This window comes from Astyanax mexicanus, chromosome 7 (genome assembly GCF_023375975.1).
Source record: "Astyanax mexicanus isolate ESR-SI-001 chromosome 7, AstMex3_surface, whole genome shotgun sequence".
Lineage (NCBI taxonomy): Eukaryota > Metazoa > Chordata > Actinopteri > Characiformes > Acestrorhamphidae > Astyanax > Astyanax mexicanus.
In genome coordinates this window covers 44,059,719-44,181,614 of record NC_064414.1, presented here as the reverse complement: position 1 = coordinate 44,181,614, position 121,896 = coordinate 44,059,719, and the positions used below count along the sequence as shown (strand labels likewise).

At 37.2% G+C, this 121,896-nt stretch overlaps 7 protein-coding genes and 1 long non-coding RNA gene across 14 annotated transcripts in view; 6 read left to right on the top strand and 2 right to left on the bottom strand.

Moving 5' to 3' along the window:
* The first annotated feature begins 2,647 nt into the window (after positions 1-2,647).
* vwa11 (von Willebrand factor A domain containing 11) lies at positions 2,648-24,864 on the top strand. Its single transcript, XM_022684783.2, has 17 exons — positions 2,648-2,736; positions 5,607-5,792; positions 7,541-7,819; positions 8,565-8,658; positions 9,725-9,853; positions 11,231-11,417; positions 13,022-13,191; positions 14,445-14,557; positions 14,763-14,879; positions 15,761-15,940; positions 16,835-16,967; positions 17,488-17,640; positions 18,703-18,795; positions 20,162-20,430; positions 21,469-21,602; positions 22,477-22,633; positions 23,916-24,864. Exons 2-17 carry the CDS (start codon positions 5,613-5,615, stop codon positions 24,306-24,308), a joined length of 2,781 nt encoding a protein of 926 aa, XP_022540504.1. The 5' UTR covers positions 2,648-2,736; positions 5,607-5,612; the 3' UTR covers positions 24,309-24,864.
* A 2,527-nt stretch (positions 24,865-27,391) lies between these two features.
* On the top strand, positions 27,392-48,640 carry LOC103035882 (von Willebrand factor A domain-containing protein 7). The gene is made up of 17 exons (XM_007256065.3): positions 27,392-27,548; positions 28,642-28,827; positions 30,814-31,092; positions 33,724-33,817; positions 34,004-34,132; positions 35,202-35,388; positions 36,817-36,986; positions 38,448-38,560; positions 38,720-38,836; positions 39,182-39,352; positions 41,501-41,633; positions 42,095-42,247; positions 43,093-43,185; positions 44,019-44,287; positions 46,324-46,457; positions 46,965-47,124; positions 48,110-48,640. Exons 2-17 carry the CDS (start codon positions 28,648-28,650, stop codon positions 48,494-48,496), a joined length of 2,769 nt encoding a protein of 922 aa, XP_007256127.3. The 5' UTR covers positions 27,392-27,548; positions 28,642-28,647; the 3' UTR covers positions 48,497-48,640.
* Positions 48,641-48,789: 149 nt separating this feature from the next.
* LOC103036197 (uncharacterized) lies at positions 48,790-56,864 on the bottom strand. The gene is made up of 4 exons (XM_007256066.4): positions 56,352-56,864; positions 54,812-54,969; positions 54,400-54,511; positions 48,790-54,242 (listed from the first exon to the last, which is right to left on the bottom strand). The coding sequence occupies exons 1-4, from the start codon at positions 56,611-56,613 to the stop codon at positions 50,821-50,823; spliced, it is 3,954 nt and encodes a 1,317-aa protein (XP_007256128.3). The 5' UTR covers positions 56,614-56,864; the 3' UTR covers positions 48,790-50,820.
* Positions 56,865-60,293: 3,429 nt separating this feature from the next.
* si:ch73-109d9.2 (C2H2-type zinc finger protein) lies at positions 60,294-65,127 on the top strand. The gene is made up of 4 exons (XM_015607564.3): positions 60,294-61,203; positions 62,026-62,165; positions 62,412-62,511; positions 62,821-65,127. The coding sequence occupies exons 1-4, from the start codon at positions 60,924-60,926 to the stop codon at positions 63,948-63,950; spliced, it is 1,650 nt and encodes a 549-aa protein (XP_015463050.2). The 5' UTR covers positions 60,294-60,923; the 3' UTR covers positions 63,951-65,127.
* A 1,855-nt stretch (positions 65,128-66,982) lies between these two features.
* Positions 66,983-71,539, top strand: si:ch73-109d9.3 (zinc finger protein 232). Of its 2 annotated transcripts, none has more exons than XM_022684683.2 (4): positions 66,983-67,444; positions 67,548-67,831; positions 69,456-69,577; positions 70,143-71,539. In XM_022684683.2, exons 2-4 carry the CDS (start codon positions 67,549-67,551, stop codon positions 71,277-71,279), a joined length of 1,542 nt encoding a protein of 513 aa, XP_022540404.2. In that variant the 5' UTR covers positions 66,983-67,444; position 67,548; the 3' UTR covers positions 71,280-71,539. The 2 variants fall into 2 exon arrangements, with proteins under 2 accessions (XP_022540404.2, XP_022540403.2); XM_022684682.2 differs by having other exon boundaries at positions 67,545-67,831.
* A 1,385-nt stretch (positions 71,540-72,924) lies between these two features.
* Positions 72,925-85,037, top strand: si:ch73-109d9.1 (zinc finger protein 500). 3 transcript variants are annotated; one of them, XM_007256067.4, is made up of 7 exons: positions 72,926-73,076; positions 74,811-75,158; positions 75,695-76,335; positions 81,596-81,673; positions 83,311-83,400; positions 83,495-83,599; positions 84,833-85,037. In XM_007256067.4, the coding sequence occupies exons 2-7, from the start codon at positions 74,882-74,884 to the stop codon at positions 84,923-84,925; spliced, it is 1,284 nt and encodes a 427-aa protein (XP_007256129.3). In that variant the 5' UTR covers positions 72,926-73,076; positions 74,811-74,881; the 3' UTR covers positions 84,926-85,037. The 3 variants fall into 3 exon arrangements, with proteins under 3 accessions (XP_049337611.1, XP_015463049.3, XP_007256129.3); XM_049481654.1 differs by lacking the exon at positions 83,311-83,400 and having other exon boundaries at positions 72,925-73,076; XM_015607563.3 differs by lacking the exons at positions 81,596-81,673; positions 83,311-83,400; positions 83,495-83,599; positions 84,833-85,037 and having other exon boundaries at positions 72,925-73,076; positions 75,695-78,619.
* A 31,768-nt stretch (positions 85,038-116,805) lies between these two features.
* LOC111195961 (uncharacterized) lies at positions 116,806-121,163 on the bottom strand. 2 transcript variants are annotated; one of them, XR_002651895.2, is made up of 4 exons: positions 120,868-121,163; positions 117,879-118,002; positions 117,648-117,774; positions 116,806-117,067 (listed from the first exon to the last, which is right to left on the bottom strand). It is a non-coding gene; the product is annotated as an uncharacterized LOC111195961 (long non-coding RNA). The 2 variants fall into 2 exon arrangements; XR_002651896.2 differs by having other exon boundaries at positions 117,897-118,002; positions 120,868-121,161.
* The window catches only part of galnt2 (UDP-N-acetyl-alpha-D-galactosamine:polypeptide N-acetylgalactosaminyltransferase 2), a 139,714-nt gene continuing 137,727 nt past the window's right edge, over positions 119,910-121,896 (top strand). For 2 of the 3 annotated variants that reach the window (XR_007439919.1, XM_022684543.2), the window contains exon 1: positions 119,910-120,392. Coding sequence is in view for 1 of the 3 variants with exons in the window: in XM_022684543.2 (XP_022540264.1) it covers positions 120,297-120,392 (96 nt within the window). In the remaining 2 variants the exon portion in view is untranslated. The remainder of the gene's footprint in view (positions 120,393-121,896) is intronic. The other variant, XR_007439920.1, reaches the window with a different exon arrangement.

The following is a 121,896-nucleotide window of genomic DNA, read 5'->3' as shown; positions in this document are numbered from 1 at the left end:
CACATCCAATAATAACTGAAAGTGTTCCTGAGCCCATGCAGTGATTTCCACTAGAGAAACAGTACAGCTTGTTTTTAGTGCACTGTCGCCTGAGGGACCAAAGATCACCAGCATACGATATCGACAGTCTGCCTTGCTCTTTATGCACAGGGATTTCTCCAGATTCTGTTAATCTTTTGATGATATTTTAATAATAATAATAATAATAATAATAATAATAATAATAATCTTTATTGATATAGCACATTACATAAAAAAGCAGCTCATGTAATATAAAACAAATAATTAAAAACTAATTTAAAAAGTAACAATTTAATAAAATAGTAGTAAATAAAACATTTATATTAAAATAAAATCTAGAATAAAATAGATTTAAAAAATGTTTTGTACTGTAAACGGTGGGATATGCAGGTAAAAATGTATTAAACACATAAGATAAACCAAAGCAAAACAGAAAGCAAACACAGGTAGGAAAAGGCAAAAGCAAATGAACAAGACAAAGTAAGCTAAACTATAAAAACCAAGAAAACCACACGAAGAAAGCTAGATGAAGAAAACAAAACTAAGAAGATTAAACTTTACTATTAAACTTTACGAAGAAAACAAGAAACATATAACAAATACAGCACAAAACTCCACAGACCTTACAGAAACACTCAAATCATACAAAAATATACACAGCATACAAAAAGATACAGAGCATACATGGCATAGTAGCACACAAAAGACTCCACACAAAACACTGAAACAAAGGAGCTTTTATACACAAGGAGGGTGAGGAACACCTGGGACCAGTAACGAGGGGGCGTGGTTACAAACACGACACAAGGTGACAACACTAATGGCTAATGTGTGACATTAGATATTTGATTTTCAATTGAAATGTATTTATTATAGCTCTTTTTTTGCATTTGCTTTGTAACAGCAAATATAAAAATGGGTACAAGTCTTTTATGAATAAGCATCACAGTGAAAGTGGCAACAGTGGCAAAGAAAAACTCCCTAAAAATTTCCTAGGAGGAACCAAAATTCAGTAAGAGGAACCCATCCTCCTCTGGTCGACCCGGACAGCAAAAACCAATAACAGAACAAAATCAACTTAATCAGGATTTGTTTCCCTGATGTATAAACATGTTATGAATTATGAGTGTGAGTAGGTGCTGGACACATGCTTAGTGTTAATATTAAAGTCCAGGCATTTTAAGTATCTGTATGTACAGCTATGGAGTGTGGCAGGAATGGATCAGTGATATGTATTATGTAGTTATATGTATGCCTTATTGTGAATAAAATATACATTTATTATAAGTTTTGCTGATCATTGTATTCTGTTTTTTTATATTAATCTACATTTTGAATAGTGTGATTTTGGAACTGAGGTTGAAAAAAGACTCTACCCACCCCCAGCATGGACTGTTCACACTTCTGCCTTCAGGCCGGAGGTACAGAAGTGTGACATGCAAAACCACCAGGCTAAAGAACTCCTTCTTCCCCACTGCTACCAGACTCTTGATCTTACCCCAAAAATAAGGCATGTGTTCATTTTACTGCACAAATGTTTTAATTGCACTACTAAACTTTTTGCACTTCTTTCATATTCCACTGCTGTAGATAAACATGTATTACTTGTAAATAATATCCATAACACATTACTGTTATCATGTACATATTTCCATCCTGGATGTAAATTTAACACCAATTTAAAATGTATATTGAATTTTATAATCGTAATAATATTTATTTATTTATAAGTTTTGTAATATTTATTTCTTGCTTTATTGTATATTTTCTACTTTTATCTTTATGCAACATACATGGCAAGGAGCAAAGAAATAATTATTTTATTGTACGAGAAAACTTGTTCTCTTACTGTGCACATGATAATAAACTCTTTGAATTGAATTGAATGGAATTGATTTGAAAAATGTTAATCTGATTAGAAAACAGTCCAGAATTATGAAAATCATCAGGTCATTTAACCCTTCAGTATATTAACCCTCGTGTGGTGTTCATATTTTTGTTATTCGTTTACTTTGTTACTTGTATTTAATTCAGCAAAATTAAGCAATTTTACATTAAAATGCTTTACACATGCTTGCTTCACCTAAACTGCAAGCGATATAAACAGCTTACATGGTTAATATTTGCCTTTTACCTTTCTTATGTTACATTTCTTTCAAAAAGTGCTACTCTTTTTTTTATTAGTTTTTTAATAAAATGTAAAAGAAAATGAATTTAACTCAGGATATGTGAGAGCTGAAGGTATTAGTGGCAATAAAAAAGAAAAAAAAAATAGAAAACTTGACTCGAACATCCTTCCTGTGTTGACAAATTTAGCACTCACTTCAGCAGTTCAGTACATTGCGTGTGAATATATTTGCCAACCTGCAAACTGTGAGGGCAAAGTTAAGAACGAATGAAGAACTGCTGGATTAGTTACACAACAGCAGAACAGAAAAAAAACTCCTGTGTTACTGGTTATGATGACATTCTGTACAATTAGTATCTGACTCCAGCGATTGCAACATTACAGAGCCACCCCTGTGTAATCATACCACTGAGGATAAAGGATTAATAATTGGCCATAGTTGAATTGCCACACCCACCGACCCCACGCCCTGCCTCCCTCTAAATCTGTATGAATACTGAAAAAATGCACTTCAGCACATATCTCAGCCAGGTGCATCCAGAGGAGACAGGCAGAGAGAGAGAGAGAGTCAGATCTTCAATTAGAAGGTATGAAGCTGATTATACTTCTAATTGTTGCATGATGCACATTTTATATTGGATCTTAATAAAACAACATCACGGTTAATCTTTATATGAGCTGCTTTTCCTGAAGCATCTTACCACAAATATGATTCTAAAAGGGCTAAGCATGCAGCTTAGATGATCCTCACACTAAGATCCTTTAGATAACTGGCTCCTCAGTGATGATTTCAAAATACGGCTATAGAGCATAGCCAATTTTAATATAACAATAAATTAGTTATTAGTGAAAATGGCACTTAAATGTTTTTAAATAAAAATCTAAGGTATATTTAATATGAGGAGTTATAAACACGTATTAATATGTTGTGAGTGTTTAACTTTTTAACACATTCTTGTCAAGCTTATTAATCAACACCTATTATTAATAATTGTGTCTATAATTATAACTATGTATATAATTACTTTATACAGTACCAGTCACAAGTTTGGACACACCTTCTTGTTCAATGCTTTTCTTAATTTCTTTATTTTATTTATTTTCTTAATATTAAAGACATGAACACAATTAAGGAACACACATGAAATTACGTAGTAAACAGTAAAAACGGACTGTTTGTCCTCCACAATCCCCTGATCTAAACCTGATTAACTGAGATGGTGATTTGAGGTGATTTGGAATGAGCTGGAGCTTCACAGCGTGAAGAAAAAGCAGCAACTATTGTTCAGCACCTCCAGAAACTCTGTCATGATGCTGAGAAAACTATTCCAGGTGACTCTCCCTCATGAAGACCCTGAGATTAAAATGCCTAGAGTGTGCAGATCTGTCCTCAAAGATAAAAGTTAAAAATATAATCTGGATTGTTTAACACTTTCTGTTTGCAAAATAATTCTGCATGTTTTCCTGTTTAGCTTTATTGTCTTTTAATATTACATATACTACGTAAAAATCATAAAAAGAAAGAAAACACATTAAATGAGAAGGGGTAAACTATTTATACTGGTAAAAATCTGACATACATTATTAAACTTTTTACATAATACAAATATACAGTTTTGGGATCAGTACTACAAAACCACTAAGCCTTTCCCTTTTTTCTGCCTTTATTTTAATTTCCTCTGCTCATCTTTACTCCCTAAAGGATAACCTCTCTTAATTTGTTTATGCACACTACCTGCAACAAGAGTGTCAGACCTCTCATACTGTCATTGCACATCTTTACTTGGTATATTGCCACTGCTGTAGTCATGGGACACTTTCTATTTTAAATATGCGGCGAGACAGTATATATGCATGTCTGTCTGTGCATTTTATGCGTGATTGTGTACGTACGCGTGTGTTTACTGTGTGTAGTGCATTGGTAATTCACCTTTGACTGCTTTTCTCTCTCACTTCTTTTTCTCTCTCTTATGTAGTGATATCAATTTTTAACATAATAGTCATGGATGCTGGTTGGAGGGGCCTCCTGTAAATTGTAGCCTGGGCCCCAACAGTGTCTAAAATTGTGTCCACTACTTATACCTTCTAAAAATGGTAATGGTAAAAAGTGAGGTGAAAAAATACCACACATTTTTAAATAGTTGCCAACATACACAGTATTTATGAAGTAGTTACCAGTTCCTTCACTGGCCTTGGGTCTCTCAAAAAATGTTATGCCCTTTCTAGTGGCCAGCAACTTGCATGGGCATGAGAAAGCATCCTTCTGATTGCTGATGTAGTGTAGCTTTTTAGAGAAAGCCAGTGGTGCCAAAAAAGTCCTCAGAACAAGAGGATGACACTTTAAGAGTGCTCTTTATAGTTTATAATATTTTACAGCTAATAAAATGACCAGACCAGTGTTATTGTATTTACCCTAATAATACTGTGTATTATCTGCACCACTGCTTGTACCGAACCATGATCCCTGTAGTGTGTTGCTTGGGTATAAATAGTGTTTATTGTCATTTCCCTAAATATATAATAAAATATATAAAAGTAAAAAAAAAAACTTTTGCTTTCTTTTTACTTGAATGACTCTGGACTATTGCATTAAAATAACTGTTTATTACTGATTTATTTAAACTTTATTTATTGATAACCCTTCAAAAAAAGAAAAAGAATTTCAGAAGTTCAGAATCAGTTTATTCCTAGACAAAAAATATATATAATTTATTCGAATATCATGATGATTGCTATAGAGGTTTGATCTTGGTGAGACCGCGAGGATAGTGCTTTTTCCTTACGCTGATATTCTCTAAACCAAAGTTACTGTTTCCACTGTCCAATGTCCATGTAATTGAAATAAATCCACTCCACAAGGTGTTGAAATGATAATCGAAGTTTATTGTTCTTCTTAAAGCTTACAAAACGTAAATGAACTAACTGAAGTATCCTATAATGAAAATAAAAAGGTTTACAGTTTCTGGGAGTTGAAGAGCAACAGCAGGTAAGAAGACTGTTCGCTTCCACGGTTCCTTGCGATCTGAAAATGAAACTAAAAAGCGCAAGCCTAAGGAGGCCGGCTCGTCAGTTCTTAAAGAGACAGTACACATTTTTAATCCAAATCCAAGTAACCTTAAAAACATGAATTATTATTCTTTTAACTATCCTATATAAAATTAATCATTTTAATCAATAAATATATCTATCTATGAAATTAGACATTTAAAGTAAATTATTATTTATCTTTTAAAGCGATTTTAAGCATTTTTTATTTATTTAAACTTAAAGTCCACTTTGGCCGCTACAATTGCTGTGCTTTCTATATTACCTATATTGGGTATATATGGGTTTTATCAGAAGGTGCATAATTAATTTATAGTCATTAATGAGAATCCCTGTGTACTTCTCACTCCTCTAGACTGTAAAATGTTATCAGCAGATAATAAAAAGGCAGGTGTGTTTATGTGTCACTCAGCTGGAGATGAGGTCAGCAGTGTGTGTGATCGCTCTGGGCGTGCTGCTGTCCAGAGTGTATGGGTTCGTGCCGGTCGGGGGTGGAGGTAACACACATGTGACCATCACCGGAGATGCTGTGATGAAAAAAATCCACGAAGTGTGTAAAGCAGTGGCTGAGTCAGAGGGGAGAGAGTTCAAGCCCACGGTGAGTGTGCACACGTGTGAACATGTGTAATAGTGTACATCTATATTACTAATATAACAGATGTGTGTACTACAAATGTATGTGTATGTACACTGACATGGCAAAAGTCATGGGATAGCAGTGTGTAAAATATTCGTGAAGTGTTACTTTACAGCAAGAGTGTCCAATTTTTTTTGTTGGGGGCCAGAAGGAGAAATATATTTGAAGTCACGGGCCACAGACTCTGTAATAAAACAAATAATGAAATATACCACTTTAAATAATACATTTTCCTGATTATTTTCATTTACACACCATTTTACTTGACTTACTATCTTTATCTTTCTTTGACAGTGTTGTGTAAACTAAGATTTTTCAAATTGATGTTTCATTTCATGATGTCTCTTAATATTAAACTCCTTAATTATGGCAACTTTTAGACTCTTTTGCCCTTTTTCTGCGTTACAACTGAACACTCTCGCCCTTTTTAGACTCTTTGGCCTGTTCTTTTGCGCCACAACTGAGCACTCTTTCCGCTTTTAGACTCTTTGGCCCGTTTTTCTGCACTACAACTGAACTTTTAGACTCTTTGGCCATTTTTTCTGGGCTACAACTGCGCATTCTCTCCGCTTTTAGACTCTTTGGCCAGTTTTTCTGGGCTACAACTGCGCACCCTCTCCGCTTTTAGACTCTTTGGCCTGTTTTTCTGCGCTACAACTGCGCACTCTCTCCGCTTTTAGACTCTTTGGCCTGTTTTTCTGGGCTACAACTTCACTCACGCCACTTTTAGACTCTTTGGCCTGTTTTTCTGGGCTACAACTGCGCACTCTCTCCGCTTTTAGACTCTTTGGCCTGTTTTTCTGGGCTACAACTTCACTCACGCCACTTTTAGACTCTTTGGCCTGTTTTTCTGGGCTACAACTGCGCACTCTCTCCGCTTTTAGACTCTTTGGCCTGTTTTTCTGGGCTACAACTTCACTCACGCCACTTTTAGACTCTTTGGCCTGTTTTTCTGGGCTACAACTGCGCACCCTCTCCGCTTTTAGACTCTTTGGCCTGTTTTTGCGCTAGAACTGCGCACTCTCTCCGCTTTTAGACTCTTTGGCCTGTTTTTTCTGGGCTACAGCTTCACTCTCGCCACTTTTAGACTCTTTGGCCTGTTTCTGACACCTAGAGTTCAAACATTGAATCTCACATTACAGCGGGCCAACTTTCATTCTATTTCTAAAATACCTCGTGTTCCGCTCCAAAAAAGGAAACGGGCCGCAAATGGCCCGCGGGCCGTAGTTTGGACACCCCTGCTTTAGTGGAATGCTTCGGAAAACTCACACCTATTTAAGTTGTGATGTGTCATCTTGCAAGTGTGGTTAAACACTAGCCTGCATGCTCATGCCAAGGCAACATGAATTTTAGCTTGAGCTTGATTTAATTTTTAGTTTAAGCAAGGTGTGTGTGTGTGTGTTAGAAATGCATCTCAGTGGACAGTGCAATAGATTATAATGATGGTGGCTGGCAGAATCTAGCTTGAATTGTCAAAGAAACAGACAGGCTTCTGTCATGGGACACTTACTATTCTATCTCAGTATACATGCATGCTTAGATGTGCACATGTTACGTGATTGTGTGCACATGTTTGTGCGTTTACTGTATCTCGTACAATTCCTCATTCACCTTTGACTATAATTTCTATATAATGGAATTTATGTAATTGGACTTTTTACTCTCCTTCTCTTTCTCTCTGTCTCTCTGTATGGGTGTGTGTGTTACAGGGTTCTTCAGCAGAGGAGCTGCTGCGGGCATGTCTCGGTACAGCCACTGGTGAGGTATCCGCAGCCAAGTTCCGTGAAGCCCTGAATCAGATCTACATGCAGAACAGCATGGTGGACCGAGACTTCATGGCCAGCGACCGGCATCACTTCAACAGTGAGACTTTCAATGAAGGACGAGCTCTAATTACACAGGGCATGACCGCCATTAAAGCTAACATCCGCAGTGGCAACTTCCAGGCTGCAAGAGAAACACTGGGCCGAGCCCTACACACTCTTCAGGTGAGATTTATTTAAATATTATTCTGTAATGCAGGGTTCGGCAATTAAGTTTGGTAGGCCACAAAAAAAAAACTGTTTTGGAAAATGAAGTGTAATGAGATGGAGTGCTACAGACTAGTAGCTCTCTAGCCCAGAGGGTTATTGAACCCAATTGCAGAACAGTTGATCTCAAAGCAGGTAAATCCAAGAAGAAAGAAAAAAAAATAATAATAAACACACCACTCCTCACACAGGATCAAACCTGTGTCGTAAGGGTCATGGTCCAAAAATGCCCTAATAAGGAGATACGGAGCCCAAGAATGGGCGGAAAAACAAGAACGGGTGGAAATTAAAGTTACGCCAACAGAGAGAAAGAGGAAGAATGTAAACAAACGCTCTCCAGAGAAGCATTTTATTACATTTGTTTTTTATTGTAGTTCATTATAGTTCAAACAACCTCACGAGCCTGATGTTTCATGCTTGCTGACCCCTGCTGTAATATATCCACAGCAATAGGCTGCACAATTGATACGATTGATACGATTAAGAAACGGCAGTTAAGGGGAAGTGTGGAAGTCAAGTGCACAACCCAGAACACTGATATAACTGGTTATATGCTGGCTAGGCAAGAAAAAATGAGCTATTATGAATTATCAGGTATTACAAAGGTACAGGCAGTAAATTACAGTAATTTATTTTGTCCAGGATGAGTGAAGCCATAAAGACTTACAAAAATGCATGAGTAACCATTTGACTGTTCTTACAGGACTTTTACAGCCACAGTAACTGGGTTGAGTTGGGAAACAAAAAGCCGTATCCCAACCTTATCAGACCTGACCTCACCATCAGCAACATCGCAGGTAATCAGGGAGTGAAAGAAGGAAGAGAGTCATAAAGACAGTATGTGTTTGTGTGTGGGAGAGACATTTACATAACAACGATTTTTATTTATGAATAATAACTTGAATAAAATGAAATAATAGTCAAATAAGTAACAATATAATTTACACAGAAAACAAGACATACTCTTATTCAAATTTTTATTTTTATTTATATTCCCAACTTAGTAAATGAATACTGAAATCATTCAGACTAAGAAGGAACACGTGAGGAATCATGTAGTAACTTAAAAGTATTAAACAATCCATAATGTAAAGCATTTAGGTGGCTCTGGTCTGAGTCTGGTAACTCTGATTAACTTATCCTTCCTGTGCAGCAGTGGTAACTCTTGGTCTTGCTTTCCTGGGGCGGACCTGATGAGAGCCAGTTTCATCACATTTGATGGTCTTTCTGGCTGCACTTGAGAATACTTTCTTGAATTTTCTTATAACTGTTTTTAAGTATTATTTTTTCTTTAATTATTTGCGTAGTTCTTGCCATAATATGAATTAGAACATTACTCAAATATAGCTATTCACTGTATAGTAACTTTACCTCTTTACAACTTTACAACTGATGCTCTCAAACACATTAAGAGGCAAGAAATTTAAGTAGGTAATTAACTAATTAACAAGTTCTGCACAGCTGTTAACTGAAAGCCTGAATTCCAGGTGACTCTACCTCATAAAGCTGACTGAGAAAATCATAGCCAAGATGAAGCTGTTTCTATCTAAGCAAGAGGTGCTACTTTGAGGAATATAAAACATAAGAAAAACATATTCTAATTGTTTAAAACGTTTTATTTGTTTTATTCATAGTTTAGATGATTTCAGTATTAATCTGCAATACAGAAAAAAATTAATAATGAAAAAACACAGAATTTAAGGTGTGTCCAGACTTAAGGTGTGTCCAAACATTTATATAAAAGTAGATCATGTTCAAATCACTAGCTATTGTTTTTTTATATGTGTGTGTGTGTGTGTGTGTGTGTGTGTGTGTGTGTGTGTGTGTGTGTGTGTGTGTGTGTGTGTGTGTGTGCGTGTGTAGATGTGAACACGCCAACCTGCAGTGACTGTGCCAGCGGTACATGCTCGAACCCGCTCCTGCCTGCCATTCTGAATGAGAAGAAACTCACATCTGGATACATGGGCCTGTTTTCTAACAACAAACCTCAAGGTCTATTTAATATCTGTATAGACACACATACTTAGTTTACTTAACTACACTGACATGGTAAAGCATCCCTTACTTTCTTGTCCTTGCACTTGTATAAGTTGTAAGGTAATATATTGTGAGGGACTGAGAGTTCGAGTGAGGCCTAATATAGGCGTCAGATGGATGGGACATTCTGACCGTTTTCAAAGTTGTGTGGGCATTTAACATTCCTCAATTCATAGGCATTACTACCCAGAGTGGACAGTGCAGTGGGTGGTAATGATTGTGACCAGTGATGTCTGGCTAGAATTGTCCTTAAATACAAACAAGGGGTTGATGTGGCAGAAATAACACCAACGTTCAATGCAGCCATATCATTGTACAACATACAGTAGAAGAATCAATAAAGAACCATGTAGTAGTGCTTAGATCGGGCCCAAAAAAATCCTGCCCTGTTGTTTAAGAAAAAATTAAACAAAATGTTAAGAACAGATCTCCGAAAGATTAAAACACGAACAATGCAAACACTGATCCACAGGCCTAAACAACGGTAAATTAGGCTACAAGAATGATGTCTGAATGACTTTCCTCTAATCTAATATAATTTAACATGGCTTAAGAGCATTAAATACTTTCTATACAAAAAAAAACTTTTTTATATTGAGCTTATAGTCTACAGCCAAAAACACACAAAAAAACAGCATTAAGGCTACGCACTGCACAATCATTAAACCCAAATAGACCAAGAACAATAACATAATTTGCAATGTCTTTCCTCTAATCTAATACAATTAACAAGGTCTAAGAATATTAAAAAAATAGCCTACGTCCAAAAACACACAAAAAAACAGCAATAAGGCTATGAACTTCAAGTCAAGTACGTAATTTGGACAAGTGGAGGAGCACTACGCAGGCCAGAGCTGCGTGATTATAATATTCTAACTTGTGCAACTTAAAAAAAACACACACAGTTTGATTTGTTACTTTGCTATATTGTGATTACCATGCCATAGATTTATATCAAATAAAAATAACATTTGAAAACAGATGCCTTCGTCACAGACTATTTTCTTGAGCCCGAGTTCGGGTCAGGCTGGGCTCAGGCAGAGAATCTAAACTCTACCATATAGCTAAAGATGTGTAGGGTGATGTGTGTAGTCAATAATACTCTCTAAAATACTAAAGAAACTTTACATCAAGTGATCAGTTGGTATCTCAGTTACCAACAAGGTTCTGCTATGGCTTCACACACAGTTTAACTTGCAGTCTACAGTTTTTTATTTCCCCTTTGTAAGTATGTTACATGTTAAATGACAATGAACTTAATTGTTATTACATATAAAAGTTTCTAAATGGCAGTGTGGCTGTGAATATTAAACTGTGTGTTTATGTGTTCAGGTAAATGCAGTCACGGCGGGGATGCTGACCTCAGCAGTACCCAGAATCCTCGAGGTGGAATCAATAAAGATGAACGGAAGCCCCATAACGCAGACTTCCACAACACAGCTGTCGCAATAGCGACCGAGGCCACACTCCAGCTGCTGGAGGACATTCGTGGAGCAGCAGGAAATAAAGACTATCTGAGGTAAATGAGTTTAACCATGTGTACGAACTTCTAGTGTGAAAACAGAAAACACAGTGATATTAAACACACACATTTAGTAGTGTAATATGCAAATTTAGAGTATGTGAAAGAATAGTTAGAGAAAAGTTTGTGGGACACCATGTACCTTATATCCACCCCTTTCCAAAGAAGATGGCCTGTGTCTCGAGTTAAGAAGCTACTAAACTTAAAACTTTCACCCAAACACCCATACATAAGGAACCCTAAGGTGTAATCAATTTTTAAAAAGTTATGCGTGTCTTGAAGGCATGGAAACAACATCCTAATGCGTGGGAATGAGATCATTAAGACGTGTGAATGAGATCATTAAGATGTGGCCACAACTCATTAAGGCGTGGGAACTAGATAATTAAGTCATAGCCAAAGAATAATAAAGCTTGCTTTTCTGTAAATTGATTCCCACGAAGAAACTGAGTATTACATCAAAGCTCCTTTAATCCCAAAGATAATCTTTAGTGAGAAAATTGAGAGTAAATTGGTTTATTTTTATTTTCATCTTGGAATAAATTATGGTGATATTTTGGAGTCTCTTGCAGTATAATCCTAAGTAAAAGACACTTAACACTAATACTAAAAACTCACAGGCTCCATAGGCAGTCATAGTGTGCACAACCCCTGAGATCTGCTCGCTTTGTTAGCTGTGAAATAAAAAGACCTTCTGGTGACGCTTTAATAGCTACAATTTAATGAACTAATTCCTATTCCTTAATGAGTCATGGCCATGCCTCAATTATCTAGTTCCTGCACATTAGGATCTCATTCCCACGTCTTAATTATCTCGTTACCTACCCTACAAACACAAACACACTCAATGGCTCAGAGCATCATTACCTAGACATCAGAATGTTTGGATAGACATTTTTAAACCTACTGCCAGAGGATGTGAGCTATATGGTGTCCCAAAACATGCTAATCTTTTTATGTTTATGTTTGGAAGCTAGTTAGATATAATTAGCTTGGAAATAAAGTTAAATAACTTGTTGGAATGGTGGACTTTTGGGTTGCCATAGTTGTCTATTTTAAGATCAGGGTCCACAGCTGGAGCTACTTCAGACTGTATTCACTTTGAATATGATACAACCATAAACATCTTGATATATAATGACTGTAAATTCTAAAACAAACGTGGAAGAATCTAATTCTTAAAACTGGGCGTGGTGGTCTCTGTGGGTGTGGTAATAATTGCAGTATTTTTTAATTTTAGGAAAAAATAGGGAGGATAGAAATGCTAATGGAACAAGGTATGAGGTGAAAGCTGGTCCCTTTAACATTAAGCAAATAAGGGTAGTAGTAAATAAGCAATATATACACTTTATTGCATTGCATTACTTTATCTGTGATTTAATCACCCTTTTTGTGAAAGTTGTTTCCGAAGACTGTTACATTAGAACTCTTATTTTGTAAGCAAGTGAAATTTAGCTTCCTGTGAGTGCTAATAAGCTAAAAGACAAAAGTACCTAGACAAATCATGAATAACAAGCCTAGAATTTAAAGACAAGTCTCTCTGTCTCTCTCTCTTTCTCTTTCTCTCTCTCTCTCTCTCTCTCTCTCTCTCTCCCCTCCAGGTTAATGGGCATCGCTCGCTCTGCTGTTCTGTGCTTTGTGATTGACACAACAGGAAGCATGGCTGACGACATCGCTGAGGCTAAACGAGTTGCACACAACATCATTGACAGCAAGAAAGGCACTCAAGATGAGCCGTCAGAGTACATCCTGGTCCCGTTCAACGATCCAAGTACGAAAACTCACAGTTCCTGGCACATTTCACAAAAATGACATTATTCATAAACCACAAAAGTAGGTGGAGTGCACAATGCCTTTGTCTAACCAAGGGCCAGCTAATCAGGGCTAGGTTTCCTGAACTATCTCAGCTCAAAGACAATGCTTAAATGGTAGCATGACACTCACACTGAAAACTCCCCTGCAACCTGCTGACTACAGAAGTATGTTTACTCTATGTTAGCGTTGGTGTAGCGGTCACAAACTGCAGTGTTACTTTACTTTGACAGTTTTTGTCAGAGGTGTCCAAACTTTTCTTGTTGGGGGCAAGAAGGAGAAATATATGTGCGGTTACGGGTCTGTAATAAAACAAATCATAAAATATACTACTTATAATAATACATTTTCTTGATTACTATCATTTACACATCATTAAACATACACACGTCCCTTTGAATTCTGTAAATATATATATATATATATATATTTTCCCAACCTCCACGAAATCCTCTGCATTTGCTGGCTATTTTTTGTTTCTTTGAAGTTGCCATGTTCTCCCAAAAGCTCAGGTACATTAATGTAGGCATGATGAAGTAAGGAAAGGAGATGAGGAGCGTTTTAGATTGAGTTTATGTCATAGCGACAGCTAGCCTTCAAACTTTGAAGCTCAAATTATACAAATCTGCGTAATAGAGGGACAACTTTCAAAAGTTATATAGCAGGCCATTCCAAAAAAGGAACTAGCGGGCCGTAGTTTGGACCATTCCGGTCTGCGTGCTTCTTTGACATTCAAAGCCGTTTCTGTATCTGTTTGCTTGTTAACAAATGCCTGTGCAGAGCATGTCCATGAGGGGGATCTCAAAGTGCAGTTTGTCTTCACTGCAGAGGAGTGTTATCTTAAGTTATGGGCTCTTAGTGGCTGAGCAGATAAAGGTGCTGACACTATGGCCTGAGGATTGAGAGTTAAAATCCCACGTCATGCATCCTCTCTTGTCCTAGTCAGTGGGTGGGTTAATTTGCACAGAGGAATTGGGTTGAAATTAATTAAATATTAAAATTTTAGCCGTATTATAAAATTATTATATGGTGTTCTTCTTGTACTCAGCTGATTTCAGTGCTATATGATCCTAACTTTTATACTGCTTTACTGCTAGTATAAAGAGAATTATAGTAAAAGTTTATCACTGGCATATTTGTATTCTATAACCCATAATCAAAACTGCTGTGAATTGAAGTGGAATATGAATCTGTGTTCGTTTTCTTTTGTAGAGTTTGGACCACTTATACGGACCACCAACCCAGATGTGATGAAGGCAGAGATTGCGAAGCTTGATGCGAGTGGGGGTGGAGATATTCCAGAGATGTGTCTGTCTGGACTGCAGGTACAGAGGATGAATACTGATAATGTCTCATAAAGGAAATGACAAAAATGACATAGCTGGTCTTATCTTACTCTAAGTGAATATTACTGTAATATGTCTTTTAGAAGCTCTTATGAATAATTAAATGATTAATTTAAAAAATCTCTCTCTTTTTCTTTCTCTCTCTCTCTCTCTCTCTCTCTCTCTCTCTCTTTTCTTCTCTCAGCTGGCTCTGACGGGAGCTCCTGCCTCCTCTCAGATCTATGTTTTTACTGATGCTCCAGCTAAAGACACACATTTAGAAAAAACCATCATCGCCCTCATTCGCAGCACTAAGTCTACAGTAAGCATCAAGATGATTAAAGCCCTGTTTACACTTATCTGGATATTGATATATATGAATATTTTCCTCCATGTTTTTGGAAATGTGTTGCATGAGCATGCTAGACCTCTGTAGGGTAAAAAGACCAAAATCCAAAATCACACTCTTATCCCTATGTAGTGTAATATGCAAGCCATTAAATACAGATTTTATCTCTAAACAGAGCATTATATTTTTGTAATAGAACAGTAATATGGAGTCACAGCTCAGGTCAGCATAAAAAAGAATGTGTGTATAGAAGGTAGTTAGGTATCCTGCTCTAATTAACTGCTAATTAAGTCTAAATTTGTCCGAATCTTGGTCTTAGAAATTAGAAATCTATATTTATTGTAAGCAAATTCAGCAGTTTACTCCATTCTTAGTGATTATTCCATCCTTATTACCATTCTGATTGTCCAATCAATATTTTATTCTTGATTAAGTGACTTTTTCTCCATTTGATCATTTGTTATCCATTATATTACTTGCTTGTGTATTTTACATTATATTATAATATAATTATAATATAATATATTATAATATAATATATAATTATATTATATAATTTTTTAATTTTTGGTAATATCATGCACGACCAGGCAGTTAAAGACAAGATATTTACTGCATGTGTAAGTGTCCCATTGAGAGGGGGTGACAGCACGCTCATTCTTTTTCATTCATTTTCTTGCTTATACTTTTTTCTTTTGATACTTTGTACAAATAAAGTACTTTTTTTTACATCCCGGACTTGGTCGTTTGTCAATTTCCACAACACTATAACTCTAAAACTTGACTGTGCCTTTTCATGATTCTTCTCCAATGTTGCCATTTCTTTCATTGTGTTCTCACTCTCTCACACTCAGGTGTCCTTCTTCATGACGCCAACCAAGAGATCAACCAGATCAGTGAGCTCTGAGCCGCGCTCTGTTTTTCAGCTCTATTATGACTTGGCTTTGGCCTCTGGAGGTCAGGCCATACAGGTGTCCAAGGCTGAACTGCCCAGCGCCACTGATATTATTGTTGACACTTCTACATCCGCTCTGGTAAGAAATCATATTATACCTTGTCCTGGATGCATATTTTACCCTTTTATTAGTTGCTGGGTCTCATATGCAGTTGAAAAATGTATTATTTTATAAACATTTTAGACTTTTACATAATTAAAAAAAAATCAGATGTAAAAAACACATTTAATTATTCAATACGTGCTTACAGTTCACAGTTGAGAAAACTCATCAGTTTTATCCTGGAGTTATTAGGGTTAAAGCAGGCTAAAGGACAATTCTGGGAGTTTCAGTCTTGATAAATGGAATTATGTAACTTTTTACTTCATACAGTTTATTATTATTATTTTGCATTTGTGGTGAATGTTATGATTTTACAACATGTTATTTAAAACATTTAATAAATGTGTATATTTAAAAATGTATTCTTAAAAAAAACACTAATTGATTTTATTATTGCCCCAAAACACACCTAAAAAAGGTATTAAAAATAAATTCATAAGTTGTGGTATCACTAAAATAAAAGTGTAAATGACTTTTGAACAGTCTCAGAAACTTATACCCAGACAACGTGCCTATTTGGAGCCTGTATGTATAGCTCAACTGGCACCAAAGTTTTGTCAACCTCTTCTATATTATAATAATGGGGCCTATTTGAGAAGCCCACCTGGGACCCAATTAAACCACTGGTACAAACCCAACTGAGGAGACCCATACACACCTGGAACCCACCTAGCCCATGTTTTACTATTGTGTGTGCCCAATATAAGAATGTAGGGTCAGTATTAAGGACACTGCCCCATACAGTGATCTACAACATGAATATTACAATTTGAGTCTTAGACTTGAGCTGCAATGTAAACTATGTTTTGCAGATTGTGGTAAAATAAACTGTGTAAATTTGTCTGATCTCTGTTTCTCTCTCCAACTTAGGTGACGATTCTGCAGCGGGCCAGGAACCCGGGCAGAGTGGAGATTTTCCCCTTCCTCCTGGATGCATCTGTGTCTAATATCACTGCTTACATCACAGGAGATTCACTCAGATTCACTCTAAAAAGCCCATCAGGTGAGCGTCAAACCCAACACTCAACACTTAACTCCAAAGACCAGTTTTACCATTATTAAAACAGTAATAGGATAGCAGTGTGTAAATATGACAGAAACCAAGGTCCACATCTATGTAAGTTGTGAGGTGTTATCTTGTGAATGAAGCTGAACACTGGCCAGTTTGAGTGAGGCCTGGAGTGTCAGATAGATGGGACATTCCATTTCCGAAGTGGTGTGGATGTTTAATATTACCACCCACCATGGACAGTGCCGTGACAGAAAATGATTATGACCAGCAGCATCTGGCTCGAACTGTCCATGCGAACAGACAAGCAAATCTGGCAGAAAAAGGCCAAATAATGTGCTAACTATTGCAACAATGTTATAATGATTAAATGATGGCTTTAGTAGAATGGAATTAATATTTTTAAATGAGAGAAATTATCAGTTTTGAATGATGATATTGAATGGTTAGTGCAATTACAGCTTAAAATGAACCAGAAGACACTCTCATCTGATTTTAACTGCTTGTGTTTCAGGTGTGTCTCAGTCTCACACAGTCAGTAATGGACCACTGGCTGTGATTCAGACTGTGGGGAACCTACGTCGCGTTCATTTCACTTCTCCTATAGAGACTGGCCTGTGGAACATCAGCGTAGAGTCCACGGCGTCCTACACCATCAAAGTCATGGGTGAGCTTCATCTCATCATTGCAAATTTCAGACACCTGGGAAAATTTTATTTATATTTGAGCTCTTAAAGTGAATAACCGTATATCAGGGGTTGGCAATTAAGTTTGGCCGTGGGCCAGATATTTTCCAAGCCATTACATGGTGGCCCACAAAAAATAAATTCTGTTTTGGAAAATGAAGTATAATGGGATGGAGTGTTACAGACTAGTAGCTCTCCAGCCCAGAGGGTTGTTGAACCCAATTGCAGAACAGTTGTATTCAAAGCAGTTAAACCCAAGATAAATAAATTAAACTCACGCGGGATCGAACACCAATACACTATCCCTGCCCTGGCTGGTGAATTGGGACACAGCTTCGAAAAAGCGCCCTTATAAGGAGATAGGGAGCCCTAGAACAGACAGAAAAACGCGAGAACTGGCAGAAACTAAAGTCACGCCAAGCTTGACAGAGAGACAGGGGAGGGATATAAACAAAAGCTCGCCATAGAAGCATTTTATTTTTTTCTTTATCATTCATTATAGTTCAAACAACCTCACAGGCCAGATGTTTCATGCTTGTGGGCCAAATATGCCATATATCATAAATTTTCCCTTTTAGAAGAAATCTGATTTTTTTAATATTATTGTATTTTATTTTAAAGGTACGATATGTACTATTTTTCTACAGGAATGTTTACTTTAAGTCACTGATGTTCTGCAGTCTCTATTGCGTTTTAGGAAAGAAAGGCTTTTAGCTTTTAGACATTTACTGTGGTACAGCAGCAAAGTGATAGCAAAGCACACACACAAGTAGAGAAACGTATTAAAATTATAAGCTATAAAAAATAATAAAAAATGTAAATAATCAAAAATCTAGAGAATATTTACAACAATATTTACACCAATTACTTGTGAGATTCATGTAAAGAGTTTTCATGGCTGCGCATTTGCACCAGTACTGTACATGTATCTAATTATAATTGAGATAATATTTCTATATTATGCAGATAGTGTGCATGTTTGGCCTTTCTGTGGGAAAAGTGTTGAAAATTTGCCTATATATATATATGTGTGTGTGTTTCAGGTCAAAGTCCGAATACATTCATTTACAACTTTGTGGAGGAATTTAAAGGACCTCACCCAGGGTTTGCTGTGATCGAGGGTCGCCCTCAGACAGGTGAGAAGAGTTATGATACAGTATCTACTGCTGCCTGTAAATGAACTACATCTCATATCTCTGACACTCCTACAACACACTGAGCACAACACTGACCTCTATCTGACTAACTGACACATCACTTTTCTGTTCTGTGGTCTCTATTTTAATTTTTTATCAACATTCTTCCTGTTTTTCTAGTCTACAATATATACACAATGAAGGATGAGCAGACACACTATAAAAAAGTTCCCAACTGGGAAGACTAAATTGTGTAAAACCTCTTTATATCCCACATTCTCTTCTTAATAACAAATCTTAATGTACGTGCAAATAGGGGGTTAGGAGGTGAAATAGCAAAATATGACTGCATCCTAAAAATTGCAAACAACAAAGAAAAACAATGTAAATCATCACTATCCTCCTAAAACCTTGCATCTCCAAATGTGCTAAACTTTACAGCAAAAGAACAAAAACATTTTCTTAGGTATTTAATGGAAGTCAATGTTCAGTGTTATTCTGGAGCATTTATTTAGATTTAGATTATTTAGATATATTTAGATTTTTTTACACGGCCAATCACCCAACTCACTCATTAGGACTCCCCCTATCACTAGTGATGCCCCAACACACCAGGAGGCTGAAGACTAACACATGCCTCCTCCGATACATGTGAAGTCAGATTCTGCCCCTTTTTGACCTGCTGCTGATGTAGCATTACCGAGTAGCATTACAGATACATTAGCTCACAGATGCAGCCTTGTGCTGATTAACATCACCCTTTGGAGTGATGTGGAGAGAAAGCGCCATCTACTGTACCCACCCAGAGAGAGCAAGGCCAATTGTGCTCTCTCAGTTATCGGTAGCCAATGGCAAGCTACATGAACAGGATTCTTACCAGCGATTTCCTGATTATAGTGTATTTTTATATTTTTATTAATACATTCTAAAAAATATAAAATATGAATATATCAAGTGGGCTCTTTTAAGGTAGTTGACATTATTTTATATTATCAGGAATATAAAAAACTGAAATGAGGTTATTCGGCCATATAGGCTACATTAAGGTAATTTACTGGTCTGGGTATATTTTAATGTTTAACCCTTTCCCACCCTCACATACACATTTTGCTATGGTCTCACCTGCTTGAAGCCTGACAACCTATGCACATTGGATATTTTGGAATCAACATAGTGTCACCCTAAATTAAAAAGTGGGCATACTGTAGTTATTAATTACTTATTATAGTTAAGATTTCCTGAGTATAAGACATTCCACACACAGACCTGCAGCTCTAGCTCTATGGTAAAAATGTAACACAAAATCTTCAGAAGAATGGATATGTGTCTCATGACATCCTTCCATCCTGTTCTTTTCTCACCTCAGGTTTACCTGCTAAGCTGCTGCTGACAGTAACAGGGCAGAAGGGTGCGGACTCTCTGAAGGTGCAGGAGGTCGCTCTGGTGGAGGTGTCAGGGAGCAGAGTGTCAGATGGAAAGATTCAGGAGATGGGAGGCGGGGACTTCCTGGTCACTGTGAGTGAAGTACCAGCAGGAGAATTCGTGGTCATGATGAAAGGAGAGGAGAAGGCGTCCTCCAGCAGATTCCAAAGACAGAGCACCACTCAGATGTCTCTGGCTAAAGTCACTATCAAGGTACACACAGCCTGAGAACACTCCTAACGGTAATGAAGCAAAGCAGCATATAGTCATACATTCATGGCATTGTTATCTCAGAAAGAACACCTATTATTATTATTATTATTATTATAAATAGATTTAAAGAAATTTCAATTTAATTTAATTGAATTCAATTTTATTTCTAAAGCGCTTTTTACAAGAAAAGTTACAAGAAAAGCAGCTTCACAAAGAAAAACAGGTCCACGCCTCTTATGATCAGCACCACAAGTTAACCTGTTATTATTATTATTATTATTATTATTATTATTATTATTATTATTATTATATAGCAATAGTACTGAAGTTAAAATTCTTCTAGTTCCTTGTATTTTTGAGAGAAAGGAAAAACATAAATGTGTAGAGTTGTATGTACAGCCAACTGGTTAAAGTATACTTTTTAGATAGATACACAGACAGACAGATAGACAGACAGACAGTCACAACAGAAACAAACAATCATAGGGGTGATACAGTAAGATAGCACAGTAAGAAATATAAGACTATAGATGACTATAGATCTAAACTGAGATTTTATATAGCAATTTGATTTAATACAAGTATTATAATATTATAGCAATATTACCGGAGTTAGAATTCTCCTAATTCATTTTTGAGTGGAAGGAAAAACATAAATGTATGTATGAACAGCAAACTGGTTTGAGTATACCTTTTTAGATAGCCTGCAGCTTGAAACTGGTAGGAAATGAAAGTTGGCAAACTTATATTTTACAGGGAAAGAGAAAAAGAGAAGCAGAATAATGGAAAGAGGAGGGAGCTGTAAGAGAGTGAATGTTAGTTAAAAGATTTTATTCATATTTTATAAAAAATATAAAATCTCCTAAACTCAACAGTAGCATTGCTGTGTTTATATGGCTAAATAAAGCCAGGCTCTGTACTTACAAACATTTACAAAATTTACAAGCTGACAGCACTATATAAGACTGCCAGCTTAGTCACAATAAAGCTTGAAAATTTTACACTGGAACGGTGCCATCTGTGTGATTTTCTCTGCAGGCTACAGTAGACAGCACCCTGCTGCCTGGAATAGCCTTCAAACTGCCTTTCACTCTAACAACCAGCGGAACCAGCGGCACCTACACTATCACTGCCAGAAACGACAGAGACTATCCTCTAAACTATCCCTCAAAGTAAGCAAGACTGACTTCATTACATATATGTAGTGTACTATACAAGTCCTTTAAATACAGGTACTAAATTTAAACAGAGCATTGTTTATTAGTAGAACAACATTTATTCATATGTGGAAATTCTGTATTGTTAATATTGCAATATACATCATATATTGAAACATTACATCTATATATATATTTACAATAAAATATTGCAGTATCAGCTTTTTCCAACATTGTTCAGCCCTATCTAGTACTACATACATGCAGACATTGTAGCATTTTTCTCATTCACATGAAAACTCCTCAAAACTTTTGAAAATCTCAATTTTCAGGCACCAAAAATATCTCTTTTGTGTGGACAGGCAACCAAACCGCAAACAAGGACATTCATTTCAAAAATATCCAGGAATGTGTAAAGATAGCAAAATAGACAATGGAAATTACATCTCTGTAGTTGTTCTATAGTACTAGTATTATACAGCTCTGGGAGAACATGCCAAGATGCATGAAAACTGCAATTAAAAACCAGGGTTATTCCAACAAATATTAACTTTATGAATATTAAATTGTTTTCTTTGCATTATTTAAGGCCTTTTTTGTTATTTCAGACATTTCTTATTTTCTACAAATAAATGCTCTAAATAACAATATTTGTATTTAAATTTGGGAGAAATGTTTTCCTTGTAGTTTAAAGAATAAAACAACAATAGTCATTTTGTTCCAGAGTTGTATTATTATAGTATAGAACTGGAATTTCAAGTAAAAAATTAACTATATTTGAATACATAGAAGCAGAAAAACAAAACAGAAAAAAATATTCTATGAACAGAAAAATTGCCATCAAATCACTAAAAAAAACTAATTGCACCACCTCTCTTTGTGATTTCAGTGTGAATGTGGTATCTGGAGTCAGTGCTGAAAGCTCAGTGACTCTGACACCGCCTGCAAACACTGCCTCAGGAACTGATATCACTCTGACCATCGCCGCTGAGGGGCCAGGAGGCGACTCCAACTATGCTGTCGTCCGTCTTTCTGTGGTGGCAAAGGTAACCGTACACTTGATTTCCAAGGGTTAATAATGTCCACTAACAAAGAGGAGTGAAATTGTTAAAGATGGCTCTTGTGCAAATAATATAACATATGAAGTTAAGTCTGAGACCAAATGGATACTTTAAATTAATAAATTATAAATTAAATGATATTTAGGCAAGTTCTTAACCGTGCACCGTGCAGCATGCTGTCATAACGACAGGAAAAGTACGCCTTGTGCGGCTTAAAACATGTGATAGGCATGTACTAATTCTCTTAATAAATCATGGGTGCGTTTTGGACGTAAAGTTCAACAACAAACCAATCAGTGTGTCACTTGCCATTACCTTTAAGAGCCAGCTGCGCTCTGACTTTGGTGGATTGGTATTTTAATGGTGCAGCACTTATGCTCTTCTTAGCAGCAAACAATGAGCTGCTCATTCACAGTGTGAAGCTGAGCAAACAGGTCATTTACAGGAACAGCAATGTTATTTTATTTTTGTGTTCTGTTTATTGTTGATGTAAAACTGTGCACTAATGTGTTCGTATGTATGTAACAAGCGGGGGATGCATGCGTGTTGAGTGAGCGTGGCATGCTTGTGTTGCCAAGATAGCAATGGACGTCTGACTGTTGTCAGGGTTTAAATAAGTCAGTGGTGCACCTGTTTTTTTCCATTGCCAAGATAGCAACTTGGCTGAAATAAACACTTCCAGACCACCACACCAGCTGACATAAATACAGGGGTTAGACAATGAAACTGAAACACCTGTCATTTTAGTGTGGGAGGTTACATAGCTCAAAAGAGGACAAAAGGCACATCTGTGACCAAGACAGCAAGTCTTTGTGATGTACCAAGAGCCACGGTACTCAGGGTAATGTCAGCATAACACCAAGAAGAATGAACCACATCCAACAGGATTAACTGTGGACACAAGAGGAAGCTGTCTGAAAGGGATGTTCGGGTGCTAACCCGGATTGTATCCAAAAAACATAAAACCACGGCTGCCCAAATCACGGCAGAATTCAATGTGCACCTCAACTCTCCTGTTTCCACCAGAACTGTCTGTCAGGACAATAAATTATTGTGGTCTAAAACCAGGTGTTTCAGTTTCATTGTCCAACCCCTGTATAACAAGTACTGTTGCTATTTAAACAACACAAGCAGACGGTGTGAAAATAGACTGTTGGCAGGGTATAAGATAGCAATTACCATTGTGACGCGCCTTTGCGTAGGATATAAGATAGGGCCCATGGTGTGCACACTTACCTATTAATCTGATTTCTTTTATTTCCAACAGGTGACGGATTTCACTCCTCCAGTGTGTGAGATTGTGGGAGTGAGTGGGATCTGCCCGTCTGACTGCACCCAGTCTAACTGGGACATGGCCGTCAACATCACTGACGGCAATGGCACGGGTATACAAAGCATTTCCATCCAGGAGGGCAGAGGAAACTTCACTCAAAAATCTTTGGTGGAAGGTGGTATAACTGTAGTGATGGGGAACTACAGCGCCTCCTGCTGTTCTCCTGATGTAACGATATCCATTGTGGATAAGGAAGGAAATGTGGGTAAATGCTCTTACTCCGTTGAGAAGAGTGGAGGGGTCTCACTCAGCCTGTCTCTGTCCCTGTGGGCCTGTCTGCTGCTCTCTACCTTAAATACACTGTGGGATGTTTTACCCCTGTCATGAGGAAGTCCTGAATCGTGTAACCAAAGCTAATTTTAAAAAGAATGTTTTAGAGTAGAAGAAAAGTCTGAGTACCAGAGTGTTGAAGCACCAGCATGAACAAATAAATAAGTCTTTACAAGCCCAGGCTAACATATATTGATAATATATTGATGCCACAGGATAACATATTAAGACAACAAGATCATATATTGAAGCCATAATATCATATGATGATGCACAAGACACTATACTAAGGCCACAAGATTATGTAATAATACCACAACATTATACTTACTTTGTATATTTTGTATGGAGGCCACTTTTATAAGTGGTATAAATGGTATACATTCTGTAAAACTGGACAGGGATTTGTTTGACCCACAAAGATTATTATTTTTTTTTTTATAATTTCTTTAATCTTTCTATTTAATTAGCATTAACAGTGCACTTTTTTTGTTGGGTCATGCATTTGCATTTTCATTTGTACTGTAGCAAACTGTATAGTTTAACATGTCACTTTTTCTCTGACAACTGGTTTAAATTTAATGTGAAATAAAACTGTGTTAAAGCCAAACAATGTTTTGTATGTATTTGTATTTGCTTATCTGACACCAAAGACATCTTTTTACAGAATCTGAATCAGATTCAAGTCTCCTGTTTTGGCCGGGAAACTACCGTATTTTACTGTTCATTCCCGTATTAGTATTTTCCCGTAAATTTCCTGTTTTCTATTAACATAAAAAAATATTTTAGGCGACAGACGCTGTGTGAATGGGAAATCTCTTAACCAATCATGGAGCCGGATCAAGGAGAAAGTTCTGCCTTCAGGAGAAACAGCCAATCAGCTTGTTGGTTTTGCGGAGCGAGGAGGAGGGTCAGCGTGGGAATAGTCAGTTGTTAGAATTTGTTGAAATCTCAGCGACACAGGGTCACAAATTACACGATATCTGGGTGTGGGAAATGGCAGACTCACCTGGCTGCTCTCCAGAAACGTTTCATCACGAGAACACATCTGAAGTGTTGGTAGTAATGCTGGTGCTTTACAGTATAAAAAATTATTTTCTGTAGATAAACTGAAATATACAGGCATGTTTTTTTTGCTAGTTTAAGTTAAATATATTATTCTACTTGCAAAAATAAAAAAAATACTCAGAACAAGAAGTTCATTATTATTTATAGCTTTTAGCCAGTGTTGTGCGTGAACGAGTTCAAAAGAACGCGTTCATTGAACACGCTCATTTTTTCGCGAAAGTTGAACTGAACGCAACATATTTTTTAATAAAGAACTTGAACGTGAATTAGTTTACATTATGTGTCATGAACGGCAGACATCCCTTATTATTTATTTATTTATATATTATAATTGTATTTTTATTTTATATTTTATATTTTTTTGCATTGTTTTAAAATGTAGAATCTGTTCTGTTCTGTTCTGTTCTACACTCTAGAAATTGTTAATCTCTGAATCAGTTTACTATTCTTCCACTTACTGTACTGTTAAAAACTGTGTAACTCAGGCTTTGGCAACACAAATGTAGCACTATTTGTCATGCCAATAAAGCACCTTGAATTGAATTGAATTGAGAGAGAGAGAGAGAGACCAATGACGAGAGTGAGAGAAAGTGCTGCAATAAAAGAAAAATGGCTAGTGGAAGTGATGGCACGGAGACAGACACCGATTCTCCTTATGAATATTTTCATCACCTGGTAAGAAACCCACAATTGCAGTGTCATGAGCAAATGTGTCACATATGAGCCTGTGTCTGTCCTGTGTTTTTCCCTCTTTTGGTTTTCTGTGCTCCTGCCCTGTTTTCCTGTCTTGTGTTTCCAGCCATGTGCTTTTTTGAGCACATGGCATTGTTTTGTTATTGTTCTGTCTCCGCCCTAGCCCCGCCCTAGCCCTGCCCAAGCCATTAGTGTTGTCACCTTGTGTCTCATTTGTAACTCCGCCCCCTCATTACTTCCACAGGTGTCCCTAGTGTGTGCCTGTGTATAAATGCCTCATGTGATCCATTGTTCTCGGTCGCGCTTTTTGTTTGACCGTGTCCTGTTAATCTTTCCAGATCGTGTTTTAATGTTTTGTTTAGCCTCAGACCTGTTGTGTTTTTGTCTTCAGTTTTCCAGGTTTGCTTTATGTAGTTAGTTTCTTTGTTATTTTGGCCTGTTTGTTTCAGTCTTTTAGTTTATCTTCTGGTGTATAGTGTTTGTTTCAGTAACCTTTTTCTTTATAGTTCTTCTTAGTGTTTTGTTAGTTTATTTTGTAAATATGGAGAATAAACCTGACTTGCGCTTACATCCTGCCTCCTCCTCCTTGTTACAAAATGTCTACAATGAGCAGTTTCAAAGAACGTATAGTGATTTCTAGCTTGTAGTGTGAAAAAAAGTATTTATTTGAATATCTCACGAAAAAAGTCAAATGAACTGAACTTTGAACTAGTTCAGAATTAAAATTGTGAACTTTGAACGTGAACTGTTCACTTTGAGCATGTATGAACTGAACTTGAACAAGTTCAGAAAAGCTGTGAACTGGCACAACACTGCTTTTAGCTCCACTTACCGCCATTCATAGAGGATTCACTCATGAGCTCCCTCTACAGTTTAACAGTTATTTACTGATATAACAGGCGGACAGGAAGTGTTCAGACTCTCCATAAACGGCTCTGTTGTGTTTTTGACCCGTGGTTCTCTTTCTTTGATCCCATTGGCCCATATGTAGCTGCTGCTCCTGACTTCTAGTCGCTGACTGAGTCAGATATTAAACATGTTAAATACTTGCCGGGCGTCTGCAACTCGTCGGTGATCAGTTGGCAAGAGTCTTTTTAGTAGTTCACAGTACGTGACAGCACGAGAGCTCCTCGATTTGCCTCTGAGCAGAGTTTTTGTCAGCAATTAACGAAAAACTGTTGGCGTTTGAAAAACTGAGCCAAAACTGTGTACTGTGAACCAGGCATAACAAAAGTCTACAGATCTCTCCAACAGAGAAATAAAGAGAAAAGAAGAACACCTTGTGTTTCCTGTTATTGTGACAATTCATCCCTGCAAAGTCTGATAACTGTGATTACAACATTACATATCTCTGCAGAATCATCACTGTAAGGCTAAACGGTTCATAATGGCCCAAGTGTGATTATCACCACCACCACCTCACATCCTGCCTGCCTGTATGTATATATATCTAAGCATAGATTCAGTTAAATATACTCTGGTGCATCCAACAGAAGACCAGGTGTATCCAGAGGAGACTGAGAGTTCGAGCTGAAGGTACAAAAAATTGCATTACATTTCAAATTTATACAGCAAATGTATTAGTTTCACGTTTATTATTATTATGATTATTATTATTATTATTATTATTATTATTATTATAAACTGCTTTGAAGAGATATATTATATGCTGTCAGTTATGCAATTAGTCTGTATTTGCAGTAGTTATTTTTTCATTTCTTAATTTCTGTATGGCACTTTTTTGCATTTAATTTTTGAAAATATAAGTTTTTGCTTGATTGATTCTTGCAGTTTTTATTTGTAATTTATTATATGGTTGATTGTTAATCAACAGGGCAAAAGGCTTTCTGTAAGATAATATTTGTTAAATGCACTCTTTAAATATAAGATATCTTTAAAAAAGTGCCCTTTATGTGCCCTTCAGCAAAGACCCCTATATAGTTACTCAGTAGCCCACATTTACCCACAATTCCAACCGCTTCTAACCGCAGTTGTGACCAATCTGAGCCTGTGGGTTCTTTGCAAGCTGTGTAAGCAGAGCAGAGGAGAACATATTCAAGTGAGAGTTAAAAGAAAAAAAAATTAAACAATTATTTAGTCCCAAAATATCTTTTAAAATTAAATTAACAATAAGAATTTTTATTAATTGTTTCACTCCAACAAACATCTGTTAGTCTGTACTTAATGCTTTTAAATGTGGTGCTTTCAAGGACTTGCCCATTAACAGTGACAAGACAAAACAACCGTATACATCATACTTGTGCAAGCAGTAAACATATACACACTAGTAAGTGAGTAAATCAGTGTCAAGGACCTTACTCAAGTGCCCAACAGTGGAGGCCCACCAAACCCTGGTATGGAGATGGCATCATGGTGGTCTATGTGTTAGATGTCTTATAGTTGATGCATCAAAACTGGCAGTTAGTGTTCTCCTCCAAGTGTGTTCAGCTGTTCATTTGCAGCAGTTTACAGTGGTGCAGTTGGCTCATAGTTATTTAATCTCCTGAATGATCTATGCAGGCATATTGTACAAGAGTCTGTGTGATTTGTGATTTCATTTGTCACATATTTACTAAACATGTTCAACAACTTCTATTGTAACAGCTTGTGTTTTTTTCCTCTCGTTTAGCTGGAGATGTGGTCAGCAGTGTGTGTTATCACTCTGGGAGTGCTGCTCTCCAGAGCTCAGGCATTTTTGCCAGTTGGAACTAAAGGTAACACACATGTGACTATCACCAAAAATGCAGTGATGAAGAAGATCAATGAAGTGTGTAAAGCTGAGGCTGTGTCAGCAGGCAGAACGTTCAACCCAACGGTAAGGGTCTTTGTACTGGTTGTATAATGTGCACAGGTGCATATTAACCTTTGCTTAAAGTGGACATGAAACACTTCAAGTATTTAGTATAATTCACAAGATGTATTTTCACTCTAACAAATTTTATAAGTTTAACAGTTGTCAGTGAAGCGGAATTAAAATAATAAGCAATCTAAATGTCATTTTTTTAAGTAAGGGCAGCGCCATCTTGTCCCAGCGCTGAAGGTGACGTCACGAGGTTGGTTCTCGAACGCCTCACTACTATAATCTATGAGAATACCGTAATTTAGATCCTCAATAGATCATAAAATCCAAACCAAAAATCAATGCAGAGCGGGGGGGCACTTTTGTATTGTCCCTGTGTGTAGTAATACTGGGGGTGGTGAAATTTAATAGGGTGAGGAATGAGAAATATTCACTTTCACTTTCATACCTTCAGCGGGGGCTCGCAGCGCTGAAGCGTGAGAATCCTCCGGTTAGCTGTAATGCTAGGGGTTAGTGACGAGCACTTTCTAGACCAGGACTATGTGAAGGAGAGGGGTTTGAGTCAGGAGCATTAGCGCCGGATAAATAAGCTGCAGTCCGAGGCTTTTTTCCTCCGTTTTATTTTTCCTCAGCTGATCAGCTGGGATGTACAGACCGTCCGAATGGGTAACGTTACTATGAGAGCGGCAGCTGTACGAGCCAAACGGAACGAGCCAAACAACGCGCTCACCCAGCAGAGCAGCGAGAGGTACCGTTACCGAAAGTCTAGATAAAATGACAATTTAAAGAGAACATAGCTAGCGTTAGCTACTTAGCTAGCTATCTTATTATAGCTAGCCAACGCTAGCTAACTAGCTAACACTAACTAGATAAAGCTACCCAGTAAGCTTTCTAACTTCTAAACTGAACGATTTATCAACCAAACAGCGCCGTGGTGTTTCAATATCCACTTAAATCATGTTCGTTTCATTCAGTCTTAATAGACTCTGGACTTTGCATGTTAAATAGCTAAATGTATATAAACTAGCTGGTTAACTGGATGGTAGTACCTGCTGTGGACGCGCTGCAGGGTTTCTGCATGGCTCCACGTAGAGAGAGAATAAACACTCCCAAAACCCCTCGCTCTCAGAAAAGCATCTGAAAAGTTCTGCTCAGGTTTATACAGGAAGGATCTCTGAGTAAATGCTCCATGTTAGCCTAGTTCAGCTTCATCTTCATCCATAATCTCCACAAACAATAAGCGCTTCTCCTCTAGCTATATGCCTGGGATCTTAAACCAACCAACCTCGTGACGTCACCAGTGCTGCACGGGCAACATGGCGGCGCCCTAGCTCAAACATAACAAACATAAATATATTATAATTTAGTGTGTAAACATTTTATATAAAAAATCCCCCCCAAAATAAATTCCATTATATTTAATCCCTTAGAAAACTTGTACAAACTGAAATGTTTCATGTCCCCTTTAAACTCGGAGTACCATGAGGGTGGCCCTTATTTACAATGCAGCTGAGCAATTACATTGGGAAGGGATTGACAAAAACAACAACAACAAAAAAGTAGATAGAATAAAATGAGTAATAAAAAACATAAAAAACAGCATTTTAATAAGGTATAAGAATTATTTTAAAAAAAAGGAAAACCTTTTTAAAATGTATTAAGATATAAACAAATAAGGTAGAAATAATAATTTAAGAGTAGGAATCATAAAATCATAGGTAAAAAAAAGGTAATAGAACTAATAAAAATTCAATTACAGATGAATGAATAAAACCACATTTAAAAAAATATAAATAAGCAATACCTATAAATAATAAAAGAAAATAAAGAAAATAAAGAAAAAAAGAAATGTAAAAAAAAACAGCTAAAACAAACCAACATTAAAAATTAAAGTTAATAATATATCTATACCCTTTTATTCACTATTCTTCTCTCTCTCTCTCTCTCTCTCTCTCTCTCTCTCTCTCTCTCTCTCTCTCTCTGATTGTGTGTGTATTACAGGGTTCCTCAGTGGAGGAGATACTGCGGGCATGTCTCGGTACATCCACCGGTACAGTCTCTGCAGCTAAGTTTCATGAAGCCCTGAATCAGATCTACCTACAGAACAGCCTGGTGGACCGAGACTTCATGAGCAGTGATCCTCATCACTTCAACAGTGAGACTTTCATTCAGGGACGCACTCTGATCACGCAGGGCATGGCCACCGTAAAAAACAACATTCGCAAAGAAAACTTCCAGGCTGCCAGAGAAGCACTGGGCAGAGTCCTGCACACTCTTCAGGTGAGAAGCTAAAGACTCTTCCAGTTATAAAAGATTATTTACCAATTGAAATACTGTAGCATCACCGGGGGTTGGGTAACAATCCATTTGAGCTCGGATGTTTGAATTTTTAAGTAATTATAACCCCATTTTACACGGCCAATTACCCAACCCACTCATTAGAACTCCCCCTATCACTAGTGATGCCCCAACACCAGAATGGTGAAGACTAGCACATGTCAGCTATCTTCTCTTTTCAAACTGCTGCTGATGCAGCATTGCCGAGTAGCATCACAGCACACTCGGAAGAAAAGCGCAGCGACTCGGTTCTGATACATCAGCTCACAGACGCCTTGTGCTGATAGACATCACCTTAGGAGTGATGTGGGGAGAAAGAGCACCATCTACCCACTCAGAGCTAATTGTGCTTTCTTAGGGCTCTGGCAGTAGATGGCAAGCTACCTGAACGGGATTGGAACCAGCAATCTACCTATCATAGTGGTAGTGCTTTAGACTGCTGAACCCCCCCCCCCCCCCACCCCCGAAAGCAGTAGTATTATACAGTTTATCAGCACTTCTATCTATTTGTGTCTTAATTAAATCAGCCATGCACACTGTACTGCACAACCTCTGTCTGTGGACACGTTTCCATGGTGTTTAATTCACAAAATACTGAATAATGCATTTTTATCAACTCGTATCATTAGCAATCCTAACCTGGTACAATCCACGTTAACAATGACAGCTGATATCTGAAACATAGTCCAGATAAGAAATGTTATTTAGGACAAGAAGATAACATGAAATGACAAGATAAAGCAAAACAAGCTGTGGTTCTGTCCTAAAATCCAAAAAAGTCTACCACCCTTCACCCCAACAGCAGGAGTGTGAATAAAATCCAGGGCTTAGCATAAATATCCAGGACCATGCTCACCTCTTTATTTTCCCATTTGCTGCAGCTATATAAGGTATTTTTCAAGTCATATGAGGCAATAAAAGTCATACCTTCTAAAATATTAAATAGACAGACACTGCATCATATACTGTTAGATATTATTATTTATAAAGATTAAAATTTTACAGTTTATTACTTCAAAGTTGATTTTTTAAAAAAATGTTCTGCATATTTAGGCAAAAATGTTTGTTTGTAATATAATGACAAATACTCTTTAAGATAAAATAATAAAATAAAAAAGGTCTCATTTAGCCAATAAAAGCAAAAAAAAAAACTACATAAATAATAGTGTCTCATTGAGAAAATGCTTTCAATTTAACTGTTCAGATGTTAAGAATATTTGTACATTTTTGTTAAGTTTTTGTTAACTATTTCTAAGCACTGTGAGTGTTATCTGTAGTGACAGACACCCCTCAGTATTTCACAGGTGCTTTTGTAGACGTGGTGTAAATTGCTTCAGAGTGACAGCAGTGAATCGACATGAGTTAGCATTACTGTTTGATATAGTTGTAAATGAGAAAGGACTCTCAACGTGATGATTATCTTTAAAAAAAAATGCTGTTTCACAACAAGTTGGCTAATATCAGTTTCCTTTCCACTTACACAGCACCTCCTCTGATACAAAGAATGAAAGAGATGAAATAAGTTGTCTGTCTTTTTTACGATGTACAGTTTTTAATATTTGAGATTATGCATGTGCACATGGAACATCTAGAAATTATCTAGAAATTTCCATTAAAAAAACCCTAAATATTAAGTTCTTCTAAAGGGGATTGCCAAAACAGCGTTTTCTTTTTAAAAAATTGCTTCTGGAAAACCATTTAATAATGACAAGAATAAACTGTTCAGTGAAATATGTCATGATTTTATGTAAAAAAAAATGTGTGTGTGTAAATGTAGTAGATTAATTATATAAATTATAACATGTTTTATTAGCTTTTAACAAGTAATTTTAACAAAACTAATCATGCAATGTTAAGTGTACTTAGTTAAAAATAGCATTAATTTCTGTTTCTAATTCAGTGCAAAAAAGCACTGTTGTTATGTGCAAATACAGATAAGTACTGTTATATTTTATGATTTTGTGATTTAAGTAAATCATAACATATGCATGGCTGCCACATGGCTTTCTCATTTTGTTGGTAATTTAACTGCTAATAGCAGCAGCAGGATTAAATCTAAAACATCCTAAAAGTTTAAATCATGAAAAATCCTTGTAACTCATGTTATAATGATTTAGACTTCATTAAAAGTGAGCACTTGCTATTATGGTCTATTTAAATATGTATTAAATTATATATAAAAAGTGGTGCAATTCCTTCTTGATAACACTGAAATGAATAAAAACACAAATATTGTTTTTAAACACTTGAATACAGTTTAGAACTGCAAGAAAGTATGCAAGTAAATAAGTAATTAAATTTTTTTGTCTGTAAAAATACAGGGAAGTCCTGTTATGTTTTGTGATTTTAAAGTATTTGGGAAAAGAGTGCTCCGGCAATGGTTTAGGGTTTGTTTGGAATTTGTATTTTGTTAGAAGGAATCATTTTTAGTTTTAGTTTTGTTGAGCATTGTTATTTTGAGATTAAATGTGTTGGAGTTTAGTGTGCCCATGTTTCGATAAAGTATATATTTGATGCCATGTACTGATGCAATTGAAACAATAAGAAATATTACAATATGAAAAATTCTTTCAGGATTTTTACAGCCACAGTAACTGGGTTGAGCTGGGAAACAAAAAAACATACCCCAACCTTCTCAGACGTGACCTCACCATCGACAATGTCGCAGGTAATTAAAGAAGAGGAACAAAATAACACACCCCACATAATAAACATGTATAAGCATTAAAATGCAGTTTACATCATTACACACACACAAACAACGGCCATGCTATTATTACTAGCTCCTGTGTTTTACATGTAAATGGAAGAACTTTTTGTGTGTGTGTGTGTGTGTGTGTGTTTGTGTGTTCAGCTCCGAACATGGCAACCTGCCGTGATTGTGCCAGTGGAACTTGTCCAAACCAGCTGACGTCCACTATTTTACGCAGGAAGAAACTCACATCTGGATACATCAACCTGACCTCTTCAAACAAACCCAAAGGTCAGTTTATCACACACAGACACACACACACACACACACACACAGACACACACTTAACTAAAAACAAACTAACAGCCCTTCATACACTACCAGTCTGCTGAATCAGAATGCCTTTACTGCTGTTCAATAATCAAACACCAATGCTGCTGTAGATAATGTGCATTCATAACATGATTTTACAAGGTATTACAATTTGATTCATGTTATGTTATTGATTGAAACTGTATAACATTAAGAAATTATTGATGTGTTCAGAATGTGCTTGCTGCTTATATATAGCTGGGTACTAGTCTTCCTTTAACTACTGTACTTTACCATGCTGAAGTCTTCCACGTCTACTTTTAGGCACATTTGCCCAGTTATATCACAGGACTACATTTTCATTACAAATTACAAATTATTTTAGGAACAGCTGCACATTAATAACATTGTGTTTACTACATGTATTGTCTGAGTGTCTACACTGGAAAAAAAATGTTCTGCATTTGCTTTTTTTAAGTAAATTTAATTTCAGATAAATTTAAGTAACTTTAACTCGGATTTAAATGTTACATAGAGTAAATAAGGGCACTAAACTTCGGTCAATCCTTTCTTTTATTAAACTTTACTTCATTTTTGCATACAATATTACCTAATTACAATTACTTAATTTGTTCCCACTCATAGTGGCAGCGCTTTAGACCGCTGGACCACTCGGCGCCGCCAAATCTAACTTTTTAATCCACTTTGCATTCAGGTAAATGCAGTTGATCTCTGTGTGTTTATGTGTTCAGGTAAATGCAGTTGATCTCTGTGTGTTTATGTGTTCAGGTAAATGCAGTTGATCTCTGTGTGTTTATGTGTTCAGGTAAATGCAGTTGATCTCTGTGTATTTATGTGTTCAGGTAAATGCAGTTGATATCTGTGTATTTATGTGTTCAGGTAAATGCAGTTGATCTCTGTGTGTTTATGTGTTCAGGTAAATGCAGTTGATCTCTGTGTATTTATGTGTTCAGGTAAATGCAGTTGATCTCTGTGTGTTTATGTGTTCAGGTAAATGCAGTTGATCTCTGTGTGTTTATGTGTTCAGGTAAATGCAGTCACGGTGGGGCTACTGACCTGAGCAGTAAGCAGATGCCTCGGGGTGGGATCAGTAAAGATGAACTGCTGAGCCATAATGCAGAACTGCACAAGGCAGCTGTTGCTCTGGCCACTCAGGCCTCCGTTGAGCTGCTGGACAACATTGTAGCGGCGGTGGGAAATCAGGAATATCTGAGGTAGGGGACAGGAACAGCACTGGTGTGTGTGACGGCATATAGAACTTTTTATTTGTAAATACTGAAACTCCAGCAGGGCACCACTTTCATTTCTTGTTTTTGCTGTATCCGGATTGACCAGAGGAGGATGGGTTCCTCTTACTGAGTCTTGATTCCTCTCAAGGTTTCTTCCTCTAATGTGAGGTAGTTTTTCCATTATACTGTGGGCATTATCAGCATAGTGTTTACTCATAAGAGACTTGTCCCCGTATCTCTGTTAAGCTTCTTTGTTACAACATAAAAAAGCGCCAAACAAATATATTTTAATTAAATTGAATGTCTAACTTTGACAACCGAATATGTTTCATATACAGCTCTGGAAATAATTATTTGCAGAAAATGAGAAATAGCTTAAATAACAAAAAATATGCAGAGCTTTCAGACCTCAAATAATGCAAAAAACCTAGTTCATATTCATAAAGTTTTAAAAGTGCAGAAATCAATATTTGGTGAAATAACCCTGGATGGATTTTAACAGTGTTCATGCATCTTGGCATGTTCTCCTCCACCAGTCTTTCACACTGCTTTTAGATAACGTTATGCCTTTACTCCTGGTGCAAAATTCAAAGCAGTTCAGCTTGGTTTGATAGCTTGTGATCATCCATCTTCCACTTGATAATATTTCAGTTTGGTAAAATAAAAAAAAAATCATCATTTTGAAGGAGTCTCTGTTTTTTGTCCCAGAGCTGTAGGTGCCATAGTATTACTGGATCAATTGTAACAATTATTGAATCCTTTATAGGAATTATAAGATTATTTATAGATATTACTAGAAAATGTATAGTAGTTACTAGACCATATATAGAGGTTACTGGAGAATTTATAGACATTACTGGAGAATTTAGGGAATTTACTGGATCATTATTGTCATTGGATAAGCTAATGTAGTTATTGAATGAGTTATAGATGTTATTGGATAAACTATAGTAGTTATGTGATAATTTTTAGAGGTTACCGAAAACTTATAGTAGTTACTAAACCATATATAGATTGTACTGGATAATCAATATCAGTTTCTGTATTATTTGTATTTATTTTATGTTATATTTATTTAGAGTAGTAGATTATTTTAGTAATTTAGTTATTTAGTAATTACTACAAATATATTTTATAGTTATTTCTGAATAATTTAAAGAGATTACTAAATGATATGACTTGGTTGAACAATGATGTTATCAAATGTTGGTACAGTTTGAATTTCCTGTTTCATGAAAGTTTCAAAAGCAATACTTCACAATGTCACATTAAGCAACATAAATGACATGTACTTCCTGTGAGCTTTAAGTAACTGATGCTGTTGAAAAGTATCATGTAAAGATCACATTAACAGTAATAACTCAATAACAATAACTCAATAACTCTCTCTCTCTTTCTCTCTCTCTCTCCCAGGTTTATGGGTATCACTCGTTTTGTTATTCTGTGCTTTGTGATTGACACAACAGGCAGCATGGCTGACGACATCGCTGAGGCTAAACGAGTTGCACACAACATCATTGACAGTAAGAAAGGGACCCCTGATGAACCTTCAGAATACATCCTGGTCCCGTTCAATGATCCAGGTATTGAACTCACACTTCCAGAGACATTTTAGAGACATAGTGCTGCCTAAACAACAGCCATCTTTCTCCCTTCCTGAACTGTCTGGAATACTGTTTCAGACACATCTGAGGTAGTCTGACATATCTTCACTTTCATAAAGTCACTTAATCTGTGCACTGTTCCTTTCAAAAGTCCACGTATGCTCTAATGATAAAAAAGTAGATTAACGTATACTTGGAACAACTTTTTTGTACTTATTATACTTTAATTGTATAAAATAGTATAAATTTCTTACTTAAATTGTGCTAAGTGTACTTAACTGTACTAAAATGGAACTATTTTAAATATACTTAAGTAACATTTAAACATACTACTTCCTGCATGTAACCCCATATTTTAAATATGCTTACAGCAAAAGTATAATATATTACAACTGTATCACTATTATACACAAGGTATATTAGAAATGTACTAAAAAGTGATGTTAAATATATATTTACATTAGAAGACAAACATGATTCTTGTTCCTGTCTTTTGTAAGTAGCACACGTCTAGTATACTTTGTTGGTTATAAAAATAAATTTTAATATGCTGTACTACAATTTGTAGCGTGTTACAAATTCACATAAATTTTTTAAAATTAGTTGTAGTATTTTAATTTACTTTTTTTTAAAGTTACATGATACATTGTACTTTAAGTGAACTTCTGTAACTTTTATTATTTTTAACATATAAAAAATGTACAAATGTATATTTGGAAATAATTTTAGAAGTATATTGAATTACATTCATGTATAAGTGTACTTTATAGTATTATATATTTTTTAATTCTATTACTTTTTAAAAGTATGATCAAAGTTTATGTTCAAACATTTGATAAAAGTTAATGTACTTTTAATATATTTTAAGTAAGTACATAAATCTGTTTAGTATATTTACAGCATATTTTAAGTACAATTAAGTATATATTTTTTCACCAGGGTAGATAAGTATAGTCCAAATGCCTTCTACCTGCCTTCAAATGTGTTCTCCTCAGCAACCTAGCTGTTAGGTGCAGGATCTTGTTATTGTCGTGTAGTTAAAGGTGAGTGAGTGGGAGAGTAGAGTATAGGGGATTAGAAAGAGCCCAATGTATAACACCAGGTAGTTAGGCATGGGGTTTATCATCTTCCTGTTTTATTTTATTTAATTGAAATGGACTGAATACATGCATTTGACTTGAGGTAATTGTATAGAGTAATTGTTCAGTAAAATTATTCATACATTTAAATCATAATGTGCTTTCCTTATGAAATTATTAAAAATACATTCTCATGCTTAATTTTAATAGATTTATTGCAATTTAGTTGCAAAATACAAACATTTTCATCAGTTTTAGTGGCATCTCATTTTCAGTGTATTTGAGAGAATTGCTAGTGAACCTCACATTTTATGGGCAACAACCAATGAGTAAATTTGTTGTTAAATCTGTTCTTTTGTAGATTTTGGACCAGTTATAAGGACCACTGACCCAAATAAGATGAAGGCAGAGATCTCAAAGCTTGGTGCGAACGGGGGCGGGGATGCACCAGAGATGTGCATGTCTGGACTGCAGGTGTGGAGGAGGGACTCCTATGGACTTCTTAATTATAAATATGACATAGCTGGCCTGTTCTTGATAATATTCTCTCTCTCTCTCTCTTTCTCTCTCTCTCTCTCTCTCTCTCTCTCTCTCTCTCTCTCTCTCTCTCTCTCTCTTCTGTCTGTCTCTCAGCTGGCTCTGACTGCAGCTCCCACTTCTTCTGAGATCTATGTTTTTACCGACGCTCCAGCTAAAGATACACACTTAGAAAAAACTGTCTTTGCCCTCATTGCCAGCACCAAGTCTACAGTAAGCACCTCTTCTCTTCCTAAATGACAATTTAGCCCAAATAAATGATATGATTCAGAATGTAGCAGTTAAGTAAATAGAATTAGTTACAACCAACAACTGCTGAACAATTACTATTTGCATCTACTGGCCACACCCTAATGAACTGATTGACAATGTTACCATTTGCTATCTAAATAGATAGATTTTTATCACATTTAAAACTGTGAGTACAGAAGCAAACTACTGGTATTGGTATTGTGTATTACCACTGTACATTTCACATAAATATAAGAAGACTCATTTTTCTATCATTGTGATTAGTTTGCTATTTATCTCATCTTCTACCTGTTTATTTACACTTAGGTGAACTTTTTTAAGACGTCCGGAACGAGATCACGGAGATCAACTGGCAGTTCAGATTTCGAGCTGTATTCTAACTTGGCTTTGGCCTCTGGAGGTCAAGCTATTAGGGTGTCCAAGGCTGAACTGCCAAAGGCCACTGATATCATCATTGATACCTCCACATCAGCTCTGGTAGGACATCTTATTGGTGCTAGACACTGAATGCATTTTCAAAAGAGAGAGATACGTTTCAAAATCATCAGCGGGGGGGAGATACGTTTTAAAATCATCAACGGGGGGCGGTGGTAGTAGTCCTGTCATTACTAGCCCACTGCGCTCCGCAAAACCAGGAAGCTGATTGGCTGTTTTTCCTGAGAATTTTTTGGGGGGCTTTCATTAGGCACCCCCTCTAGTGCAGTGCCCCTATTCCCCTGCATAGGCTGCATACCCCCTTTTTGCGCCACTGTTTCCAGGAATGCCATAGCTACAGTTGTGGTCAAAAGTTTACATACAAAGTAAAAAAACATAATGTTATGGCTGTCTTGAGTTTTCAATAAGTTCTACAACTCTTATTTTTCTGTGATAGAGTGATCGGAACACATACATGTTTGTCACAAAAAACAGTCATAAAATTTGGTTCTTTCATAAATTTATTATGGGTCTGCTGAAAATGTCACCAAATCTGCTGGGTCAAAAATATACATACAGCAACAAAATGTGTCAATTTTGGTGATGTAGCGAGTTGTGTCAATCAAATTAGCTTCATGTCATGGCCTCTTCACTTCTTGTAAGTGATTCTGATTGACTACAGCTGTTGACTTCTCATGAGCCCATTTAAATAGGGCTCATTTGACCCAGTGATTAGACTCAGCTACAAAAGCTACAATGGGAAAGTCAAAGGAACTCAGTGTGGATCTGAAAAAGCGAATTATTGACTTGAACAAGTCAGGGAAGTCACTTGGAGCCATTTCAAAGCAGCTACAGGTCCCAAGAGCAACTGTGCAGACAATTATACGCAAGTATAAAGTGCATGGAACAGTTGTGTCACTGCCACGATCAGGAAGAAAACGCAAGCTATCACATGCTGCCGAGAGGAGATTGGTCAGGATGGTCAAGAGTCAACCAAGAATCACCAAGAAGCAGGTCTGCAAGGATTTGGAAGCTGATGGAACACAGGTGTCAGTCTCCACAGTCAAGCGTGTTTTACATCGCCATGGACTGAGAGGCTGCCGTGCAAGAAAGAAGCCCTTGCTCCAGAAAAGGCACCTTAAGACTCGGCTGAAGTTTGCTGCTGATCACATGGACAAAGATAAAACCTTCTGGAGGAAAGTTCTCTGGTCAGACGAAACAAAAATTGAGCTGTTTGGCCACAACACCCAGCAATATGTTTGGAGGAGAAAAGGTGAGGCCTTTAATCCCAGGAACACCATGCCTACTGTCAAGCATGGTGGTGGTAGTATTATGCTCTGGGGATGTTTTGCTGCCAGTGGAACTGGTTCTTTGCAGAAAGTAAATGGGATAATGAAGAAGGAGGATTACCTCCAAATTCTGCAGGAAAACTTAAAACCATCAGCCCGAAGGTTGGGTCTTGGGCGCAGTTGGGTGTTCCAACAAGACAATGACCCAAAACACACATCAAAAGTGGTAAAGGAATGGCTAAACCAGGCTAGAATTAAGGTTTTAGAATGGCCTTCCCAAAGTCCTGACTTAAACCCCATTGAGAACATGTGGACAGTGCTAAAGAAACGGGTTCATGCAAGAAAACCATCACATTTAGCTGAACTGCACCAATTCTGTCAAGAAGAGTGGTCAAACATTCGACCTGAAGCTTGCCAGGAGCTTGTGGATGGCTACCAAAAGCGCCTAGTTGCCGTGAAAATGGCCAAGGGACATGTAACCAAATACTAATGTTGCTGTATGTATATTTTTGACCCAGCAGATTTGGTGACATTTTCAGCAGACCCATAATAAATTTAAGAAAGAACCAAATTTTATGACTGTTTTTTGTGACAAACATGTATGTGTTCCGATCACTCTATCACAGAAAAATAAGAGTTGTAGAACTTATTGAAAACTCAAGACAGCCATAACATTATGTTTTTTTACAAGTGTATGTAAACTTTTGACCACAACTGTATGTGTGATCAGGAGTCACAATCAGTGGCTAGGATGGCCTTACTCTATATACCCTACAGCACAGTGCTATCCAGTGTGGACATTTGTCCAGTGAAGCTGTTTCTTGTGTTATTTTACTGTCAGCACTGGTAATAAAAGATCTGAAGAATAATCTATATAGTCTGTACATGCACTGTATATGCATAAGTCCTCTCTATATCTCAGGTGACGATTCTGCAGCGGGCCAGGAAAACAGGCAGTGTGGAGAGTTTCTCCTTCCTGCTGGATTCATCACTTTCCAAAGTCACCGCCTACATCACCGGAGATTCACTCAAATTCACCCTGAAAAGCCCCTCAGGTGAGAGAGAAACAAAAAAACAGCCTTTTGTGAGCAATGGTATTACCCTTGGAGCCACCCATAAAGGACACTCTTTACACATGCATTTCTGGACAAGCTGAGAGATACAGAATCATCAATGAAAGGGAAAGAAGCAAATACAAATATTACCCGGCTGACACTTTTCTTGTGACCATTGTCTTGCTTGTTTTACCAATGTTATATAGTGCAGTTAGCATCATGCTGAGCCTAGAATGGCAATCATAGCGAAACTATTCTTCCATTTACAAGTTGGTTGAGCTTAATAATTGTTGCATTTTAAAGGTAATAATGCTACACAATGTTGCTTTAATGTATTAGCAGAGCAACGCTGGGATACAAGACAACAAGGAAGGGCATTCATCTGAAATTTTCATAATTGTCATAAAATTACAATACTGAAAAACAGCTGTAACCTGGTGTTATTCTGGTGTGTTTTTCAGGTGTGTCTCAGTCTAATAGTGTTGCTTCTGGATCTCTTGCCAAGATTCAGACTGTAGGAAACCTGTGGCGCCTTCAGTTCAACTCTGCCACAGAGACTGGCCTGTGGACCATCAACATGGATTCCAAAGCGGCCTACACTATCAAAGTCACTGGTGAGCTCCAGCCCAGATCTACAGTACCATGTATTTAAATGAAACATTGAATGTAAATCTTTTTTTATTGTGCGTGTGTGTAAGTGTGTGAGCTTCTCCTTGAGAAGTTCCTACTCACTACCTAGTTTTTCTGCTCAGTTCTTTATTAAAGTAAGTTCATAGATAAGTCAGAAACCAAACGTGTTCCGAGCAGCATATTGATAAATATATTATTAATAAAGCCAGCAGTTTACCAGCTTATTAACCAGCTGACTGGCAGTACTGTACATGACTTGATAACAAACTTTGATTTCCAATATAGCCATCTTTAGAGAAGATTTTTTTTTTATTTCAGTGGAAATGGAAATCAATGTAAATGATTTTATTCTAACACAATATAAAAAAAAACGTTTCAGATTAAAACTGATGCACAGTTTGTGTTAGTCATCCTCTAATCCTTCATCAGTGGTCACAGTGTGCTGATAATTTTGGTTGATGTCTATTCTCAGTCCAGCAGTGACACTGGGGTGTTTAAAAACTCCAGCAGCACTGCTGTGTCTGATACATTCATACCAGCATAACACACACTAACACCTTAAACACCACGCCCCAAATAATAGCTGCTCTGTGTTTTTTAATCCTGTGGGGTCCTGACCATTAAATAATAGGGTGAATAAAGAAGGATAATAAAATATGCAGAGAAATAGATACAGGACAACAGACTGTTATTATAGTATATACTCAGTGGAGCTGAAAAATGACAAATAAGAGTGAGTGGTGAAAAAACAAGATAGTGTCATAATGGTATGATATGTGTGTGTGTGTGTGTGTGTGTGTGTGTGTGTGTGTGTGTGTGTGTGTTTCAGGTCAAAGTTCGATTACATTCATTTACAACTTTGTGGAGGAATTTAAAGGACCTCACCCAGGGTTTGCTGTGATCGAGGGTCGCCCTCAGACAGGTGAGAAGAGATATGATACAGTATCTACTGCTGCCTGTAAATGAACTACATCTCATATCTCTGACACTCCTACAACACTGAGCACAACACTGACCTCTATCTGACTAACTGACACATCACTTTCCTGTTCTCTGGTCTTTCAGACCTCAAAAACAAGTTCATATTCATAATGTTTTAAGAGTTCAGAAATCAGTAATTTGTGCAATAACCCTGGTTTTTAGTCACAGTTTTTGGCATGTTCTCCTCCACCAGTCTTACACACTGCTTTTGGGTAACAAAAATTCAAGCAGTTGAGTTTGGTTTGATGGCTTGTGATCATCCATCTTCCTCTTGATTATATTCCAGAGGTTTTCAATTTGGTAAAATCAAAGAAACTCATAATTTTTTGCAGAATATATGTACATATTGTGATATTGAAAAATGCAGGAATTTTCACTAGATTTCAGAATGAGTCATTGGTCCAACAAGTCATACAATGAATAATGTACTCTGTGTATCCAAGAGTGGAGTAAAATAAGCCATATTGGGAAGATACATCTTTCTCTGGTCGATATGTTGTAAAAAATAAGAATAGTGTGAATTTATTTTAGTATTAAACAGCTAAAAAGTAAAATATATGTATAAATATATTTGAAATTGCATGTTTTGCGTTGTTACTACTGTGTATGTGAAAGTTTGGGATAAAGATGTCAAAATGATAAAATGTGAATCCATATTTTGAACCTACTGTCTATGTTAGACCAGACTAGAATGTAACTATAATTTAACATTACAGCAGAACGATGTATAATATAATAAAACCAACATGTGCTTCTTCTTTTTTTGTACCATAGGCCTTCCCACTAAGCTGCTGCTAACAGCAACATCACAGAAAGGTGCAGAGTCTCTGACGGTGAAGGAAATCGCTCTAGTGGAGGTTTCAGGTTCTCAGGTGGTGGATGGAAAGATACAGGAGATGGGAGGTGGGGACTTCTTGGTTTCTGTGGATAAGATTCCAGCAGGAGAATTCGTGGTCATGATGAAAGGAGAGGAGAAGGCTTCCTCCAGCAAATTCCAAAGACAGAGCACCACTCAGATGTCTCTGTCTAAAATCACTGTCAAGGTACACACAGCCTCATGTTTTACATCTTTTTGGGACACAGTTGTGTGGGCATACAGGAAAATAACTTATCCACATTCAGTACTGGAGGCCCCAAAAAACATATGCCGCAGGTCAGTGCAGCGTTCTTTAGCTTCCATTGGACATGAAAAATGTGAATACTCATGTCTGTCCCATTACATGTGGTAATGAGGTAACAGAAAAATGTTCTGCCCCAAATTAATGGGATAAATCATTTGAAATAATTATTTTTCCAAAAATAGATAGTGTGCATACAGTAGCATAAGCCAAATGCAAAAATCGAATAAAATTCATAACAGACTATAATAAAAAAAAAATCACATTGCAACTCTAAAAATGAGCTTATATTAATGAGCTTATTATTAGTATGTGAAGTACCAGTCAATCTCGATTGACTTCTGCACATTTGTTTTAATAGGAAAGAAACTATTAGTTTTCTCTTAAGAAATCACACACTCTAAAAAACAGAGGTACGATATGAGTACTTTTTTGTACTCGAAGGTACATTCTTTATAATTGTACCCTCAAAGGTACAATATTGGTCTTTACAGGGTCAGATTTGTTCCCTCTGAAGTACAAAGTCATTTCTAACAGCAATAAGTACAGATTTGTACCATTTAACCAGCCAAAAGGTACATTCAGTATTCTGCATCACTGTACTAATGAACAGTATATATTTAAATTGCACATTTTTTATTTGAAAGCCAGACAATTTTGTATCATCAAGTTTTTGAGCCATTTTTAGTTGATGGCAATGTTTATAATCTTTATAATCTATACTGGCACAAAAACCATGGGTACAAAAAAGTACTTTCACTGAAAGGTACTTTTTTGAACCTTAATATAAGGTACAGCCCCAGCGACAAGCTTTGTACTCTTTTAAGTACAAATCTGTACTTATATTTCTTAGAGTGCAGTGGAACTTGAAAATAAAAGCTACAATTTAATCTCAAAATAATCACAAACAATTATCTACTATAGATCACAATCATCATAATCCATTGAGTGTTATTGCGGATTTTTTACTCTGTAAAAAAGGGCCTGTAAACTATGTCAGTAATAAACTGGCAGCATTGTGCAGTATTTTTACTTTAAAATATTAGCTTAAAAATTATTGTGACGCTCCACTGACCTGTAATAGGTAGAATAGCGTATACAGCTCTGGAAAAAAATAAGAGACCACTTAAAAATTATGTTTTTCTTTGATTTTACCAAATTGAAAACCTCTGGAATATAATCAAGAGGAAGATGGATGATCACAAGCCATCAAACCAAACTGAACTGCTTGCATTTCTGCTCCAGGAGTGGCATAACGTTATCTAAAAGCAGTGTGTTAGACTGGTGGAGAAGAGAACATGCCAAGATGAAAAAAAAACAGGGTTATTCCACCAAATATTGATTTCTGAACTCTTATGAATATGAATTTGTTTTCTTTGTATTATTTAAGGTCTGAAAACTCTGCATCTTTTTTTTGTTATTTCAGCCATTTCTCATTTTCTGCAAATAAACGCTTTAAATGACAATATTTTTATTTGAAATTTGGGAGAAATGTTGTCTGTAGTTTATAGAATAATATTTCTATTTGTATAATGTATAATTATTCTATATGTATAATTATTCAAACATAAACCTATAAATAGCAAAATCAGATAAACTGATTCAGAAGCTGAAGTGGTCTCTTAATTTTTTCCAGAGCTGTATATTGTTGCTCATCCGGACTCAGCACGCTACTAACTGCACTGTGTAACTTTGATGAAGCGTGCATTACAGCACTTCTAAGAACTGCATAGCGCTGTATAACCTGTAGTTCTGTAATACTGCTCTACCTCAGCCTTTAGTCCACATGCTTTTTTTCACCATATTCGGTTCAGTTCTGTATTGCTCAGGTCTTCTAGAATGTAGGCTCAAAACATACATTTTTCAGTTTATGCAAAATATGACATTATTATATTATATAACACTGAGATTTTGCTGCGTGTCATCTATCTCTCTCTTTCTCTCTCTCTGTCTCTCTGCAGGCTACAGTAGACAGCACTCTGGTACCAGGAGAATCCTTCAAACTGCCTTTTACTGTAAAAACCAGTGGAAAAAGCGGGACCTACACTATCAGTGCCAGAAATGACAAAGGCTTTCCTCTTGTCTATAGCACATCGTAAGCCAGACTGAGTTTATCTAATAAATCCTAATAAATCATTGATTTAATTGACAAAATCATTCTTCTTCATCTTGTGAAGTTAAAACTGATAGCTCTAGCATTTACTAAATGCTAAATACACTTTAAAATACACAATATGTACAACTGTTTGTTGACTTCCCTTTTAATGAATGCTGAATTCAGCTATTTTAAGTTGCACCCTTTGCTGATGCAGCTTGTCTAATCCCTGTAGAGAATAATATTTTATTGCCAATAAAAAATTTCTAAAGCAGAAATTGCAATCGAATCCTCAATAGCAGGGGCCTTCCCTGTACAGTAGATACAGTTACTCCAAAAAAAGAAGAATAAACTGTTCTTTTTAATACCAATACCATAATTTAAATAAAAACAATGAATACACAGGTGTACCAATACTTTTGTCCTCATAGTGTATATTTAATGTTCTAATCTAAAGAAACTAACAGCAGACTAACAGTAAAATAACAGCACTATTTGTGATTTCAGGGTGAGCCTGGTGACTGGGGTCAGTGCTGCAGGTACAGTGGTTGTGAAACCACCTGCAAACACTGAGTCAGGAACTGATATCACTCTGACCATCGCCGCTGAAGCTCCAGGGGGATTCGATTCAAACTACGCCATACTCCGCCTAACTGTCCTCGCCAAGGTAATTTCTCTAAATAACAGTGATGGACGAAGTAAGGGGTGGGACAATATATCGAAATTGTGATATATTGATATATGATGTGATATATATATATAATATCAGTATTTTATTAAAACAGAGTAGCTCTACACTTCCCAACTATGTCAACACTTTGAGTTACTAAAGTTACTGCTTCATCACTCCACATGGTGGTGCTAATCAAATAAATAGGGTAAACCTGTGGTGGTGAATATTGGTTATTAAATTCTGTGAGACTGACACCAATAAATCCATAATTCCTGGTGTTTGATTGTTTAGGATTATTTTATCCTATACAGTAACACAAATGCCGTAAAGTATCATAGAGATTTCTTGTCTTGTGATATATTGAGTATCGCAGAATCACAGTATCGTGATTATCATTATTACGGGCAACGTACTGTATACCGTATCCTGACATGACCTATGATTCCAACCCATATGACGAAGTACACCAAGCATATACTCCAGTTAACATAGAGATAACTGAAAAAAACAAAATATATATATATATATACAGTATATACTACACACAACAATTCTCTCAGAATCCACATAAAATATTGTCATTTAGAGCATTTATTTGCTGAAAATGAGAAACCCTGGTTTTTAATCACAGTTTTCATGCATCTTGGCATGTTCTCCTCCACCAGTCTTACACACTGCTTTTGGATAACTTTATACCACTCCTGGTGCAAAAGTAAAAGCAGTTCAGCTTGGTGGTTTGATGGCTTGTGATCATCTGTCTTCCTCTTGTTTATGTACCAGAGGTTTTCAGTTTGGTAAAATCAATCAATCAGAAGCTCATCATTTATAAATGGTTTCTTATTTTTTTTCCAGAGCTGTAGATATGTTAAGCTTCGGTGGCGAAGCAGTGGTGTGTCTTTTGCTTTAAGATGAAGTGATTTTAAAATCTGGTGTGAATTTCTGATGAATTATTATATTCTTTTTTTTCCGTTTCAAACAGGTGACAGATTTCACTCCTCCGGTGTGTGAGATTACGGGTGTAAATTCCGCCTGTCCTTCTGACTGCACCAAGTCTAACTGGGACGTGGCTTTCAACATCACTGATGGAAACGGCACGGGGATTGAGAACATCTTCATCCAGGAAGGCAAAGGAAGCCTCACCCAGAAAACAGTGGTGGAAGGGGGGATAACTGTAGTGAAGGGCAACTTCACCTCCTCCTGCTGCTCACCTAATGTAACTATATCCATCGTGGATAAGGAAGGAAATGTGGGTAAATGCACTCACTCTATTGAGGAGGAGGAGGAGGAGGAGGAGGGGGAGGAGAATAAAGAGGGAGGTCTTGCTTTCAGATTGTTTCTGTCACTGCAGGCCTGGATTAAGCCCTGAATAAACAGCAGGATATCTTTCTACTACTGTCCTGAGAAAGACCAGATTTAACCAATGCAAATAAAAAATGAATAAAAAAAGTTAAAAGCTCAGTTAAACTCTTTCTGACTGCTCATCTCATGTCCCTCTTGCAGTATGTTTAAACATGTTAAAAAAAAAAACACAATAAACCTACACATTCATTTAATATTATGTGTCAGATCTCACTCATGTGCATTTTACAGCATACTCCCTGCTTGCTTTGAATAAAATAACGCTCATGAGTCAATCTGAAAATGAAAGGGTCGGCAACATGCAGGAAATAGAAAGCAGGCTTTATTTGGCTTCATCAGTGCATAGCAGCTTCTTCGGACAGACGTTAAGAAAGAAAACAAAGCTCAGTCTCTGTTTAATGACAACAATTATGGCTTAATACTTCACACACAAACTAACAGGCTCAAGAGAACAACTATAATATGTACAGCAACGTAATAAATAAAATGTCACTGGTGTTTTTCAGCAAGTATCTTAGAATCTCCTTAAAAACAAACTGCATAGACAAAGCTGAACAATCTTCTTATGGGTACTGAAGTTCTGTAGTAAGGTATTGTTGTGAAGTAAAGTATTCCAGATAAATCAAGCACTGAGATCACAAACTATTTAGTTTAGTACTGTTTAGGCTATCAATAAATTAAAATCTGAAATGTACAGGATCTTTTTTAGTCATTTAGACAATATACATAAAAAAATGCTACCTCATGATCTGATTTGATCTGGTCATGATCTTGCCTTCAGTGTTCATCACAGCAAAATGCATGATGACTCAGGAAAAGAAAAGGGCAGAAAACACCCGAATGGTGAAATCTGCAATTTAAAAAAAAACACATTTTCTTTGCATTACTTGCATTTTAAATTCAGAGTATCTGTGATTGTAAATTAATATACTTTTAAAACAGATGATTCTTTTAAAAAGCATCTTTAAACTTTGAGTTAAGCAGAATGATATTTTACTTAACTCAAATTTTTAATGCTGTCACTGATTTTTCAAGTTAAAATATCAAAAGTTTAAATCCCCCACATTTTTCACAGTTTTTATCTGACTAAGTATTTTTACCTAGTGGTGTCCGATCTTTAGAACTTACACCCTGCTCAATATTTTTTTGCTATCTTACACCCCACCAACAGTTTATTTTCCCACCTTCCACCTGCATTGTTTAAATAGCAACAGTGCTTCTGAATAATTCTACGACGATGGGCGTGGTGGTCTGGAAATGAGGTGTGGTCAGGTAAATTTCTAGCATATTGCTAGAATGGCAATGGAAAACAAAGGTGATTCGCTGATTTTTTTTTTGCATGCTACGCCCTAATTAGGAGAATTAGTACATGCCTTTTGTACATTTTGTGTCGTGAAAGGCATACTTTTTCCGTTTTTATGATACCAAAGACACACTGACACTCCATAATCAAGCTGCAAAGTTTGCAGTTGATAGCTCGGTTGAATATCGTTCAAACGGGGCCCCAAGTATGGCTGCAGTTTTCATTCCAACCCAGCCAAAGCACACCCGATTCCACTGGATTAATCAGTTGATCCCAGTCTTTAAACGTTAATCAGGTGGAATATAACTCTGAAATCTCACTGGCTTGTTGTGTATAAGACTGGACAAGTTCAACTCAAGTATTTAACTTCATACAAAAAAACACAAAACCAGTGTAAGACCATTGATTTCTTAGAATTAAATTGGTTATTGCGTTAAAAAAGCTCATCATGTGGTTACTCTTACCTTCAAATCCCTAAAGTAAAATGTAAACATGTGACATGAAAGGTTTAAGGCATCTTTCTGGCATTAGCACTCTGTTACAGTGGACACTTTCACAGCATAGAACAAATCAGAATTCAATAAAAAAGGAAACAGCAATAATTGGCTTAACATTTGAAGAAATTCTTGAAAAAAATGTCTGAATTAATCAGTAAACTTTGCACAAATACACTCGTCAAACAAGTAGTTGCAAAAATAGCTGCACCCAGAAGGAAGTTTCAGATTGAAATGCTATGCAGATTAAGGTTGACTCTTGATCATATATATTGAGGTACACTTACAGAAGTAGTGTGTAATGAATGTGTAATGCCAGAGTTCTCTGCATGAAGTTGTAGAGGTTCCTAATTTTGCTTTGCAATAATGCATTCCATGCACGTTGAATGTTCCTGCAGATCCTGGGCAGATATTGGCCATTGATGGCTTACTGGTAAGAGATGATTCTTTCTAGGTGCAACAATTTTCTTTTAATGATTTTATACTTCTAAAGCAATTTGGTGTTAATTCTATTTCATAGCTTACACTGACTAGTTAAGGTGGATTTATTTTTGAGACTGCATGTTGTGTGTTGGCATGTTTCTTAAGGTGAGCAGACTGAGTAAAACGCTTACCACAGGCTTTGCATTCGAAAGGTTTCTCCCCTGTGTGGATACGCTTATGTCTCTTAAAATTACCCAAGTCTACAAAGCCTTTATCACAGTGCGGACACACATAACGCTTCTCACCTTTATGTCCCTGCAAATGCATGTTTAGTGCGACTCTATGCTTGAATGACTTCCCACACTGAGTACAGTAGAACGGCTTCTCGCCTGTATGCATGCGCATGTGAGTGGTCCTGTCTGCCTTGGCCAAGAACTTCTTGCCACATATTTTACAGGGGTAGGGCCTGTCTCCCGAGTGGATGAGCTTGTGTTTCGTTAGTGTGAACTGGTAAACGAAGCACCTGCCACACTCCTCACACTTGTAACCTTTCTCCGCTGCATGGACCTTCATGTGTCGGTTGAGGCCTCGGACACTGGGAAAGGCCTTTCCGCACTGAGAGCAGTTGTACGGCCTCTCGCCTCTATGGAGCCTCATGTGGTTCTGAAGTGAAGATGCATTGCTGAGAATCCTGCCACATTCAGAACACTCAGTGTTTCTCTCCAGTACTCTGCGTGAAGCTTTCTGCAGAGTGTGAGCCCTGCTTGGTGCTGAGGCACTAAGAGCTGAATGTGGTAATGTACTAGATGAGTCAGTCGATTCCCAAACTACACCAGCTGTATTGCATCCAGTCGGGTTCTTGTCAGAAACCTCACTGTCTATTTGTGGACCCTCTATCCCTCTGAAATTTGGCTCAGGTTTGGAAAAAAACTTATAATGTTCTTCAGGCATAAATGATACATGGCTGTCCTGGTCATTTTCTGAAAAGTCTTCAGTGAAAATCTCATTAGTGATGGATTCATTGCCCTCACAATTGATAGTTGGACCTGAGCCAGGGAGAAAATTTGGCATATGCTCACCAAGGTTATTGACTCCAGACATCATTATATCCCCAGGTACAGTAGGTCCTCCTTTAGACATACTACCTTGATTGGAGCCTGTTGCTGCTTGCTGTTCCTTTTGGGTTAAAAGTGGTGCAAGCTGCAAGGATTGCCCGGAAGACTGTTGAGGAATCCTGGATGATGAATTTGGCTCTGGCTTGGAAAGAACCATATAATGTTCTCTCACCCCAGACGTGAGTGCTGTACTGCTATCCTGTTCATTTTTTGAGTTATTTGAGTTATCATTGTGCATCTCATTGGTAATGAAATCTTTGCCCTCACAATTGATTGTTTGGCCAGAGCAAGGAAGAAACCTCTGTATAGGTTCTTCAAAATTACTAACACCAGAGCCTATTATGTCCACAGGCATTGAAGGTACTCTCTTAGGCACATTGCCTTGGTTGGAAGCTGCTAATTGCTGTTCCTTTAAAGTAAGAAGTGGTGCTAGCTGCAAAGGTTGCTCAGATGTTTGTGACTGGACCATGGATGGCTGCTCTAATGCAGCTTCCTGCTGGGTTAAGACAATTGGTGACTGGAAAGGCATGGGAGGCAAGTCTAGTGTACTGTCAGGTGGAGGGAAAAACTGGTCTGATGAAGAACAAAGAGAGTCAGACAGCATTTGATAGTGGGATGTAGTAACTGGTGTTTTGTCTAGTGGCGATGGAGCATTAGTCTGGGAAATTGTGGCTGGGGCAGCAGAAGACTGAGGTGGAATGTAGGACTGGGTAAATGGGATCTGAGTCTGTGGATAAAATGGCTGGGTTGATGGTGTTATATGATGATGAGGAACAGAAGGAAAATGAGATTGAATATTAAAGCTCTGTGAGTGTGGTGGAAGGTTCTCATTTGACCGAGCGTACACTTGAGCATGGGCTGGGGGCACCGGAAGATGGATAGGTGGAACTAAGCCTTGAATAGATGATGCTGAGCTATGAATAGATGAAATTTGGTTTTGAACAGACGAAACTGGGCTTTGGATGGATGAAACTGGACTTTGACCATGTGGATGTTGGCCTGAGTTAGGTGAAGGTAAGCCTTGGACAGGTGGAAGGTGGGGTTGTATAGGTAGAACTGGGCCAGGAACTGATGAAACTGGGTTTTGGACATGTGATTGTTGGCTTAGGTTAGGTGGAACCAAGCCTTGGGCAGTAGGAACTGAGTTTTGAACAGGTGGAATTTGGCCTGGGTGAGGTGGAACTGAGCCTTGGCCAGATCGAATTGAGCCTTGGACAGTTGGAACTGAGCCATGAACAGGTAGACGTTGGCCTGTGTAAGGTGGAACTGAGCCTTGGGAAGGTGGAAGTAAGCCTTGGACAGATGGAAGAGGGGTTTGTACCTGTGGAACTGGGCCATGGATGGGTGGAGCTCTGCTTTGCATAGATGGAAGTGTGGTTTGTACAAGTAGACGTTGGCCTGGGTGAGGTGGAACAGAGCCTTGGGCAAGTGGAAGTAAGCCTTGGACAGGTGGGAGAGGGGTTTGTACCGGTGGAGCTGGGCCTTTGGTGGGTAGAACTCTACCTTGGACAGGAGGAAGAGAACCTCGCACCCGTGGAAAATGTGCCCCTGGGCCTTTGAAAGGAGAAACTGGGCCAGGGAATGATGGGATTTGGCCTTGGACAGGTGGATTTGTGACGTGGTTTGGTGGAGGCTGAGAGAGTGGCTTAGGAGCCTGGCCTGACAGAAGTGTGCGCTGGCCTGGAGAAAATGGAGTCTGGACTCTAGGACCGGGAAAATGACTAAGTTTGGTCATCCTCTTGTGGCGTGGAATAACCGATTCAACTGGAGGGAGTGAATGTCGTATGGGCTGAGTGCAGGGCTGAGCTCGTGGTGTTACGGTTTGTCTAACTAGGGCTGGAGGAACTCTTTTGTCTGCAGTTGCAACTGATGCTTGATATGACCGAATAGAAGAGCGAGAGTTTGTACCTAGATTCTGTCGTTGAGAAAAAGGGAGTCGCACTGGCTGAGGACTAAGGTGTGACCCTGCAACTGGACGCTGGATATTCTTAACAATTTGCTGAGATTGGGGGGTACTGAGATTGGCTTGTGGCTCAGGGAGCCGATTTGATTGAAGAGAAACTGTGGGAGCTGTTGGATGAGTCCTGGTTGAAGACAGGGAGACTGTTGTTGTACATGTCGATGCAGGAATTGATGACTGAGGTGAATTCGCTGTTTGCTCTGGTACAGTTGGCGATGTCTTAGGGGATGTAGAGCTTGTTTGTCCATCTTTATCACTTGGAGGAGTCAAACCTCTTAATGTAGTTGTACTCTGGGTAGTCGGTGTGATTTTGTTAGTTGATGAGTCCACTCTTTGGCCACAGGACACTGAATTAGAGGTTGAGGTTACATTAGTGGTTGACACAGTAGTAGCAACTGATATCTCTTTGTTTTTTTCACAGCATCTGGTGACTGTTTGGATTTTTGATGGAAGTGTAACTGTGGACATGCAGAAAGGGAAAGCTGGGTTAGTTGAAAGCAAGCCAATAGATGTAGGAAGTGAACTGTAAATTCAACACTAAGCTATTATTGCTATTGTCAAAAATATAAACCCTGCTGTAAGTAAATGTATGTCTAATTATGGTAACTCCCACACCTCTTTCCAGCGTGTTCTTAAAAGGCTCTTTACGAACAAGTATTGGTTCTGCGCCCTCTTGTTTCAGGAGAAAGTATCCAGGTGCATAGTCATCACAGTCAGCCTCCTGAGGCTAAAAGGCAAAAATACACAATAAATTAATACATACATGAATACAGTCATATGCAAATATCTGGACACCCTTATTTAAATTACACATTTGTATAAAGGTGTTCACACCATGTTCTATGCTGGTAAGCTACTGCACAGATGGGTAAAAGGCATCCATAATTGTGCTCAGCAGGTACAGTATATATTGTTGTCTTGTTTTGATGCTGGTTGTGCTTCAATTACACAGCAGAAATGACAAAAAAAATAACCGTTTCACTAATTAATTTAACTAAATATGAATCTTACTGAAACTATGTCTGACCTCTTTCTTAATGAGCAGCAAAGCCAGCTGTCGATTTCCATCCTCTGAAGCATTGGAACACAAATCTGCGAGACTATCACTGGTGATATGCTGTAGCTGAAGAGGGTGTTCACCAAACTGTGCTGGGCTACAGCATCTCTCAACCATGAGTGGCTTTTCTGTAACATAAATAAACATGTTAATTTGATGCTGTTAGACAAACAATTAAGGTGTTACACAATAAACAGTGCAGTGTGGGGGATGGAAATATCAACTCAGAATGCAATTCTCTTTATTGCAGTAGTCGTATTAACTAAAGATACTTCGGTTTGGTACTGTTCAAACCTTTAAACTTTTGTCATTAATGACTTTTACTATTGTATACAGTAAATCTTATATTTGTTTTATTTAAATTTTGTAAACTTTGTAAATCACTGCCAAATAATAGAGTTCTTTATAGATATCTGACAGAAGCACAATCCTTTCTACTGAGATTCAATCTGGCAGCTTCTATATGTAAAGATGTGCAGTCTTCATTATCCCATTTTGAACATCGCATTAAAACAGTAATGCAATTAATCAAATTAATCAATTACCATCCCAGCCCTATCTCTTACTATATAATTTTAATTCATCCAAAATGTTTCCTCATAAAAGGTCATATCTGTTGATTACATTGTACAGTTTATTTTTTAAAAACATTTCTTCATTCTGTACAAGACTGTTTAAGGACAGGCTACTCCAAGATCCGCCCTAATGATGTTCTAATCATTTGCAGCTCATTTTAATTTATCTATGGGCATTTTACATAGCAATAAATACAATTTCTTTCTTATAAAAATGCATGTCTGCTGATTTTTTTTAAGTAATTTTTTTGTTTGTTTGTATGTTTTGTTGTTTCACCTCCAACTCTGTTGGTACTGTTGAAATGAAGCTCAAATGTCTATATGTGTATATACAGCTTTGGGAAAAAAACAAGAGACCACTTAGAAATGATGGGTTTCTTTGATTTTACCAAATTGAAAACCTCTGGAATATAATCAAGAGGAAGATGAATGATCACAAGCCATCAAACTAAGCTGAACTGCTTGAATGTGTGCACCAGGAGTGGCATAAAGTTATCCAAAAGCAGTGTATAAGACCGGTGGAGGAGAACATGCCAAGATGCATGAAAACTATGACTACAACACCAAATATTGATTTCTGAACTCTTAAAACTTTATGAATATGAACTTGTTTTCTTTGTAATATTTGAGGTCTGAAAGCTCATCTTTCTCATTTTCTGCAAATAAATGGACTAAATGACAGTATTTGTATCTGGAATTTGGGAGAAATGTTGTCTGAAATGTTCATTTTACCCAAACATATACATATAAATAGTAAAATCAGAGCTGTATGTGATTAAACATAAACATATGAAATAGACAGAAGGTTTAATGGGGTTTCCTATATGTGTACATGTCTTCATGGTGAGTCGTTAATGATTTTCCAGGAAGTGTTGTGTCTGTGTGTGTTATGCCAATGCCTGTTGTTTATAAATGAGTTTATACAGTAGTCTTACCACACTGCACTTCAGCATCACATCTGGGTGGTCCTGGTGAGGGGTCGCTCCTCTGAGATGCGTCTCCAGTGTGCCTGGTCTTTAACTGGCGGGTGTAAAGCCCGGACTTCAGGTCCACGTTCTCCTGCCTCAAGTGCAGAAGCTCGGCTTTGAGTTGGTGCAAAGTGCGCTCGAACAGCCGTGTCGCCTCCGCCACCGCCGTCTGCAGCACGCTGTCCATCAGCGCGCTGAACTGGCTCTGAAACCCCCCGCTCTCCTCCATCCTCCTCCCGCTCACAGCGCGCTGGAGCCCCGCTGATCAACCCCGATTAGTTTCTGTTTCTCCCGCAGCGCGGCGGCGGAGTTCACGGTGACGCACCAGCGCGCGCTCGGCTCAGCGCAGATCTACACATCATAGCCCGCGCTCACCGCCTGCGCGCAGCAGCTTGCAGATCAGCGCAGCCGCGCACATCCGCGCAAACTCCGCAAACTCACAGAAAACACATCTCCAACACTTCCGCAACAACCTGTTTACTATTAAATAGATTATAGTTATTCATAGCTGAGGAACTAATCATTTAGAATGAACTGTTTAACCCAACTTAATGAAACATGCTGTAAGATATATAAGCTGTAAGCAGCTCCAGTCCTGAAGTGCACCTGCTCTTCTCCCCTCAGCGTCTCCAGTCTGAGGACCAGGGTCCAGTTTCCCAAAAGCATCTTAGCATTATTTTAACTAAGAAAAAGACGTACAGAGTTATTACACACTAAAAACAGAGGTACGATATAAGTACTAAATTGTACATAATTGTATATAATTGTACCCTCAATGGTGTAATGCTGGTCTTTACAGGGTCATATGTGTTTCCTCTGAAGTACAAAGTCTTTCCTAACAGCAAGAAGTACAGATTTGTACCACTTAACCAGCCAAAAGTTACATTCAGTACTCTGTATCATGTACTAATAAACAATATATATTTTAGTTTTTAAAAATAATTACATTTTCATTAAAATTACATTTTTCATTTGAAAGCCAGACACATATTCAGTTGATGATAATGTTTATTTTCTTTTTAATCTTTACTGGTACAAAAAACTTGGGTACAAAAAAAAAAGACTTTCACTGAAAAGTACTTGTTGCTGGGGCTGTGTCTTATATTGACATACAACAGAGTGCCTTTCAGTGAAAGTCTTTTTTTTTTTTTACCAGTAAAGATTATAAACATTATATCATCAAATTTATATGTGTCAAAAAACCTGTTGATCAAAATTTGCTGGCTTTCAAATAAAAAATGTATAGTTATAAAAAATATATATTATTTATACGTAGTGATACAGAATACCGAATGTAATTTTGGCTGTTTAAATGAAACAGATCTGTACTTTCTGCTGTTAGGAAAGACTTTGCACTACAGAAGAAACACATCCTGGCCCTGTAAGGACCAATATCATATCTTTGAAGGTACAAATAGGAAAAGTGTACCTTTTAGTACAAGAAAGTACTTATATCGTACGATTATAGTATGTGGAATGAGAGAGAGTGCTCAGTGTGATGCTCACACTCTCAATCTTAAACTGCATTTTTAATATGGGGGGAGACACAAAATATCAACAATTTCCTGCATTCTGTATTTTTAACAGGTTGTTGAACACTTATGCTCTGTTGACTAAAACACCTTAAGTGAATTGTTTCCCTAAAGACTGCCATGAACGACCCCTCAAAGATAAGTGTTATTCCAGGGTTTTTAAGAATTGAAGTTCCCTTAATTAGTTCCTTTCAGCGCAGCCGCGCACATCTGCGCAAACTCACTAAACTCACAGCCAAAACTTCCGTTTATTTATACACTCGCCTATCTAGGAGTTATTTTAGTGCTAAGAAACTTTTGGGAAACCAACCCCAGAGTAGCTTGTACTGAGTCACGTGTGCTGGAGGAACAGCTGGAGCTAAGATACACCGAGTTTTACTATCCAGTAAAAGCAGTTCAATTAAATAAGCAGGGGAGTCAGAAGCATTTTTTAATGTGGGGGAGACACAAAAAATAAATAATGCCATTTCCTGCATTCTATATTACGCAAAGATCCGAAAATAAAGAAAAGATTTTTGAATTTTGTTTGTGAGGGGCAGAGATGAAAAAAAAAATGGATGAAAAATAACATTAAATGTTTCCATTTAGCCTCAAACAGTCAGAAATTGTAATTAATAAACACTTGTAAAGTGAACGAGTGCATAAAATTTCTTCAAATGTCACAATTATTTTTTTAATTTTATCTTTAAGTTCATTGCATACATATATATTTTTTTTACTGGAACATTATTTTGGCCAGAAAGAAGGAAGAGACCTTTAAATATAACAAGATCTTATTAAAAACGTATTATTACAACATTTCTAATATAATTAAGAGGAAGACAGATGGTATAATCCTTTATTTACATTAAATAAGAAACCATTACATAGTGTCGATTGGAGCTCCAAAGGTATAAACATGGTGAAAGACCTCTTTGAAAATGGCAAATTACTAAATTTACGCAGTTTAAAAGAAAAATTTAAAATAGGCACCTCTGATTCATATATATTTTTACATCTAAAGAAAACAATTGATCAAATTTATACAAATACTACTTTTAAACCTTCCTCACTTGAAACTGCTTTGTTTGATTTTGAAAATCGTAATAAAATTGTATCCAAATTATATATGAAAATTAGAGATTATCATTGCCCAATCTTTAAAACATCACATAGCAAACTTAGAAATGTATGGAATACTGACATTAATGAAGTCTTGGATGATAATTCCTGGAATTTAGTATGGAGCAACATAAAATGTTCAACTCCTAGTATGAAGCTAAGATCTATTCAAATGAAAATATTACATAGAATACATTACACTCCTCAGAAATTACATGATTACAGACTTCATGTTTCAAATCTGTGCTGGAGATGTAAAAGAGAAGAAGGGTCACTTATCCATATGTTCTGGTCTTGCCCATGTGTATTACCTTTTTGGAAAAGTATTGTTGAACATTTGTCTAAAATCACAAATGTTAAAATATCACTTTCTCCAAGACTAATGATATTAGGTGACACCTCTGTATGTAAACTTAGCAAAGTAGTAGCTAAAATGATTTTATCTTCTGCATTAATAGGCAAAAAAACTATTTTACTTTCATGGAAAGAGACACAGCCACCTTCTTTAACTATATGGAAAAACTTTTTAATGGAAAACATTTTGATGGAACGGGTGTCCTATTCTTTTAACCCAAAATATAAACTATACTATGGAATGTGGGACAAGGCAGCAGAGTATTTAAACTCGATTGACTTATAGCTATGCAACATTTCTTATACTTCTGTATTGATTGCTTTATTTTATAGAATCTTTTTAGTGCTTATAACACTGGTGCTTATTCTTTTTTTGTGTGCTATTAGCAAATCTTTTCGTTTGTTTGTTAGTTTGTTTGTTGTTTGTTGAGATTGATTAATGTGCTATTTTCCTGTACATTGTAATTACTTTAAAACCAATAAAACATTAAATAACAAAAAAAAAAAAAAAAAAAGAGGAAGACAGATGATCACAAGCCATCAAACTGAACTGCTTGAATTTTTGCACCAAGAGTGGCATATAGTTATCCAAAAGCATTGTGTAAGACTAGTGGAGGAGAACATGCCAAGATGCATGAAAACTGTGATTAAAAATCAGGGTTATTCCACCAAATATTGATTTCTGAACTCTTAAAACTCTTATGAACTGGTTTTCTTTGCATTATTTGAGGTCTAAAGCTCTGCATCTTTTTTGTTGTTTCAGCCATTTCCCATTTTCTGCAAATAAATGACAATATTTTTATTTGGAATTTGGAAGAAATGTTATCCGTAGTTTGTAGAATAAAAACGTTGTCCGTAGTTTGTAAAATATTTTTTTATGTGTATGTGTGGCCTAAAAGTCAGTGGAGCGTGTGAACACCCCCACCGTCTCTTCTCTCTCGGTGTAACAGTATTTTAGTTCCCCATCACAAAGACAGAGCACAGCCTGGATAAGGACGAACTTTCAGCCTTCTCTCTGCGCGGACACGGACTTTTATAGCTGTAGCTAAAGCAGCTGAGTTATTAGATTTAGGTGCATGTTATTGCTGTTTTTTTATTATAATTTTGTGGGGCAGCCCAGAAATAAACAGCTAAGTATAGGTTAGCTAGCTAGCTAATGAGGTATTGTGTACGGTAGCTTGAGTGGCTAGCTGTAGCTAGCTAGGGTTAGCATAGCTAGCTGGCTAATTAACAATATCTGCATATGATATTACGTAAAATAGGTTCAGGCAAAGGTTTAGATCTAAAGCTAAATTGATTATTAAGACTGTAGGCTAAGAACCTTAGCTAGCTAACTTAGCTAGCTAGAGCTAGCAAACCAACCGTGTGTGTATTCATGCTATCTAATGCTAGCTGGCTAACCTAGCTAGGGGTTAACGGACACAAACAGTGGTCCCACACATAAAGAGGGCCCTGAAACCAGTTTACCACTTGGTTTAAATCGTATCCAGCTCAGTTAACGCTAGTTCATTAATTAATCAGCACCTCCACCACGTTTAACACAGCGCTCAGGATGTCTGAGATCATCCCCACGTTTCAGACGCAGCTCTCCGGCGTTATGGAGACCGTTTTTAAGGCTGCTATCTTCGAGATCACCAGGCTGGTGGAGGAGAGCTTTCTGGAAGAAGTGTCTCGATCACGAGAACAGGTTGAGTCTCTAAAAAAGAGACTCCAGTGGTCCGAGACCAAGCGCAAAGACCAGCAGGAGAGCAGGAGGCTGAGGTGTGCAGACTGTGGTAATGCCAGGCTGTCTGAGGAAGGGAAGAGCAAGGCAGCCTCACACACACAAACAGGTGAATTTCAGGTGTTTACATGATCATAGATGGATTGAAATCAGGGACCCTGTTGTTGTCAGTCCTGATATCTATCTATCTATCTATCTATCTATCTATCTATCTATCTATCTATCTATCTATCTACACACACTGCCTGGTCAAAAGACAGTTATCAGTAAATGATGACTAGTTGTTCTGGTCTTGGCTCAGCAACAGTATGTGCTGAAAGAATGAGGTCAGCTGACTACCTGAATATACTGAATATAGACCAGGTTATTCCATCAATGGATTTTTTTTTTTACTTCCCTGATGGCACGGACATATTCCAAGATCACAATGTCAGGATTTATGGGGCTGAAATTGTGAAAGAGTGCTTCAGGGAGAATGAGACCCCATTGAGAATCTTTGAGATGTGCTTGAAACTTTGCAACACTTTGCAACACAAAAATGATATTACTCTCAAAAAATACAATTCATGATTTATATGGTTAATATCGAATACATCAAAAACTACGAAGGAACACATATGCAATGTAAATAGAAAAAAAGGGTTAAACAAACCATATTATGTTTAATACTTTAGATTCTTCAAAGTAGCACCTTTAGCATTGATGCCACCTTTGCCCACTCTTGGTATTACTCTTTCAGTTGGCTTCATGAGGTAAAACCTGGAATGGTTCTCCAACCAGTAAACATGCTCTCAAATTCTTAATTAAAATCTTTCACATGGAATGTTGGAGATAGACAAGCAATAGTTTATGTATTTTTGCAAATTAATTAAAATCTGTAGAATACACTGTCATATGTCATTACACATCACTTTTACTGTTCATCCCACAGATGTGGAAAATGCTCAAAAACTTAAAAAGGAGAGAGATGCGGAAGAGAATTGGAAGAGCTGTGAATCAGCTGAGAAGAAGGTTAATCTTCCTGTAAATGTGGAATCTGAGGCTGTATCCAACCAAATGAAACCTGCAGAGGTAAACACACAGTGTATAAACAATTGTCTTTTGAGAACAAAGATAACCTAAAATCTGTTTATTTCTGTGGTTTGTAGTTTAAAGGTTATAAAAATCCTTGTAGATTATGCTGCCAAAAGCAGATAAGTTGTTAATTATAATGTAAATGCAGTGTTGTAGATTATGCTTCTGAAGTGACAGTACATTTCGGTGTGCAGGCTTATTTTAAAGAGGTGTGGTGGTTGTGGTCGTATGTGCTATTTGCAGAATACAGCTCAAGAGGAAGGAAAGATGGACTGCTTGCTTAAAGCGGAAGCTGTTCAAACTGGCAATGAGCCACAGGGTGGGTGGAGACTGACCCCTGAAGGTATGAGTTCATGCAAGTTCAGAACTGTTATTATTTATTTTGCTATTTTTTACCTTTACATTTTATCTCTAACTTGAGATAAGTAGCTCTAATCTTGTTGATAGTTGGCATGTATGTATATATATATGCTGTTCAGTTTCTGTCAGTGTTTGAGTTTATATTTGACTATGAAAGTGTATACATAACACCTTTTTATAACAAGTTTGATCACTAAAAAAATAACATTTTGATTTCATCATTGTTCACTATTTATTGTTAATGTATTCGCTTTATTTACACCTATTCATTGTTTCCTGTGTGCTTGTGCAGTTGAAGAAATTTCTGACAGCTCTGATCATCGTAAGACCTACAGTGAGCAGGAGTTGCAGCAGATTCAAGATGACTGGAGTTCAGGCTTGGGTCATGCTCCTGAACCAGACCCTGTTCCTGAACAAGACAATATTCAGGGTCTACAGTATAGGACTCGCTACAACATGGAGGACCTGAGCAGTTATGGAAATCAGGAGCTGGATATGGGAGCATTGAATGGATTAGCAGAGTCCACTCAAAGGAGTGGAGAGGTTTTGGGATTTGGGGCACTGCCTGCTTCTTTGCAGACTGACATGGGTACGCCTGCAGAAAGTGGAAGACGCTTGAGAAATAAGAGAGGACAAAAAGGATCTACATCTTTACATAATAGCCAAGACACAGCTGACCTGAACTGCTTACTTATTAATGAGGAGGGATATTTGCAGGACATAAATGCTCTTCCACAGGTTCCTGGTGGACTTATTGGAGACTCTGGACATCGGGCACATCCCATGTTCAGCAGAGATGCAGTAAATGACAGTAATAATTGTTTTTACAGCGGAGATGCATTTAGCCACCCAGTGGACCTGAACCACAGCGAATCTGTGCAAATGGTTGCTGAGAGAAATAAACCGTCTCACACTTGTCCTCAGTGTATGCTGAGTTTTCCAGACCAGCGGTCTTTAAAGGCCCACATGGTCTCTCATCGGCCCAACCCTGGCTACATCTGCAACCAGTGTGGGAAGAAGTTCACCCAAGCCTGCAACCTGAAAGTCCACCAGCGTGTCCACCAGCGGGAAGGGCTGCACCTGTGCAATCACTGTGGGAAAGGCTACTCGTCTTTCAGCGACCTGCGGAAGCACCGGTGCAGCCAGGCCGGAGACAAGCCCTACAGCTGCTCGCTCTGCGGTAACAAGTTCAGCCGCCTTTGGAACCTCAAGCTGCACCGCCGCATTCACACGCAGGAGAAACCGCACCGATGCAGCATGTGTGACAAAAGCTTTACCCGGGCCGACATCTTAAAAGTCCACCAGCGGACACACACTGGAGAGAGGCCGTACTGCTGCAGGGTGTGTGGACTCAGCTTTAAACGTCTCGATCATCTCAGATCGCACCAGCGCAAACATGGATCAGTACCGAATAATCACTAGAACTGCAGTTCTAGGACCTATACACTAATTCAGCTTCAGAGTTATTGCTGTATACTATTAACCAGGGCTTTTCAGTTCTGATCCTGAGGACCAGTGTTTGTAACATTTTGCTGACTGTCCTACTCAAATCACCTAATCCAATCTGTTAATTGCCAGGTTTCTTGTTTATATTTATAAAGGAAACAGTGCTGAACATTGGTCACCCAGTTTTGGAATTGGGGAACCCAACTATTCAACCAGGGTTTTGATTCAAAGGGGGCTTAATTCAAAAGCCATTATCACAGTCACAATAAATGACAAGCTACCCCTCTTTTCTATTCCTTCTGAATTGATAATAAAGTTCACTAATTGTTCAAAATGTCTGCGAAATTTAATTGCAGATTCAGAAAACGTTGTTGTATAATGTGTAATGTATAATTAATATTGCATATATTAAAACGGCATGTGTACGTTTATTGGTGGTATATTGCTGGTAAATTTGGGACCCCTGGGGGAAGAAAACAAAAAAAATAGTAATTTTCTCATCAGATCAGACAACCAAAAACATATGCAGAAATTCTGAAAAGTGGGTTGCTTTAAAATCGCTGTCAGATTGGCAGACTTTATATATTTATATTAGTAGTTGGTCACTATTTATAACACACACAGGGCTCCTGGACCATACTATTAAAAATCCACTGTGTTTTAAATTAGCTCAGACTTGATTCCCATAGAGGATTTTATTTTTGGTCAAATGAACACAAATACAGTTATGTTACCAATATATTATTGTATTCTAATATTTTTTAATAAGTGCATTGGATTGTCACTGTCTTTACACCCCAACCAGACTATTTTTTCCTTTAGTTGACTTCAGATAATCTTGTTTTCCAGTAAATAAATCATTTCTTTGTTCAACATTTTGCTTATGTCATGTCAACTTAGTATAGAACATGGTTTTAGTAACTGTGTAGTCAGGTATGTTCTGGTTTTCTAGGGACGCTGCAGTGCCTCTGTACCTGCTTTGTTTTGCTAATTGAGATGATCTTATTTAATAATGTTTGTGAATTCATCATAGTCAGTCATGTCTAAAGTTTGTGTGTTTTATATGTAAAATATTTTTCTTTTATTTAAATTGTGATGGTTGTGGATAAAAGCTGATGCTTTTTCTGAATGCAAATAAAAAGTTTACCTTTCAGATGGAGGCATTTCTCTTGTTATGGTGCAAAAATTTTGCATAAAAAAAGATTAAACACTTAATCTTACAGACATCATCAGGCATAAATTTAACACACACACTTGCATATGTGTGTACATATGTATACTTTAAGTTTGACAATGAAAAATTTTAGTTATATATATTTTTTATATTATATTTTTTGTTCATTTTAGATCATTTAAAACATGTCAAAAACGTACCACCACTATACCTTTACATCACACATGCCATATTTGATTTTTGAACAAGTCACACTAAAGAAGGAAAAAGTAAAGTAAAAATATCTAAATGTTATATAAATCATATATTTTATTCCAAGGAACATATGGCAAAAGATTCTGTAAACAAAAAGTGTTAACCAAACCAGAATATGTTTTATACCTTAGATTCTTCTAAGCACCACATTTATCTTTGAGGACAGATCCACACACTTTTACTATTTTAATCTCAGTTTCTTCATGAGGGAGAGTTACCTGGAATAGTTTTCTCAGCATCTTGAAGGGGTTACTGGAGGTGCTGAACAATAGTTGCTGCTTTTCCTTCTTTAAGCTGTAAAGCTTCAGCTCATCCCAAATCACCTCAAATCACCATCTCAGTTTATCAGGTTTATATCAGGGGACAAAGACTTTTTTTTTTTCTTTTTTTTTTACTTGTTTACTGGGTAATTCCATGTCTTTTAGTAGTGTCTTTAATATTAATCTACAATGTAGAAAATAAACTAAAGAAAGAAAAACACTGAACGAGAGGGTACGTTTGACCAGTCTTACAAACTGCTTTTGGATAACTTGAAGCCACTCCTGGTGCAAAAAAATCAAGCAGTTCAGCTTGGTATGATGGCGTGTGGCATCCATCTTCCTCTTGATTATATTCCAGAGGTTTTCAATTTGGTATAATAAAAAACTCATATTTTTTAAGTGGTCTCTTTTTTTCTTCCAGAGCTGTATATATACACACACTGGAAAGTGTTTTTTTTTTTTTTTTTTGTTATTTAATTTTTATTGGTTTTAAAGTAATTACAATGTACAGGAAAATAGCACATTAATCAATCTCAACAAACAACAAACAAACTAACAAACAAACAAACGAAAAGATTTGCTAATAGCACACAAAAAAAGAATAAGCACCAGTGTTATAAGCACTAAAAAGATTCTATAAAATAAAGCAATCAATACAGAAGTATAAGAAATGTTGCATAGCTATAATGATATTAGGTGACACCTCTGTATGTAAACTTAGCAAAGTAGTAGCTAAAATGATTTTATCTTCTGCATTAATAGGCAAAAAAACTATTTTACTTTCATGGAAAGAGACACAGCCACCTTCTTTAACTATATGGAAAAACTTTTTAATGGAAAACATTTTGATGGAACGGGTGTCCTATTCTTTTAACCCAAAATATAAACTATACTATGGAATGTGGGACAAGGCAGCAGAGTATTTAAACACTGGAAAGTGTTTGAGCAGGCCTGTTCACATATCAGTACACAAAGCACTTATTAATTACTTTTTCTTGCACACGCCACAGTCTCAAATTTGATTAGATTTTTAATTTATCTATCCATCCATCCATTTTCTTCCGCTTATCCGGGGTTTTATTTATTTTTTATTTATGTAAGTTATTTTTGCCATGTGTATTATTGCCATGTGTAAAATTAACATTTACGTTAATTTTTTTTTATAAAATAAAGTTGTTTTTAAGCATTTTTACTGATCCAATTTTTTATTGTATCTATTTATTTTTGTAGTATTCATTTTTTTTATACAAACTAGGTCAAACGTGAAACACACACTTTTCTATTATTCTCACGTCGTTTACATTAATTCTGTCCAAGCGGGCCACTGTACGATGCCTGACGTCACGGGGACAACAAGCTTTTCCTCTTTATAGCGCTGCATCCAAGTGTCTCTGCTCGTTTTTCTGCTTAAATTCAGTGATTTTTCGCGTTTCGTCGGTGTTGTGTCAGTCTGCGATATCGAGTAGTATCGGGGCGGTGCTGAATAGACGCTGTTTTGTGAGGAAATGTAGAGATTTTAGGGTTATTTGCTAACTGGTTAGCAGGCTAGCTACCCCAGGGAGCTGAGCCGAGCTAGGTTAGCTAACAGCAGCAGCAGCAGCGGTACTGCTGAGCCCATAGGGCTGTGTGAGCAGTGTGATTATAACATAACCAGACTACAGCGGTTCTAAATAACCCCCAGCCGTGTTAAACTCCCGCTCTGAGGATGAACGCGCGCTTCACGAGCTCACGTGTGGACCAGGAGCATCTCTGCCTCAGAGCTGCCTGAGCACAGACTGCAGGTTAGTGATGGAGCACACCGCCCTTCAGTCAGTCCGTCTCCACCAGGCCTAACTGAGAGTTTTACCGTGTTAAAGGACTGACTGTCTGTATAAACCTCAGCAGCATGGCGGACACCCTCCTCCTCACCTTCCAGACCCAGCTCTCCGGGGTCATGGAGACCATCCTGAGGTCAGCTGTGTGTGAGATCACCAGGCTGGTGGAGGGCAGTTTCGTAGAGGAGCTTGGTCGCGGGAAACGTGAAGCGGATGTTCTGAGGAGAAGACTGCAAATCCTGGAAAGTAAACTCAGTGAGAGAGAGAAGATTAAAAGGGTTAAGTGTGTGGACTGTGGCAAATCTGGATTCTCCAAGAAGGAAGCAGATGGGAGAAGTTCTAGGCAACAAACTGGTAAGAAGACCCCACAGACACACTTTATAGTTAAAGCATAATTTTGTGTTCAGATTAATGCATACACACTCTGGAGCAGGAGTCAACTAGTGCATCTCAAAAAAATTGGATATTATTGAAAAGTTACTTTATTCCATAATTAAGTTCAAAATGTGGAACTCATATATTATATAGATGTATCACACTCAGAGTGATCTATTTTAAGCGTTTATTTCGTTTATTGTTGATGATTATGGCTTACAGCCAATGAAAACCCTAAATCACTTTTGGCTGTGTAGGCAGTGTGCCAAGTCCTGCTGGAAAATGAAAGTTGTCAGCTGATGGTAGCATGAAGTGCTGTAAGATTCTCCGGGAAAACACTGCACTGACTTTGGACTTAATATAACACAGTGGACCAACACCAGCAAAAAAACATGACTCTCCAAACCATCACTAATTGTGGAAACTTCACACTAGACCTGCAAATGCGGATTTCATTTTCCAGCAGGACTTGGCACACATATTCAAATTATATGAGACACTGATATTTGGCAACTGAAAGACCACAATCGGCTCGGTTATGACCAAATGCAAATAAATCCTCACAGATCCTCAAATGTCTAATCTGTTGCCATCCCTGGTACAGGAGTAGCCCTGTCATACATGTTTGAGTCTATTCCTGATTTACATGTTTGTTTCTTTCTACTGCAATGCCGTACGAACTGGCCTCCTGGCCTGTGTAGTAAAACCACTACAGATGATTCAGAATGCAGCAGCACGTTTGGTCTTCAACCAGCCAAAACGGGCACATGTCACTCCGCTGCTCATTGAGCTCCACTGGCTACCGGTTGCTGCTCGCATCAAATTCAAAGCGCTTACAATCGCCTACAAGGTGATGACAGTACAGGTTCCTTCCTACCTGCACTTGCTCCTGAAGACTTGCGCTACCTCCCGGCCGCTGCGCTCCTCCAATGAACGTCGCCTCGCTTTGCCAAACACTCACACAAAGCAATCCAGACTGTTCTCATACAGAGTTCCACAATGGTGGAACAAACTACCTTCCACTACCAGATCAGGAGAATCTCTCGCTATCTTTAAGAAACTCCTGAAGACAGAGCTCTTCAAAGAGCACTTACTCTCCTAACACCTCTAACTAACTACCTTCTACTACCAGATCAGGAGAATCTCTCGCTATCTTTAATAAACTCCTGAAGACAGAGCTCTTCAAAGAGCACTTACTCTCCTAACACCTCTAACAAACTAACTAATTCTAACCTCATCTCCTTCTTCCTCTTCTCTACTCCTCTATCCCATTATTTCCCTCTGACCTCCTTAAGGCCCTATCTATAGATGTTTTATTTTTAACTTCTATTATTTTTGTACTTAACCTCTTCTATTATTTGCATTTCAATATTGTAAGTCGCTTTGGACAAAAGCGTCTGCCAAATGTAATGTAATGTAATGTAAATGTAAAATGTTAAAGAGCTGAGTAGCTAAATCAGTGATTGTGAGAGCCATGGGAAAAGGTGTACTATATATAGAAATATATAACTTCTGGGTGTATATTGTATATAATTTTAGGGCACATATTCCGTAGACATTACATTAAATGCTGTTGATTTTTTTATGTATCCCCATTTAAAAGGTGTGGAGTTGGTTGGTGTTAAGAAGCATGACATCTCCACTGATGGTGGCAGATGCAGTGGGAAGGGAACTCTGACTTCAGGCCAAGAGGCATCGTCAACAATCCCAGACACTGAACTCAAGGTGAGCTATAATTTTATTTACATAAAATACACACACAATATATAAATTTATTGTGTGTGTAGCAAATTGCACACATTGCATATCATCATTTTCAATGTAAGTTGCATTATAGGAAATATTATCCATAGAAATAATATTAACACAATTTTCCCTCTTACCTTAAACTTAAACCGATCAGACAGGATGTGCTTAGTGTCAACAAAAAATGCAGAATTCATATTTCAGTGATAATTTAGCTTGCACTGGAGCTACGAATCAGTTATCGAGTTTGTAAACTCGAGCATTTTCCCCTTGGTTTGGTTTGTTGTCACACAGGGTAAAATCCAAGGTTGCCAGATGTATTTCAAAGCCAACTAAATGCAAAGAAAACTGTCAATAAACTAAACAGCCTATCAATAACAACATGACCTTAAAAAAACTGATAGGAGCTGCTGCCGTAAACATATACAAATCAGTACTAACCAAAAAGGACATTTAATTGACTTTGTCTTAATCTGTTGCATTAGTATATGTCTTTACTGCATTCAGAAAATTAAATTAAATCTAAACAAACCTTCTTTTTCAGATTGTTGAAGTCGATGAAGCTAAAGTGGGAGGGACCATGAAAGAGGAGGTTGCAGAATCTCCAGACCTGCAGATCTACCCAACAGCACACAGTCACACTGCAGATCACAGAGAGCCACAGAGCCATAAGGTTGGCGAGACCTCAGGCCTCCATGCATTGCACTCCGACCACAAGATCCCTCAGCGGGACAAGCCAAGTCCCTCTGCCAACAAGTCGGGCAGTCCTGGTGTTCAGGATTCTGTGAAAAATAGATCACTTTTAAAAAGGTCAGACTCTAAAACAGAGCATGCTGTGCAATCACCTCTCCCACAGCCCGGGCCTGCAGCTGTGCCATCTTCTGAGTATCCCTCTGTGAAACAGCTGGCAAAGAGTCCAGACTCTGTGCCAGTTAAACAGGAGGTTGTGGTGGTGCTTCCACCAGAATGGGAGGAGGTTGATAGAGTGAGGACAGGGACTGTTGCGGCCCCCAGCAGAGCAAATCCAGCACGGGATGAACTCCCTCGAGTAGATCCTCCTCCACCGAGATTTCCGGTGGAAGGAAATGTGGTGTTTCCTGGGCTTGGTGGTGGTGGTGGTGCAGGCAAGGTCAGCAGCCCTGCCTCTCAGGTCTTGCAGCAACTTAGGACTTCAGGGAAAAAAAACACCAAACTGGTAGAACATGGCAGCGTGTTGGCCTCCAACTCTGGCACTGTGAATGTAGCCAGGGGACTGCCAGTCCACAAGAGCCCAGCTTCTCTCCCTAAACCCCCTCAGGCACTTCAGCACATACAGAGAGCCTACACAGAGGAGAGGAGCATCAGCACTTTGCAGTCTGGACGGAATCTCATGCAGGCACTCAGCGTTAGGACTGGTGGTCATATTGGGCACCATGTGGTCAGGACTCCACACAACTGCAGCCAGTGCGGCAAAGGCTTCTCCCACTTGTGCCACCTGAGAGCTCACCAGCAGATCCACACAGGAGAAAGACAGTTCTGCTGCAGTCTGTGCGGCCGCAGCTTCACCAAGCTCAGCAATCTGAAGGCACATCGCAGGGTCCATACTGGGGAGAGACCCTACATCTGCATGGCCTGTGGCAAAAGGTTTACGCAGAAGTGCAACCTAAAAAGACACCAGAGAATTCACTCTGCCAACCTGTGACAAGACTTTAGATTTTAATAACTGTAATGATGAGTTTTAAGGAGTTGTGATCGGGCTCTGTGGAGTAGAGAGTACAGAGGTGTTCTGTGTTTATGGTGTTTGTTAACTGTTGTATTTGTGTACACTTGTTGTTTTGTATATGAGTGTATGGCTATTTAAGCAATACTGTGCTTACGGACTTTGCATAGGTCTAGTTTTTCATAGTTGAATGCCATCAAATGGCATCAGAATAGATTATGAATAAAGAACATTTTGTACTATCATGTATGACTGTCAGTTTTAAGCAATAGTGGTGGACAAGTAACAGTAACTGTTGAAAACCTTCTCAAAACAAAACAAGTAATGTCTTGTTATTACTATTATTTGAGGAGTCCTTCGTCTACCGGTATTTCCAGTTTGAACTGTTCAGCTAAATTGAACAACCTTACCTTATTTCTTGCCATAATTGCCTTCATATTTTACCATAATCAGATATGTTTGAGCTACAGCTCTCCAGTTCAAAAGCAGGACACCCCTGCTATTATCTGTTATGTCACATATAAACCCAGCATTATAGTACAGAGATTTGCCATAAGTCTGTTCCAGTTCTGTCAAGATGAGTGGCCAAATATTCAACTATCGTTCTGCAAAAAGCTGATCAATGACTACCAACACCGTCTGGCCATGGTTCAGCTTGCTATGGGATATTTTTACCCACTAAGGAAATTATAATCACATTAATAAAACCACAAGTACTGTTTCTTCTACACAACCACCGTCCAGCTTTTTGGTACATCTAGTGTAAAGACCAAAAGGGGTCTTTTACTCATAACACAAAGTACTACTCAAAAGTGCTACTCATAGCAGGGTATAACATGACTATTGCAGATGTATTACTCCCAGAGGGAAAGCCACATATTACAATAGCATGAAGATTGTTGAAATAGAAACACTTTATAAGGTAAGAGTTGTATACAAGATGTTCTACAACACAGTAGGGAGATTTTTCGTCTTAAGCTGGCAGAAGCAATGCGCCACTAAAATAGCAATCCACCAAAGTCAGAGCACACCTGACTCTTGAAAAGAATGGTTAGTGATAACTTATGGCTTATTTCACATCACGCCCAAAACACACCTATGATTAATAAGAATAATTAGTACTTGCCTTTTGTGTGTTTCATGCTGCACCATGCACAGTTGATGGCTCCCCTATAGATTGCTAAAATAGAGCCAATTAAAGCATTGATCATTGTACTGTCTAAAATACTGTTCACTGTTATATATGGGAACAAACATACAAATAAACACAGTAGACCATATCACAATTATCAAACATTACTGAGGTCATGTTCATTTATTGTGGCAGGCCTACAACCAAGTAAGTTATCATTTATAATTACTTTAGGAACTGAAGCTGTTAGCTAGACTGTATTCTATATAATAGTGCATCTCTAAAAATTAGAATATCAATGAAAAGTTACTTTATTTCAGTAATTCTGTTCATTTATTTATTTATTTATTTGCCTTTTTGTGCCTTTTTAAATTAAATTAAATTTGTTAGGTTTTAAATAGAGAATAGAATGGAATCTGACACAGAAAATTGAATAAATAAATAAATAAATAATAAATAAATAAATAAATGAAGGAAGGAACTAGCGTATCTGTGACAGTCTTTTGTGTGTAAAAATAGAAGCTCGGTGATCCTCCACGCCAGCAGGGGTCAGACAATGAAACACACTGAACAACAGCAATAACAAAAAGATCCATCTGATCAAGCAGATTTCTCTGTGTGCTGTGGAGCATCTCTGGATGTATACAGTGAGTTTTATAACCGGATTCTCCGTGTTTATTAGAGTTTAGTGCTCTGGACCGGTTGTCCAGCCTCGCGGCGGGTTTAATAGAGGGAGCTGCGGGAGATCCGCGGGTAAACGGGGTAGTAAAGGAGAATGGGGGCGGGGGAGAGAGGGGAGTTAGCTCAGGAGCTAGAGCTGGGTTAACTGGGTTAGTTAACTGTGTATCGCTGCTGCTGTAGCTGAATGGAGTGGATTAATACAGGGCTGTGGGTCTGTAGGCTCAGTTTATCAGTAATTAGATATAAACTCTGATTTATTTTATCTTTGTAATAAGGCTGAAATATGCTCAGACTCTGAGAGAGAAGGACTGAAGCAGCGCGCTGTTCAGGGTTTACTTACTTACTGTGTTATTATTTCTTCTTCTGCTGAGTTCTAGTTAAAGAAGATGAATTAACTCTTTATTTACTGAACCAGCACTTCTCACTAACCGGGGGAGAGGACGCTTTACAAACCACAAAGCACAGAAATCTCTCCCCCCTCCCCCTCTATCTATTTAATTATTAATTAATCACTCTTCTATTCATTCTTCATATAAACAAATCACGACCTGTAAATCAATGTAAAGCATTGATCTAAATCATTACAAAGAAACAGTAAATACGGTCCAGTATGCAGAAAAACTATCTAATAATAGGGATTTAATTAGGTACAAACGCTTATAAATGACTGTTAGGATTCAGATGGTGTTTTGAGGAGGCGTGGCTTATCTCTACAGGATGAAAGCAGCGTCCCTGACCCGTGCTTTTGTTCTCTGTTAGTTTTAGTTTACTTAGTTAACCAATTAAATGGTTTTATTAATGAATGTTTGGTTCTCTGTAACAAATATATCTATAATATATCATTAATATTATTAATATATTATTTTAACCGACGAACATGCAAACCAAACCAAGTACAATAAATTTACCTCAGTACTAGTGCTATTCTAATCATATGTTTACTAAAGTATTGCTGCTCTAATCCTGAATTAACCTCGGTAAAGTGCTTTTTCTAATCATATGTTTACTTCAATATTGCTGCTCTAATCATAAATTTACCTCAGTAGTGCTACTCAAATCACATGAGTAAAGTTCGTATTTTTAGCTTTAAAACAGACAGCTAATTTCAGTTGCCAAATACTCTAGGCATCCCTAGAAATTATTCAGCTTAAATAAAAAGCCCAAATTGGAAAGACTGAATAAATTATATCAGAGAAAGATGTTTTATGACGTGACTAAATCACAGCCAGTTAGAAGTGAGGCTCTCTCAGCCATGGTTTATAAAAAAAAAGAAAAAAAAAAAGGCAAAATAAATTAAAACCTGTAACCTGAATTTCAGTTTTGGCCAAAAATGTTAATCCCTACAATTTTCACTGTAGTCATACATGGAACAACTAGCAGTGACACTAAATGCAGTATTTATTCATGAAAAAAATATATAATATTTTTTTAAATAATAAAATAGATATACTTATTGACTGAGTGTGGTGTTCAGTTTGTATAAAGTGGGCTTCCTCTCAAACTCCCTTAGCGGGGCTAGCATCATTCAGCAGGCTGGCATGGTAAAAAAAAAATATTCTATAGAGAACATTTCATTAGACAGTGATTAAAATAGAGGGAGTTGTTGTGTTTGAACCTATTTGTCTGACAAAAATGAGCATTCCTTATTACAGGCATTTTCTTCATTGTTAAGTAAATATTTGTTTTTCTGTTGTTCACAGGTTCCTCCATTTAAACAGAAACTCTGGATCCAGTTTCTCCTGAAGAGTCGTAGCACAACAACAAGACAACGATGTCGGACGCTCTCATCGTCACCTTCCAGTCCCAGCTCTCTATAGTCATGGAAACGATTCTCAAATCGGCCATGTTCGAGATCACCAAGCTGGTGGAGGACAGCTTCATGGAGGAAGTGGGTCACGCCAAACAGGAGGTGGAGCTGCTGATGAGACGGCTGCAGTTTTATGAGAGTAAACTGAAAGAGAGGGAGAGGAGGGTGTGCTGTGTGGACTGTGGTAAAACTCCAAGCAGCGGTGAGAAAAGAGCAGAACAGCCAGCGGAAGCTCATCCAGGTGAGGAGAACTGTGTAATAGATTAAATATTAAACATGCACCCAATGTTACTTTCAGTATAGTGCTTACAGTTAACCCATGGCATGTCCAAGAACTGGCTTTAGTAAGAAAGACGTTTATTCAGATTTGTGCTGAGGCATTTTTCAAAAGAGTTTTGGGTTTTAGCACTGGTGTCCAGTGTTCAGCTGCGCACTGAAGTTGTATTAATTTGTTAAATATGTCAAATGTGTTACATATGCCTGCACATTCTTGGTCATGATCTAGATGTGGTTTCAGCAGGTTGAAATAATATTTTTGAGATGTGAGATTTCTAATAGTCTAATGATTTTAGTTTTTATTCCATCACTGAAAAAATAATGTTTTAATGATTGAATTGCATATATTGTTTTTTCCCACATAATTTATTTGAATGAGTTAGTAATCTTCAAATGGTAGATTAAAGAATATAACAGAATATTTTTGATAATTGTCTAATGAAATGGTAAAAATGTTAACAACAAATCCCCTTTTCTCGTTTTTTTTTTATCCTGTTGTAGGTGCAGATACTCTATGTTTCAGCCTTAGCCTGAGGGAACAGTCTGGGAAAAGGCCTCCATTCAGTGAAGTGTGGAGATCTGCAGAGGGTTTAGATTCATGCCCACCTCCAGAGACTCATACGCAGCCTCATGCTCCAACTCATGCGCAGACTCAAGCGCCGGCTCAAGCGCAGACACATACTCAGGCTCATGTCCTCACACAGAAGAAGACAGACACACCTGAACAGAGCAGGAAGCAGGATTCTGTAACTAACACCTCAGTGCAGCTTCCTCAGCATGTATTACAGAAGCTCCTCCCCAATCCAGCAGTGACGGGAAACCACGAGCACTGTTCCAGCTCCAAACCCAGAGAAAGTCACCAACACAAGACGCCTGGGATTGACTTTATTCCCAGTAACGAAATAGATTTGACCCAGTCTAACAGGTTAATGCAGAGTATAGCAGAGAAAGATGTGGCTGCTGAGCTGTCGTGCTCTCCACCCTCTCCTGCTATGAAACTGGAGTGTGAGCCAGACCTGCTTCCTATTAAAGAAGAGGAGGAGATGCTGCCAGTGTGGGATTGCACAGACGACAGCGGTCCAGCAGAAAGTGAGCTGAACCGCAGAGACCTCGGAGGACCGTGGAACCATGAGGAAACACAGGTAGATAATTTTCCAAATCTAACTACTGTCAACATGCCAGATCCAACTTCATATTTAATGTCCTATTCAGTCAAGTGTAACCCAGGGATGTCTGAAGGCATCAAGGATGAGCCTGGTCAGTCGGTTCACCTTGCTGTGGCTTCCTTTCCTGAGACATCCAGTTCACTTGAACAGTTTGAAAGTGGACCCTTTCAAAGTTTTCCACAAGGTGTTATGGTCCCTCAGGAGCTCGGATCAGATGGGCGGGGATACCCCCCTGTTTCACCCCCTCATCATTCTCCCCAGAACGAGCGTCTTCAGGTGTGTGATAATCTCCGTATCAAGAAACCGCACAGTTGCGTCAACTGTGGCAAATCCTTCGCTCGGGTGGGTCACCTGAGGGTCCACATGCTTACCCACAAGGGTAAGAAACCCTTCAGCTGCCTCCAGTGCAACAAGACCTTCGTGCACAACTTTGAGCTGAAGGACCACGAGCGGCAGCACACGGGAGAGAGGCCCTACGTCTGCGGCCACTGCGGCAAAAGCTTCACCAGGCTGGGCAACTTCAAGCAGCATCAGAACATCCACACACAGGAGAGGCTCTTCAACTGTAACTACTGCGGCATGACCTTCAAAAGATCCACTCACCTAAGGGTCCACCTGAGAAGACACAGCCGAGCGGGGAAGAGCTGTCCCTGCCGTCAGTGCGGGAAGACCTTCGTGTGCGTCAAGCAGCTGAAGGGCCATCTCATGAAAGTACATGGAACAACAATGAACTGAGGAACCGATTCAAGTCTTCGAGTCTATGCATAAATGATTGATTATTAAATCTTCTGGCATTTTATTCTAAATAAGATTTTCTTTTTCTTAGATGCAGAAAAAGAAAAGGCACAGAATATAAGCTATACGCTGATGTCATTTTTTAGAGAATGCCTGCAAATCGCAGGACATTACAAATGCTGATGATTACAAAAGCCATCTTTTCTCCCTCAAAGGAGAGAGATTTTTAGATTGAAAAATATATAGAGAATATTTTTCAGTGTGGAGAGTGCATGATCTAAGAGGTTCTGGGGGGAAAAAAACACCACATAGTACCTAGAGGCATTTTTTTAAACAATTACTTTTTTTTTAACTTTAGAACAAAAAGTTTTTAGATCTACAGAAAAGCATTACCATGCTGAAGAGACTCAAAACTGATTTTTTGACCCTCGTTTTCATGTAACATAAATGTGAATGAATGGTCAGATCTAATTTCATGTGTGTTTTTCCCTCTATGCATGTGCTTAGTGCTGTCTGCATCAGCCAGCACTGGTGCTGTGGTAAATTCCGACTCCCTGACAGAACCTGACTCCCCTTTGCATGCACATGCAACACAGAGCAGTTATTACTAAGGTGCAAACTTTCCCACCAGGACAGAAGCCAACTCTGTATAAGATCTACCATAAAATAAATTTTTACTTAAACTAACCCTGGAAAGCTGTTGGAATACTTATTGCTTACTGGTTTAAAAGCACATATCTGAACACTCCCTTACCCCCAAAGACCTAACACCTAACAAAACCGCTCCTGCCAGGAAAATAGCCTATGAGCTGTTTTGCTGTTAAACCTCCATTACTACTACTAATTCACAAGAGAGACACAACAGAACATCACTTGCAGGGAGTCGGATTCTGGTGGGGAGTCAGAACTCAGCACATACAGTCATATGAAAAAGTTTGGGCACCCCTATTAATCTTAACCATTTTTAGTTCTAAATATTTGGGTGTTTGCAACAGCCATTTCAGTTTGATATATCTAATAACTGATGGACTCAGTAATATTTCAGGATTGAAATGAGGTTTGTTGTACTAACAGAAAATGTGCAAAATTAAACCAAAATTTGACCGGTGCAAAAGTATGGGCACCCTTATCATTTTATTGATTTGAATACTCCTAACTACTTTTTACTGACTTACTGAAGCACAAAATTGGTTTGGTAACCTCATTGAGCTTTGAACTTCATAGCCAGGTGTATCCAATCATGAGAAAAGGTATTTAAGGTGGCCAATTACAAGTTCTCCTATTTGAATCTCCTCTGAAGAGTGGCATCATGGGCTCATCAAAACAACTCTCAAATGATCTAAAAACGAAGATTGTTCAACATAGTTGTTCAGAGGAACGATACAAAAAGTTGTCTCAGAGATTTAACCTGTCAGTATTCAAATCAATAAAATGATTAGGGTGCCCATACTTTTGCACCGGTAAAATTTTGGTTTAATGCATATTGCACATTTTCTGTTAGTAAAATAAACCTCATTTCAATCCTGAAATATTACTGTCCATCAGTTATTAGTTATATCAAACTGAAATGGCTGTTGCAAACACCCAAATATTTAGAACAAAAAATTATTAAGATTAATAGGGGTGCCCAAACTTTTTCATATGACTGTAATTCAGACTTATGAATAAATATAGCAATGTGTGCATGCATGCCCGATCTGGAACTGATTCATTCACATTACAGGCATACACAGATCACTGACATTTGTAAGTGTGAACCATCAAAATGGTCACATAAGATCTGGACATAATCAGAATTAAATAGTCTTATAATTTAAACACAGCCAAAAAACACAATCTGTGAAAAGTTTCTAGATTCAAATAGTTCCATACCTGTTTAGATCCAAGTCTATTCTTGGACTATGCTGCATTTTAAATGGAGATTCACCATTGAAAGGAAATGAATCCCTGTCCAGTAAACTGACCCAAAGTGATCAACACTAATAGGTGGCAACAGGATGCAGCAGCAGAATTGCAGTCAACAGTGCATACAGTTGGAGTAAATGGACACCCTCTCATCGGACACACTGGATACAGCATCATATTTTTTTTTAGACTTTTCTCCAGTCTGTGTGAATGTTGTAATAGCTGCTGTTCTGTGTATTGTTGTACTCCACCGTTGTGTGCATTGCAGGTTTCACATCTGTTGCCAGATGGAAAGAATGCATGTGTTTATTATTAATTTGTTCCTTTATTAAATATTATTCATGCAGCTAAAACATTCTAGTCTAATAAACAGCAGCTCATATGTCTTATATGTGCAGTGTGATGTTTTTTTTTAATACTCTTTTTCTTATTGATTCTTTATTTGAAATCACTGCACTACAGAATAGAGGCCTGCAGAAGGGGGCTCTAACACTTGTGAATAGGGGCAGTGAGTGAACACGCACATTCATAGTGGGGAGCAGTTGTGGGTTGGCTTCCTTGCTTAAGTGATCTTTAGGCATGAGGAGAGGTTGCTTCTTATCCTGCCAGTCAAGGGGATAGAACCAGCCAACTTTAGGCCATGGGTGTCTAAGGTTATAGAAAAGGCTTAGTTAATTGTCAGTTGTGCATCAGTTGGTTATCGATTTAATCTATATATTTTGTTTTACTAAAAACTAAAACCTATTCCTAGGTCAGGAAATGGGAAAGCATATTAGTTATAGGAGTAATGTAAAGCTAGCTTTTGACTGAAGCATTTAATACATAAATAAGTGTTCCTGGTTGGTTGTTGGTTAAATCTGAAAGTGGCCTCTTCTAAACAGTTGGAACACACTGCACAAGCACTGCACAGTAGTACAAAATAATTAAACCGCTGCATTAAACTCAACTGTGGCAGTGAACAAGACACAAAGAGCTGTGTACAGCCATCTCTGTGCTATCTCAGAGAGCAATTGAAGAGTTGAGTGCCTTATTTAGGGGCACTTCAGCCATAAACTTTAAGGGGAGGAGAAAGTGTTGTTCCCTGCCTATAATTCCTGCTGGTCTAGGGGATCAAACCAGCTTCTCTAATCTTCTTATACATTACTGACACTCAGTCTTAAGCACAATAGCTGACTAACTTTGTGCAAAAGCATTCTATAGACGCTGTTTTAGATCAATATCAGAGTTTATTTTATATTGTCAGCTTTATAAAGATAGGAAGAATGTTTAGATCATTTAAACAAGCCTATCATAGGATGATGGATGGGTCTTGCAGTGGCAGCTTACTGAACATAACTATTGAATCCACTTATTTTCAAACTCATATTTGAAAGTCTTATTTTCAGTAACCCAGTGCTCTAACCACTGAGCCACCAATGCACCATCTAACATATCATTAGGCAATCAGAAGTCTAGTGAGAAACATGCAATTACTGCCTCTTACTTGTGCAATTGCTCTGCTCTTTTAAAACGTTATTCCATTTATTCTGATTAAACCGTCAGGGTCAGTAAAACAGGCTTGGATGAATAATAAACATGAGCTTGAGGAAAGTTGAGCAGCCAAAATAAGAATCTCAATATCTGATGAAAACCTTATTTCAGCTCAGTTTAGTCCAGCTTTAGTTTGGACACCTGCCAACCTATTCCAGTGCTGGCAAGCGTGCAGTTGTTTCTTTTATAATACAGAACAAAATATGTACACGTTGTTCTGCATGCATTTTAAGCTCATTTTCATTGCACAGTGTGACCACACTCTGGATTCAGATATTATTTAAAACCATATTAATGGATAATATCTGTTTGTTTTATTTGTACTTTATGTGCTGATATGTATAATAGTTCTTCAAAGCACTACCAGTGAAACTCCCTTTAAAAATATATATATATCTTGAGCTCATTCGGATGATTCTAAAAGTTATTACAGTGTTCCTCCCTTAAAATGATTGATGACACACACACTTGACCGTGCTGACCAGGCCTGTGTTCTGTGTGTTCCGGCTCCAGCAGGGCTGCAGTCCAGCCGGGCAAGGTTGGCGATTTCACTGCCAAAACACACTTGGTCCAGCTTATCTGATATCAGGCAGTTTTATTGGGCATGCTTGAGTAAGAGAATCGCCAAACTGTGCCAGGTTGATATTTTTTTTTTTCTGATGGAAAAACACTTTCTAAATCTGAGCAGAAGAGGGTGCTACCTGGGCGTACCTAAAGTTCTGAGCATTTACATTGTATTTTTTTATATTTAAGACTTTTTTCCTCTGTATACCAGCATTGTACCTTCATTATGTTTATAATAAAACACATTTTTTTTATCTTATATCTGACTCCTGTCTGGTCCATCCTCTTAAAGATGCTAGAGACTCATTATTTCACATAAAGTAATGAATTACAGACATAACGAAAAGTCATGTTAAATGTCCTTTCTCTTCAGATTTTAAGTGTTAAAGGAGTTTTTTTTCCAATTGTGGTTTTGCAAAATTTACTGTAAATTATGTGCAAAAACTGATTCAGTCATCTGTGTGTGTGTGTGTGTGTGTGTGTCTTTGTGTGTGTGTTACAGTTGGCACAAATGCCTCCAGGAAATCCTCCAACAGAACTGGATAAAGTGCATCCCACAAGCAGACAGAGAACATTCAGTGTAAGTGCTCTCACTCTAAAATGCCATTGACTTGCGTTTGGGGGTGAATGGAGATGGCATAACACCACTTCTTTTCTCGAAACGGATTTTCTCTAAAACCAACTAAGCTTTAAAATAAGCTGTTTTTAACAGATGCACTTCACTTAAGAGGAGCTAAATAGGCTATCCTGCTCCAAAAGTGGGCAATCCTGCTCAAACTGCTCAAAACGCACTACAGTTCCATGATAAAAAAAATACAGATCTAACAACATCACATTGCTTAGCGATAAGTGGCTCTGAACTTTACAACAAGGGTTACAAATAACAGTATTTACAACAGTAGTGAACGTTGTTAAATGGGTAATTAATGATACTAGTGAAGACATTATTAAATATTACTGAATTTGAATCCTTACAAATGTTGCTTAAAAAAAGAGTTTTAATGATTATTATACCACCGTTAGTTTCGACCCTGCAATCTGAGAGGCGTTTTATGAGTGATATTATCAGCTGGTAATGCACTGGAACCGAAGCTCTCCATGTATTACTCCACCACATACAGCTAACCTAGTAACGATGCAGCACTTACAAACCAAACAGCGCAGCTACAAACAGATCAGCAATGGAACTATTTTAACCCAGAGTGTTTATAACCAAACAGCTTGTATTTTCTCGTCAAAATCTTTCACTAAACAGCAATAATGCAACTGTGGTAAAATCGCAATAATACACTCGAGGTTCGTGCCATAACGTGTCATATTGGCACTGCTGTGCTGATCTTCAACGACTGCAGCACATCAGTGCCATTATTACACCTTATAGCCCTCCCTCTCGTATATTATTGCTTAAGTTATGTCTTATCTAGTGTGAATTAATTATTATTTGAGACATTCTGTTGTAAAAAAACTGTTAATTAATATACCCTCATTGTAAAGTGTTACTGGAAATCCTTTTAAAAGACTAAATTCTGACCCTCTCTGACATCTATCATTACTCCGCAAAGACTGGGAATATTGCAGGGTCACTATTTGAAATACTGAGACTACATTACTTTTTTTTTTTTTATCATGCACCTGGAGGTCACTTACAAGACTTTGTTGAACAATAGAGCACAAATAGCTATAGGTCCTTATGTGTGCAGCAGCTAATCTTAAAAAATGCTCTTTTAATGTAATAAATTATATTATAAACAGGGAACTGTTTGAGGTTGGAAAGAGCTCACCTATTAGATAACTTCAAACTTGGTTGATTTTATTGGAAAGTCAAAACTAGGGAAAAAAACCCTTGAGCTAATTAATCTACAACAGTAAAATGGCCTTAATAAATAATCTAGTTTAGCATTAGAGTTTAGCATTAGAGTTTGGCCCAATGCCATCAGCAGCCAGAGCCAGAGAGAGCATAATGGACCATGCTCTCTGCTATCATTACAGTCATCTGTTAGCTGATGTATAAAAGCTGGGTTGCTGTGCTTTCCTCTGAATGCATTGGATGCCTAGTGATGCTGCATTGGTGGCAGTTTTAAAAGACAGTTTACCCCTCCAAGTGTTGATAGCACTGCGAGTGACAGTGTGAGATTACTGTAAATAGTGGCCCTCTGACATCTCTAGTACAGAATATTGATGAAATGATCTTATTTCCTCTTCTGTTTCTGTGGACAGGTGGTGGCGAGAGAGATCCTGACACAGTTTCAGGTTTGGCAGAGGGCCTGCTACAGCAGAAACATTGAGTGGGGCCCCATTACAGCAAAGGTTGTATCTGTATCATGAAATCCATGACAGATAATTAATAATGTGTGATATATCAGTATCACAGAGAATAATGCCTGTTTGTGTGTGCTTTCAGATTGTTTCTGCTTTGCCGTACTTGTCTGGGAAGGAGACGGAGGTGATCGTACGCTGTACTAAAATGCTACATAACCGCAGGGATTATCTCCGAAGGAGGGCTAAGGTAATGCAGAATTAAACTTTCATAGTATACTTGTCCCATCTGTAATTTACATCTAAGATTACAGTTGATGAATTCTCCTGTCATGCAACATACTAGGTGTAAATTGCATTGCATGTATATTTTAGACTATACTTTTCTTTTAATAGAAAATCCCCATTTAACATGCTGTGTAGTCCAAGACTAGGCTCAAGCCTTGTCTGGGAAATCATCCCTAAGTGTTCAGCAGTATAAAAAATTATAATGAAGTGTTATCTCATAGGTTTCTTGGAAATGCCTCTATCTGTATACAGCTCTGGAAAAAAAATAAGATATGATTTGACCAAATTGAAAACCTCTGGAATATAATCAAGAGGAAGATGGATGATCACAAGCCATCAAACCAAGCTAAACTGCTTGAATTTGCACCAGGAGTAAAGGCATAAAGTTATCCAAAAGCAGTGTGTAAGACTGGTGGAGAACATGCCAAGATGCATGAAAACTGTGATTTAAAACCAGGGTTTTTCCACCAAACTTGTTTTCTTTGCATTATTTGAGGTCTGAAAGCTCTGTGTCTTTTTTGTTATTTCAGCCATTTCTTACTTTCTGCAAATAAATGCTCTAAATGACCATTTTGATGGTTTTTTTTTTGGAGAAATGTTGTCTGTAGTTTATGTAATAAATCAACAATGTTCATTTTAGTCAAACATAAACCTATAAATAGCAAAATCAGAGAAACTGATTGAGAAACTGAAGTGGTGTCTTAATTTTTTCCAGAGCTGTAAGTTGTGAGGTGTTTTCTTGTGAATGAGGTTGAAAAATGGTTGAAAAATGTTGTGTGGGCATTTAAAGTTCCTTTATCCACAGTACCACTTATGCACTAGAACTACGTCATAGGAGGCATTACTACCCACAGTGGACAGTGCAGTGGGTGGTAATGATCGTGACATATTCATATTCATAGCAGGAGGCCCCACACATCTATCCTACATACAGGTCACTGCAGATTCCATGAAAGATTCATGGAATTTGGGACAGCTGGCATCTGGAATGTCATTTTTTTATACATATAGAATGTTATTGTTTTTGTATGCTTTTCTTTTTCTTTTTTTGACACAATATGAAATCTGGCAGTTGTTCTGGACATTGTGTCCACATTCCACAAAGTTTGGACTGAAATAAAGGATCCAAAATTATTGAGAATAAAATCCCACCTGCTTTGCTGCTTTGAAGCTGATGTTTTCTTTCCTCTGGTAGGATGCCTTCCTGGAGAGGAACGCGTTTCCTGTGGCACAGAGATACCTGGTTCAGCTTCAGAGAGGAGACCTCATCCAACATATGAACCTGTAAATGAAGTGTGTGTGTTTGTGTGACATCATACTTTCTGTTTTAGCCTCACATCTGAGAGTCTGTACTGCTGTGTAATGTTTGTCTATTAAAGTTTTGTCTTAATTTATTAGGATCAACTGCTTGAGAAGTATTTTTATTTAATGAGCACGAGTGAAGTCTTTGACAGGCTCATTTTTCTTCTGTGGTTCAGAGCAGCTTCTTTATTTAGCCAAGAAATCGGTCACCAGTAAATACTGCTGTGTCCACAAAAATAAAACATGATACAATTGATCATTTTATTTTTTAAATCATGTTTTTTTTAGACACTGGCAGCCTGCTGTAGTTTGCAATGGTGTGCTGTATTAGATTCAGTTACTGTTTTTTGTAGGATATATCCCAGTTTTTAAAGCTGGTAGAGTCTGTAGATTTTTCTGACTACACCACATGCTGCAAATAAATGTAAACTATTTCTTTACGGAAAAAAGAAGGGGTCAGTTTGTTTATGTTGTTGCAGTCCTGGCCATTACTAGTCCAGTTTGTTGGTCTTGGGAGAGATAAAGGCCAGCATGCACTTTCTCCAAGTCACATTTCTTCTTTTCAAACCTGATTGGAGCTCAGCACTCTGAGAAGGTAAAGACTAGATCCCAGTTTTGATACATCAGCTAAAAGATGAGGTATTGTACTAAGTGATTGTGGAAGAGGGAGAGCCATTCTAGCTACTCATTGAGAATGAGGCCAATGATCAGGGTTCATACAGTTTTAACCAACACATCAGTTCAGATATGGACAATAAAACCAAAAAATCAACTAAAACAAAAATCTAAATGAATTATAGTAGGCCTAAAATGAATCTGATGAAAATGTTGACAAACTATCTTTAATAATAAAATGTGTGTCAGGTCCTGAGAGCTCCATTGTTTCGGGCTAAATTACTGAATTAACTCTGAGCTGACATTTTTTTGTTTTTAGCTCAAACTAGATTTTCCCCATCAATAAACTTAAACACAAAAATATGTAGACAAAAATTTCCATGACTTTTCCAGGTTTTTCATGACTGTACGAAACCTGTATGATGCACAGTAGGTTGTGGAATGATTAGAAATAGTTTTGAGTCATAAGGGAGCCTACTGACTGAAGCTTCCTCAACTAAAACTAACCGATTTGCTGGTTAAGAGTAAGTTAGGGTGGGCTACTATAAATTACTAAATTAACTCTGAGCTAACGTATTTGTTAGCTCAATCTAGATTTTCCCCATCGATAAACTAAAACACAAACATTTGTAGACCAAATTTCCATGACTTTTACAAAACATTCTGGGTACTTTTATTTTTCCTAAACTTATCCAGGCCTGAAAACTGCTATTTTCAAATTCCATGACTTTTCCTAACTGAGGCTTCCTCAACTAAAACTAACCGATTTGCTGGTTAAGAGTAAGTAAGGGTGGGCTACTACGGCTAACAAATATACTGTATTAGTTTATTAATACTTATTTCGCCTGAGTTTTAGCCCTTGGTTAACCAGAATATAGTGACGCTTATCCTTAAAACTTATGAGGACATACCAGGTACCTGGAACCAGGTATTTTTTTAATGCCTATTCAGGATTGGTACCAGCCCAAATAAATGTAAACCTTGTAAGGTATGTATTGGCTGGAGACATTCAGCACAATCCATGCATTTGAAAAATCTCCACAACCCCATTTTTTGTTTTTGATCCAAATTACAATGGTAACTCAAACATACAAAAATCTAAATGTGTTTGTGATGATAGCAGCTACATCTGGGGGGAGCTGTGGTTGTAGAAAACCAACCAGGTACCATGTACAAAAAATGTGCAGAGTCAAGTACTGTAGGTAGGTAAAATTGATGGGTCTCATGTGATGTTATCTTGAGCTTTCTTTCAGGTGTTGAGCTAAATCAGTACAAACCATGTGGTGCTAGCTAGCATTAAAGCATCTTTAAGGGCAAACTGTTATATGCAGTATCTGATCTTTGGATCTGTGGATGGCCCTCATAAATGAGTATTGTGTTGAATTGTTCAGACACTAGGGGGAGACCTTGCCCACTTCCAGTTAACTTCAAAGCCTACCAACACTTTCACAGCATAGTCTCTTCATTCTGCAGTTTGCATTTTGGGAAATCACAGCTGAAACTGAATATTGCCCATCGAAAGGGCTATCTTCAATTAGATTTAGAACCACATCTTAACAGAATACTGACACAACACTTTAATGGCGTTTTCACATCTGTAGTTGGTTTCTATGGTCCGGATCAGTTGAATTCATGTTCATTTACATGGAGAGTTTTCTCCCACTGTTTGGTTTGTTTTCAAACAGGCATAATATATCTGTGAAATTTAAAGCTGTTTTTAACACAGAACGCTAACAATTTGATGCTGTGCTTTTGAACACAGTGTTTTTAATAGGATAAGCAGTGCAGATGTACACATGGTAAACTGAATTGCGTGGCTGCGAGCAGTGAACACATTCTCTGGCTAATATACTGCTTTAGATTAAACTGTGCCTTATCAGCAGTTTAACTCAAATTAAAGAAGTATATGTGATAGAATCAGGTTCTCACCACAAGCAAACCACTCCAGAGTTTGTTTGGGACTCATGGATTGAAACCATCTCCACAAGCACTAGGGGTACAAATAAACCAAGGTCTATTTTAACCAGTGTTCTCAAGTCTCACGCTTTGAGCGTGTGACACATGCACTTCAGCGAGTTCACATGCTCACACACCACACATGGTATTTCTCACGCTTGCCAATCCATCGGCTGTACATTATAATGTACTCTCATTGAGCCAATCAGAATATAGATCGCTCTGTTGTTAGGCCGACCTAACAGGGTGGAGTTTCAGCCAGAGTGTCAGGCAAGAAGAACTGTCCGATTCCCGCACACCCACTACCAATTGAAATACCTATTGTTGCACAATGCTGCTTTAATTGTGAATATCTGCCATGTTCTAGGCCCCATAACAGGTAAGCCACATACAGTGAGCTACACTGGGTAAATATGTAGTTCCAAAACATCTCCAACAGCCAACAACTGCTCATATCTCAAGCGATTAGTCATTTTTCCAGAGAATGGTAACGTATTTGACAATGCCATTTCACTGTTTCTTGGACGTGTCAGTGGGAGGCTTACACATCAGAGCCGCAGCCTTTCAGACCGGCCGCGTTTGAGACTTGTCTGTGACTAAGCCGGGATAAAGATGGACAAATAAATATCAGGGCTTTGCTGGACACAGTAATATCAGGCCTGCTCATGTTGAACATTTGTGTGGAAGGGGTTTACAGCAGCCCAGAATAAAAAGCTTCTCCTCTCTGTTCTGAACAAGACAGACACAACAACAAAAAAAACTGTCCACAAAGTATGTCAGCCTTCGGACCACTAGGACTGCTGATCATGCAAACAAAATGCCGCAATGACAGTAACAGCAGCAGTAGCTCTGACTTACCCATCAAAACAGAATATGCAATCCTTTTTACAAAAACCTGTGAATAAGCATTTTAATATGACTTACTGTAGCTCTGCTTTTTAATGGGGCGTGCTGATGCTGAATGCTTTCTTAAATATGACCTGAAGAAAACTATAGGTTTAAATCATTTAACAATTAAAGAAGAAACTAATTTAGGAACAGTTTGCTTGAGGTGTGGATTGGAGAATGACCTACATTTCAAACTGTAAAAAAAACTGTAACAGAAGAGCAAACATAACTATTGCAAACACAGAGATGGTTTCAGTCCAACCAGCAATGGTTTCATTGAATTTGCTCAGCTACATCAGTAAACTGCATCTTCATCAATAAACGTGTTTTTCCTTTTTTATAAAATGTTCTTCACAAACCCCAAAGAAAACACACTGCCTCATCCAACAAACACTAACATATTCAAATATTCTGATTTTGTTCCATTAAAAAGTTAGTTATTATTTTGAGACTGTTCTTAAGTATTCTCCTTTTATTCTAAAATTGTTCTAAAATGTTCCTATTCCTATTCCCACTGTTCTATAAAGTTTTCCATTTATTCACACTGCTGTAGAGCTTTCATACCTGTTCACACTATACTAGAACATTTGCTTATCTTTCTAACTATTGTAATGAACATTAATGCATAGATGTTTATTCATTTACCAAGACAAGTACAAAGTCTTATTACCCTAAATGACAAAATTAGGCCCTTACATTTTAACTTACACATTATAATACACTCCCTCCAAAAGTATTGCCAGTCTGCCATTGTAAATTAGAAGGGGTTCTTAATGACTTGCCTGGTTAAATAAAGAATACATAAATATTGGAACAATGAGACCACTCCCTTCACTCCTGCCCTCTGAAGGTTGTTGATTCAGGGTCTTTCTGTACATCATGCAAAATGTTTCTGTGAACAACTGCTGTTGTTTTCCTTGGTCTACCTGTTCGACATCTGTTACTTACTACACCAGTGATGACTTTCTTCTTCAGGACATTCCATATGATTGTACTGGCAATGGCCAATATTTTTCTGTTTGTATCTTCTCTCAGCTTTACAATTGCCTAATTCTCATCCACAGACAACTCTTTGGTTTTCATATCACTATAAAAAGGCAAACTCCAAGTATAGGCATTCAGCGCTATGTATTATTTAAATAATCAATGTAAGAGAACACACCTAGATAAAAAAAACATGTTCCAATACTTTTGCTCACAAGGAAAATGACAGAAGGTGCTATCTTTTGAACGGTGCATCAGATCCAGGGGTAAATACCTGGACATAAAAAATCAGTCTCATATAAACTTTTATTGTCAAATGTTTTCAGTCTACAGCAGAAATAAAGAGATTAGCCTCACAGTTCCAGTACTTGTAGAGGGAAGTATATTTCTTATAAGAGAAAGTTTTTTTATAATTACATTTCACATGAACTTTTGCCTTTTGTTTATGTCATTATAACAACATATAAATAAATACATTTTTTAGACTGTGTTGAAAAGAAGTGTGACAAGGCGCTGATGTAGATACAGGTGCATATAGAGCAATGGTGGGGCTTCAACAGACCTATTTAAAAGTTGAGAAAGTGTGGCTATTGTAGAAGCAAACTGTTAATGTTAATACTGTCGTACAATGTTAGCTTAGGCCATTGTATATTAATCTGAAAATCAATATTGGTTTTGTAAGATCAGACATGCCTTTAGCATACAGGTGTAGTGTGAGACGTGAATGTATAACTTTTGGAGGGTTGAGAAGGTCTGAAACTGTTGGCTGTAGTTCAGGGCAGCTGAACTCTGCTTTAAGGTTAAAGGTCAGGCCTCTTTTGATGAACGTAGGGCTCTCAGGGTTGCGGGAGATAAGAGATTTAAATACAAAGACTTTTTCTGAGCTTTAAAGTTTATTTTATAATTTTATAATGCTGGTGTTTACTGGAGACTTTTGCTTTTAAGGATATTAATAAACTGTTACTCAGCTTCATGTTCTTTTCTTGTCACTCCAGCTCTACACTGTAAAAAACTAATTTTTTTTTTTTTTTTTAAGTCAGCAAACAAACAAACTTATTCATTTGGGTTGGCGAAATGTACGAATTGTAGCTGAACCCTAGTTGAGGCCAAGCCAACTACTCTGCACTACTGCACATGCTCAGTTTTACTCTTTAGTAAAATAGGGTCTACTGAGCAATTATGCAGGGGTTTTCACGTGATGTTGGTCATGCTATTTGCATATTGGGCGTGTCCTCCCATCTCTCACTCACCATCAGTGTGTAGGCTGTCTTCTCTTGTTTTTTTTTATACTGTATGTGGTATATATTAGTTTACTGCCTGGCCTCAATGTGGAAGGCTATAAGAAAAATGGATGGATGGATGGATGGATGGATGAAAGGATGCATGGATGGATGGATGGATGGATGGATAGATACTTTATTGATCCCAGAGGGGAAATTCTAGACATCCAGCAGCAGGTATGTATAGTAACAAAGATACAAACAGATAAAATATAATGATACATATAAATACAATAAAATAAAAATTAAAAGTATAAAAGTCTTTAGTGTGTGTGTGTAATGTAAAATGGAGGTAGTGCAGTTGAACACAAAAGACAGTGAACACCAGTTGATGTGCATAAAGTGAGGATAACTGATGTCAGCCATACAGAAAGTGCAAATACACAGTTATATAATAATTTAATTTAGCAGTGCAAAAGATAAGAGCAAGGTCCTTTGTTTTGTGTTGCTCAGTGTGTCTATATGCTGGCTGGTTCCAGCTGGTCATATATGCATTATCGCAAACTTATATGACTGACAATAAGACATAAATATGTAATAATCATACATTCTTAGCTGCTAATTTAAATTAGCAAAAAGTATACTGTTGTGCTCATTATGTGAGTGTAAAAAATGTGCTTAACACAAGTTAATAGTTTTAGTTCATCTTAAAGGACAGTCAACAGAACTTACAAAACACATTTGAAATTTCATAGTACCTAAATGAGGCCACACACAAAGCACAAACACAAAGCATTTTTTTTCTAAGTTTATGAGACCTAATAATAAAGTTTTTGTATGCATATGAAAAAAGTAATTATCTAAAGTAAGGCTTTCTAGTCGGCACAACTGTTTTTTTTTTGTTTGTTTGTTTTTTTTTACTTAAAAGAGCAAGTTGGCCTCAAAACTCAAAAATCGAGTGCAGTAAGTTGCCTTCATTTTTACAGTGCATCTGTTCTGAAGGTTCTTCTTTTATTTTCATTGTTTTTGAGTGTTTATTTCAGTTAATCCCAGATTTCTACAATAATGTCCCATTTAATATTGTTCTACAATGTTATGTTCTCTTGTTTTAGTTTTTTAAAAAGGAACAGGTAAAGATTTGTTGTGCTATAAAAAACGTCCCGTTTTTAAACTTATAATATAAAATATATATATAAATCATAACTATAATTTTAGTGTTTGATAAAAAACAAACTGGGTCAAGGTGCCAAGTATTTTAAGGATACAAATAAATCATTATGATGTTAAATTTTAAGTCATTTTAACATATTTTACTTGTGTCACAGTCGTTCCACCGGAAGAAAGATAAGCGCCTTGTGTTTTAATCACCCCGAACGGCCATCTGCCACCCTGGCTATTTCCGGGCTGAGGAGAACAAACTGGTTTTGGAACTGAAGCTCTACACTGCAGAAAAAAGAGAAAGTATGAATGAATGGCCTGCTGTCAGAGAGTAAACTGCCACCTCATCATACCTGAACAGCCCTGCTTCCTGCTCACCATGCCATGCACTTATCTGCAGAGAACGTGGGCGATGGCTGAGTGATTAGCCTGGGCCTACGCACTGGCAGATCTTCTTCTCCTCTTACTTCAGCTTAGACTGACAATCAACAGTTTCACAACTATTATATTGTATTATATTATATTATATTATATTATGAATACTCCATGTGTCAAAATGTTCGTACACACCCTGTTTAATAAATGCATTCAGCTACATCAGGTCGCACACATACAGCTTGTTCATTACTTTCACATCAATATAGTAGGACTCTTAGATGCAGATAAGCATGGACCTTTTGGCAGCATACCAATTATTTGACAGAAACATGGGTGTTTGTAATGCAGAGCCACCTGAGGGCCCGAAGATCACCAACATCCACCATTGACTGTCAGCTTGATTCCTTTGTGCACAGGGGTTTAACTAGATTCTCAGAATGTTTTAATTTGTCAAAATATTACAATTGTATGTAATTTTTTTCTAAAATTATTTTTTTTTTTTTTATGAAATAGTAAAATGATTTAATTTCAACATCTAATATGTGTTCTGTGTTTTACTGTGAAATAAATATGGGTCTATGAGATTTCCAAATTATTGCATTCTGTTAAATCTGTCAGAGGTTCCAAAAATCTAAATTACAAATCAACCAATAAAAACACTTTAAAATTACTTGAATCTCTTTGCATATACTTTTTTACCCCTCTTATGTACAATTTTCATTGCTCTTTTTAGTTATAGTACATGTTTACACTACATACTGTTTATTACATCTTGTTATCATTGGAACATGATCATCTAGGAACAGTTTATGCTCCACATGGTTCAATTAATGGTAGTGACATGATTAATGGTTATGACATTATGATATATAATAAAATATAAACAATGAATTAATATCAGGACAATCTTTATTCATCCTCACAGTTTAGTGGAGCTGTACTAAATCAACCAACATATTATTCTTTTTGATCATTTTTATGAAAGTGTATAATACTGTGATCATCTGCTGCATTTCATCACTATAACATTAATATCTATGGGTAGTCAATGAGTTTGTCAACATTAATAACCTATTGGGACAACCACTAAATTTATTTTACATGTAGTGCCGCTTGTCAGTCTGTCTTAAGAGATCCAAAAATAACTTTAGCAAACACACAAAGCCATAACATTCACCTAGAGTGATTTATGCTTTATTATTTACTGATTTCGTCCTACAGGTTACTGTTGTATTAGTATTTGTTTTAGATTAGACTGTTAGACTGTTCTGATGCCAATACTTTTAAAAACCAACCCACAGCCATGTTTAATGATGATGGCAGCTCTAAATCAACATCATTACGGTTAATGGAGGCGTGTGGAGCGATCGTAAACCTTGACATAAATTGCCCTTCCAGTGGCTTTAAAAGGTCATGGGAGTTTTGCAATAAAATAAACACAAGACTTTAGCCTTTTCCTCAGATTTAAACATTAATCTGATGATTCAGTGGCTGCTTCAGTCTTTTTATTAAAATGAAATAACAACATAATAAGAAACTGAACTATTAAAATAATTGGTACCACTTTAAAATAAGACTACCTTTATAAATGGTTTATAAATGGTTTACAGTTAGTTTATTAATGGTTACTAATTAGATAGCAAATGCCTTGAATATCCTAAATAATCAGGTATAACACATGCGTAGAAAGGGCAACAATGACCTGTTGTTTGCCAAATAGTGAACCCACAGCCATCTATATTGTTGCCCTTTATATGTATGTGTTATAACTGATTATTAATGATTTTAATTGTAATCCAATTATAAACCCTTTAAAAAGGTAGTCTTATTTTAAAGTGGTACCAAATAATTAAACCAAATGCACCAAATGTACAAAAGTCACAACAAAGTAAAGAACATAAAATAAGAATATAAAATATACATTATATTTCTTGTTTTTACAACCTATTTTAAAGGCAGGTGGATCTGTCTAAAATTATTTGTGCCCCACTGGCTGCAAAATGTTGTCAAATATTAATGTAACTTTGTATAACAGGGTTGATTGAGGTAATTTAGGATCAATTCTATTGGACCATTCGTCATGAAATTATGATTAACAGCTGGTGTTTAAATTATGTAAAGAGTAAAAAAAGCATCTAAAATGTCTAAAAAACAGTAAAATGTTCTCCATCACTACATTTAAATTAGAAATGTAGAGGAAGAATGTAAAAAAATACATTTAAATGGAGTTATGGAGCCAGTTATCTCTATTTCACTTCCATTGTTTAATTGATAACACATTCAAGCATATGATAAACTGCATGTCTGCTGCACTCTGCACTGTAAATATTACATCATCCCGACAGGTAAGGTAAGTGTGAAATGATGAAGCAGAGAAATAGAAGCTAAATTATCACCTGCAGTAAACACCTCTCTGATCGAGGGAGTCGTTTTGTGAGATATTGTATTAAAGGATATAAATATAATCTCTTATAAAAGAAGAAAAGAAGTTTTGTAATGTATAATCTCAGTGCATCAGTGGTTTGTATGATTCATCTACAAATGTACTTAACTACATAATCTCATCATTATGTTGTCATTGTTGGTCCTTTCATTTATTTAAAACATTTTATATCTATTTGAAGCCACTATCATAACTATTTTCAGTTTGTGTTTCCTTATGAAATATAGCTGTGTATAGTATTTAATATACACTGCCTAGCCAAAAAAGTCGCCACCTGGATTTAAGTAAGTAAATGATGTGGGGTTGATGCTGCAGTTGGTCTGCAGGTTTAGGTTCAGCAACAGTATGTGCTGAAAGAATGAGGTCAGCTGACTACCTGAATATACTGAATATAGACCAGGGTATTCCATCAATAGATTTTTTCTTCCCTGATGACAGGAGCATATTCCAAGATGACAATGTCAGGATTTATGGAGCTGGAATTGTGAAAGAGTTCAGGGAGCATGAGATCATCATTTTCACACATGGATTGAGAGAGTTCACCACAGAGTCCAGAGCTTAATCTCATTGAGAATCTTTAGGATGTGATGGAGAAGACTTTGTGCAGAGGTCAGACTCTACCATCATCAATGCTGCCACAAGATCTTGGTGAAAAATGAATGCAACTCTGGATTGATATAAATATTGTGACATTGCAGAAGCTTATTGAAACAAAGCCACAGTGAATGTGTGCAGCAATCAAAGCTAAAAGTGGTCCAACCAAAAATAAGAGTGTGACCTTTTTCATTCAAAGCAGAAACTTAGTATATGTTGTAAAAGTTTGTAACTCAACATACACCTCAATCCAACAGTAAGTGGGAATCTTTTCATGTTATTGAAACATGAAAAAAGTCTTAAAAACATTTGTTTTGAGTTTTTTTTTCCGTAGCTAAACAGTACTGGGTGGTATGAGATGTTCTGCCAGTGTGGGGAAAATGGGCATGAAACTATGGAAGGTTCTCAGCATTATGCCAAGTCAGACAGCTTTTTGAACAGGTACACAGAATGTGTTACAGTGATAGGGTTTGGAGTTCATTGTATTTAGATTGGACAACATAAAAACAATTAAATGAAGTCTATTAACTCTTGTCTTGTGATGAGCTAAGTTCTCTGGAATTTTAAATGTGTCCAAATCGAATCCAGTTTATTAGTATAGCAATTTACAACCAATACTGTTGCAAAGCATCAATCTATCTATCTGTCTGTATGGCCATCTGTCCATCCGTTCATCCGTTCATTCACTAATGCTCAGGTATACCGATATTGTCACAGTCTGTAATGGCAGTAGCCGGAAGGTGGGCAGCTTCACAGGAGAGTCTAACAATCACACTTTCATCAGTTTGATAAAAGAAGTAAGCATTCATTAACATGGAAAATATAAAGAAATGGAATTAGTTTTGACTGAATGTATGGATAGGTGTGGCTAACGAGAGCCAGAAGGGAACATAGACATGAATGCACCGTGAAACAAAAGCACCCATCCACTCCACCATCCACTAACTTGCAAAAATGCAAGCTTTGGGAGGAAAGAACCAGTTTCTCAGTTTATCACAATGCATTATAACCATGAAGCAATGGACCAGCTACCTTTATCTAACAGAAAAGAATAATCTAAACAAAGAAGTGAGAATCCTCAACACTTTCTTTGTTGAAGACACTGTCTGTGCTGAACACATTCAAGAAACTTCTTCTTTTTCTAATTAGTGAAATCAGCTGCCTAAAGAATAAGGCAGTCCAGAGTAGAAGCCCATGATTTGGAGTTGTGTGTATGTTATGCATAACTAATCATCAAACATCAGTAACATCATAAGTTTGGTATCAGTCTTGTGGCTCAATAAAATTACATTTCATTAAACCTGTTGCAAAATCCAGTTCAACACTTAAACACCAGCGGTTTATGTTCATAACAATATGGTTGATTTTTTCCATATTGTTTTAACTTAAGACAAACTTAACCAGTATGCATTGTTTTGCATGTAGATAATTATTAGTAATATTTAGATATAATAAAGTCAGAGCATATAAGAAGATAAATATTTTCAGAAGATTAGAGGCTGTTATTTTAGCAAAGGTGAGTGGGTTTTGATTTCAGAAGAACTGTAGCATGAGCAGGTGTCTACAAACTTTTGGACCTCCTAATTCAATATTTAAAAGGTTACACAAAATTTCTCTACCATGATTTTGATCTGGAATGTCCTTAAACATATTCTTTATAACTATATTATGTACTACTCCAGTTCCAGCTGCCCTGTCCAGAATGACTGGTTGTGGCGACTTCTAAGAGTAACAGCCCATTATTTGATAGCAGTGTACCCCAGTGTCTGACTTTCTTCTGTGGCTAAATTGATCTTTAGTAGAAACTGACCGCATGTATTTGAAGCATTCACTAAAGGCCTGCTGCTCTTGTATGAAACAGTGGATCATTCTTAGGGGAAAAATGAAGCTAGATGTTTCACCAAGCCTGAAGAAACACAAGGATCTTTTCATTAAGATCAAGATTAAGACAATCCTTTATGGCCAGTGCACAACAGTGCAGTGGAATTTAGCTGCGGCATTTAACCCGTCTGACCCATCTGTGGTAATGAACTCACACACAGGGGCACTGGTGACTGGGGACAGTAAGCATGAGCATACACACCCAGAGTAGAGTAGTGGGCAGCCAACTCAGAGCCCATTTGCTCAGTAAAGGGGGCCACTCAAGCATAAAAAAGTAGATTAAAGTATTCTGAGCATTATTATGCTATAGTGCACTAAAGTTTTCTTGTAGCCACATTATTAATCTGTATATTTAAAGAGTGGTAAAATAGAACAACTTTTTGTTGTACTTATTTTACTGTAATTGTATAAAAATAGTAGAAAAGTCTTACTTAAATTGTGTTTAAAGTGTACTTAACTGTACTAAAATGGTTTTAAATATAGACTTAATTAACATTTAAACATTTAAACTACTTCATGTATGTAACCCCATATTTCAAATATACTTACAGGAAAATTATAATACATTAAATGAGTATTTCAACTGTATCACTATTATACACTGAGTATATAAAAAATGTACTCAGAATTAATGTTAAATATGCATCTTGTTTCTGTCTTTTGTGAGTAGCACACCTCTAGTATACTCCGCTGGGTATAAAAATGTAATTTAATAAACTGTCCTACAATTTTAAGTGTGTTACACATTTAATTTACATTTTTTATTTGACATTTAAATGTTATTTAACACTGTATCCTATAATTAATTTATTTTCCTAATTACAGAGCATGGAAATACACTTTTTTAACTGTCATATTAATATAATACCTAAATATATATATTTTTTAAATTTACCAATGTAGCAATTAATTTACTTTCTAAAAAGTTACATGATACATTGTACTGTAACAGTTTTTCTTTTAACACACTTAATACACGCTTAATATGTACAAAAGTAAATTTGAAAATAAGTATTTTAGACGTACACAGAATTACATTAAACTAAAAGTGTACTTCTTAGTAGTCTATTTATTTAAAATACACTATATTGTACTTTTTAAAAAGTATGATCAAATTTTACTTTCAAACATTTGATGAAAGCATGATATTAATGTACTTTTAATATATTTTAAATAAGTACATAAATCTGTTGGTATATTTACAGCATACTAAGACATTTCTCTATATGTTTTAAGTACAATTAAGTATATAGTTTTTTTCACCACGTCATACAAGACCTTCAATTAAAACAGATAATTTTGAAGTCCTGTTTCAGTTTTCAGTGGTACACTTGACCACGCAGAAGGGAAGATTATGCTGAAAGAAAGACAGGCAGATCTTTTCATGCAGCTTCATCATAAAGCCACTGCTGTTAAACAGTGTGAATAGATCAAGCTCAGACATGAAAATACTTTCAGTCTAGTTTATTACTCTATACAGTATAATGGCATAGTGAACCTCTATAAAAGAAGACGTGGCAGTAAAAGCCTCCGCTGCGGTGCTGTGGAGACAGTGTGGGTGGACATCCTCTCCACAAACCTGGCACACTCCAAAGAGACTTATTAAGATCAATTTTGCATAGCATTAACTGTGAGGAGAAAATCTCTTAGGAACTTGAAAATTTCATCAGATTTTTCAGATTAAATGTATGCTTAATATACTGTGAATTGTGCTGAAGAAAAGAACCACACTTGCACTGTACTGGCTAATACTGTATAAAAATACAATAAAATAAAAACATACACATGTAAAACATTATTGTAGCAGCAAACAGCTATTGTCTATGTGAAGATCCAGTGCTGAATTAAGGACAACATTGACTTCTTTATAATCTTCAGTGGATTCAATTACTGCAATTTATTTTTTTCTTCAAGCCTTGAAAGTGTTAAAGAAGAAGGTTGGGGGGTCAAGGACTTGACATGATGGGTTGTCAGGTATCTCCCTATAAAAAAATTAGCCCTGTCCCATCAGGCATGATGGTGACGGCAGAAAGGCTCAGGAGGGACTGAGAAGGTTAGCCACTAGAGGTGGGCAATACTGGGAATTTTGGTATTGGTCCGATACCAAGTAAAGGCAGGGACAGTATTGCCGATATTGATACCGATATCCATACTTTTTAATATTTTAAGCTTCATAGATTCAAAGATCCAAAATACCTAGGATCAAATTTCGCCAAAAACATTGTACGTGACGCCAAAATACTTTATTATCACAATCAACATTTTGGCGAAATTTGATCCTAGGTATTTTGGATCCTTTGGATCCATGAAGCTTAAAGTATTAAAAAGTATCCGATACAAAGGCAGGGACAGTATTGCCGATATTGAGACCGATATCGATACTTTTTAATATTTTAAGCTTCATGAATTCAAATGATCCAAGATACCTAGGATAAAATTTCTCCAAACATTGTACGTGACAACAAAATACTATATTATCACAATCAATATTTTTGTTTAGAAAGCAGTCAGTGCGTGCGGGAGAGAAAAAAAAGCTTGAGTATCAATCTTTTTGTATGAGTATTGCTCAATACCAGTACCAGCACTGGTATCGATATTTGGATTGATCCGCCCACCTCTATTAGCCATAATGCTAACAGAAACAGCAGCCGGGCTCGGCAGGGTTGGAGTGGGTTAGCTGTAATACTAACAGTTGCCTTTGGCAAGGTTGGAGCCACAAAGCGTACAAGCATCAGCTAAGCTCGCCAGGGTTGGAGCAGGTTAGCCACAATGCTAACAGTCAGCCAGTCAGGAATTAAGCCACAGTGCTAACAGACACAGCAGCCAGGCTCAGCGGGGTTGGAGTGGGTTAGCCAATTGGAGTCACGACACTAACAGACACGGCAAACTGAAACTGTAGTCAACAAAGTTTTGATAAGCTGCAGCAGTAAAATATACTAATGTGAGGTTACTGCTTACTCAAAAAAAAATGATATTCATTTTGCCCCAAATCTCAAAAATAATAACAGGACCTCACAGAGATTTAATTTACATGTTTATTTTAAGAAGTATCTTCTTTCCCCCAGTTCAAATCGTTATGCTCTTATTTGTCCATTCTCGCCAAGTTCTTTCCACATCTCCATCATCACCCCTCACTTTCTGCTGCCTCTCGTTCTGCCATTTTTCCTTTCATCCATTATTTCCACCAGCTGCCAGAGGTCCAGCTCTGTTCTGCTCTTTTTAACAGAGGCATCTTCACTTAGCTGCCAAAAGTGAGGGTGATGTGGGTTCACAAACACATACAGGGTAAAACAGTACCATTTCCAGACAAATTCAACACAACAACACAAATGCTGCTGTAAGTCTACACACTCTCTATACACCGCTTGCTGGACACTTGATGGGAGAACACAGGGGGAATTATTTACTTGAAAGAACTGTCTTTTTCCATTTTCTTTCCAGCCAACAAATGCTCAACACTGTGGCATTGTAGGGGATAATACTAATGCTGCAATCCATTCAGACTAGGATGTTGGAATCTCCAAGTTCCAAGATAGAATTTTCAACTTCAATACCATCAAAAGTTGGAAAAGCCAGGAGAATCAATTGTGAATTCAGAATCCAAGATGGCTGCACAATGCTAAACATGATAAACTGTGGTACAAAAAGTTTTTTTTTTTTGCTATAAAGCACTGGTAAAGATTTAGAAGATCATATTTATAAGCTTCATATCCTTATAGTCCTTCATACTCTCTGCTAGCTATATATAAAACACAGCAGCTCAGCCCATTCAGCCTTCCCTACCTGCCTCACGTCTAAACCCATACATCACTGTACATTCTCCACTCCCATTTCTAAGGATTTTCCAGGGAGTCAGCTGAAATCAGGAGGGTTTAGTTACCCTTCAAACCAGATGCGATAAACAATGCATTTTGTTTATTAGAAAGGATTTGAAATAGTGTATATATAAAATAGTAATTTTATTACTATTTTTATATAAAATAGTAATATTTTACTGGAACTCAACTCGAGTCAACTTGAGTGTGACATCATTCCCAGTTTGGACTTTCGACTTCTGAGGAATTCAAAGCCATTGAATTAACATTAGACTTTAGACATTAGAATTTAAAGTTTAGCTGATAAATTTGAAAATCACGTTAAACATAAGATAATTTTTCTAATTTAACTCTGCTTAATGCTAATTCTTATCTCTGCTAATATGACAACAACATTTAACTTAAATGCAAGTAAATTTGCTAAACTCTAAATCCACTCTGACCGTGAAGGTAATGCCCTGCTTCACAGACTGACAAAAGTAGCAGGGTTGCCATATAAAAAGGGCCGACAGAAAAGCTAATTTGTCAGTTATGTCCTTCCCTAAACGGAGGACGTGAGGTACAGAAGATGAAAACTGCACAGAATTGTTCATTAAATGCTTAAATGCTTGTAATATTAATTAAAATCCTTGATGCTTCATAGTAGACGTGCAGAATTATATTTGCAGCACTGTCATTTGGCAGTGAATAAGCTGAATATAATAATACTGTCTACCGGTGCATTACTCTGGAATGATTAGTGCTCGCTTTACATCAGGCATATTAAACTCACTGAGCAAAGTCTGATTACTTTTAGTTTCTTTCAACAGAACGTGAATAATTACCTCCAACACACACGCACACACACACGCACACCTCTTTGGAAAGCCATTTACTCCTGGCAAAAGGGCCTTTTTGATTTGTAACAACAGTGAAATAGTGGAATGCTATGTAGAAAGATTTGCGAAGCTCATTATTTAAACAACCAAATACAACAGATTTCTCATTAACCTGCAAAGGGGGACTAGTTTAAGATACAAGTGAATTAGTGACAGATTAAATTCAATTATTTGGGTCTTTTTTTTATTATTTTAGGTGACAGAAATGGGCTTCCAAACATTTTGTCACAAAGACTCTTGTTTTATTTTACAGATAGATGGGTAGGAAACCCTTTTATTTTAAACATTATGGGGCAGTTTTCCAGACAGGAATTAAGCCTAGTCTTGAACTACACAGCATTTTGAATGGAGTTATTCCATTGAAATGAAAATATCACTAAGAAACCTTTCCTAAGATCCCTTTTTTCTCATACTCACAAATCTTATTTCAAAAGACTGTATAATTCAGCATAATTCAGAGCCTTTTGTGACAGCCTTTTTTAAAAGAGTATATAAGAATATATAATATAATTATCTAACTCAGTTTTTCTAATGTCATTTTTTTAAAACATTCATTAAGATATATTAATAATTTCCTTTCCTTATATCTGCATTCTTGCTGTAAACCAATCCACATAAAGGAACATGTTGACATGTTCTAATGAATGATAGCAGAAATCTTCCCAGGCTAAGCAACAGTTTGAAGTGTTTGAAGTCTGGTAGGATGTTAGGTTATTTGAAGCATGAGGGAAGCAAATGGAAAGGGAAAACATTAACCCTGCAACATTTTTTAGAGTGCGTACATATATATCGCATGGCAGTAAGACCATTCAGAGGCTTTAGTTCTGGGTGGAAAGAGCAAAAGGATTGCTTTAACAGTCTGCTTTCTCAGAGCCAGAGAGCAAGGTTATATAGAGACATTACAGAAAAGAGTTTTCAGCAGTAAATCACCAGTCAAACATGACTTAATCCGAGACTTTCCTTAATCCATTTGTACAAAGCAGTCCATTTTTCACAGAGACACATTAGGCTTTGATTGAACTGCAGTCAAACACTAGACTCAATCTGTGTCTGAACAAAATACCCTAAAATAATTTACCATAGCGTCAATGCATGTCACATTAATATTCAAATTAATTTAACTATGGTCTATGAACTTTAATACCATTATGCTAATGTTTTTCATGACCTAACCCTTCTGACTTTCACAAGATTCTGGCTTTTTTCTGAAAATAAAACTTTACATCTTAGGCATTAACAAAGGTCTAGTCTTAAGCTTGAGGATCTACATGTAATTGTTACTGCAGCAGGGTTACATTTCTTGCTGTTTTCCATCTTAAGAGTTTAATCCACAGAGGCACTGAGAGGCAGTTTCCAAACAGACAGAGATTAAATCTAGTTTTGGACAACACAACATTTCACTTAGCTTAAACACTTGGAAACTGACCCTGAGAGTGTAGCAACAAACTATACGCCCAATGCCCATCCAGCATTTCTTTGAGTGTTTTTTTTTTATCAGGGATCTCCCTTTACTGCTTTATCTTGCATCTTGCATTTTAATAAATAATATGGATCAATTACCCATGGAAAATCTCCATTCAAAATAAAACTTAGATCAGGCCCAAAAAGTCCTGCCTGAACCGGCCCGAGCACATTCTGCCCGAGCCCAACCCCCCCCAACCCTATGCACTGTCCTTATGAGCTCGAGCCCAAATTAAACCCAACATTTTTTTAATACGTAAAGAGTTAAAACTGAGATTTAAAAAAAAACATTTTTGGGTTTAAATGAGCGAAATCCATTCAGAATAATGTTAATTAACATTGCAACACTGAAGAAGCATAGACTAATTATTTAAGAAACATTTATTAATAACCGATCTCCCCATAATAATAAAATACTAAAATACTTTCAGAACAAACATTTTTCAAAAACATATTGCCTATAGCAAAACACAAAAAACAGCAATAAGACTATATGCACTACACAATCACTAAACCGAAATAGACCAAGTACAAAAACATAATTTATTGTCATCTACTTTAATATAATTAACAATGTTTTAGAATATAATTTTTTTTTAAGCATACAGCCTAAGTGCAGAACACAAAAACAGCAATATGGCTACATGCTGTCTTTTGCTGTGGAATGGTAGAGGCATGCTGACTTAACACACTCTATGAAGCCGACACACATGTTGTTACTATCAACAACTAACTTGAAGTAGCTCCATATCTCTGACTTTCCTTCGCATTGGGCCAGAGTTAGCTCACCTAATGTAATTTTTCTCCTTACATCAGAGGGAAGAGAATCTAAGCTCTAATTCAAAATGCTGTGTAGTCTAATACTAGGCTTAATCCTTGCCTAGGAAACTGACCCTATATATTTTAATATTAATATATAGACAGTCCTAACCAAGGCTTTAACATGTATCAACTGTTTTCACATTTTTTTTTCAAGCATATCACAGACAAGTTACAGGGGTTGGAGAATGAAACTAAAAACACCTGTCATTTTAGTGTGGGAGGTTTCACGGCTAAATTGGAGCAGCCTGTTGGCCAATCTTCATTAATTGCACATTGCACCAGTAAGAGCAGAGTGTGAAGGTTCAATTAGCAGGGTATAAGAGTTGCTCACAGGGTTGCTCAAAATACCGCAATGCACACAACATTACGGGTCACATACCAGAGTTCAACAAAGGACAAATTGTTGGTTCACGTCTTGCTGGGGCATCTGTGACCAGGACAGCAAGTCTTTGTGATGCATCAAGAGCCATTGTATTCAGGGTAATGAAAGCAAACCACCAAAAAGGACCAACCATATCCAACAGGATTAACTGTGGACACAAGAGGAAGCTGTCAGAAAGGGATGTTCGGGTGCTAACCCGGATTGTATCCAAAAAACATAAAACCACGGCTGATCAAATCACGGCAGAATTTAATGTGCACCACAACTCTCCTGTTTCCACCAGAACTTTCTGTCGGAACAATAAACTATTGTGGTCTAAAACCAGGTGTTTTAGTTTCATTGTCCAACCTCTGTATAGCGTGAATAGTATAATTTATGTAAGATTCATTTTGTGCAAATTCTTATCACTTTTGATTGTATATGTACATACTTTTTTAGATCGTATTGTAGTAAAATCAGGCACCATCATTATAATGATGACTGGATGCAGATCACAAACAGATTCAGTACTTGGTATCATCAGTACCTGGGCCCACAACAGCAGAAAATGTTGGATTAAGTAATGCAGGGAAACAAGAATAATGCTGTTTCATAATCTTGAACATGTACTAAGTTTAGATTAGTACATTGAAACTGTACTTGCGTAACTGTACTGTTAAGTTTTGGTGTGTTAAAATCTTACTTAATTATTAGAGGTTAGGTATTACATAGATATTGTGCAATCTTTAATACAAACAGCACTTTAAATCTTTCCAATGGTATTGGATGGGTCTTGGCCTTGGCTCTGGTGTTTATGCTCATGTGGAATTGTCCCAGAGCACCTGATTTTATTGGTGTTGCCTCTCTGTAGAGAAAGCTAAGTTTCTGTGGAGATAAGTTGAGATTGTTTGCACAATAAAAGTTGTGTCAGCAGTATATTCAGCCTAAATTAGGATGGGCGTACCATCAGCAGCAGCACCGGAAGACTTCCAGTAATAACTGCATTTATAATGCTAAAACAGATTCATTTACAGTCAGCTGAAATGTCTTTTACAAAAGCAGCCTGTCAGGCTTTATAAAAGGCCTAGACAGATATTAATGCAAAGCTGTCAGGGGCGTTACATTTTCAACCAAAATGTCTAAAAGTAAAAGTGAGCCAAAAGTCTTTTTTTTCCTCAGAATCCTAAAGTCCCAAACACCACTGCTGTCTACTGTGCCTATCACCCAGGGAGACAACCAAAGCAGTAGACATGCTGACATGGTAAAAGGGCCTTGGAATTCATTTATGTCAAACGCTTTAATATTTGACTTCAGAGCTGGGGGGGATGGGGTGTTATAGTCTGAATGATGAATAGAATATTAGCAGTGAGAAGAAACTATGTGCCTAGGCGTCACTGTCTTTGTGGAATAATACTTTAAATAGGTATATAAAAAATTCATTGTGATCTTACTCATCTCTGGCTGAATTCATTTTCAGCATGCTATTTTAGAGCACTATACAACCGCTCCAGTTCCACATGGGATACATGTTACATTTTAAACAGAATAGCATTCAGAATACATTAACATTTCAAATATTTAGAAGAATATTTTTCAGAACACTTACTACTGTATATACAACCCCAAATCTACCCCAACCACCAACCAGAAAAAAATACTATTTAAAAACACACACACTTTGTAATGAGGCACATTTGGCATCCATAGACAAATACTATTTTCTTCCACAGCATGTCTATGTAATGTAAGCATCTCAGTATAAAATGGCATTCTGAAGGCAGTATATGTTGCTCTAAGATCCCATATTGTTTTTTTCCTGCATTAATTCTGCCATCACAGAACTGGAAGCCTATATTTTCTTTGCTAAAGGGAACTGACACAACCCCAAACCATAACATTTTTGGCTGATAACAGTCTGGATGTTCCTTTTCATCTTTGGTCTAAAGCACATGCTGCCACTTTATAGCAATACATATCTAGAATACTTTGTCTGACCACGGTAAACATTTGTAGCATGTGATAGTTCATCCCAGGTGCCTCTGCTCTCAGAGAAGTCAACACCTTTTCTGGACCTGGTTATCATAAGGCTCTGTTTTTCACAGTAGAAAATTAAGTGGCATTTGTAACTATGTATTATAGTGCTTGGCAAAGGTTGGCCGAAATAACCCCATTAGCATGTGAATTACTGGGTTAGCATGTGGCTAACGAAATATAAAATCCCACCTGCAGAGTTTCAAGATATATTCAAATTGTATTCTGTATTTGTTCTTTATTAGTTTTCCTTATCCCAACCCAACTGCCCAAGATTGGAACTGAGCAAACAAATGATTAAGTTTTATATTTGGCCAAATTTTGTGTAAAAGAATGATCAAGATCACTTGAAACACTTGAAATAATCATATATTAACCATTTCTCAGTTTATGGAGGAAATTAGTTATTTTCTTTACTATTGTAAGTTATTTTACTTTTGTAAAATGGCCTTTATGGACAAATAAAAATAAGTCTAAATATAGCACATTTTAGAATGTTTAATGTAATGTTTTTTTATAAAGAAAGAATAAATAATTTATTAAAAAAAAGAAGAAAGAGTTGATATATGGTCATTTGTACTGTAAGATTCACTTAAAATTCCAGACACTGCTCTGAAGGAACATTACAAACAGCTACAAGTACCAACAGCAAGCACATCTTAGCAGGAAAAAAAAAATCTGCCCCATCCTGTCTCTCTTAGTCTTGCCCTTATTCTTGACCTCTTGCATGATGGACGTCACCAGGTGGTGAAAAACAGTTCAATAATGTCAGTGTAACCTTCAGCTTCTCCCTAAAGCTCATTCTGGAAGAATTCTAGGTGTTCTACAAGCAAATTTCATGCAGCTATACACATGATCATATATTTCTGAAAGCAGCTCCACATTATTAAAGTGACAATAGTGAAATATGTACATTTTTATGTTATCTAAAAAGAAATATTCACATTACCTCAGTTACAGATTCTTAACAAGATGATGCAATTGAAAATGTGTTGGAAATGTAAATAATTTTCCCAAATAATGTATGTATAAAAGAAACACCATAATAAACAGGTGAAGCACTCATTTTAGTGTTATTTGGCTTGTTTTGTTTTCTTTTTTGAAGGCCAACCAGACTGAATCATTGCTAATATGACTATTTTTCCGGTTTGGAAAAATCCAGCTGGATACTTTGTTTGCAAATACGTCAACACTTTATTGACATCAGCATTCGTATTAAACTTGTACACTGTCAGCATTTCAGATTTAAGGAAAAACTGTTTTCTGGCAACAGCGCACATTCATGGCAGGAGACTGCTATTTGGCCGATGAACTCACTATCCGGGGAGGCCATGTAATTATTTTGGTTTAAGCCAAATGGTACAAAGTGCCATCACTTCTGGAAAAAGGGCTCATTTCCAAGCTCTTAGATGTTCATCCATGGGCAGGCAGCGAGGTAATCATTTACATGCACCCCCAAAGCACCATTCTCCAGCCCCCATCTGCCTGTGCTTTAGCAGACAGGAGAGGGACTACCGCTGGCTTTAGTTAAAGATGGCAGGAGGCATGGATACCCAAAAAAGTGTGTGAAGTAGTCGGTTTTAATCAGTTTAATAGGAAACATACCTTTTTCAGGAGCAGTGGTCATAATACAGAGACAGTCACAGATAAAACAGGCTGACTAAACCAATGACTTGTTGTGGCTCAATTGAAAAATCACAGACATACCCAGGTTAACATACACAAGTGGAAAGGGCAGAGATTGCTGACAAATTTTACAAATGGGAAAATGAATGACCTAGTCAACATACATTGAAAAATGATACAGACATAGGTAAATGAGCAGAGACTGAAGGTTAAACACAAGGACATGACCTTACAGGTGGTACAACTTAAAATTACAGACGTTGAGAAAAGGTTTAAAGGCCGCACAAATAGGAGGAGATCTAAGGTTACAAACATGGGGAAATGAGCAGAGAGTGGAGGTTAAAGACAGGGCAAAAAGGCTGAGACTAAAGGTTAAATAAAGAAGGAATATGAGTTGAGGTTAGAAAGAATGGGCAGAGCCTGAAGATTACAGACATACACTGAAGCTTAAACATACACAGAGAATTAGCAGAGGCCGAAGATTCTAGAAACTGGAAAAATACCTACATTTATAGAAGAGGGAAATGGCCAGAAAGCATAGGCTACATATAAAGAAAGTGGGCGGAGACTGGTTACAGGTTACAGGCATATTAAAATGGGCATATACTCATTGTTACACACACTGGGGAAAGGACAGACGCCAAAGGTTAAACATGTGAATGTGACACGGAAAGGGTATTTATGGTTAAGAAATGACAAAAAACCTGGAAAATGGGCAGAGATTGAAGGTTACAGACAGGTGAAAATGTATAGAGACTGAAGGTTACAGATGGAGGGAAATGACTGAAGACTGGTTCCACACATAGAAAAGGGATAGAAGAAAGAAAGTTACAGACTTACACACGTTACACTGGTGGAGAAAGGCATCTTTTGACAGTCACTTCTTACAGAAGTGAAAGTGGAGCCAGGACAAAACTGTAAGATTCAAAGATAGTTTTAATGTGCTCTTTTTTGAAAGAAAGTGCTATTCTTAATTGAAACATGAGGATTGATGTTTAAAAATATGGACCCCTAATAATGAAGACAAAGTTAGACAAAAACTCTTGTTACAAAAATATGATCTTCTAATGCATTCTTGGAAGACAGGTAACAATAGAGAGAAAACTGTTAAATATGACATGTGAAATGTCTGTTTGAAGGTCAGTTTTATTGAAACATCACACAATAACTCTTTATTTCTAAGGAAACACTGTGGGGATTTTGAACCAACTGTTCTGCCAAGTGGAGAAATAACACACCAGAAGAACTATTCTAAGATTGTACTGTAGCTGAGTGTATTATTTTAAAGAGGGGCTGCACTAGTTTACAGCCTTGTGAAGTATAGAACAACTGTGAAACTGGACCTGCATGAAATGTGCACTGATCTCACTGATCAGACTTTTACCTTGCTATATATCAGGGGCCACTAATGGGCGGATCGCGGTACAGGTCCGGACCCAGACGTTGTCCAATGCGGACCCAAATCGATAAACTACTGAGAAGTTTTAATTCGGACAGTGTTTATTTAAAACGGCGGAACGTTTCTTGTCTTTATCGTTTACATGCTTTGTGGCACAGTAAACTCACAGACCAATAATGTGTGGTGTAAAATCAACAAACGCTCTCATCCACCAATCAGATCTATGCAGACCGCTGCCCCAGCTAGTGAACTGGGACGCAGCTGGGGAAAAAAAAACCTTTATGAAGAGATAGGGAGCCTGAGAACTGGCGGAAAAACGAGAACAGGTGGAAACTAAAGACACGCCGAGCGAGAGAGACAGGTTAGGAATTTAAAAAGTAAAGATTCCCAATAGATCCCTTTAAATAACATATGTTATTATATAACATTTAAATCTAACATAAAATAAGCAGTCAATAACTTTTCAGTATTCCTTTTTAAAATACGAATACATGAGTGTTAAGAAAGGTTTAACTGGCATAGAAAGTCAAGAACCACTCAGGGACCTTCACTTTTCAGAGTGAAGGGCAAAGCTACACAATAACATTTTGTTTCTTTTATGCCCATTTTTTTCTGTTTAAAAGTAAAAAAAAATGGTGGTGCAGTGATAAAGTACTTTCTTCTCAGCAGCTACTATCAAGCAGCACCAGGTGGCCCAAAGAAATACATAAACTACACATTTCCAGTCTGTCAGAGCAGCGTTGCAGTTTTCAGGTTACTGCACTGTTGATTCTTCACTAAATCCGTTTCAGTGTAAGACCGTAAGGCTTAATCTGGGTCTGGGAAAACAGCCAGCACCAAATGCTAACTTTGGGCTCAATTCTCTGCCGCAGACTGCATTTACCCATCTAACTCAAGCTCACTGTAAAATATGGCACAGGATGATGACGAACCTGGAGGACTTTTAAGGCTGGCTGGTACATAGACTGAATTTGCAGAAGCAGAATGAAGAACTGCTAAAGGAGCATAATGTATGATTCAACCCGTGATGGCATAGTAGTCTGTAATGACAGTCAGAAAATCCTTTTCATCAGTTCCTCTCCAAACTAAAAAAAGACACTTTTGAAATCCTGTGTTAATATTTGGATTCCAGAAAGCAATCTGAAGAATCTGATTACCATATTATACTCAGGGGTGTTGGCACAGGCGGCACTCAGCCAGGTGTAAGAAGAACATTGGGTTAAATTAGGACAATATTCAAATCGGGCTGGGCTGAGGAAACTCTGGCTTTGCCTTGCTCTAGTGATTTTTGCTCTCCGGGATCATAGATGGGCTGGTAGGGTCATGACTTCTATTGAATTTGTAGGATATCTGCTGTAAACTCTTTGAATGGAGGAGCATAGGGTACACCACATTTATTAGCGTGGACAAAAAAATTGCATTTACATTCAATCATTTTGCTGAAACTCAACTAATAACAAACTGTATGAATAGTTAAAGCCTAATGATGAAAGATAGCCATAGAACCTGCCAGAGTCAAGCCTAAACTCATTAAATGAATACACCTTGAGAATAACTAATAATCACAGTTTTAATATGTTATACAGGCAATAAATGCAAATGTTGTCTTACTTAAATATCCCTGTAGTGCTGTTTAATTGTTTATTCCATTCTGAAAAGCCTAATCACTCATTACGCCCACATTCACTCACCTATTTATGCATGAAAAATGAGATACAACACTTCCAAAAAAATTAATAAGCTAAAGAACAAAAATGTCTTAGCACAAAAAAATATAATAAGTATAACATAGAACAAGTTCTCTACAAGTTAACATCGTCTTAATATCACTATGCTTTTGGTAAACCAGGCCCAGATCTGTAAATGGTAGCAGCTGACACGTAAATACTTTAGGGTGATTGATCCTAAAGCATTAAGTCAAATGCCAACCCTGAGGGCCATTCAGTACTGAAAACTGCAATAATAGTTGCAATTTACTTGCCTACACAACAAGCAGTAGTACTCTTCACTGGATGAAAAATACAAGGATGTCTATAAAAATGGAAAAAAGTGGAAACAGGCACTCCATGCCTTTTGCAGGTAAATTTATTTTTAGTACTACTGTACAGAGTGGTCTTTTGTCTGTGTAACACTGAGTGTGTTAAGCTCTTTTAGGAGTCCTGAAACCTCAACCAAATGTCATTTACGCATTCAGGACGCAGTATCTTCTCCTCCAAAATCAGATTCACACATTCTAAAAACAGACCACGTTACGTAGTAGTCACGTGAATGTACCTGCTGGCAGGGTGAGAACAGATGATTCTGTCATAAAACACTGGTTTATTCTGGTCTTTGTTGTGATTCATTCCATTCAGATGTACTCTGGTCCCACATAATTAGCAGTATAATGGAACTACTGAATAATGAATTCTAGATCAGGCATTCAATTAGTGAACAAATGGCTGGACCTTTTGATTTAGTGCTTTGGACAGATCAGACATGCTTCTTAATGCAGTATCACGCAGGCTTGTTTTATTAGAGAAGTGCCAAGAGAAAACGCCTTTTAATGGACTTTTTTTGTGTATTTCTCACAAGAACATTCTCCTTTTAACATTTGCATGAATACAAAATGCAAAGTAGAACATGACTAGACTTAAGCTGTATTTATATACTGAATGAGAGTTCACAACATTGTTGGAATGAAATGTTTTAAAGAAAAACAATGAAACTGATTATCACAACCATAATACAGTGCTTATATTATTTAATTATCAGACCTAAGAGCATGTTAGGATGTTGCACAGTCAGTACCCAAATGACAGCAGCAAAGCCAAGCTGTTGTTTGTCTTTTGCCAACACACCAAGGACTAGCTGTGCCATGTTAAGGTCTGATGCAGGGGAAAAAGGCATAGTCGTAAATGTAACCTGACAGGTAAGCACTGAAAGAGACAGGCGAGCTTTCTCTAGGCGTGCTCTGTGACACGCTGAGATTCAAAATAAACCTTTTTACATTGCTGAAGGATGGAATTTTTCTTCCTGCTCCAATTGATACACAGAATCACGTCCAATACAAAAAAACAAAGCAGTGGGAAAAGCATGACGTGCTTTTAAAAAGGCAAAATGTAAGTTTGCTGTGTTTTTCATTACTAGCCACTTATTTTGGCTGAACTGGAGCATTCACAGTGATGAAAAACACATTTGCCTTGCTATACTTTCTCATTTTAATCATGCAGAAGCATGCTTTTGCCCATGAGGCATGGGAATAAGCATCAGTAGACTCTCCAGCATAGACAAAACAACAAGCATGTTACAGTGCTTTATATTTGGTTGAAAACCAAACCATGGACAAACTGATTCAACTGGACAATGAGGAAATTGAAAGGCTATACTCAGTAATGATGTGCCAGGATTCCTTTAAGCAATTTTTTTGGGGCGAGCTGCAGACAGTCAGCTTTGTTAAAGGCCTGTCAAAGTTTAAACTTTAGGTTAAACATTATATCATACACATTTTCACTTCCCACTTTAAAAATGAAATGAGAATGAAAAGAAACTTTTTCTTTTTACATCTAGAAGTGCCTAGTTACTGAGTTCAGCTACATGCATTAGTTGCTGACCCTAGTGGTTGAAATCTGCAAATACACAGCTTGTATAATCTCCAATGAAAAACATTGCCCGAATGCAAATAAAGAATGCACTACGCCCAAAGTGATTAAAGTTCCACTGAAACCTTTGGGATTAGATTTAGTGCATTTTAAAATCTTTGATTTCAGATTTTCATTCATCCTCAAAGTAGTTTGACAAAAGCTATAGGACACTAACTAATATCATTTCCCATAAATTTTATCGTAAGCAACGGAGGCTAAAATCACTGCTCTGACCTGCGGGATATGTGCTTAGTTAGGGCTTTGCACAATACAGATGTAATTCTTCGCTTGTCTGTTCACAGGATAATTCTAGCCAGACACCACAAGTCACAACTATTACCAGCAGTAAGCTGGCCAGTGTTCAACTGCACTCACAAGATAACACCTTACAACTTAGAAATACAAGTGTCTCATATCTCATGAGGTTTGGCATGCCAATGTATACTTGTCAGAACAAGCAGAGAGCTGCCAGAGTAAAAGGGATTACTTCATCATTACAGCGCATGGATGTTTTGTAGATTCTTGACCATAAATCTAAAACTCATTTAGTTGCTTCCTAAATACAATGTTGAGAAATGATTGACTGAAAAACAACTGAAACTTCAGCAGAATTCCTTTAAATCAGGGGTGTCCAAACTTTTTTTGTTGGGGGCCAGAAGGAGAAATATATTTAAAGTCACAGGCCACAGACTCTGTAATAAAACAAATAATGAAATATACCACTTTAAATAATACATTTTCCTGATTACTTTCATTTACACACCATTTTACTTGACATTTATCTTTATATTTGACAGTCTTGAGTAAACTATGATTTTTCAAATTGATGTTTAATTTCATGATGTCTCTTAATATTAAACTCCTTAATTACGGCAACTTTTAGACCCATTTGCCCTTTTTCTATGCTAAAACTGTGCACTCTCTCCGCTTTTAGACTCTTTGGCCTGTTTTTCTTTGCTAGAAACGTGCACCCTCTCCACTTTTAGACTCTTTGGCTCGTTTTTTTGCACTAGAAATGCACACTCTCTCCGCTTTTAGACTCTTTGGCTCGTTTTTTTGTGCTAGAAATGCGCACCCTCTCCGCTTTTAGACTCTCTGGCCGTTTTTTTGTGCTAGAAATGTGCACTCTCTCCGCTTTTAGACTCTTTGGCCGTTTTTTTGTGCTAGAAATGCTCACTCTCTCCGCTTTTAGACTCTTTGGCTCGTTTTTTTTTTGCTAGAAATGCGCACTCTCTCCGCTTTTAGACTCTTTGGATTCTTTGGTCTCTTTCTGACACCTAGTGTTCAAACTTTAAATCTCACATTATAAAAACCTGCTTAACAGCGGGCCAACTTTCATTCTATTTCTAAAATACCTCGCGGGCCGCTCCAAAAAAGAAAACGGGCCGCAAATGGCCCGCGGGCCGTAGTTTGGACACCCCTGCTTCAAATGTTTCAGGCCAAAGATGTGCAGTTTCATGTGGAATAATTTATCCTGGCCACTCCAGCTGGGTTCTGAGAAGTCATCTTACTCACTCTTAATCACCACATTCACCATATCCGCTGTGAGTGCCTGGGCACTCTGCCAGCCTTGTCCACCAACATAGCCTGGATGGCAGACCCCTTGATAATAATGGCCTTCACCAACAACTCAGAGTCAGAATCAGTTGTTTGAGTCAGAAAAACAATTTGTTAGTCCAAGGACGGACATAAATTCAATATGGTGTGCTCAACGCCACTAAGTAAAACCATAATGAGAATAGAGACATTTAAAATCCCCTGTGTACACAAACAAATTTCCAACTCTCTCAGTCATGAAATTGGTTGATGTAGAGGTTGCATTATACAGTCATATGAAAAGGTTTGGGCACCCCTATTAATCTTAATAATTTTTAGTTCTAAATATTTGGGTGTTTGCAACAGCCATTTCAGTTTGATATAACTAATAACTGATGGACACAGTAATATTTCAGGATTGAAATGAGGTTTATTGTACTAACAGAAAATGTGTTTTAAAAACAGAAAAGTTGTTTTGATGAGCCCATGATGCCACTCTTCAGAGGAGATTCAAATAGGAGAACAACTTGTAATTGGCCACCTTCAATACCTTTTCTCATGATTGGATACACCTGGCTATGAAGTTCAAAGCTCAATGAGGTTACCAAACCAATTTTATTGCTTCAGTAAGTCAGTAAAAAGTAGTTAGGAGTATTCAAATCAATAAAATGATAAGGGTGCCCATACTTTTGCACCGGTCAAATTTTGATTTAATGCATATTGCACATTTTCTGTTAGTAAAATAAACCTCATTTCAATCCTAAAATATTACTGTGTCCATCAGTTATTAGATATATCAAACTGAAATGGCTGTTGCAAACACCCAAATATTTAGAACTAAAAATGGTTAAGATTAATAGGGGTGCCCAAACTTTTTCATATGACTGTATGTAAAGTGGACAGCATAGTGGAATACATACGTTGCAAACCCACAAATTTCAATAAGGGTTACTAAACTCTAAATGCTATACTTACCTACCTCTATAAGGGCCTTGCTAAATATTTTTACTTACCAATCACAGGCTTTAAATTTGTTCTAAATCCTTGGCTGCACATAAGGTAGAGCAGGTCTTTGTTATAACTGTCATATGTAGACTCCATATCAGTAGCCTATTGATCAAAATGTATGTCTTTACATACTATTACCTTTTTATACTAAGAAACGTAATAATATTCTTTACCAGACTCACAGTTTGCCTGGCAATGGGAACCAGGCTCAGAATGAACCATTGCAAATATGGCCACGATATCTTTTCCAGAATAAACCTGTAGATATCAAGAATCTTTGAAAGCTCCAGGCTCTTCTTCACAGCCACAGGCAACAACACCTGCCTTATTTCATCTGTCGACCAGCAACTCCTCAATGAACCCAAACAGCTGTCACAGTTTGGCGTAGGTCTGAAAGAATGCAGAAGTAAGTGCCAGGCTTTCTTCTCCAGCATTACCATGTTGTCTCTATCCAACCACCTCGGTGAGACAGGCTGGTTAAGATGACTCAAGGGTTTGATGGTTCGGAGCAAAATGAGTATTCAGACACCTATTTCAGGGTCCCTTTAAATGTCTGTTTGTTCAATAAGAGAACGAAATCTGTATTATTTTTGGATGCAAGAGTACATGATGAATTCTGTCTGCACTAACATTATGTTATTCAGCCAAATAAAGATTTCCAATGTTCTACAGAGAAAGTATGACTCCAGTTTGCTGTATACAGAATGCATGAAATTTTCAGATACCATGAATAGTTTAAATATAGCCGTGATATTTGAATATTGAACATTTCTCTTGTAACAAAAATTTGGAACATGTCTGTGGATAACTTAACCGAATATGTTCATGAGCAAACCATTGCCTACAATGTAAATTGGTAGATAGTCATTGCTTAGCTTGGTGAAGGCTACTGCTTAAAGCTCGCGAGGACTGCATATTGGAACAAAACCTGAGTCATAGGGTGCTTTCAAGACTATATTGTTTAGTCCAGACTTTCAGACATTTTAGTTTGTAGCAGGTGTGAAAAAGGCCACAACCACGGATCTACTGAACCATGATCTGGTTCGTCTGCAGTGTAAAAGCACTTTTTTTTAGATTGTTCAGAATTTCAAACAAATGACAGGACATTGAGCCAGTCTTTAAACATACCAGAGGAAAAATAAATTACTTTAAGTGCACGTGAGTCATGCAGCAGTTTGGACACAATTGCTTACACTAGAAATTCATTTATTTACTGTAACAGAAGATTAACCATTATTTATAAACAGAAATACAATATTTGACACTCATTCTGCTGTGGGACTGCAGCATATTCACGAAGGCGAGTCAGATTCTGACAAAGAGCTATAATTTGACAGAACACATGGCAAAGCAACTCGATAAACATATAACTAACACTCTACAAAACTTTCAGTGAGGGTTCTTCTGTCTCTTTCAAAAATCCAGAAATGCCTGAGTAAAGTATGTTATACCTAAGGTGGCAGATCAAAAAACAAATTATAATTCTTAGCTGTAGAGGGAGCTGAGGAGCAAGAAATACAAATTATTTCATAAAGCTGCTTTACTATCTAATAAATAGTAAATTGAACTGGAACTATAATGTTACCATATTTTAGTACACATATTTTGTTTATGTGTACTGAAACCATATCATATCATAAAAAATAAAATTTATTTAATAAAATAATATTTAATAACTAAATGATAGACCCTCGCTAGTTTACCCTGAGACTTTTCTACATTACTAGACAGGACTATTGCCTTTATGACAAACATTTAGCTACCTTTTGTGAAGAGAATAATCTAAATAAACATAATATCGCTTCAGCTCATAAAGTGGCACATTCACATTTTTGTTTCTATAACCAGAAATTAACAGACTAGTTAAATTAAACCAAAGAATAGAAAGATATTGGAAAATATGAGGCACATTTAAATGTTTAATGTTGGTACATTTTTGCCATTGAATAAGCCAGTTGATCATAGTGTGCCATTAATGCATTAACAAATAAATATAAGTTAGAATTTTATGAAAGGAGACTACTTACAAACCTTTACTGCATCTTTTGTCACCTGTCATCTTCAAACCTTGTACCAAGTAAACAGACAGCATCGCCTCAGTATCATCAGCCATTACACTGACAATGGTGGTGAATCAGAGAACACTGTTGAATGCGATCTGGAAAAGGAGAAGCCTTTGTGTAATAAAAGCATTTCTGACAAATTTTTAAAACCAGTAGCTGAAAGCCAATTCTGAACATAAAAACATTGCCTGGCATTTACCCAGGCAATCATTCTCACATGAACAGGGTCCTATTACAGAGATGTGTAAAAGCTTCATGTAAAAGCTGTGCTCAAGCTTTTCTTTATATTGCCCTGTTCACAAAGAAATCGAGATGACAGAGACCTGAAATGGAGAAAAATATATAATTCTTCATGTATACAAATCAAGTGAATGTAAAGAGGACATCATACAATCACATCTAAATATAACACCAGCATTATGTTGCATATTTTATGCATTTCAATGAAATGCCTGGAATTTAAGTACCCATGCAAGTTTCCATGCCCAGTGGCAAAAATCAGCTAGAAGGGTATAAAGACCCTTAGCAATGGGCCGGGGAGGAGGGAGACTGTGTTCTCTGGAGATATGGAGCTCCATCTGATACCTTTGAGATGAGCAGGAATGAGATTAGTCTGTGATCCAGAACGAATCATCCAAAATTCAGTACCTGACCTCAATAACACTCTGAAGGCTGTCCTCTCAGTAATGTTCAACATGCAGCATACAACCTCCATTAAAAAGTAGATACTGTTACTGCACCAAAGGGTCATCAAATTCACAATTAATGCAATTAAATTCTAAACATGCCCATAAAGAAAGGGCTCACTGATACAGTGGCCTTGTCCTGTGCAGCCAAAGAATGAACTATAAGAACTGAACTATGCACTGCACTTTTTGTTACAGCTCACACTTCAGCTATGAATCACAATAATTTCTCTAAAATCCTCTGCACTTAACCTGTTTAACTTTAATCTTAATCCATTTTATTTAACTAATTCAAGATGTACCATAGTTATCAAGTCTTAGATTTTTATTCTATTGTAAATAGAATACATTTATTTTATACTTTGTACTGATTTGGCTTCCACTGTTTGTGCATTCTGTAAGTTGTGATCTGTTTCCAAGGTCACATGTTAGGTCAAAATGATCATTTTGATTATTATGACATATATAAAGACATGTAACATGTATTGGACATTAATCATATTTTAAATATCTAGTAATTACTCTACTAGTCAAATATGACATGCTTATTCCAGAAATATTATATGGTCTCATCATTATAGTCAGAACAAAACATATTCACATTTTGACAAATATATTAATAGAACTTTTGCAAAAAAATAAACTTGGAACATTTGTTTACACTGACTTAATGACAAATGACAAAGTTTTTTTTCTTTCAGCATAATTGCCAATTTAAATATGATTACTATTAACCTCCCTGTAAATGCCTTTGTGTTTAGAATGGGATGTCATTAAAGCTTCTGTAGCTGTTATGCCTAAACTACTAAGACTTTGAATGTGATGATAAAATGTATCTGATTTTTTAGTAGAGTAGAGAATCAATAATGAAGATTTTTAGAATCGCCACTGCAATGTGTACATGCACATAACAGGACACAGAATTTCATGTAAAGTGATATTAATAAAAAGTTAAGCTTTTTGCTGCTTTATACCAACTTAAAATGTACACAGTTCTCATTTACCAGACGTATATATCAATAATTTTTCTCAGTTTTTGTAAATTCTTTTTTAGTGTATAATTAATAATAAAATGAAAATCATAGCATGTTGGGTCATTGACTTCTGGTGAAATCTGGTGAAAGATTGTGTAATTTTGATTTTGCACTATACACTGCAATAAACACAGTAACTTACAGCACATATACAGTACAGCATATACACAGTGCAGCACATGTCAAAACAGACCTTGGACCTGACAGACCCCAAATTCAATACTCTGTGTATTTGCATACACCAGAACAACCAATAATGAATGTAGGTTTACTAGTATGGAAAATATTGCGAATATTTAACTGCATACGCAACATTAGAAACGAAGACGTTAGTTAAATTAGTATTTTTTCTTAATTCAGATTTTTTATTTGATTTCAAGTTTACAAATCGCTTCGTGGTGCTACATTTTATCTCCATAACCCACAACATTAAGCCTCCCTTAAACCGCCTTATGTGGTAAATACAACACACACACACACACACACACATATGACAAGACAATCCGAGACTTATGAGGACGAGGTTTACTCTTAGGCGGCCAACAAAGGCTGTGGAGCCCGTGCTGCGGAGCTCCGGGCTCGGTACGACTGTGCCCACCCCCCGTCTCAGCCGAGCGTGATTGGACCAAAGTCGGTTCCCCTTTCCCCTCTAACCCGGTGATGTGATGTTGGCCGTTTCCTGCTTCTTCTGCCCAACTAGTGGCAGCGCGTTTCTTTCACTCCGGCGAAACACACACACATACACACACACACTCTCTCGCTCGCTCACTCAGCCAGCAAGCAAGCAAGCAAGCTTTGGACATCAGTGGCTGCTTTAAACGAAGCAAAGGCAAAAGAGAAGAGAAGGAAGCCACAGAAACGTGAAGCAGCAAACGTTAGAAAACCAACCACAACACAATGCGGAGGAAATCGAGGATATTACTATGTTTTGCTGTGCTTTGGGTGCTCGGAATAGCTTACTATTTCTATTCTGGAACAACGCTGAACCGAAAGGTAGGACTGACTTTTTGCTGTTTGGTTTTGCTAACGATGAGCAGCAGTAGGTTAACACTGGAGCCAAATATATAACTATATATACTAAGAAGCTCACGCTGCTTCTTCATCTTCTGCTGCTGCTGTTTAGTCAAAGCTCTTCACCAAGCCAAGCCAGGCGTTTTTTAGCCAAACCCGGTTAAATGGGGTAGCTATCTAATCAGCTCCGGTGAGAGCTTGTTTGTTTAACAGAAGATTGTAGTTAGCTAGTATTACCAGGCACTATTATCAGTCTATTTGCTCCCGACACAGTCAGATAACCTATTAACTAACATAGCTAGCTTGTGTTATCAGGTTTTGCTGCTTGCTGTGATTGAATCGTGCATCTATCTGTAACGTTACTCTACGCAGCGAACGGCTAGCCGTTCTTGCTAGCTAACGGAGTGCAAACCACTCTCGTGCTGGAAAAAGCAGCTTTTCGTGTGTATTTTCTCACCTGTTCAGAGACAACCGTGACTCGAGAAAGTCGTCTTTAAACGTTGAGGAAGAATAAAGACATACTGGTTGCACCAGTGTTAAAAGGCTACACGTTTTGTACCGGCGAATATGCTGCTAGCTAACCGACTGACTGACTGGCTGTGAAAGCTAGCGTTACCAAGTAGTACATACCGTTACGCTTTAACGTTACGACTTTTTTTTCCAAAATAACCGTCGCGCGTGCATTTGTGTTTATTTTTAAATTGACGCTCGTGATTAACGGTCGAAATGCAAGTTTGAATTCGGGTTAATGTATCAGAGTTGCACTGCTAAACACAAAGAGCGGTGGTGTGAATTGATTTGTGGGTGCTGTATAGGAAAGAGCGGCGAGCCAGTTCCACCAAATCACAACAGTACGTAGTCTCCCCGGGGCTGGACACGACAGAAATGTTCTAACTTGAATTGTTCACTTCAGGCTTCTCACCAAAGCACAGTTAACTTAGCCGATATGGATATTGAGCTAGCTGGCTTGCTAGGTTAACTAGTTAGCAAACTAGCTTAAAGTGATGTTGGATTGCTAACGTGACTGTATTTTATTGAGATCCATTTGTAAAACTTTGGTTGGTAGCTAATGTTAGCCAGCTATGTTAGTTAGCTAGTTCTTACAGTGTTGGACTATGTACTAAAAACATGTAAGTTGGCTAAAGCTAGTTAGCTAACCTAGCTAACTCAACAGTTTGAGTTATCTATCCCTTAATGGCATGCGGTTGCTTTCAGGCAACTAATCACTTTTTCGCTATTGCAGTTTCCTTTCAATGTTTTATTTATTATCATTACTATAATGGCAATTTTGTTTTCATTTTCTTACTACAACTGTTTATTTATTTATTTTTTTACCTCAAGGCAACATTACATTATGCAGTTATATAAGAAGACAATCATGGCAAACAGTGGTTCTTATGTTTTAATGGATATAAAGTTACAGCTCTGGGAAAAATTAGGAAACCACTTTAGTTTCTGAATCAGTTTATCTGATTTTGCTATTTGC

Bases quoted from the DNA above. Each gene is read 5' to 3' on its own strand.
- vwa11 (XM_022684783.2), top strand. From the start codon at position 5,613: ATGAGGTCAGCAGTGTGTGTGATCGCTCTGGGCGTGCTGCTGTCCAGA. The intron at 11,418-13,021 runs GTAAATGAGTTT...TCTCCCCTCCAG, and splicing joins GGAAATAAAGACTATCTGAG to GTTAATGGGCATCGCTCGCT. The intron at 20,431-21,468 runs GTACACACAGCC...TTTTCTCTGCAG, and splicing joins TGGCTAAAGTCACTATCAAG to GCTACAGTAGACAGCACCCT.
- LOC103035882 (XM_007256065.3), top strand. From the start codon at position 28,648: ATGTGGTCAGCAGTGTGTGTTATCACTCTGGGAGTGCTGCTCTCCAGA. The intron at 28,828-30,813 runs GTAAGGGTCTTT...TGTGTATTACAG, and splicing joins GCAGAACGTTCAACCCAACG to GGTTCCTCAGTGGAGGAGAT. The intron at 44,288-46,323 runs GTACACACAGCC...GTCTCTCTGCAG, and splicing joins TGTCTAAAATCACTGTCAAG to GCTACAGTAGACAGCACTCT.
- LOC103036197 (XM_007256066.4), bottom strand. From the start codon at position 56,613: ATGGAGGAGAGCGGGGGGTTTCAGAGCCAGTTCAGCGCGCTGATGGAC. The intron at 54,512-54,811 runs GTCAGACATAGT...TTTGCCTTTTAG, and splicing joins TGCTGCTCATTAAGAAAGAG to CCTCAGGAGGCTGACTGTGA. The intron at 54,243-54,399 runs GTGTGGGAGTTA...GCATGTCCACAG, and splicing joins TAAGAACACGCTGGAAAGAG to TTACACTTCCATCAAAAATC.
- si:ch73-109d9.2 (XM_015607564.3), top strand. From the start codon at position 60,924: ATGTCTGAGATCATCCCCACGTTTCAGACGCAGCTCTCCGGCGTTATG. The intron at 61,204-62,025 runs GTGAATTTCAGG...TTCATCCCACAG, and splicing joins AGCCTCACACACACAAACAG to ATGTGGAAAATGCTCAAAAA. The intron at 62,512-62,820 runs GTATGAGTTCAT...GTGCTTGTGCAG, and splicing joins GTGGAGACTGACCCCTGAAG to TTGAAGAAATTTCTGACAGC.
- si:ch73-109d9.3 (XM_022684683.2), top strand. From the start codon at position 67,549: ATGGCGGACACCCTCCTCCTCACCTTCCAGACCCAGCTCTCCGGGGTC. The intron at 67,832-69,455 runs GTAAGAAGACCC...CCCATTTAAAAG, and splicing joins AAGTTCTAGGCAACAAACTG to GTGTGGAGTTGGTTGGTGTT. The intron at 69,578-70,142 runs GTGAGCTATAAT...CTTCTTTTTCAG, and splicing joins TCCCAGACACTGAACTCAAG to ATTGTTGAAGTCGATGAAGC.
- si:ch73-109d9.1 (XM_015607563.3), top strand. From the start codon at position 74,882: ATGTCGGACGCTCTCATCGTCACCTTCCAGTCCCAGCTCTCTATAGTC. The intron at 75,159-75,694 runs GTGAGGAGAACT...ATCCTGTTGTAG, and splicing joins GCCAGCGGAAGCTCATCCAG to GTGCAGATACTCTATGTTTC.